This window comes from Bactrocera oleae, chromosome X, assembly GCF_042242935.1.
Source record: "Bactrocera oleae isolate idBacOlea1 chromosome X, idBacOlea1, whole genome shotgun sequence".
Lineage (NCBI taxonomy): Eukaryota > Metazoa > Arthropoda > Insecta > Diptera > Tephritidae > Bactrocera > Bactrocera oleae.
The window spans coordinates 30,015,950-30,159,804 of NC_091541.1; the positions used below are offsets into that span (position 1 = coordinate 30,015,950).

General features: G+C 34.3%; 2 protein-coding genes and 2 long non-coding RNA genes across 13 annotated transcripts; 2 read left to right on the forward strand and 2 right to left on the reverse strand.

The window, feature by feature from the left end:
- Positions 1-5,133: 5,133 nt before the first annotated feature.
- Positions 5,134-66,832, reverse strand: RhoGAP102A (Rho GTPase activating protein at 102A). 5 transcript variants are annotated; one of them, XM_070112702.1, is made up of 16 exons: positions 66,691-66,832; positions 66,034-66,623; positions 55,869-58,233; positions 42,403-42,557; positions 39,220-39,370; positions 36,150-36,242; positions 35,916-36,085; positions 35,475-35,837; positions 28,831-28,981; positions 28,461-28,770; positions 28,262-28,393; positions 14,343-14,588; positions 13,873-14,270; positions 7,847-8,068; positions 5,347-5,447; positions 5,134-5,284 (listed from the first exon to the last, which is right to left on the reverse strand). In XM_070112702.1, exons 3-15 carry the CDS (start codon positions 58,135-58,137, stop codon positions 5,428-5,430), a joined length of 4,680 nt encoding a protein of 1,559 aa, XP_069968803.1. In that variant the 5' UTR covers positions 58,138-58,233; positions 66,034-66,623; positions 66,691-66,832; the 3' UTR covers positions 5,134-5,284; positions 5,347-5,427. The 5 variants fall into 5 exon arrangements, with proteins under 5 accessions (XP_069968803.1, XP_069968802.1, XP_069968801.1 ...); XM_070112701.1 differs by lacking the exons at positions 5,134-5,284; positions 5,347-5,447 and adding an exon at positions 6,675-7,075; XM_070112700.1 differs by lacking the exons at positions 5,134-5,284; positions 5,347-5,447 and having other exon boundaries at positions 6,675-8,068.
- Positions 66,829-68,962, forward strand: LOC118681734 (uncharacterized). Its single transcript, XR_004977459.2, has 3 exons — positions 66,829-68,027; positions 68,085-68,338; positions 68,466-68,962. It is a non-coding gene; the product is annotated as an uncharacterized lncRNA (long non-coding RNA).
- A 10,743-nt stretch (positions 68,963-79,705) lies between these two features.
- dpr7 (defective proboscis extension response 7) lies at positions 79,706-112,831 on the reverse strand. Of its 6 annotated transcripts, none has more exons than XM_070112705.1 (9): positions 112,404-112,830; positions 101,736-101,913; positions 99,543-99,658; positions 99,109-99,319; positions 97,443-97,496; positions 95,851-95,953; positions 93,365-93,552; positions 93,034-93,285; positions 79,706-80,326 (listed from the first exon to the last, which is right to left on the reverse strand). In XM_070112705.1, exons 2-8 carry the CDS (start codon positions 101,839-101,841, stop codon positions 93,113-93,115), a joined length of 951 nt encoding a protein of 316 aa, XP_069968806.1. In that variant the 5' UTR covers positions 101,842-101,913; positions 112,404-112,830; the 3' UTR covers positions 79,706-80,326; positions 93,034-93,112. The 6 variants fall into 6 exon arrangements, with proteins under 6 accessions (XP_069968806.1, XP_069968805.1, XP_069968808.1 ...); XM_070112704.1 differs by having other exon boundaries at positions 112,436-112,829; XM_070112707.1 differs by lacking the exon at positions 112,404-112,830 and adding an exon at positions 111,898-112,135.
- On the forward strand, positions 102,786-103,634 carry LOC138858170 (uncharacterized). The gene is made up of 2 exons (XR_011397392.1): positions 102,786-102,918; positions 102,979-103,634. It is a non-coding gene; the product is annotated as an uncharacterized lncRNA (long non-coding RNA).
- Positions 112,832-143,855: the final 31,024 nt, after the last annotated feature.

Consider the following 143,855-nt stretch of genomic DNA (forward strand, 5'->3'; position numbering starts at 1 on the left):
ATACTTTTTTCGAAGAAGAGCAGAGTAATTCGAGTAATCATGGATCTGTTTGTGACCACGTTTGCCCTAGTGGATAATGCGCATCATCAGAAACGCCGCACATTGCGCTCTGAAGATGTTATTGCTTCTGTGAAACAGAGTATCGAAGAAGACCCATATGAGTCCATCCGCTATCGCGCGCAACAATTGGAGCTGTGCCCACCCATTTTATAGAAGATGTTGCGGAAAGTTCTTATTTTGTGAGCTTACAAAATCCAACTCGTGGTGGTACAAAGATTGGCCCTTCGTCTGAAATTTATTCGAGCCAACCGTGATGGTCACTTGCCTGAAATCATTTTTAAAACAAACGTAGAAGATTCAGGATATTTTCTATCGTACTTTTGCCGTAATTTAATAGGAAAGTAAAAATTAACTGTAAATTATCCTTTGAGTCCAACTTTTTGTAAGAACAAACAATTAAATTGGATATAGAAAAAACATATGGGCTTTGAAGTTGGGAAAAAAACATCAATTATTTCGGAGCCAGCATAAGCTCTGACACACCGAAAACTATATAAGCCTCATAACATATAATTTGTGAAAGCATTATTAACTTTTATGCCTTGGCATTGGCGAACGGATATGTTCGAATGAATGGTTCACTATGATGCATTTGTAATTAATACATAGCTAATAATGGGAAAAGCTTGAGAGACTTAGTGAAATTCATCGCATATCCAATACCTAACCTATTTGAAGCTATTTTCGCAGACCAAATAACTTTTTCGGTTCCTCCAATAATTTCTTGTTGTCATCATGGATTTCGTAAAGAGAAATCTACTTTACCAAGTTTGCTTGAATTTGTGAACCATGTATAATGTTTTAAGGAACATAAGCATAGGGATGTTATATACCATATACTGACCTTAGCAAAGCTTTCGGTAATGTTAAACTCTTGCCTCTCTTAGATAAACTTGATACTCTTGTTTTTCAGCCAAGATTTCGTCAAGGGGTATTTTCTTATCTTTGAATTAGAACATAACTAGGGATACTTAATGGTCTTCGTTCAGATGCAAATAATGTCTCTTCAGCATCTTGGCCAGATTCTGTTCTTGTTATTTATTAACGATATCTCTTCTGTAATAAAGTACTCAAAAATTTGTAAAAAATTAAACTTTAACTTTGTTGATTTGGGTATTACTATGGAATCTAAAAGTACGTTTATATATAATATTAAAATAATCTCGTTCTAAGCTGGTTCAACAATCTAACCGTTTACATAGCCAAAGGAGATTATCAACTGTCAAATGTGTTGTATTTGTTTTCTTCTTGGTGAAGTTATTATTACTTAAATATTCAAAAAAGCGCTGAAACCAAAAAAAAAAAAAGATAAAATTATACATTTTAAAGATATGGGAAAAAAAGAAGGCGATTGTATACTTAATTGCGCCGATTACTGCCACAAATAAGAAGTAGGCAGAAATACGGAAAACACGACAACTCGGATTGAAAAAAATAGTAACAGGTATACACATGCAAAATGCGTTATTGCATTTTGTATTAAATGATAATAGACCGAAAAGTTTGTGGAAACACATAAGCAATTACATCACTTTTTATTAAATTCTTACAACAAGTTAACGGCTTGATGTTGTGTAAGGTAAGGTAATTTTTCGACGTTGCTTTCAATAATGACCAATTTTTCAAGAAAAGTTTCAGGGTGAGTCGGGAATTCTTCACAATTTTGTTTAATGAGCTAAACAACATTGGCAAACGAAATACTAAATAAAAGCAATGTATTCCTTTAGAAAAAAGAATAGCTATCGCTTTGTACGCCCTTGGTTCTTCTGCTGATTACAGAACAGTTGGAAGACTATTTGGGGTTTCCAAAGCGTCTTATTCTTAAAGACTTGCCGAGAGGTGTGGGACATACTCTCGTCTAAATATTTAACTAGTTCGTTTCTCACGCAAGGAAAATTACGGAGTGCGTTGAAGGATTTAAAAAAAATTGGATTTCCTCAATGTCATAACATGCAAATACAATTCATTTCCGGTGGATGCCATATTGAGATTAGGCCCTCCGCATCTGTGCTCTATTTCTGCTGTTGACTATTTCAACTACAAGGGTTGGTACTCAATGGTTTTACTAGCCCACGTAGACTACAGGTAAGTTAACTACATAAATGTTTTAAAAAATATTTAAAGCATTTTTTTTTAGATATAGCTTCATATATTGTACATTAATGTTGGAGCGCCTGGTCGTTGTAATGATTCTCAAATATTCGACTTGAAAAGAATTTTGTAAAACGCTCTGCTTAAAGAGAATGCAATAAAACATTAAGGTGTCCACTGTAGTTCTTGGGGACTCAGCATTTCGCTTTACTCCGTTTCTAATGAAGCCCTCCCCCTATAATCCAGCCGCTGAGGATCACGAGAATATTTTCAATTACCACTTATCTAAATCTCGAAGGATTGTTGAGAACGAGATGGTCAAATCATCTGAAAGCAAGGTTTGGAAGGATAGGGAAAGGAATCGACAACGATATTAAAAACGCAATAACAATAATAAAATTTTCTTGTGTCTTGCACAATTTTAAATTTTTTATATGAAATGAATGACAGCATAAACACGAAATGGTTACAAGTGCAAACAAATTTCGAAAGCGCTTGCCCACGAGGGCAACCTGATTCATTACTCATTTCTAGAACCGACGACACTAATGCAGAGAGCATCATAAAATCAATAACTCTATTTCTATGTAAGTTTTATTAATTTTATCGGTTCAATTCAGTTTATTTTTAGTTATTTTATTATTTACAGTAAATAATTCTTTTCAAAACAACGAAACAAAATGAATTCTTTAACAAAAAAATAATTCATTAACAAAACAAAATCCTTAAACTAAAAACTTAAAGTTTTGAAGTCATAACAAAATGATAATATTAAATTTCTTAGTTTGTCAGAAAGAAGTTGAACTTCTCCTGGACTAGAGAGAAGAGAAATTGCCGCAACTTCTTGGTGTTAATCGCAAATCGCATGGTTCTAAAGATATGTCTGTGACAAAGGCCACAAAAGACTATATATAAAAAGCCAATAAAGTCTGCGTTCACCCGACACATTTTTTAAGTGAAGTAAAAACACAATGTAAATAGGTAATTCAGTTCAAATTTTCTGCATGTTCAAAATGCAAAAACAAAAATGTATATTCCTATTTCAATTTTTGTTATAACGGGATTTTAGTGTAAGAACAAGTAAACATAGGCAACATTAAGTCTGCATTCAGTTAGCTTGAATTGGAAATACCGTTACTTCTCATGAATTTGTTCGTTCTTTTTGCGTAGATTCTATTGTGTTTTAATATAATTAGTCGTTTAAAGAGCTCGTGACGCGTTTTAGTAATATTTAAAAAAATGGAAACCAAAGGAAAAGAAATAAGTCTGTCAGAAAAAAAAATTAATTAAGTTGTGGAAAGATGGCAAAAATTTCAGAAAAATTGGGCAAACTATTGGAAGAACGTATTCTTTTGTCCAACACGTCGTAAACAATTAAAAAAACCGGAATTTTAACGTCAAAACCGCGATCTGGCCGTCCGAAAATATTATCAGCCCGGGAAGAACGGAAAATAATAAATTTGGTGAAAGTTAACCCTTGAATTACGTCCACAAAGATTATTGAAAACGTAAATATAACCATTAAAAAAACAATTTGTGCCGAAACTGCTAGAAAAATTTTACGAAAAGCTAGATATCACGGTAGAGTCGCTCGAAAGAAACCATATATTTCACTTGTAAATAGGCGAAAGCGCATTGAATTTGCTCATAATTATATAAATAAGTCGCCGGAATTCTAGAGACAAGTAATATTTTCGAATGAAAGTAAATTTTGCATTTTTGGCATAAAAGGTCGACAAGGTGTGGCGCAAGTCAGGAACTGCCCTTGAAAAGCAAAATCTTGTTGGTACAGTTAAACACGGAGGTGGCGGAATTATGGTGTGGGGTTGCATGGCGGCTGGTGGTGTGGGTCAGCTTGAATTTATTGAATCCACAAAGGATAAATGGGGTTATTTGAACATTTGAAAAAACAATTTGAAACAAAGTGCAGAGAATCTTGGATTATCTTCGACGTTTTGGTTCCAACACGATAATGACCCGAAGCATACTGCGGAAATAGTTAGATTTTGGCTCTTGTACAATGACCTAGACAACTTAAAAGGCCCCCATAATCACCTGACCTCAATCCTATTGAGCATCTATGGGATCTGTTGGAAAAAAGAATTCGTCAGCATACAATAACAAGTAAAGAGGTTTTGCGAAGTATTATGAAAGAAGAATGGTCCCAGATTACAGCTGAGAAAAGAGATAAGTTGGTAAGATCAATGCCAAATCGATTGAGCGAGGTTTTAAAACAACGCGGCTATCCAACAAAATATTGATTTTAATTTTTTTTTATCATTTTTAATACTTTTGTAACTAATTTTAAAGCTGAACGCAGACTTAATGGTGCCTTTTTTTTATTTCTCCCTACACTAAAATCCCGTTATCACAAAAATGAAAATAGGAATATACATTTTTGTATTTTGAGCTTAAAAATATAAAGAAGAAATTCATGTAGAAAACTATACTGTATAACTGTAGAATTACCTATTTACATTGTGTTTTTACTTCACTTAAAAAATAGTGTCGGGTGAACGCAGACTTTATTGGCTATGTGTATGTATATCCCGCAAATGAAATTCGTGATTATGTGCTTTTCTTGAAGGCTTCCAGAAATTTTTCAATTTGCTGGGCCTCCCTGCCATCCTCTATAATTGCTTCAATTTCTGTCGCTATTCTCCTATTTGCCGCCCGGAATTCCTCCAAAAACTCATTTTGAATGTTTACTGATACATTTATTTTCTTTGCAGGTTTCTCGTCTGCATCCTTTGGAAGCGGCAATTATTCCTGGGAATCTAATATAATCAGCGAAGAGCTATTAAACGATGATTCATAATCTTCTTCAACTTCGTGAACTGTAATAAATTAGTTTATAAAAATAAATACAAACTTTTCGAATTCCTGTTTGTTTCACAACTGATTTCATTTTTTCTCTGTAAATGGTTAATTTTTTGATAACTTTTATATGTGTAAATACATATGCATATTAAATGAACTTACCTTTATTTATTGGTCAACATGTGTATATTTACTTGAATTTTATTTGCGCACATGGAAATTGCGTTTAACACCACGAAACTGCGGCAATTTCTCCTCTCACAAGCCCAGGAGAAGTTTAACTTCTTCCCGGTTCCACTTTGTCCTCTCTTTCCTGATAAAAATTATTTAAGTATATTTTTAAATTAATGTGTTATTAAAAATATATTTACAAACCTCTTTCCCTTGCTGTCGGTTATTTTTGATTACTTTGTCATTTGACATTTCTTCCCTCCTTCGCAAAAGTAATCGGTAGAACTAGGAAGAGCACCGCAAATCTAGTTTTATATAATCGGAGATTAAAAATTAATCTAGGATTTGAACGAGGAGAATTTTGTATGGTGAATCTCGTTTCTTAATTATAGATTATCGAGTAAAGCTCGTAAATGGAGATAATATTGTTATATGTAAACATGTTGTAAGATTAGTTTTATTTTACATATTGATATCATGGTTTTGAAAGCAGAAGGTGTTCTTAGTTTTGTTAAACGCTGGTCTAAAGAATTTAGAGATCTTGTTATATGTAAACATGTTATAAGCTTAGTTTTAGTCTACATATTGATATCATGGTTTTGAAAGCAAAAGGTGTTCTTAGTTTTGCTAAACGCTGGTTAGAATTTAGAGATGCGTACGCTACTACAACGCTTTTTAAAACATTGGTTAGGTCTATGTTAGGCATTTAATAGTCGTAGGAAAGTGCTTGGCATAATATTCTTAGTGAAAATCCTGTATGGAACAGTTTTGCAGGACGTTGCTTAAACGCTTTTTACAACTTTGGTTAGGCTTATATTAGAATATGGCTCTGTGGTATGGAACCATAGCTATCAAATCTATTCTGACAAGTTAGACAGTTACTAGTCGTAGGGAAATACTTGGCATAAGATTCTTAGTGAAAATCCTGTATAGAACAGTTTGTAGTTCTCTTGTCTGAAGTTAAATTAAAAATTCCGGCTTGCTTTTCGATGCAGTTTAGACGCTTACTGTTAAAACTTTGTAGATAAAAAGAAGAAGAGAATTACACGAACTCCGCATATGTCCTGACTATAATTTTCATTCCAGCATATTTGATTTATCTGACTCACTTTTCAAAATTAGAAGGCTGTATTGTTTTCTATTAATTAAAAGAATACGTAGCAATTTATTATAACGTAATTTTAAATAGCTGTTGAAATTTTTGGTTCTGTAGCTGAGCAGTTTTAAATCTCGATACTTAAAAACCTCTCTTGTTTTTCATGACTCGGCTAATTCCGCATGTAAGCGGATCGGGCCCTTCGCGTCGATTGGGTTAGAGGAGGGTAGTCGTTGGGTTATTAAAAAAAACATTAGGACAGTGTTTTATACAAGTTGGGTATTACAAAGCGGACTCGAAATTTTAATTACACACCCGTAATCCCATTATGTATATGTGATCGAAATTTTATTTAATTATATTTAATATTTGCTTATACTTCCTACTATATATTATATAATACCACCATGTGACATTTGTAGAAAGGAAACAAAAATTTCTTACTTGATAGTCTTATTTTGATATGAACTTTTCGAGTGAGTTGTGCATGTGTACAACAAACTAGCCAAAAAGGAAGATATTTTAATAAAAAATAATCTCAAATGAATTTTACTTTATCTATATTTAGTTTTACTTATCTAAACATACAACATAGGTTACGTACAATCAAAGTTTAAATATTATGTAGCAGCGTCTTGTGATTAAAAAAGACTTTAAATTACACTTTATGTGACAAAGATATATATTCGTTTGTATATAAAATTATATTGTTAATAAGACAAGAAAATCCACTATCCTGATATGGCAAAGTTAGTGCCGCATATGTTTAGTAGTAACCTGGTCGAATTGTGTAGAATGAAGCCGTGTTTTAACATCTGCAATGGCATCTGATAGTTGCTAAAATACATACATATAATATATGTAAATGCTTTAACGTAATGGTTTATCTTAAAATATTATGTTAGTACATGTGTTAAGAACCAATATATATTTACCGCAGACGATATGACGTACAAAACAAAGGTAACTACTCCGAATGCAAAAAAAAAATTACAATTATAATAGCATAGGTATTATTCAACTTTTAAGACTAATGCAAGCAAAAGTTTGAGGCGACCTTTGGTATTTATTGGTTCTAGTATAACATAAAATCTCTTAAAGGGAAAGGAATAAGAAAGTCTTTACATTTCGGAGGTTACTATGGTTTTCATTACTATTTTTGGATCTTAACACTCTATTTCCTGAGTAGTCTAATTTCTTCACGGTCGTTGAGAAACATTCTAATCGGAGAGTATTTAACAATAGCGTACGCAATTCTCCCAATGTATGCCTTGCAACAGATTTTAATATTTTAAATTCCTAAGCACTACTATGCCTATTTTTTTCCGCTGCCATTTTTAGCACTCTGTATTAGTTCCTGCCGTTTATAAAGATATGCGTTGATTGTTGCTTTTGAAGACATTGTTGTATCTTGTATAGACGATCGTTGCATTTTCTGCGATTGTAGGTGCTTTTGTTGATATTGTTTATTTGTGGACATTTTCTCAAAATCAGCGGTTTTCGACCGCAGTATCGCGCCACCAATATTGGAAATGCTCGCTGGTGATTTAGGTTCATGGTTTTCTGTGTTCTTCCTAATGAATGAATCATATGTTGACGGATACTTACTATCACCGATAGATTGTGTGGATGACGCTCGCGGTTCGACAGAGGTGTATAGATACGAAGCTGCAGGTAATGGTTGTGTTGTAGACTGTAGTCGTAAACAGTTTGGACGATTATTATGAGTTTGCTCGTGTTTCTGTTCTTGTACTATCTGAACATGCCGATAATCGTTTTCAGATCTTTCAATTTTGGTTGAAATGGACAATGATCCGGCGATTGGAATATCTTGAAAATTTACAAAAGAGGAAAACAACAGTTTAAATATTAATCATGAAAATTTAAATAAGGCCTATTTGCTATGGAATTGAAAAAGTAATATGTGATTTTTTTTCTTGAAATTGACTCATAAATAAAAAAAGTATTTTCTACTTTATATATAAGAATTGCACATAAATAATATAAGAAACTTGCACCCATTTGCTCCAAACATATTTCGCTGACGCATGCGTGATATTCGATTATGCTACAAATGTCTACGTATCGCTTATGCTGAGACATATTCCGCTGACTAATGAGTTCAGTGGCCTGACTACTAGGTCAGCTGCGGTAACCTGATATTTGACTATGCTGCAAATGTCTACGTTATCGCTTATGCTGAGTCGGCTTGCTGGCTGTAGCTTTGTAGCTTATGGGTCCAACTTTTAGGTTTAGCTTTAAGTCCAATTTTGTAATATCAATTAGTTAGTATTTTACTTTCAATAAACATACTTGCTCCGGCTTTGCCGTTATAATATATTGTACCATCTTGTTATTGTTGTGATCAATGAGCCACAAAGACAGCGATAAGAGAGCGAAGTAACGCTCCGAACTTAATAGACCAAAGAAGTTAGCTATAACCATCTCGCGCATTTACTGCGAGATACCTGGATAGCGACCGACTGCGTTGCACCACATCTAAGCTAGCACGCGTTGTTAGATAACCATCAACAACGCGGCACGGCAACTCGATAACTGGCGCCCAACATACAAGGATTCACACCCTAGTTAGACTTACTCTACTTTCCACACCATGTAAATTCGTTTAAGATTATCTTCGAATTACTTGCACCAAATAATAAACTACTAACAGTAACAGGTGTGATTGTGAAATATCGAGTTATCTTTTTAACAAAAAATATATACTTTGTGTCAGCTAAAATAATTTTTTCATAAAAAACAAATCCATTATAAGTAAATTCAAGCCGCTGCTAAGAATTTGATTTATACACATGAGCACCTGAGTTGGTTAGACGCGTTACGCAATATAAAAACCGAGTGCGAATTTGATATTGAGTTGCACATAGAAAACAACGATAGCCAAATCCCAATCCAAACGAATTTCACCATGGACGTAAACCAAGTGCATGCATTATTAGTGACTGCTGTTAACGAAGCAACGGGTAAATAGCTTGGGTATCGACGTAGCACAAGTTGAGCACTATAAAAGAATTTCTGTGGACCCACAGATCAAATGCAATATTCCTCTGGACATAATAAAAGCAGTCCCGGAATTTAATGGCGGGTCAGAAGAATACGTAGCATGGAGGCAATCAGCCGTTGATTCGTACGAATTATTCAAACCTTTTGACGGTAGCTGCACGCATTACCAAGCGGTAACAATCATTAATAATAAAATCAGAGGAGCAGCCAGAGCGATATTAGTATCACACAATACTGTCCTGAACTTTGATGCAATCATAGCCAGACTAGATTGCTTTTACGTTGACAAAACCTCCCTACGACTTCTGAGGCAAGGCCTCAAGATTGTTAGACAAGGTGACTTGACCTTAATAGAGCATTATGACGAAGTTAAGATAAAACTAACTCTTATTACAAACAAGATCGTAATGACACACGAAGCGGTGTAGGCAACGCTTCTGAATGAATAGGTTAGGACTGACGCGTTCCACGCCTTTATTTCAGGTCTTAAAAAATCACTCAAAGCTTTTGTTTTTCTGGTTCAGCCAAAGGATCTAGCAATAGCTAGAGAAGCAGAAGCTAGCATCGCAGCAGAGGAAAGAGGACCATAGAAACCGCTCCCATGCAAAGCAAGGAAAGCATAATAGGGAAGAACGGGGCAGCAAAAAGAAACCCACATTTCGTCAGGAAACAGTGAAATAGCAATGGTTACCATGAAATAAATAAAAAGCTGCGCAGGAAAAGGCCCCAGAGCCACTAGAAATTTACTTTTCTTCCAATTTCAGGCAACACACTAACTCGTCCAAACCTCAAGGGAGCAACCAACACGCTCAAAAGAGATCAAAATATTTTGTAAGTCTAATGCCGCTCTTGCTTGTGTTAATAAGTCAATGCCTTTAATGGCATCAAAGGAACTTAGTGTGTCAAACACAAAAAATGGTGAAATTTAGCCAAAAATTTTCAGAAGGCATTTGTTTGTTATTTTGCGACGATCCGCGCTATAGATAATGAACCAATCTATGCCAAACTATATCCGTACCCAAACGAAGTCTCTGATTTCGCAAACAACGAAATCAAGCAACTGCTCAAAGATGATATCATTAGACCCTCCAAATCCCCATATAACAGCCCTTTTTGGTTGTTGACAAAAAATAGTCTGATAACAACGGCAATAAACGGTTGGTAATCGACTTTAGGAAGATAAATGAACGAACCATAGCCGATCGATACCCGATGCCGAGCATTCCAATGATTCTTGGAATCTAGGAAAGGCAAAGTTTTTCACAACTATAGATTTAAAGTCGGGGTACCACCAAATTTACCTAGCAGACCTAGATTGAAAAATGCAGGGAGCATTTTTCAAAGAACCATTGACGACATTTTGAGGGAACACATAGGTCATAATTTTTTCCGAAAATGAGTTCGACAACGTGAAGCATATCGGCACAATTTTAAAATGCTTATGCGATGCCAATATGAGAGTATCACAAGAGAAAACGAAGTTTTTTTAAAGAGAGCATCGAATTCTCGAGCTTTGTAGTAACCAAAAAAAGTTAGAGCCATACGGGAATATGTCGAACCAAAAAACTTATTCAGTTTACTATCATTTCTTCCGCCCTAACTAGTTATTACAGGGGATTCATTAAGGATTTCGCGTCAATAGCGAGGCCTTTGACCAACATTCTTAAAGGAGAAAATGGTACGGTGAGCAAACATATGTCCAAATAGGTAAAAGTTTAGTTTAATGAAATTCAACGAAGCACCTTTGAAAGTTTAAGAAATATCCTGGCATCCAAGGATGTTATTATCATGTACCCAGATTTCAAACAGCTTTTTGACTTAACCACTGACGCCTCCATGGACAGCATCGGTGCGGTTCTGTCTCAAGGAGGCAAACCAATTACCATGATTTCGCGAACGCTAAAACAAAGCAAAGCGCACTATGCCACAAACGAAAGGTTGTTAGCCATTGTCTGAGCTTTGGGTAAATTACAACATTTTTACAGACCACCAACCCCTCACCTTCGCTGGAAATCATACATTGATGAACACAATGCAAAAGTGTTCTACAAACCCAGCAAAGAAAATTTTGTGGCGGATGCCCTGTCCCGAATGTGAACAATCTGGAAAATGAAGTGCAATCAGATGCTGCGACAATTCACAGTGAGATATCATTATCCTACACGATCGATTGGACAGAAAAGTTTTTAACCAGTTCGTTCTCTAAGAAGCCAAATTTTCGTTAAAAAGAGACATCATACTCTTTGGCAGAAAAATACGCCACCTAATAAATTTTACAGATAAAAACGCTCTATTCGAAGTATTTAAACCACTCGTTAGTACCAACTCAGTTAATGCGATATACTGTGAACTACCGATATTGGCCAGTATACAACATGATTTGGTGTTAAATTTTCCGACAACTAATTCTGGTACTGCAAGAATATCGTTGTCGACATTACAAACAAAGGTGAACAAACTAAAATTATCATCACTGAACACAATCGCGCGCATAGGGCCGCTCAGGAAAATATTAAACAAATCCTTCGTGATTATTATTTTCCGAACACAAAAGGAAACACGACAGGCAACACCAATTCCAGCATATGCTGGAGAAATGCTCTACATTAACATTTTTTCAACGGACAAAAAATCGTTCCTTACTTAGTTGGAATCATTATCCAACTTCTAAATTTGTTTCCTCAAACAAAAACAATTTATTGCCACAATTCCGCTTTCAATTCGGAGACAGTTAGATCACTGTTAAAAAACGGGTACGACATAGACATAGTGAATGCACCACCTCTTTACAGTTGTTCAAATGGACAAGTGGAACGCTTCCATGGCACTCTTGCGGACATGGCAAGATCTTTTGAACTAAAAAAAATGTCTGATGACACAGCCGAGTTAATTTTAAGGTCAACAATAGCCTACAATCGATCCATATACTCGGTCACAAGCCAAACCCCGATCGATGCGATTCACGCAGCATCTAGAGAACTTATACGGTCCATAAAAAATAAAATCGCAAAAGCCCAACATGATAACATTGAAAGATCTAACCCGAACACTCAAAAAAGAGTTTTTGAAGTTGTCGAAAAAGTGTTCGAAAAAAACAATAAAAGGTTGGGAAATAAGTTAACACCGCTTTGCACAGAGGAAACGATTCAAGCAGACCTGGGAACGTCTGTTCTCATTAAAGGGAGGGTGGTCCACAAAGACAACCTTAAGTAGCAATTACTTACAAGTGAGAAAATCGCACAGGCAAAGGTTAATAGTCAAGCACACAACGATCTTTATTCCCTCTTTTTCTATCTTTGCAGGATTAAATTTGCAGTATTTTATTGTCAGGAGTCGTATATTGTTGTTCCTATTATATTCCGGTGATAGACGGGAAAGTGTTGGTATAGGAACAAAGGGACTATTTAAGGCATTCGAGTAACCTGACAGAAGACAGTATATACATAGTCTCCAAAAGATTTGCCTATCAAAATTCAGCTTATTGAATTGATCAATGTGTAAGATATCTGGTGCGTTTGAGATGGCAATCACGACAGCAGTGTTGCAAATTTGTCAAAATGTCACGTTCTGCGTGAATTTTTGGCAACACTTGCAACAGCATCACGTTCTGCTGTCATATTTTGCACGCAATTTATGCAAATAGTCGGCAACACTAAATTTTTGTCTGCACATCAGCAGAGTATCAGCAAATATGTAACACAGTAGCTGTACTGCTGCAATTATTACGTAGCTCGAATGCACCCATCTTAATAAAAGGCCTTGCTCGCGATAATATTATATAATATATAAGATTGTCAAATATCCCCCTTTTGCTTTTTTGCTCTTCATTCAATGCTTTATAAAAAGTGTTACAGTGATCGGATTTAGTTAAAATATGCGCCGTTTTGTTCGATGATCTGTTTCCATCTAGACGGCAACTTCATAATACCTTCCTCGTAGAAGCCCCCCTCCTTATTTGCGAAGAATTCGGACAGCCACTTTTCACAAGCCTCTTTTGAGTTCAACTTCACACCACCAAGGGCATTCGCCATGGACAGGAACAGGTGGTAATCACTTGGCGCTACGTCCGAGCTCCCGTAGCTTCTGACGAGTCATCAACGAAGTGTGTGGTCTGGCGTTGTCCTGGTGGAACACTACACCCTTCCTGTTGGCCAATTCTGGACGCTTCTGGTCGATCGCCTGCTTCAAGCGGTCCAGTTGTTCGCAGTAGATGGTAGAATTCTGGCCATATGGGAGCAGCTCATAGTGGATGATTCCCTTCCAATCCCACCAAACACACAGCAAAACCTTCCTGGCCGTTAATCCCGGCTTGGCCACTGTTTGGGACGATTCACCGGCCTTCGACCACGACCGTTTTCGCTTATTATATTATATATTAGAACGTTCGCAAAAAAACTAACATTCTTAAAGCCTTGTAGTTATCTATAAATTCCACAAATTTCAAAAGGTCTTTCACGATATATTTAAATTGATACTATACTGTTTAGACTTATTACTGACTTAAAAGAAAAGAGAAATCTTTAACATTAAAGTACGACTCAGACGCATACTTTCAAATAAATAATACAAATATTATAAGTAATTTAACTTCTTATAATGCATGTACTTACAGTGACGTAAATTTTTCATTTCATGGTTATTTGTTGCATTTATAAAAGACGAAATATCTTTATAATCGAAATGGTCCACTGAATGCGAGGACATAGTTTTCGATCCACCAGAAGAAGGGCCGCTTTTATAGAAGACCTCATCCAAATCATATGCTGTTTGTTCGTTCGGTATTGATTTTGTTTTTTTTTGCGGTGTGGTGTCTGTTAACTTTAAATGAACCGCCTGGGCAACAGGTACTTGAATTTGTAAGGTTGCTGAGACAATACCTGATTTATCTAATATATTTGGGGAAGATTGTCGTCGCTCCACCATGTCAGAGTTGGTAGTATTACCCTTACGACAATCATGACGTAACTTTTGTGTCATAGAATGACGATTTGATTGCATATTCGAGTTCCTATAAAATATATCAAAGTTACACAATACAAATAATAAATTTAAATGAAGAATAAAATCAACATCAGATTACCGTTTTCCATCATTCGAGCCATTTATTGCTGCTTCTGTCAAACGACATGCATCATTATCGTGCATGACAGACTCACGTGTGTACAGAATCTTCGCAATTTTATTCGAGGATGACAAAGTATAAGGACTAACACCTACCACGCTGCCAATAATAGAGGAAGATATATTGGAAGCAGAAGATGTGGTCATTGGTGATAAGCTTTGCTCACTATTGTTTAATGAAGAACTAGAATTGCCTATATCATCCCTATAAGCAAAAATACAAAAGAAAGATTAAGTCAGATGCGAGACTAATTACTCCAATTTGTTATGATATTTGCAAAAACAATTTGTCCACACTAAGCCAAGGGACATCACGTTATTACCCTACCTTATTTTATAGTCACATTTCATTGACGATGGTCAACATGGCTTACTTATAACCTGTCAGATGAGTTAATTTTACATAAGATTTTACACCTTTATGGAAAACCAAATATAAGTAGGTACCTGATCATTGAAATAAGCGAAACAGTACAAATTGTGATTTTAATTAATTTCTTTCAACTTATTGGTTTCAAATGTCCATGTGTGTGCTCTTAAGTCGTCGCTTCTAATAGTTCATGAATCATATTATTATTAACTTGTATTGGGTTTACTTGAATATAAATAATTGTAAATACGTGTGCAAAAATTCAGATCGATATCTCAAAACTGAGGGGCTAGTTCCCGTCTGTCTGTATATACAGAGTGTACCCTGTTCATGGTATAATTAGAACAGGATAGAGAAAGTGAAAATGTTAAGAGCAGTTAAGGCAAACAGAAGGCCGATTACAACTTTCCGTTGTGTGTAGTTGTAGCTTACATGGCATTGAAGTTGTAAAATATTCACTAAACAAAAAATTTGACCAATCAATGCACTCAGCGAAAAAAAAACCCACGCAATCTACAGTGTTTTTATAATTCGAGTATAGCGGATAAATTAATTTTATGTTATAATAGGTAAAATAAGTATGTTATACATTTTTTCAATGTTCCAAATAGTTTGAAATAAGAAACAAACTCTCATTTTACAGATGTTTTAGTGAAAGAAGAAAAAAGTGTGATTTTAAACTAGAGTTGAAGACAATTTTCTTTAATTTCTTTATTCCACACAGTTTCGATCATTTTTATACTCTCGCAACATGTTGCTACATACCATAGTATAATAACGGTTGTTTGTATCACCTAAAAATAATCGAAGCAGATGTAGGGTTGTATATGAGTAAAAACACGTCAAGTGGACCCCCCATTTTCCACTTGATTATAGAATTTGAATGTGAGTATTTTTTCATAAAGTAGTCATCATGAGCAAGTAATCCCCCGCTTAATTTTTTTTTAATTTTAATTTTAACAACAATTTTTTTGTAATTGAAAATTTTTACTACTTTTAGTTAAAAAATTAATAATTAGAAAACGATTGGTGATTTTTTAATGAAATTTTCAGGAGTTATAGTTCAAAACTTTTACTTTGAGAAAATATGTATGAATTTAAATAATTTTTTTTTCAAATGGTTAATTAACTTTTAAGTTAAGAAATGAAGATTTTAATGACTTCTCCCTCACAAAATTAAAAATTTTTTTTTAGTGTTTTGCAATAAACATTAAAGTAACGAAACCCGCAAAAAAATTTGATTGATCGCGATTAGATTAAGCAAAAAAAAATTTTACGACGCGCGGTCAGCGCTGTCGGTATAGCGGTTTATGTTTGTGCGGTTCGGCAACGCGAAACTTAGAGTGTGTTACATATTTCATTTGTATGTTGGGATGATGGTCTCACATTTTGCTTGCAGTGAATTAGCATGAATGTGGTAGAACAATATGCATAATACTTACCCGCTTAATAGTTTCAAAGAAATACTTAAGACGAAAATTCCCTAATCCCCCAGAATGTATTGAATACCCGCTATTAATATTTCAAGGACAAATTTTTAACTAGAATTTCCTATTCTTTAAGTATTAAAAATCCATAATTTTTCTACCCCATATTTTTTTCTATTCAGTATAAAACATCCAATTAACATTACAATTCTTGTTTTAAATAAAACGATATTCGAACTAAATCCTTTGCGGTTAAAAGAAATAAATATGAAAGCATCTTAATATTTTATGTCCCAGTATCTACAAGTATGTGAACAACAAAGGAATATCTCGAGCCATTCGTAATTTCGTTGATAATTAATCATGAGCCTCGTTAAGAAATGCTGCAATCCATTTAATAAAAAGAATCATAAAAAATTCATTAAAAACTTAGTTTTAATAACAAATAGCCGCGCTCATGATTTTAAAGATTTTATTGGGAATTATATGTGCAATTCATGTGAACGGACTATTTATTCAGGCCGAAAACCTGAAATTCTTGGTGAATTATCGGTGAATAAATGTCCTGAAGTCAACAAGCCTGAGAAGTCAAATGATGTTATCGAAGATGACGAAGAAAAAGATCCTACTTTTCATTTCAAACCGGTAGATAACAAATTAAACATTGATAAGGTTAATAAATTTTTAACGAAAATTAGTGAACCTCCAATCAAAACCAATAGAGTCTCAAGTGATAAAGAATGTCAAAACGTTTTAACAAATATTGTGAGTAAATTTACGGATAATATTAACAATGTAAATAGTGAAATTGATCCAAAAGAGCTTTTACTTAATAAAATTCAGGTTTTGACTACGCTTCCTACAGATTATTCGATTAAAATGATAAGGAAAGAGTTTAAAGTTTCCAAACGAATGGTGACAACTGCAAAAAAAATACGACAAGAACGAGTATTCGCATCGCAACCTATGATTAAGAGAGGAAAATCTCTAAACATTGAAACCTTCGATCGTATTGAAGCTTTTTATCTATCCGATGATGTCAGCCGCGTAATGCCTGGTATGAAAGATTATGTTTCGGTGATTAAATCCAAAAACAAAAACGGTTATTATTATATAATGTTTACGAAATACACAAGCAATTTAAAGATGCTTATCCTGACGAAAAGATTGGACTATCCAAGTTTCAAAAACTCCGACCTCGGGAATGTATATCTGCTGGCAAAAGTGGAACTCATAATGTGTGTGTGTGTAAAATTTTTCAAAATTTCAAATTGAAATTAGCTGGATTTAAAAATGAATTAAAAAAAAGAGGGGAAAATTATTTCAGAAAGCTCAAATGATTTAATTAAAAGCTCTGTTTGCCAAGAGTCTGCATCATTGTGTTACTTTTCAAAGTGTACTAAGTGTCCAGAAAGTGATAGCATTATAAACAAATTGGAACTAGGGAGTCTGATTGTGACAGCGAGAGCGTAAGCACGTATCACGGAGTGTAAAGTGATAACAAATCGATACCCATTATAAAGATCATAAAAATCATTTAATTTCCTGAAGTGCCAATCGTGATCCATAATCAGTGTAAAGGTGTTCCTTTTTATAATGAGTGAGCGCAATGCGCTTAGTTCTGCAAACAATGTCGCAAAGATAATCTTAAATAGAAAAAGAAAAAACGACAACGTGTTTGAACACACAATGTCGAAAAATACCAAAAACAATTATTACGCTATATTAGATGACGATCTAAGAGAGTTCAATGAAACACTACAAAAATTCGAACAACACGTTCGTTCCAATAATCTAAGCAACAAATATGAACAAAATGAAACTAGTAATACAACAAAAAACAACCCAGCAACACGTGCAGTGGCAGCAATAACTCCAGCTGGCGTCTCGCATAGAAACAACACTAGTGAAGTTAATTCGATCCCAAACGTCAAACGAAAAATAAACAACAAAAACATTCCTCCAATAAACACATTCGACATCGAATCAAAACGAATAATAGAACTAATAAAAGACGGTCTAAACATAACACAATTTAAAATCAAAGAAAATAATCAAAATAAATTAGCAATTTTTTTAACCAACATTGAAGACTACAAAAAAGTCCGAGGGAACTTAGAAAACACCAAAGTAAATTCTATTCTTACACGCCTAAATGTTTAAAAATCAAAACATACCTATTGAAAGGGCTAAACGGCAATACCGACCCCGAAGAAATTTTTAATGAACTTTGCACATATCAAAACGATAACCTAAAAATTCTTAAAGTTAATCAATTTACCACAAAAATTTCCACGCAACGCAATATAAAACTACCTATGTTTTTGGTTCAAACAAGTGCCGAAAGTAACGTTAACGAATTAAAAGCAATTAAAGCTGTTTTATACCACTGTTTTAAATGGGAACCCCTACGGAAAGCTGAGATTTCGCAATGTAGAAACTGTCAAAGTGTCTTTCACAGCGCAGCTAATTGTAATCTACCACCAAGATGTGTCAAATGTAGCGGAACACATAAAAGCAAAGATTGTAACTCTTTAGACGCAAACTCAACTGTAAATGATAAGGTGTATTGTGTTTTATGCAAGAAATTTGGGCATACAGCTTCCTACAAAGGCTGTGAGCGGTATAAAGAGCTTCAACAAAAAATAAGATTGAAAAAACAAAACCTAATAGCCACGAAAATAAACACTAACCAAAATTTTACTAACTCTAATTTAAGTTATGCAAATGTCTGTAAACAGTCAACTGGTGTATTTTATGATACCAATAATCAAAACTCTCAAAATCAAATATTCGAAGAACTAAAAAATACAATGTTATCTTTAAGTAAACTATTAACAGTTCTTCAGAAGCAGCTGGAAATACAAACGGCAAGAGTTGATGCAATTTACAATATATTATAATAGATACAGCATGAATTTAGACCATACTATAACTATTACCCAATCCCAGTTAAACATAATTTCACTTAATGTCAACTCGCTTATTAATATAAGCAGGAGAATAGAGCTAAGTAAATTCTTATCAAATAATAAGCCCGATATTGTTCTGTTGAACGAAACTAAACTTAACACAAGACACAAACTAAAATTTATAGGGTATAATTTAATAAGAAAAGATAGATTGTTAGGATCGAGAGTAGGAGGAACCGCAATTCTAATTAGTGAAAATATAAAATACACGGAAGTTTTCAACCAACACATCAATGCCTTATCCTATTTAGAATCTTGTATAATAAAAATTGCCTCCGAATAACATCATGTATATAATTTCAGCCTATTACCCTTCAGGTAATAATAACGGCACATTTAAATCTGAGCTCAACACAATCTTCGAATCTTTAAACCTACAAAATCCCAACCACTATTTCATATTAGCTGGTGATCTCAACAGTAAACACACAGACTGGGGTAACCTACACAACAACTCTAAAAGTAAAGCCCTAAAACACTGGCTGACCTCCAACAAATTAAAGTTCAGATGCAATATGTATGCTTCGGTTACTCCGTCCTACGAAAGAGCTAATTCCTTTTTTGATATTTGCATTGCTGATCACAGAACAGATATTCACAGAGCCAACAACACAGTTAACTGCTTGAGATGCATTGATTACGATAGCGATCACTGCGCTATTCAAATCGTCGCGATTAACAGGGACAACACAAACTATTTGACTTTTTTAGGCAACCCAATAAAAACCACACTTGACTACAAAAAAACTAACTGGACGAAATTTAAAAAAGATCTTAACGCGCAACTTCAAAATAAATCCCTTGTACCAAACGATAGAAACTTAGCAACACAGAGATTGATCACCATTTGCTTCATTTAAATAATATTGTCTTGAAAGCCATAGAAAATAATGTACCAAAAGCAAAAATCAATAGCCCTACTCAAACTCTTATAAACTTGCCTATTATAAAAAAACTGCTAGCAGAAAAAAGTAAAATCCTTTCAGCCATTAAAAAACATAATCGACTTCAATTATATCTACTTCCCACGACACTTCAGGTAGAAAAAGCAAAACTGAAACTTGTAAAAAAACTAATAGATGACAATATTAAGAAACATTTTAATAACCAACTCGAGCAAAGACTTGAACCCTTAAGACTAACGATCCCTCAAAATTTTCCGTTATTAAAAAATCGTTTTTAAAAGATAATAATAATACAATCAGTCATAAAAATATCCCCTTAAACTCATCCAACATAATCGAAAACGCGGGCTTGGACCGCGAGCTTCTACAAAAGGACTTAGTTAAAAAAAACTACGTCATCAATAACAAAAAATTTATAAATGAAATAATCATGACTCATTTCGAAGCAGTCCATGCTTCAAATGAAAGTATACCCAACAATTCAGTCCATTTTCAGGTACAACAATGCTTCAAAAAGTTTCTGGAAATGAAAAATTTATTGGACAGCACTTGAGCGACCAAAACAAACTTTAATACCAACAAAATAGCCAATAATTTAATTGACGACCAAACGGAAAACTATTTTGTTAGTTCATACGACCTTACAGACGTGTTCTATAAACTAAAAGGTAAACTATCATCCGGCTTAGACAAAATACCCAATATCATTCTAAAAAACTTCTCCTCAGAACTAATACTTGAATATTGCACTTTATTCAATAATATGTTGAACAATGCCTACTTCCCACCTAACTGGAAAACAGCTAAACTAATTGTGATACCAAAGAAAGATAAGGACAAAAATAACGTGAAAAACCTTCGGCCAATTAGCCTGCTACCAAATATTAGCAAAGTTTTTGGAGTTTTGGTTAATATAAATATAAATAAAATTATTAAAATCAACAACTTAATAAGCCCTAAGCAATTTGGGTTCAAATACAGGCTATACGTGCTATTAATCTTCTCGTCTCCGAAATAAACTGGAACTGGAATAAGAAATATGTCGCAGGTGCATGCTTCTTTGACCTTGAGAAAGCATTCGATCAAGTATGAATCGAAGGGTTAATATGTAAGCTCATCAGCTATAAATTTCCCTCCATCTGATTACACTTATTTAGAACATGATATCCGGCAAAAAATTTTCAGTTCATAAAAATAATACAAAAAGCAGTCGCGAATTTCACGTAGTAAATGGTCTGCAACAAGGGACAGTAAATGCTCTAATTCTTTTTAATCTTTTCATCCTCGATTTAGTACAAAAATTGGACAACATTATAGCCTTCGCAGACGACATTGTCATTTACCACTCCGACAGAACGATCGACAGCGTTAATAGGAACCTGCAACTCAAATACAATACCGTTGAGGATTATACAATAAACTGGCATCTCAAAATAAATATTAACAAATGCGAAAGTATCCTTTTTCGCCCTCCCGTTAATAAATGTAACTCAAACGTTAAAAAAAATGGAAGGAATATAATATAAAATCCAGTGTAGCAAATATCCAAATACAGCACAAGAAGAGAATCAAATATCTTGGTATTCACCTCGATAAGTTTTTATATTTTAATGATCACATCAACATACAAATCCTAAAAACAAATAGAGCCTTTTATACTTATAAAAAAATGTTTTCTTCAAAACTGCTATATAACAGGCTAAAAATTATCATGTATCAATCACTAGTGAGACCAATACTTTCATATGCATGTTCAATTTGGTTTAATATCTCTCCTTCATATATGGAAAGACTCAGAAAAGTCGAGAGAAGAATACTACGATCATGCACATCGCTGCATAGGTCACAGAATAGTAATTTCACCAAATTTATATCTAATTCTAAACTATAGGACACTGCAAAAGTTCCCAGAATTGATTGTCACTTCATAAATCTAATTAGAAAGCATATAAGTCGCTGCCTATATGATGACAATAACACTTTAATAAGAGCTCCTTTTTACGAAAGTGATGACTACTTTGCATTAGCTATTTCAAATGGATTTGCACCACCAGAATCCTTTCTCTACTTGGACAAAAATGGCTTCAACCAAAACGAAGACAACGTTCCAATAATCTATCACATATTTAGAAGAGCTAACAACAAAGTAGTCACTTCGAAAATACTCACTGCTGAAAACAAACGATTCGACACATACATCCCGTTTAGAGACAAAACTGAAACCCCTTTGACGAAACAGAACTGCTGGTGGCTATTAAATGATATTGAAAACTAATTCACTCCATGACACATCTGGTCTGATTTCTTGTTCTTCTTTTAACCATTTTATATTATAAAATCATCTATGCATCGTTTTTTTCACTTTTTCCTTGCAAGAAATACTTGTACATGTATATACTATATATCTACTAAGTTAAGATATAAATAATATCATTAGTTAATAAAATGTTACTAATTATTGATAGCGAAGTACTCGAGAGCTCGACTAGAGACACTGTACGTATTATATGTTATCGGTGTACTATTGTTTATTATAGTAATTAAGCTTATATTAATTTTAATCAAATAAACAAAAAAAAAAAACAAATTGGAACTATTGCTTAATAACCATGAAATAAATGAAATTACATACAGCCAATGGAAAAATACTGATAGGTAAAGAAATTTTCACTCAAATCTTCTTCTTTTCTTTTACAATTTTTGTAATTATTGTCATCAAATTATTTTTATATTTACGCTACTGAGTAACTAATATTCTTTATATTTTGTTACGCAATCTACATATTAATAATGAAATTATTAGATTTTGTATGTTTAAATTGTTAATTCTTTTGATTATCCATTTTTTTATTATTATTTAATTCAGTTAATTATTTTGAATTTTTTTGAACTGAAATCATTGAAGAAACGAAGACAAAAGAAGATTTTCTTAATGATTTAAGACAAAAATGGCCTGAATTGTTGAGGCATGATTTTCTTGCACGATCTTAAGCGTCATATTTGACTGACAAGAAAGAATCTGTTGAGGATAGAGAATTTATCGTTTGCCTTGATTTTTCTGAAAATTATACTTTTACTGTTCAAAATGCCATCCAATCTCATCATTGGAATACCAGTAAGGCTAAAATTCACCCTTACGTTGTGTACTATAGAGAAAATGAAGAAATGAAACATATAAACTACGTTGTAATTTCGGAAAAAGTTAGTCACGACGCGAGCTCAGTTCACCTTTTTAGTTTTAAATTGATACAATTTCTAAAAAATAAGTTTGGATCGGATTAAATAAAAAAGATTTCCTATTTTTCGGACGGAGCTGCTTCTCAGTACAAAAATAAGTATAATTTTGTGAATTTAATAAATCATAAAAAAGATTTCAACGTGGACGCGGAATGGAATTTTTTTGCTACTTCTCATTGGAAAGGAGCATGTGATGGTTTGGCAGGAAGTTTTAAGAGGCAAGCTTTTCGTGCAAGTCTTCAACGGGAAAGCGATAAGCACATTACCAATGCAACTTCATTATTTGAATGGGGTAAGAATGCATTTAACAAAACTACCTTTGGTTTTTGCTCTCAAGAAGATCATAACTCCCATGAGAAGATGTTTAAATTACGTTATGGCCGATGTGTAACCATAAAAAATACACGTCAATATCATCATTACAGAGCTCTTAATAATACATCACTCGAGTGCAAAGTTTACGCCAAAAACATTAAAATCGTTACCAATAAAGTTAAAAAAAAGAAATAAAGCAATACGTATAAGTTATAAGAATTAATTAAACAATTATTTAACTTCTTTGTTTTTTTATTTATGAAAAAATATTTAATTTATTATATTTCATTTGTTGAAATAAAAGTAATCATAAAATAACGATATTTTTAATTAAAACATAAGTAACTCTAAAGATAGTCAATGACTAAGATACTCAAAAATATTCAATTTAAAGAAATAATATTTTTATTATTATTTAATTCGAATATCATTTTATTTAAAACAAGAATTGTAATGTTAATTGGATGTTTTATAATGAATAGAAAAAAATATGGGGTAGAAAAATTATGGATTTTTACTACTTAAAGAATAGGAAATTCCAGTTAAAAATTTGTCCTTGAAATATTAATAGCGGGTATACAATACATTCTGGGGGATTAGGAAATTGCCGTCTTAAGTATTTCTTTGAAACAATTAAGCGGGTAAGTATTATCCATATTGTTCTACCACATTCATGCTAATTCACTGCAAGCAAAATGTGAGACCATCATCCCAACATACAAATGAAATATGTAACACACTCTAAGTGTCGCGTTGCCGAACCGCACAAACATAAACCGCTATACCGAGAGCCCTGACCGCCCGTCGTAAAAATTTTTTTTGCTTAATCTAATCGCGATCAATCAAATTTTTTTGCGGGTTTCGTTACTTTAATGTTTATTGCAAAACATTAACAAAAATTTTTTAATTTTGTGAGGGAGAAGTCATTAAAAGTCAAGAGCTGCCATTGGTGGAATCATGCTGAGTTGGTGGAATCATCGGTCCATATTTCTTCAAAAATGATGCCAGTGAGAACGTATCCGTCAATGGTGACCGTTATTGCGCCACGATAACCGACTATTTGATCCCTCAAATTGAAGCTCATGATCTTGGCGACATTTGGTTTCAACAAGACGGCACCACTTTCCACACGTCGCATCAATCAATGGACTTAATGAGAGAAAACTTCGGTGAGCAGATAAGTTCACGTCTTTAGTCTATGCGGACAATCCCGCTTCGATTCAGACCTTGGAGCAAAACATCACGCGTGTAATTCGCCAGTTACCAGTCGAAATGTTCGAGCGAGTCATCGAAAATTGGACTCAACGGATGAACCATATGAGACGTAGCCGCGGCCAACAGTTGAAAGAGATAATCTTCAAAAAATAAATGCCAAACAATGTTCTTTCGAATTATAATAACCATTCCCCATTAAATTTGAATTTTCTGTGTTTTTTTCTTTAAAAAAGTAGAGAACCTCAAAATGGATCACCCTTTATATGGAATATGTCTCTTTTTAGCCTCTTTGGTTGAATTTATATCACATATATATTATATATATCATTTAAGTTAACGAGGTATGTTAATTTTAATACCAATATTTCGGATATGAAGCAAAATATAGTAATGAGACTAAGTAAGTGTACGACCTATAATATAAGTAGATAAGATACCAAACATGATTGTAATCCCTTCACCCTTTCGTCGAATACTTAATGTTGAAATCTCTCGCAACATTTTTTAAAGTAAAGTTTTGCAAACACCTAGTCGTTTTTCGGCGGCTTTGATCCTTCTAAGTTGCGAGTGTGTAAGATGTTAAATAGTGAATTTTTTGCGAATAGTGACAGTTTAAAATGGACCACGAGAAAAATTTCGATTGCATGGCTCTTTTTTCTCATATATGTACGAAAACATTATACTTTATTTAAAAATAAGCTAACATACATATGTAAGTGAGAAAATAAAAACAAATACTGTAACTAAGAAATTTCTTAGAAAAATATGACATTTACTCGTACTCAAAGAATGATAGAATACAAGATGACGACAATGGGTGAAAAAATTGTAGTGAAATAAATAGAAGAATTTTGCCACATATCTATTGACAACATAATTGCCAATTAACTAAGTGGCTATAAGGAATTGTGATTGCGAAGGTTGTATTTGTTTAAATTTATAAGCATAAAATATATTGATTTTGAAAAATGAAGTGTGCTGTGACGAGTTGCAATAACTATTAAGCAAAAAAACCATTAAAAACGGAAAAGTTTTTCTTGGGATATAAATGTTCTCAAAAATTGGGTAATTTTTTATAGGCGAAATGAAGTTCATAATCATAATAATTATAGTTTCAGAATTTTACACTACAATTTCACTTATGTACATCAAAACTGTTATTAATATAATATATGTATATAATTGCATAAACTTCTGCTGGATAGATCGCAATCATAATCATTCACTTCATTGGCAATTATGTTATCAATAGATAAAAGTAGTTATACAAATTGATCAAAGTATTTTTACACAACATTATTCTATTTATTTCACAACATTTTTCACTATTAACTAATAAATTAGGTCTATTTCCGAATTAACAAATGTGTTTACGTTTTAGTTTACAAATTAGATGCTGTTCTATACTTCTTCTTCTCGACTCTCAAGAATTACGACACAACTTGGCGGCTGGCGTAATCTTGTATTCTATCATTCTTGCTCGTACTCTTTTTCTCACTTCGAAGACAGATGTACATTGCTTTGTTCTGTATGCCGTATAAAGAAACAATAGCCGTATAAAGAAACAACTTCTCATTTGTAAGTTCGTTGCTAAATAATAAAAAGGCTTGTGTGGTTTTATGAAACCACGGTTTTTTTCACATTATAGACGTTTAACTAAAAATCGTTTCATCAATCATAATTTTATACGTGGAAAATGGGAATGATAATCGGAAATGATAAAAGTAGACTAGGTCTCAAACTAATATTTTTATTGAACTCTGTGTCTTATAGTACGACATACATAATACTTTACAATTATATAGATGATATACACATATTAAATTTTCACTTTAAAAACAGAAAACAATTTTTATAATCGTTGAGTCATTTTGATCCGTTTTTAAATTTTTGCAATCATTCTATTATCAATTCCATCTTCATCATTAGTTTTACAGTTTATAAATGAGAAAAATAATGCTAATACCTATGATAAGAAATGTACGCTTACAGATTCGTTTATTTACAATGCGCAAACGACTCTGCATATAATTTATAGATATTCTATTTGTATATATTTGGTATCACAGGACATAAGTATAAAGCACATACATATATGTACATATAATATATTTATTTGAACATCTGAGAAGACCAAGCGGTCGCACATATGCTCATATATATATAAATATATGTATATAATTATGTGTGCATATAAACATATATGGAAGAATGCATACTGTTTGTATTATATATCTGTCTACATACAACATATGTATGTATGTAAATATGTACACTAATTGCTTTATGCGAAATCTCTCCTTTTTTGCTTTCATGTCAAAGAATCAATGTGTCGAAGGACTGACGCGACTACAAAGCGTCACAACATTGTGTTGTTGGTAGAAAATCCGAGCTGTGTCGAAAACAACAAACGAACGTGCGCCGATTGTCACCGCTTCCCTTGCCGCTCTAACAGCTTTGCCAATAAACCATCGTAAATATGTATGTTTATGTATGAGCATGCATATATGTATATCGACGCAGATTTTTTCGAGCCATGTAAAAATATTTTAGAATTGTAAAATATTTTAAATCGACAAGAGCTATGTTGCCATTTTTGTCACTTTTTTCTGTGTTTGCCGGGTTTACACTTTTCCCTTCCAGAAGGAACATAAGATTTTTAGCTTTTGCAATCGTCGCGAAAAAACGCTTGTGGGCAAACGCATGCTCGGGAAGATGTGTATGGCGTTTACTTTTATGAATGAGTCAACTTCGCTTGTTATGAGTACGCCTGCGTTCATGAATGAAAATGTTGTTGTTGTGTGATTTACTATAAATTTGGGCTGCAGCAATTTGGCTGCCTTATTGACATGTGTGTGTGCTGCTTATGCTACTTGAGACGATTGTTGTTTTTGTAGAACAATGTTTGTGATTTTTGCGGGTAACGTATTTACACGTGTACGCATATGTGTACGTAGGTTTGTGTATGCATTATTAGTTCGGTAATGTCATACGCACATATGTATGTACATATGTATAAAGCAGTGCGCGCACATGTTGTTAGTAATAATTGGCGTTACACAAACGACATGCAAACGCAGACGAAATTTTGAGACGATGTAATAAAAGTTTCATTTTAATAATTATTATGGTAAGTTATTTTGAGCAAGAATCGTCCTCCTTTACACGGGTTTCTCTTGTCTATAGAGTTGTACGCACAGAATATTTGGAAATATAAATATAACTCGCAAACAAATAATCCGTTCATCATGTTACTCGAAAGTAAAACCTTGACTCATTTATGAAATTGTGTATCTGTATTTTTCAGGTGGTTTAACTGATGCTTTCGATACCTTGCTCTTATATAGTATTGAGGTTTTATAATAATAATAATAAATATAATAAATAACCTTGATTCAAATATTAAATTTAGAATTTTTATTGTTAGGGTGGTTTACCTTAAATTCTGGATGCGGTGTTCGCATATACTATAAAGCTTCTCCGGACATACGTCCAACATATGGGAGTAAACAATGTCAATTAAATCGGCCGGTACCTTGAATATTTCTTCATAGTGATCAATCATAATTCTAAAAGCATATTTTAATACTTTCAGTTGCAGGTATTGCTAGGTAAGCTTTCTAAGTAAAAGCTTACCTTACTACATTTATAGCATCATTCATCGACTCCTGCTCAATGCTGTTTCCACATGGTACTACATCTGATGAACAGGTGTTTGATAAATTTGTACGCAGAATGTTAGGCGCAAAAACAGTTGCTAGATTGTTGCTATCCATTTTGTTACCGCAGACTTGTACATTACCCTCGTGGCCAATAACGTCGTCAGAGCAGGACGCAACTCTTGCTAAAAACTTAAATAGGACATAGAGGGTATCGCGATGAGCCACTGGAAGCAGTTTGACTAAATGTGATATTGCTTCTAACTGTAAGCGGCGGTTACGTATTCCTATATGTATAAAATAAGATTAATAACTAAAGCATAAGTGTTACGCATATTGTATATTACTTTGAGTTTCTAAAAATGCTTTATACAGACCGCTGCACAATAAAGGCTCTGGGAGATCCCTCAGGAATTCCTTTAGTAACGTTGCAACATCGTGCGGGCAAGTTTGCTCTCGAATATCAGTGACAGCATTCTTGTCAAAGTCCTCACGCATCTAAAAAGTTAGCAATATGCAATAGTATTTCTAAATTTCATAAATTTTGCTGAGCATATATTAGAACAAAATTGCTCCAAATCTAGTTGATAAAAATTCCGTATTTGATATGTACTTTTTCCTGAACTTTCAGAAGAGAAAAATACTTCTTTAATTTAAAGCTATGGTGATATAATACAAGTATAAGATAACATGATTTTTGTGTCTGAATTTGCAATGGAATGTCTCCCTTGAGTGAATGATAAAGAAAAAATATTGTTTATTGTGCAGAAACTAGAGAATGTTTCCTGATTTGCAATGCAACTTACTGATATAAATAATATAAATGGCGTATTTATTCAAATATTTTTGCAGGCATTTAAGTTTTGAATGCATTTAATGAACAAATAAAAATTCATAAAGCTCAAATTTATTTAAAGCCCAAAATGGATAAGGTCGGTCCATAGGATAAAATTTTGGCCCCATATATAACGTATCCATTAGACTGCTTTTTTTTTATACTCTCGCAACCTGTTGGTACGGAGTATAATAGTTTTGTTCACCTAACGGTTGTTTGTATCACCTAAAATTAATCGAGTTAGATATAGGGTTATATATATATAAATGATCAGGATGAAGAGACGAGTTGAAATCCGGGTGACTGTCTGTCCGTCCGTCCGTCTGTCCGTGCAAGCTCTAACTTGAGTAAAAATTGAGATATCTTTATGAAACTTGGTAGACATGTTTCATGGTACCGTGAGACGGTTGGTATTGCAGATGGGCGTAATCGGACCACTGCCACGCCCACAAAACACCATTAATCAAAAACAAATAACTTGCCATAACTAAGCTCCGCAATAAGATACAAGACTGTTATTTGGTACACAGGATCACATTAGGGAGGGGCATCTGCAGTTAAAATTTTTTTTTTTAAAGTGGGCGTGGTCCCGCCTCTAATAGGTTTAATGTGCATATCTCCTAAACCGCTAATGCTATAATAACAAAATTCACTGGAAGCAAATGTTTTTAGCACTTCTATTGACGGTGTGAAAATAGTTGAAATCGGGTGGCAACTCCGCCCACTCCCCATATAACGGTACTGTTAAAAACTACTAAAAGCGCGATAAATCAAGCACTAAACACGCCAGAGACATTAAATTTTATCTCTGAGATGGTATAAGATGACTTGAAGATGACTTGAAGATGAAGAGATGGTATAAGATATGGAGAAGGCCGTAGCCAAGGTAGGGAGCAAGGCTCGAGGCGGTTATCAAATCGGATCTCCCGATGCAGCTGAACTATCTCCCCCGGCCGATATTAAAGAGACGTTGCGGTACTGCAACCCATCTCTTCCCACCCAAGACTGGTAGGTGATTAGCCTGGAGAGGACCGAGGAGCCTGATACTCGTAAACAAGGAGTGCCTCGCTCCACTCAGTGTCACAAAGGGGGCCATAAGTTATGGCTACGAGAGGGTCATTCTCAGAATGCTCCAAACAGAGGCCAGGGCGGATGGCCCGCTGCCTTCCGCTTGAGTGGAAGAGAGCGGGAAAGATACCCACACGAAAATGGATATCGACCCTTATCCTCTCGGCCGCGGTGAGCACGAGGATTAATCCGTCTTCAGTCTCGATCGCCTGTTCGAGGAGGCTGGGGTCGATGACATGGATGATGGTGCGGAACTTGCAATGTTGGACAGGAGTTTGGAGGATGAAGATCCTCCAAATTAACCTCCAGCACTCAAAGGCGGCCTCCGCCGATATTTTGCTTCGTCTAAGGACAAAAAGCCATAAGCTCCTGGCGGCAAGCAGCACAGGTAGCACCAGAGCCTGTCTGTTGGTCAGAAATGAACTTTACGTTTTTCTTTTACCTAATTTCAGCAACGAGGACGTCGTCACTGCTAGGCTAGAGGACAGTGCTAGAAAAATCTGGCTTGTCTCAGCCTATATGCCGCATGACGACGAGGTGGAACCACCTCCGGGTCTGCTGAGGATGGCTATGGCAGAGGCCAGGCGCAAAGGAGCCGCGGTCCTAATAGGCTCGGATGCCAATTCACGGCACACCGTCTGGGGAGCTCAGACACAAACGCAAGAGGTGCGTCACTTTTTGATTTTATTTGTGATATAGATCTTTTTAGCTGTAATAGGGGAAACTGTCCTACTTTTGCGACACTAGCAGGGCGGAAGTCCTTGACGTCACGCTAGCCTCTAGGGAAATTGCTCCCTTGATCTCGAAATGGAGAGTTCTAGACGACCATTCCTTTTCTGATCATAAATACATTGGGTTCAGCTTGGACGCCCCGCGCCCGACGCATAGAACCTAGAGAAACTTCAGGAATACCAATTTGGTCCTGTATTGCAGGAAGCTTCGATCAGTTCTTCCAACCGCGCCTGACAGGGATTCGATCGAGGTTTTCAGCTCTGTTAGTAGAACTACTCTTGAAAGTTCCTGTCCTCTGAAAACTCAGAATACTAAAGGGAAACCCCCTTGGTGGACTTTTGAGTTAACGGAGATTAGATCTTCGAGTAGAAGACTCTTCAATAAAGCCCGTAAAAGTGGCTCTAGGGAGGGCTTCGTGGAGAGCCTTCTGCGGCAGTGTAGAGGGTTGTCACGAGTCCTCAAAGTTTAGACGCATTCTTGCAAAAAATCCTACTCCAGTGGGGTATCTAAGAAATGTAGATAACGGGTGGACTACGAGTAGTGAGGAGTCGCTAAAGCTACTCTTAGATGCTCATTTTCCACTGAATCGCTCTACTGAACAAGTGCCACTGGGGGAGCTTCAGGAAGGCTGTACAGCCTTCTTGGATCTTCTGGATGAGCGTCACTTTACCTGTGCGTTGAAATCATTCAAGCCCTTCAAGTCCCCGGGTCCCGATGGCGTCATACCGGCGCAACTACAGCATACGGTTAAGGTGTCATGTAGCTGGCTGGCCCCCATCTACGCGAACTGTGTTAGATTGGGCCATGTCCCGAAGGCCTGGAGACAGGTTAAGGTTACGTTTATTCCTAAGGCCGGTAAAAGCTCTCATGTCGGTGCTAAAGATTTCAAACATATCAGCCTATCCTCGTTTCTGTTGAAAATGCTGGAGAGACTTATGGATCTGTACATTAGGTGCAGAATACCGAGGGGCAAACTGCTACGGGCGCAGCATGCCTACATCAAGGGCAGGTCGGTCGACACTGCTTTGCATGATGTAGTGTCATGGCTGGAGATAGCGCTGTTGCACAAGGAATTTGCAGTGGGCACCTTTCTCGATATCGAGGGGGTCTTCAATAACGTGCGGCCAGAGGCAGTGGTTAAAGCCCTCGAAAAGTTTGAGGTGCCAAGTCAACCAGAAAGGTTAATAGGGGAACTCCGCAGGGAGGAGTACTCTCCCCCCTGCTCTGGATCTTGGTGGTGAACGACCTTTTTAAAGAACTCGAGGAGCAAGGCTGTCGGGTGATAGCCTATGCTGATGATGTGGTTCTTATGGTTAAAGGTAAATTCCTGAATACCGTCTATGAGCTCACCGAAGGGTACCTAAACGTGATATCCAACTGGGCAAACAGAAGCGGCCTACCCGTCAACCCAAGTAAAACCGAAATGATTTTATTTACTAGGAGGTATAAGATCCCAAATGTGCCTCTCCCCTCTTTCGGGGGTTCACGTCTCCAATCTGTTGATAAGGTGAAATACCTAGGGCTCATCCTTGATAGAAAGCTCTCTTGGAGGCCGAACATCGAGGAGAGAGTCAATAAGGCATCGGTCGCCTTATATTGCTGCAGGGGAGCTATAGGGAAAAGGTGGGGACTCTCACCTAAGGTGGTGTTCTGGCTATACGAAACCGTAGTCAAGCCAATATTGTTCTATGGTGTGTTCGTATGGTGGAAAAGTCTTTTCGCTCGAAAAGACTACTCTGGCTAAAAATCTTGAGCTTGTCCAAAGAGCAGCGCTCATCGGAATCTCCGGTGCACTGCGAACCACACCAACGAAAGCTCTTAATACCATTTTAAACATAGCACCTGTGGACATTGCCGGCAGGTGCATTACTGCGAAGTGTGCTATAAGGCTCAAAGAAGCTGGGCTTATGAAGAGGTCCGAACAAGGACACGCCGCAATTCTCTCCTCCTTCAGCTGCATTCTTGAAAATTCGGATCCCTGCGGCCACTCGAGGCGGCTTTTTCTCTACTCATATCCCTACAAGAGGGATGTGGGTGGGACGAAGCCGCTTAAGAAGAGGCACGGTGAGCTTTTTCACGGATGGGTTGAAGTTAGGAGGGAATGTTGGAGGGGGGGGTTTCTGTAAAGAGCTCTCCGTCAACCTTAGCTTCAGGCTACCGGTACACTGTAGCCTTTTTCAGGCGGAAGTGGCAGCGATCAAGGTGGCGGTAGAAGTACTGCTACGAAGTGCAGCCTCGTTTAGAGAGGTGAGCATTCACTCCGACAGCAGAGCGACAATACTAGCCCTGAGTGCGCGAACCGTGCATTCAAAGCTAGTCAAGGACTAACGTCTTGCGTTCTTTCTTTGGACCTGCGCGACTGTGAGATGCTTCTGGCCGAGAGTGGATAGTCGGGGGATCTTCCCGCCTTGAAAAAAGTTCATCTTGCCGGTATGGTAGGAGTTCTCACTGGGCACTGTCCAATGGGAACTCATGCGGTGTGGCTTAGAATACTACCCGATGCTAGTTGTCAAAGCTGTATGGAGAAGGGTGAGGTGGAAACATCCCCGTACTTTCTCCTCCACTGTCCGGCTTTTGCTAGACTGAAACATCTCGGCAATCATACTTTCAGCGGACCAGAAGATTTGGCCAAAATAGATATTGGCTGTCTCAACAAGTTTGTCATAGGCACAAAGCGCTTTGTCGACATGTAAGGGTCTATTGATCCAGCTCATAGGAGTTTTGGGTACCACAACGGACCGGCGTTTAAGCTGTCCAAGTGTGATCCTTCTTAGGATCGACCCTATAACCTAACCTAACCCCAGTAAGAAAACGATTCGTCGAAATGACGTAGTCATTTTAGTTTACGCTCTCAGACTTTCATTTGTATTCGGGGCAACTTGAAACGCGCGGTTTGCTAAACCGGTCTTTATGTTTTTATAAGTACCTCATGAGACTAAAAATTAATGAAATAAATGACCTCAGTCAAAAAGCGAATAATTTTAAAATCTTTGTCATTCTTATATTATTTTAAAAGAAGATGGGTCATTTCGACATATATTTACCTTTCCAGTGGTATAAAATAGCATTATCTTTGTGGGGTTAATAGGAGAAATATTTTTTTCAGTTGACTATGAATCCCAACTTTAAATATTTTCTTCTTTTTTGCAACTTCGCCAGTTGCTTTTTTCCTTTGCGAGGAGACGCCAGTTATACATCCCAAGTGTAGACCTTGCACTTGGTCCTTCCATTGGATTGAGCGTCCTTGCTTCCGTTGTTCACCCATGAGTTTTGAATCAAAGGAGCTTTTCGAGCATTATCTTCCATGCGAACAACATGACCTAACCAGCGCATTCGTTGGATTTTTATGCGCTTAAATAAATCTATGTCGCCGTAAAGCTTACACAGTTGGTGGCTCCATCTTTTCCGATATTCATCGCTCACGCGGACGGCTTCGAAGACCTTGCGGAGAACTGTTTTCTCGAATGCCCAAGCTGTCTTCTCGTCTCGGTTCCTCATCGTCTATATTTTTGCGCTATATAATAGGACGAGAATGATGAGAGACTTATAGAGCGTAATTTTTGTTCGTCGAAAGAGAGAGATCTGCTTCTTAATAGCCTACCGATCCCAAAGTAGCATCTGCTGGCAAGCGTTTTCTACGCTTGATATTCGGACTTAAATTGTTGTGGAATTTATGCAGTTTCCGAGATATGCAAATTCCTTCAAATTTATAGCTGCCAGCAATGACGTAGTTCCCAAGATGCGAGAAAACTTTGTGTGTGGTCTCCGGGTATTTTGTCTAGCCCTCGATCACCACAAGACCAACATATTTCGATTCTTTATGTTGTTAAGGCTTACAGTCTCAAGATCATCTGAGCAACCCAGTATTATTATACTTATCGCGTAAACAGGGTCACTGCGGTTCAGATTAGCGGTGCGTATCACTTTTTCCAGCGTTATATTGAAGAAGATGCGCGAGAGAGTGTCACTCTGGCTAAAACCTCGTCTGATATCGAATGGCTCGGAGAGATTCTTTCAAATTTATAGCTGATGGTTGTGCTCAACGTCAATTTTTTTGTTATTAAGTATAAAAAAAAAATGGCTCAGGGATTTATCCTTCTATTTTAAATTGCAGAATTTGAGTTTCGTTGGAGCACAGCATTTGGGTCCTTAACTTTTAAATATAATAATTACATTAAATTAACCTATTAACAAATCCATTAATTTAAGGCAGTAAACAATATGTTCTCTTTCATTAAAATGCGTGTTTAGATCCAGCGAGATATTATTACAATACCATATTTATTTTCGATTTTGTTCGTATATCTTAAGATTGATTAACCTGAATTAATATTTTTATATGTGAATATTTATTACCTGTTTAACTCGCTTCTTCGATGTGCTCACACGAAACAGTCCAACCATGTGTAATCCGTGCTCTTCCAAATATTTTATGCAAGATATTATGAAAGTAGGCACTTGCAAAGCATTTTGATTGGCTATTTCACTCTGCTCTTTAAAATAAGACGGATCCTGCAGGTCTAACTCTTGACTGTGACGCCTTACATCAGATTGACTGCGTGAAATCTGCTTCTGCATTGATGTAGAATTTGACAAGCTATCAAAATAACCGCTGCTCGATTTAACACTGTTCGGTCGGCTACTGTTAGAGTTATTATCCCTACTAAGCGATGTTACCAAAGAAAATGTACTCGAGGGCAAGCTTTCATAAGATCGCACCTATATAAATAAGTTCAGTACTTATACCTTTAAGTGTAAATCTTACTATTTCCATTGAGGAATATTTTTCTTGCTTACATTTTCATGCAGCTTATTTGCGGCCTCATTCGCACTACCACCACGAAATAGTGCTGTTATTGAGTTGCGCGAACCACGATCGGACGATGTCTTCAAGTTGCTTCTCTGTTTCTTATCATTGATTACACAACATTCCAAGGAGTTGCCAAATAAACCGTGTCCAACATGTTCTTGCAAAGATAAAATAAAAAAATCGTAACAAATATTGATAAAAAACTTAAAGTACAGTCCTACTTTGGTCCTCTTTTTTACTAATATCAAAGAAACTAGTAGTCATCGCTTTCTTCTTGGCCAGAACCCTTCGCTTCTGTGGCTTACTATCATGATCTAAATGTAATTGAAAATATTAAAATGTTTAATTTTTAGCTCTTTTGATCTATCGTATTTGCATGAGGACTATATTATGTAAAATTATTTTACAATGGCCAGACCTAATAAGTAAAGCATAACATTTAAATAAATTATTAATGGAGCGTGAAATGAAATAAATTGACTGAAATCCTATAAATTTTCATGTCCGAGAAAAAATATCTACATAACAGTAAATGTCATGTTCGTCAAATGCAAATTTTTTCAAGTACAAAATGAGCGAACTAAATATTTGTTTTAGGAATCCTTCCGGTGTTTACTAGCACAAACTGGAGATTATTGCATTTATAAATGAAAAAACTATAGATGTAATGTTATTATCAATTTTCTTATACCTGATTTTAGCTCTGAGCTACAAATCACCCAGATTGAAAGGCGCGTGGTGGAACAGCAGTGTTGGTTAGAAATTGATTAAACCACCATGCTTTAGAATCTCATGCTACAGCCCAGTTACAAGCTACAACGAAACGTTTAAAAAATCGCAGTAGTGACTTAAATATGACGGCTACATACTGCCCACCTGGTTTTAAATCTACAGATTGCCCATTTAAAGACTTTTTTGGCTCACTAGGAAATACATATATTTCTAGCAGGTGGGGATTACAATGCAAAGCATATGTATTGCTTATGTCAAATTAATCCAAAAGGACGACAACTGTATTACACTATTATAAATAGACCCAATAATCTTGACATAATATCTCCTGGTAAGCCGACAAACTGGCCCAGTGATCAAAACAAAATACGAGATTTAATTGATTTTGCTGTCAGTAAAAATATAGATAGATCGCTTATAACTGTTGATACATGTACTAACTTATCTTCTGATTATTCTCCTGTGTTAATAAAACTATGCAAACAACCCTTGGTTGTATCACCAAAAAAAAAAAAACTGGTTAAAATATAAAAAATATATAAGTAGCCATCTTAATATTGATTTCAGAATAAACTTAGAAAGAGATATTGACCAAAGCATAAGCGAACTTGATGAAATAATAGCTAAAACAGTTTTTTTAGCAACACCAAACCAAACTAACTGGTCTCAAAAAATCACAATTGAAATAGAAAAGCTTGTAACTGAAAAAAGGCGAGCTAGACGTGAATGGCAAGCAAACAGCTCTCCTTTTTCTTAGCTGCTATTGAAGGATTCATTACTGAAACTTTGAAAAGCGCTGAAGAATACAGCACTGAAAATTATATAAAGAAATTGACCCCAAATTCAACCAACAAGCAAAACTCCCTTTGGGAAGTCCAAAAACACATTAAGCGGCCGGTAGATTACAACATGCCCATAAGAGACGTGAGTGGTAATTGGGCTCGAAGTGATGAAGAAAAAGTAATTTGCTTTGCAAACTACGTAGAGAAGGTATTTCAGCGTAATTGTCCACAAAGCTACTTTAATCTGCCTACTTTGCCCGACACTGCTAGCACGTCGCTCGTGTCTATTGAGACTTCAACTTTTTAAATTAAAAATATAATAAAAGAGATAAATCCAAAAAAGTCATTAGGACACGATAAAATTACTCCCAAAATAGTAGTAGTAATGCTCTCCTTGCTTTTTAATTCAATTTTCAGTTTCGGATACTATCCAAATTCATTTAAAAAAGTCGCAGATTATCATGATAGATAAACCAGGGAAAGACTTAACACAGGCTTCTTCCTACATACCAATAAGCCTCCTACCCTGCCATTCCAAAATAATTGAAAAAGTGTTGCTATCAAATATGTCTCCTTTTCGCCATGAAATAATACAATTCCAACGCACAAATTCAGGTTTCGTGCAAAACATGGCCCAGTAGAGCATGTAAATAGAATTACTTACGAAATTAGAAGGACATTAGAGTACAAAGAGTATTGTTCAGCAATATTCCTTGAAGCAGCTCAGGCATTTGATAAGGTGTGTCATGTAGGCCTTTTGTATAAAATTAAAAAATTATTCTTATTTCAAAAAATAGAAGATTTACTGTTAAAGTGGCTAATTTCATATCAGATGAACGACCGATAAGGGCTGCTGTACCTCAACGGAGTGTGCTAGGTCCAACTCTTATATACAGCAGACATTCCAAATGGTTATTACGTAATGACATCGACTTTTGCTAATGACACAGCTCTAGTATGCCGTAATAAATGTCCCACTAGTGCGTCAAGGATACTCTAGCAGCATTTAGCTTTGGTTGAAAAATGGGTAGCCAACTAGCGAATAAATCTAAATGAACAAAAGTGGAAGCATGTTACATTTTCATTAAGACCAAAGATCTGTCAGCCATATAAAATATATAACATCTTAGTATTACAAGCAAATGATGTAATTTATCTTGGCATTCAGTTGGACAGAACGCTCACAATTAGAAAACATATGTATATCTAGTAAAATAACTAGCTTGAAAATAAGAGCAGCAACTTTAAAATGGCTTTTAAATAAATTCTAAACTAAGACTTGACAATAAAGTTTTGTTATACAACGCGGTAATAAAGCTGATTTGGATATATTGATATAATACAGGGGTTTCAGTCAAAAATCCTTAGAGATATAACGAGTTTACCATGGTATATTCGAAATGAAAACATTCACAAAGACCTTGGTATTCCTATGGTAAAAAAATAAGTAGAGGACAGCAGAAATAATTTTGTAATCAAACCCGCTTAAAAAGGAAAGATCTACCAGCCTTCTAAAGAGCAACGTATCACCAAACACTCTCAACTAGAACCTTGAGCTTGCTTAGTTTTAATTAGATTTAAGATTTTCTTACTTATTGTTAGGCTTTGAGCAAGCAGATTCAATAAATAAGATATATTAACAAACAAAAAAACAGTATATGTTATTAGTCCATCATGTCAGTTGGCAAAGACATACATTGTTAATATTTTTATTTTTTAAATATATTAATTTTAGGTTTAGCGATATTAGATTAGTGAACAGTACTTTTGTGCCTACTTAATAAGACATTAACTCCAATATTAAGTTCGCTTATCTTTTCAATCGCAACTCGTTGTAAAATTTCCGCTTCAATGTCCGTCAGATTTTGCAAGCATGAATCTTGGATTATAATACGATCACCGTTCTCTGAAGTCCAACTGTATTTTTCCTAAAAAAGAAAATATCAAGAATTAATTTAATATCAGCAATCAAACTTGGTTTAATTGTTCATTTGTTTCCTAGTAAGGATTAACACCGCCAAAATAGGTAGACAGTTACGTTGAACTCGGTTGGGTGTCAAAACCCTTCCAAAATCAGAAGAATTTACGAAGTAACATCAATATAAAACATATGTTGGAAGGAAAAATAAAAAAAGAAATGATGGATCAACCACTGAATATCTGATTTCAGAAAGTTATAAGACTAAAGTTTGGCAAACTTACAAAGATATCTTGAAGCAATACAAAAAAGCAGTCAGTAAAAGCAGATTCATGGCAATCTTACTGCACATCGATAGAAAGCTGCACAGAATCCGCCAGACTGAGTAACATATTGTCCAAGGAACATATCAATACATCCTTTTTAAAGACGAAGGGCGGTGCTTGACATCCTCCGCTGGAGAATCCCTGGAGGAATTCATGAAAACGCACTTCTCTGGTAAGAACTACTACGTGCAAATACAGCAGACCAATCCTCATAGTAAGTAAGAAGGGGATTATATACGCCATAAAAAGCTTCTTGCCATTTAAAGCAGCGGGCCAGGATGGGTTTATTCCCATAATGGTGCAGAAGCTAAAGGAACCAATGGTTCTAAGGCTTGAAAAGATGTATAAGGGCAACATCCAATTATTTTACATAACGAGAATCTGGCAAATAGTAAAAGGGGTGTACGTACCAAAAAACTCGTTAACGCAAAGTACTTTAGACATATAAGCCTCACATCCTTCTTGCTGAAGCTTCTAGAAAGGCTAATGGATACACACTTACGAGAAATAATAGGAGATACCTTATTGAATGCACAACATGCATACATAAAGGGTAAATCAACCGAAACTGCCCTACACAAAGTGTTTAATATAATTTAAAAGTCACTACAAGGACTGCCTCTCTGTCTATGTCCTTCAACAATATAGTAATAAGAACGATTATTGATTCTCTGTCACATGGCGGTATAGACGACATGGTTTGCAGATTGCAAGCAGTGAGATTGTGGAAAGAGCTCTATGAAGGTTGCACCTATAGGTCGCGAACAACTGACTAGGTGCTAACTCAATTAAAACGAAACTGATGCTTTTCACGAGTAAAACAAAAATACCTCGAATAAAACTACTCTGACTGAGTGGTACAACAACTTCTCTGTCCACCACGGCAAAATGCGTAGGGGTTGAAATAGAGACCTAACTGGTCTAAATATAGTCATGTGGATGTATACGGCCATTACATATACGTCATTAGAACACTAGTTTGATGGCCAGCATTAAATAAACAATATAATATTAGGAAATGAAATGGGGCTATCAAGTCATGTCCGACCGATGCTTTATATGCTCCTTTATCAACTGCCCATAGATGTGTTTACTCGGAAAGTGACTACAAGTCCCGCTACCAGAATAAAGGAATTAGGAGGTTGAAACCCAAAAGATGATTGACATAGCGCCGTCCTAAACCAGCTAAAGATAAGTAAATCGGACTATATCCAAGGTTAGATTTCAATAGTCACTTTCGAGTGAGGTTACCGTCTCGATGTGAATGGAGAAGAGGTTTAGTAGAGGAGGAGGATACTATCTCTAACTATACCGGTAGGTTCAAAATGGGCTGCGGAGTAGGGGCGGGGATATACTCCATTAATATTTTCATCTATCTTTCTATCCGCCTACCAAACTCAGCCAGCATCTTCCAAGCGGAAGTACTAGGTATAGAGAGGGCTTATGTAATTCTATTGAAAAACTACGGGAGGATACAGAAAGCAACCATATACACGGATAACGGCATTGCTTGCCTTGTCAACGCAACAGATCAATTCCAGCGAAGTCAACAACTTCAGGGAGGCTTTAAGCTCACTGGTAAGTCAACTCCACTTGTCCATAATTAGAGTGTGACTGGGAATCACAGGAAAATTTTCGGCAGTAAAAAGGCAGACAAATGGCAAATCTAGGCGCCTTTTTAGATGATTCTGAGGCGGAGTCAATACCGTACCATCTAGGAATGATCAAAAGAGAGCTTTATATGCATTTGAACAAATATCTCAAAACAGATGGAATTCAATAGCGAGCTGCAAGATAACAAAGCAGATATGTCCCAAATATGGTGGGAAAAGAACCCAGGACCTACTAATTAGGTGCAGAAATAGCATAGAAAAACTTACAGCTAAGTACTATAACGGGGCAATGGCTTTTTGAAGGGCATGTACTACAAAAGCGCTTGCTTTGTAACAATATTTGCTGCAGCTGCAACCTAGAATGGAATACGAAAACGGTTTTCAACTATCTCTGTGAATGCCCAGTTCACAAACCCGACACAAAATACTTAGAACCCATCAGGCACCAAATGTACATAATATTATACAATATAACTAAAATTTAAATTCCATCTGATTCTTTCTTTTTACAATATATACAGTACGTTAATTAAGCCAAATGAATTTAAAGAAATACAACTTTGCATAAAGAGTGTTTTTCAGGGAGTGACACCCTCATCAAATGGTCCATAACTTTTCAAGCACCCAGACACTATATATCTATCTCCATTAGTTTTAGGTGATTCCAACAACAGTTAGGTGAACAAAACTTTGTGAAACATATTGCGGTATTATAAATACGAATATTCTTTCAGAGAAGGGTTCGAAATAAGGTTTTTTTTTCTTGCCTCATGCATCTCATTTGCTAGAAGTGACAACTTGAAAATATTTATTTTTTATAAAATTATCAAAACACTTAATTTTTTCTGCCTATAATACTAATGTAAATCGGAACTTTAAAGTTCTACATTTTATGCGATAAGTAAAACAGGAGAACAGGAAAGTTCAACTTTGACATGGTAAATTCGAAAATGTTATTATTTGATTTGCTCGTTGTTGAGCAGCATTTTGGAAAAATTAAAAACGGTAAATTAAAAATAGGCGCTAAATTAGTATACTCGTACTTCAAAAAATTTCTGGAAATTGCAACTAAAATTTGAATGAAGATTCATCGCTCAACTTACCGCTGGCGCCCATTTTGAAACTGGTGCTTTAGTGTTCGGTCGTGACTGACTTTTCGAACGGCTTTTAAGTATTTTACGCGTGACAAACTGTCCGACATTGGAAGATGATTTTGACTTTTGCATTGCTGTGCTCAAACTTGCATCCTTCACAGCAGCTGTTAATTAAAAAATTAAAAAAATCTTACTGTTATACACATATATAATATATACAAGAACAAATAATTTAATTGGGTAGCCAGATTCCTAGTTTATTTTGTTGGGAATACAAAATAAATTAGTTATGATATATTATTAACTCTAATGAGGTATTAACATTGTCAAAACCTCAACAGTAGTACTTTTTCCGAGCAAAAAGTCTCAGACTATATTCAACAAAAGCAGTAGTACGCGAAAGCGTTTCTTCACTGCATGTATTTCGAATGCGGAATATGCGCTTAATTTTCAAGTGTCTCATGTAACAGGTATCCACATTTTCACAACATGTTGCACAGAGTGTTCTCCTAATGGTGATTACGATGCCTAAAACTAATCGAGATAGATATTAAATTGATTATTGAATTGATTGAAGATGCGCGAAATCTTGTCATTGGACGAACACTAAATGTCGATAATCAAAAATATATAGACCTGAGTAAAAACATGTCAAGTGGACCCCCCATTTTTCACTTGATCATCGAATTTGAATGTGAGTATTTTTTCATAAAGTAGTCATCATGATTGTGTTGAGTTCAGATTTAAATGTGCCGTTATTATTACCTGAAGGGTAATAGGCTGAAATTATATACATGATGTTATTCGGAGGCATATGAATTTTTATTACACAAGATTCTAAATAGGATAAGGCATTGATGTGTTGGTTGAAAACTTCCGTGTATTTTATATTTTCACTAATTAGAATTGCGGTTCCTCCTCCTCTCGATCCTAACAATCTATCTTTTCTTATTAAATTATACCCTATAAATTTTAGTTTGTGTCTTGTGTTAAGTTTAGTTTCGTTCAACAGAACAATATCGGGCTTATTATTTGATAAGAATTTACTTAGCTCTATTATCCTGCTTATATTAATAAGAGAGTTGACATTAAGTGAAATTATATTTAACTGGGATTGGGTAATAGTTATAGTATGGTCTGAATTCATGCTGTATCTATTATATTGTAAATTGCATCAACTCTTGCTGTTTGTATTTCCAGCTGCTTCTGAAGAACTGTTAATAGTTTACATAAAGATAACATTGTATTTTTTAGTTCTTCGAATATTTGATTTTGAGAGTTTTGATTATTGGTATCATAAAATACACCAGTTGACTGTTTACAGACATTTGCATAACTTAAATTAGAGTTAGTAAAATTTTGGTTAGTGTTTATTTTCGTGGCTATTAGGTTTTGTTTTTTCAATCTTATTTTTTGTTGAAGCTCTTTATACCGCTCACAGCCTTTGTAGGAAGCTGTATGCCCAAATTTCTTGCATAAAACACAATACACCTTATCATTTACAGTTGAGTTTGCGTCTAAAGAGTTACAATCTTTGCTTTTATGTGTTCCGCTACATTTGACACATCTTGGTGGTAGATTACAATTAGCTGCGCTGTGAAAGACACTTTGACAGTTTCTACATTGCGAAATCTCAGCTTTCCGTAGGGGTTCCCATTTAATACAGTGGTATAAAACAGCTTTAATTGCTTTTAATTCGTTAACGTTACTTTCGGCACTTGTTTGAATCATAAACATGGGTATTTTTATATTGCGTTGCGTGGAAATTTTTGTGGTAAATTGATTAACTTTAAGAATTTTTAGGTTATCGTTTTGATATGTGCAAAGTTCATTAAAAATTTCTTCAGGGTCGGTATTGCCGTTTAGCCCTTTCAATAGGTATGTTTTGATTTTTAAACATTTAGGCGTGTAAGAATAGAATTTACTTTGGTGTTTTCTAAGTTCCCTCGGACTTTTTTGTAGTCTTCAATGTTGGTTAAAAAAATTGCTAATTTATTTTGATTATTTTCTTTGATTTTAAATTGTGTTATGTTTAGACCGTCTTTTATTAGTTCTATTATTCGTTTTGATTCGATGTCGAATGTGTTTATTGGAGGAATGTTTTTGTTGTTTATTTTTCGTTTGACGTTTGGGATCGAATTAACTTCACTAGTGTTGTTTCTATGCGAGACGCCAGCTGGAGTTTTTGCTGCCGCTGCACGTGTTGCTGGGTTGTTTTTTGTTGTATTACTAGTTTCATTTTGTTCATATTTGTTGCTTAGATTATTGGAACGAACGTGTTGTTCGAATTTTTGTAGTGTTTCATTGAACTCTCTTAGATCGTCATCTAATATAGCGTAATAATTGTTTTTGGTATTTTTCGACATTGTGTGTTCAAACACGTTGTCGTTTTTTCTTTTTCTATTTAAGATTATCTTTGCGACATTGTTTGCAGAACTAAGCGCATTGCGCTCACTCATTATAAAAAGGAACACCTTTACACTGATTATGGATCACGATTGGCACTTCAGGAAATTAAATGATTTTTATGATCTTTATAATGGGTATCGATTTGTTATCACTTTACACTCCGTGATACGTGCTTACGCTCTCGCTGTCACAATCAGACTCCCTAGTTCCAATTTGTTTATAATGCTATCACTTTCTGGACACTTAGTACACTTTGAAAAGTAACACAATGATGCAGACTCTTGGCAAACAGAGCTTTTAATTAAATCATTTGAGCTTTCTGAAATAATTTTCCCCTCTTTTTTTTAATTCATTTTTAAATCCAGCTAATTTCAATTTGAAATTTTGAAAAATTTTACACACACACACATTATGAGTTCCACTTTTGCCAGCAGATATACATTCCCGAGGTCGGAGTTTTTGAAATTTGGATAGTCCAATCTTTTCGTCAGGATAAGCATCTTTAAATTGCTTGTGTATTTCGTAAACATTATATAATAATAACCGTTTTTGTTTTTGGATTTAATCACCGAAACATAATCTTTCATACCAGGCATTACGCGGCTGACATCATCGGATAGATAAAAAGCTTCAATACGATCGAAGGTTTCAATGTTTAGAGATTTTCCTCTCTTAATCATAGGTTGCGATGCGAATACTCGTTCTTGTCGTATTTTTTTTGCAGTTGTCACCATTCGTTTGGAAACTTTAAACTCTTTCCTTATCATTTTAATCGAATAATCTGTAGGAAGCGTAGTCAAAACCTGAATTTTATTAAGTAAAAGCTCTTTTGGATCAATTTCACTATTTACATTGTTAATATTATCCGTAAATTTACTCACAACATTTGTTAAAACGTTTTGACATTCTTTATCACTTGAGACTCTATTGGTTTTGATTGGAGGTTCACTAATTTTCGTTAAAAATTTATTAACCTTATCAATGTTTAATTTGTTATCTACCGGTTTGAAATGAAAAGTAGGATCTTTTTCTTCGTCATCTTCGATAACATCATTTGACTTCTCAGGCTTGTTGACTTCAGGACATTTATTCACCGATAATTCACCAAGAATTTCAGGTTTTCGGCCTGAATAAATAGTCCGTTCACATGAATTGCACATATAATTCCCAATAAAATCTTTAAAATCATGAGCGCGGCTATTTGTTATTAAAACTAAGTTTTTAATGAATTTTTTATGATTCTTTTTATTAAATGGATTGCAGCATTTCTTAACGAGGCTCATGATTAATTATCAACGAAATTACGAATGGCTCGAGATATTCCTTTGTTGTTCACATACTTGTAGATACTGGGACATAAAATATTAAGATGCTTTCATATTTATTTCTTTTAACCGCAAAGGATTTAGTTCGAATATCGTTTTATTTAAAACAAGAATTGTAATGTTAATTGGATGTTTTATACTGAATAGAAAAAAATATGGGGTAGAAAAATTATGGATTTTTAATACTTAAAGAATAGGAAATTCTAGTTAAAAATTTGTCCTTGAAATATTAATAGCGGGTATTCAATACATTCTGGGGGATTAGGGAATTTTCGTCTTAAGTATTTCTTTGAAACTATTAAGCGGGTAAGTATTATGCATATTGTTCTACCACATTCATGCTAATTCACTGCAAGCAAAATGTGAGACCATCATCCCAACATACAAATGAAATATGTAACACACTCTAAGTTTCGCGTTGCCGAACCGCACAAACATAAACCGCTATACCGACAGCGCTGACCGCGCGTCGTAAAATTTTTTTTTGCTTAATCTAATCGCGATCAATCAAATTTTTTTGCGGGTTTCGTTACTTTAATGTTTATTGCAAAACACTAAAAAAAAATTTTTAATTTTGTGAGGGAGAAGTCATTAAAATTTTAATTAACAATTTGAAAAAAAAAATTATTTAAATTCATACATATTTTCTCAAAGTACAAGCTTTGAACTATAACTCCTGAAAATTTTCAGTATAAAATCACCAATCGTTTTCTAATTATTAATTTTTTAACTAAAAGTAGTAAAAATTTTCAATTAAAAAAAATTGTTGTTAAAATTAAAATTAAAAAAAAATAAGCAGGGGACTTGCTCATGATGACTACTTTATGAAAAAATACTCACATTCAAATTCGATGATCAAGTGGAAAATGGGGGGTCCACTTGACGTGTTTTTACTCGCTTCTACATTTTACATCTCTGAAAGCATACTAATAAATCTCACACGCTATTGGTCGAATTGTGATAAATATAATATATATAAATGACGTCATGTAATTTATCAAGTTTCTAATGACAATTTTCATCAAAATGGTCTAATTGTTACAGCTAATTTCAAAAAGTTTACATTTAAGACGTGGGACAAGGTCTGTCGGGTCCGCTAATCTTTTTATAATTTTTTGGTACAACTATGCTATGCCTGCGATTTCGCCCCCGTGGATTTCAACAAATATATTACTGTTCAGTTCGCAGAGCTTACAATAATTTATTAATTTATTTTAATATGGCAAACATACACTTCAATTTCATTTATCTATATATATTGATGTGAAAATGGGGGAAATCGGATAACAACCTCTCATTAGACATATCACACACCAACGAAGATATTGGAATAAAACTTAATATAGAGACGCAGTTAAAAATATTCAAAATCGAACTTTAATTTTCCAAGCAACATGACCATACTATGACCAACTTTATACGGAAAGTAGTGGCGTTAAGATATATAATATTAATGAAATTATGTAAGCATTTTTGTCTGATAGTACTGTTATCTCGTGAGTTTGCATTAAATTTAATGGAATCATTTTCTCGAGCATACTTTGCGTTATGCCAAAAGTGGATGATATCAGTTCAGAAATGCAAATAAATCCAATAAAGTGATGTTTAATCTTCCAGTTGACTTTGTACCGTATACAGCAGTCAATATGTGAATGAACTTAAGTGAAATTAAATTGAAATTAATTTTCCTTTAAGTTGTCATAATAAGACCATTAAAAATTCTTTAAATGTAAACATTTATATAGTAGATTAACTGATTTTCATACCTATTTGAATCATTTGATCGCTCAAAAACACCCGTATATTACATACAAAAAACGTGTAAATTTTGAATTAATTGAACCTGGTTAATTGGTTTTCCCGCATAATTGGTTATAAATATGTGTTATTAAAAAAATTATACCTTTAATTTCCCCCGGTTAATTGCACAAAAAACTTTCGTCAAAAAAATAATCTGGAATTGTCGCAGATACATATTTCGCAGCAATTGTGATAAGGAAGTCAGTTCTCAAAGTTTTAAATTATATTCAGGAAAATTAACTTCAAACATATTTTATTCAGAAAACAAGTTTTTCTGTGAATTAGGGAATACGGAATAACATGCTATTTCACGTAGATTGATCAATATACAAAAAAAAATTACAGACTTCTCAAATTAACATTTAAAACAAGTAAGGAAGGGCTAAGTTCGGATGTAACCGAACATTTTATACTCTCGCAAAATCAAATGGTATACTCGTTTGAGATTTTTTTGTGTATTGACTGATATTTTCGGTAGACGGTCAACTATAGGCACTGGGGTACACATATTTAGTACTTAGGGGTTTGAACAGTTTTGGTTCGATTTAGACAATTTTTGGCCGCAAGGTGGCATACTTTAATTGCATTATTCACGCAAAGTTTTACGCCGATATAATCATTGTTGCTTGATTTGCATAGTGGAAAGTGAAAGAATCAAGTGGTATTTAAAATGGTGTCATATGGAAAATAGGCGTGGTTGTAATCCGATTTCGCCCATTTACGCACTATGACATAGAAACATGAAAAGAACGTTACGCACCGAATTTGGTTGAAATCGATTAAGCAGATCTCAAGATATGGGTTTTCACCTAAAAGTGGGCTGTGCCACGCCCACTGTCTAATTTTGAACGCGGTTCCTATAAAGTCATCTTATACAATCTCAGAGATAAAATTTAATGTCTCTGGCGTGTTTAGTGCTTGATTTATCGCGCTTTTAGTAGTTTTTAACAGTACCGTTATATGGGGAGTGGGCGGAGTTGCCGCCCGATTTCAACTATTTTCACACCGTCAATAGAAGTGCTAAAAACATTTGCTTCCAGTGAATTTTGTTATTATAGCATTAGCGGTTTAGGAGATATGCACATTAAACCTATTAGAGGCGGGACCACGCCCACTTTTAAAAAAAAATTTTTAACTGCAGATGCCCCTCCTTAATGTGATCCTGTGTACCAAATAACAGTCTTGTATCTTATTGCGGAGCTTAGTTATGGCAAGTTATTTGTTTTTGATTAATGGCGTTTTGCAACGATCTCTAAATATAATATGTGAACGCAAATGCTGCATTTATATATGTTCTTTTTTGTTCCCTAAGTTAATTTTTTTTTTATAACAGTGGTCTGAATGAATGAATTATGAGTCGGAGTACAGTCGAAATAATAAAGATAGTTACAATCAAGTGATTTCCGATGTTGACAAGAGCGCAAGTTAGAGAAAAGCATCCAAATTTCATGGTGCTAAAATGAGCTTATCTATTGTTAAGGGCGATAAGAACATCTGATTGGTGCCACGTTGTCTTTTCAGACGAAAATAATTTTAAATTGGAAGAATCCAATGCATACAATTATTATTTCGTTGATCTTCGGAATGAGGAACATTAGTTGGAACGACTACGTCGGAGTGTGAGCGGTGTAACGGTGTGTGGAGCCATATTCTAATATCGTACGTGAGAACTACAAGTATATTCAATTTTCGAATGCTAATACGAATGCAAACGCATATAAAAACAGAGGTGTGGGGACAAAAGTCGAGTCTAGACGACAATATTCCAGTAAACAGAAATTAATTGAAGGTATAAAAAATGATTTAAGATCTTGCTTAACAATATGAGATCGACTCATTTTTAAAATTATATACGATTGGTTAAATTAATTAATTCATAAGTTTAAAGATATGATCTTGTCTGAATATTTTAAAAAATACTGGAAAAAGGATTTGAGGATAATTAAAATTGTTAACTTTTCTGTTGATTTTGGAAAATAATTGCTAAATATACATATAAAACAACAAGTAAAACGCTAATTTTTGTTTTATTTAATAGAAAAATGATTCGTTAATAATCGCTTATAATTTTTGAATTACAGCTTCTTTAGTTTCGATAGAAATTAACAAAAACTATTTAATCTTGAGGTGTGCTAGCCTAATAAAACGCATTAAAAATATCATTACTAAAAGCTAAATAAATATTTAAAGTGCACATATGATATTTTTTTAAATTACTTAGGTTGTCCAATTAAATGGGTTTCCTGTAAATGAACTAATAGTTCAATTGAAGCAATAATTATAAAATTTTTGAATTGCAATTATCCGAGGAACACTGTATTTATTATACCATAAATGAGAGTTTTGTTCATCTGATCGTTGTTTGTAACCCCTAACTAACCTCACAGACGACAATCACATATTCTTTTGCTCTAAAACAGCTATGCCCAACGTCAACATTAGAATTTTGCGAAATGGTATTGTGCCCAATGAAAAAAAACGTGCTACAGCATTCCAAATACAATACTTTCACTTGATGATGTATATAACATAAGCCGGAAATGGCTCTTACCTTGTTCTATATTACTGTGTATCTCGAATACTAGCAACCTGTCGGGTCGGGCAAACTACCGGAATACTTTACCAGTGGCCCTTTCCTCCCCCGCGAAACCATAGGAAACAATATACACATATATATAAATATTTTACCAGACTCTGATACTAACAAAGACGCGGCAAGGATTCAGAAGTAATTTGAAAGGCAGCGATTTTCAAATTGATCTTAGCAAAATTATTTCTTTGTCACTTCCACAGAGATATGATTTCTTACACCTACGTAAAGTATTAATTTACAGTCTCCTTATAATTTAATTTTTTCATACTTGAGTTTGTACAGAAGTTCAATGGAACCCGAAGTACATATATTGTTGCAGAGATTTGTTTTAAAATTTTATATTATTTGTATTCATTGAAGTGATGATCATATCGTGATGATCATATCGTTCTAGCCACTTGACCGAATTTAAGTAAATAGTTAAAAATAAGCAAGAAAGGGCTAAGTTCAACATAAACGGATTTAAGTCAGCTAGAAAGTCGGAAAAATGACATCGGATGTATTTGAGAGAAGGTCCGGACTTGTTTGCTTTAGCTTGTGACATTACTCAAGTATATTTCTCGAATATTTCCATGCAGTTTTATAAGGAGAACACACACTGACGGACATATTGGACATAAAGTCTGCTAAAATAACAAAAATAATTATTTGTTGTGTATGGTAGCTGGGGTTATTCGTTGATCCATTTTACCCATTTTCTGCATTAAACTATAATATTATACGTTCACTTAAGTTTCTAAGATATACTACAAATTGACCGATATACGAAAAATAGGGAACCGGAAGCTTAGAATTCTTATATTGGGTATATGGAGGCTAGAGACACCGATCCGATTTTATCCATTTTAGGCATAAGGGCACATTGTTATTAGTTAGATATGATGTTTTCATTTCTTTAAGATATCTCACATATAGGCTGGAATATACGGTATAAAGTCAACCGGAAGTTCGACAATCTTTATATTAGGTATATTGGCGCTCGGGAAAGTATTGATCCGATTTGACACATAGGTTTAGTAAAATCAGGAAAAGATACTCTCTGAATTTCAATAACATATGGGCCACATCTTTGATATAAGAGGCTAGATTAGTTAATGGTCCGATTTTAACAACTTTTAGACTTGAGATGGCATACTTTTAAGACACAAAATTTTAACCCGATCAGGATTATAATTGCTGCTTGATTTGTATACTGTCATCATATTGAATTTCAGATATTGTTATATGGGAAGTAGGCGTGATTGTAATAACTAATTTTAAATGCAATTCTCATTTGAGAGTCGTCACTTAATCGTACTATGGAAATCGCCTTATCAACGGCTACGTAAGTTTAACTTATGTTGAGCTGTACATTCCCATATACATATTATATTGCAAGCATATATTTTTACTACGTCATGTTAATTTCAGCGTTACGGGTAGTCAAAATTAAAAATTTTATTTTGAAATTTCTTGAAGTACAATATATGAGAAATATTCTCCGAAAATTTAAGTAAATCCGAGAAATACCATTCCAATTATTCGATAATTAGCGAAGGGTTCTCGTTCGCTCTGAAACGTTTGTGTAAAACATCAAAACCTATGTTTTTTGAACTGGTGACCACTGCAGCTCGAAAACCGCTCGGTAAATTTCAATGAAATTTATGCAGCTTTTTGAAAACATAAAAAGCTAGTGCTTGAACGAAGGATTTTTATCCTATTGCAAAATTTTGCTACAGAATATAATAGTTTTGTTCACATAACGGTTTTTTGTATCGCCTAAATATAATTGAGTTAGATATATATATAGGTAAATGATGAGGATGGCGAAACGAGGTGTAACTTTAGTAAAAATTACGATATCTTGATGAAACTACACATATTCTCTGGTACTATAAGAAGTTCGTTATTGTAGAGGAGCTTAATCGGACCACTGCCACGCCCACAAAACGCCAATAATCGAAAGCCTATAAATATTATAAAATAAAATTTGCACAACTTAGCTACAAATTATGATATACAATTGTAAAGCATTACAAGCATCCGGTTGACTTTACTCCTATATATTGGTGGTGGTATGTGGGGTACGCTAATGAAACTCAGAGAGCATCTTTTTCTGGTAGTAATTGTGTTAATGCCAAAAATAGATCATGTCGGATCAATACTACTTCTATCTCCCATATACCTCATGCAAGGTTTTCAAACTTTAAGTTGGTTTGTACCTTATATATCGGTCAATACAGTGTGTGTGAGGAATTTATTTATAAAATTGCTTGAAAATATGTTTTGGAGTATAACTCAGCAATGACAAAGGTTGTTGCAACAATTCCATACCTTTCTTTGTCACCAATATACCCTGTGTAGTGATTTCTGACTTTCCAGCTGATTTTAAACCGTTTAGGTTGGAAAAAAAGGGATGTCATTTAAATGAAACTAAGTGAACAATTTTTCTTAAATATAAATTTTTTCACACCTAAGGTATTTCTCCTGCTTAATTATAATTGTAATTTTTTCATGCCTGTGACTACACCTCACCTCCAATATTTTGAATTATTATAAAGCCGCTTTTGAGTATACTTAAGGTTTTCAAATCGAACTAACTTAAATAGTTTTTCAAATCGAAAAGTGTTGTTTAGTTTATTGGTTATTACAACTAGATATAAACAGCTAATATTCAGACATAAGTGTATTAATATATTTACATGCACTTATGTACAAGTACAATATATTGTATAACAATTATTATGATTTGGTTTCATTTGAGTTGATTGCTTTAAATAAAGATAAATGTTTAATTAATATAATTTCGGTGTCGAAACTTTGTTACTTACATTTCACAGAATGCTTATGTGAATTATTTTACTTTGTTAATAATCCTTAGTTGATGAGATACAATTGCATGCATAGGTACAAGCAGCATGTGTATATAATATGCACACGTGTAGTGGTTCCTCGCGTATTAATCGTAGTGTACATTGCTGTTGAAGCCAAAAATAATTTTTTTCGTTTTGCTTTTCGCTCGTCAGTTGCCGCTAATTTTTAAATTTGCATACTTTTGCCAATTGCCGGCCTATTGGATTATATTGACTGATACAAAAATATACTTATGCGTTTGTACCATACAACATTCGTATGCACACATTAACACATGGATTTGGCGTATTCATTTATATATGTATGTATGTGAGCTCATAGAAACATTCATACGTAATATATGGATATAGGAAGTTTAGACACTTTTTAGCCTATTTTTCTTTCTGGATGTGCTTTTGTTGACCGTCAAAACTCAAAAGTGTGCTTAGTAAATTTGTTTTTTAATATATGTAAAAGTTTGAAGATTTGAATATTTTTCTGTTCTAAGTTTTTTCGCACTAATGGCCTTTTATTTTTACCTTATGTTCGGAATATAGCTGGATAGTAGTTTTTTAAACTTTATATTTTCAAATAAAATTTTTATTAAAATTCGAACGAACGAAAAGGGGAACAGAATAAATATGTGTACTGAAAACGTCAGTGATACAATAGCTAGACTAAACGCAAAATTTTTTTCTAACGTATTAGTACATTTGATTGTATGTAAAAACGGCATTCATATGTATCCACCGAGCATCTCCCAATGCTATATCGGTATACATATAGGCAAACATAAAAAATTTTGTTGATTTGAATCGATTAGAGTTTAATCGTAACTTAAATTGTAAAAATGTTTGATTAGTTTTCGTTACAAAAGTCTATAAATTTATTTATCACAAATAACATAAGTCTATGCCACTAAGGGCGACGCATTATAGCACTTTTACCCATGTGTTCGTTTCAAGGCAGTTATGGAATATTCTGTACATGAAAGATGTCTATTCCGGGGATAATGGCTGTGAAATTTCCAAATATCGAATATTACAGATTTATATAATTTTCTTGCTCTGGCAACATGTTGCATGTAATAAATTTTTTTTTACATATCGATAGTTCGTAACACCATAAATATACGCTCTCAAAATATGAATGAAAGGACTGAGATATATGAAAAGATATCGAGACCAAAAAGAAAGAGTTATATTCAGACCAACTTATAAGTCAGCAAAAAAACAAGCCAAAAACAAGAAAAACGTTAACTTCGATTGCTAGAGTGGTTCAATCTGAAAAATTTATTCGGATATTATTGAGTTGCTTTAGCCATAAAAGTTTTCCATACAAAGACTTGAGTTTGATCGGGTAGTTTGTATGACAGCCATATGCTGTAGTTGTCTGATCTGAACTGATTTCTTCGGAAACTGTACTAACTTACACTAAACAAACAAAATACAAGAAAAACCTTAACTTCGGTTGCATGGAAGCTGGAATACTCTCCACACATAAAAAAAATTTCATACGAGAACTTGATTGTGATCGTTCAGTTTGTATGGCAGATACATCTGAAAAATTTCTTCGGATATTGTACCGTTGCCTTGGAAAATAATTCATGCCGAATTTCGTGAAGATACCTTGTAAAAAAAAAAATTATTCCTCAAGAACTTAATTTTGTTCGTTCAGTTTGTATGAAATAGTGGTGCGATATCGGCGTTTTCGTCAAATGAGCAGCTTCATTGTGGGCAAAGGACGTAAGAAAAATGTCAAATCGATATGTCAAAAACGGAGGGAATAGTTCGCGTGTATACAGACGAACAGGCATGGCTAAATGAACTCAGCTCGTCACGCTGATCATTTATATATGTACGTACACATGTATATACTTTGTAGGGTCTCCCACGTTTTTTTTTGCGTGTTACGCTGTTTTAAGTATAATTAACAGAATATTAGGATTTCATTCATACTTTCTGTGTTAAAACTTACACTTAGACTCGGTGTCTAATAACATATCCAAATTACAAAATTATGTACAATATATATGTTATAAATATTATGTACGTCACACCAGAGAATATAATATAACTAGAACTCTCGTGTTAAATTAAAAGATTTAAGTTGCTGCAGTAAGCCCCAGGGAATATGGATATCCTAAATCTAGGTGAAGATCTTTGGCAAATAATGTTCTTTATAAAAATAAGTACGCTAATGGTAACATTGAAAACAATTAAGTGATACAACCATATTACTGTTTGCACTGCTTTTAATGTGATTTAATGAAAGTAAAAAATATATTTGTACATTTGTCCTAAAAGACAGCGACGGAGCGACTTTTTGACTCAAGAAATCTGAAGAAAACTACTTCCAATCGCGTTATCTCGTCTATTTAGCTAAATTGGACAGCACATGTGTATTTTACGATTGAAGACTTTTACATATTTTTAAGTGCTTGCAAATATAAAATTTTCCAAAAAAATATAGCAAAAAGTTACTATATTTACATATGTAGTTATATCTGTACTTACGGTCATTCGTTGTTGAACTGTGATCATGTTTTGAACTTCGATGAAATTTTAAAAAGCTGTTATAATGATTTGGAACATTTCTTTCAGCACTACTGTTGCCAGTCTCCTCATCTTCAGGAGTTGCTGTTACGCTACTACTAGTTCCGTGCCATAGATTCGATAAAAACTGTGATCCAGCGTGTCGAAGGCTTCCCATGCTATTTCCAATTCCGTGGTTTGCTTGACGGGCCCCAAAATTGTGACTTGCTCCACTGAAATTTTCAGGAGATGTTGGCGACGTTGGTGCAGATGAGGAACCACAACTCGACAAAGCTGGTGCTAATGTGGCATTTTTTAAATCACGGATTTTTTGGTGATATTCCAGCTTTTTTTGAATACGTTCTTCTAGTGCCCTCTGCCATTCGGCATGAGCTGCCTCTAAGATACTAAATGTTTCCTTTCCACGTATAAAGTTTAAACAAATCACGGGCCATGCATCCAATGTTTGTACTGCTTTTGAATTGTCTTCATCCATACCAGGTGGATTAATTTCGCCCTTTGCTTTTATATTGCGTAAATTACGATCGTAATTAACACGCTTAAATCTATTAGCGTTATCATCATTGACGCTCTTCTTTCGGGCCATACGCAAATATCGCTTAATCGTATCACTTACTGATTGTGAAACATCTTCATTATCTATTGAACTCTTGCGACGACGATGGTGTTGGGGGCCTGTCGCTGCTGTAGAACTGGCGCCTTTCTCCGTCTCATCATCGGTGGTACCAAGGGTGTAACTTAACGAAGCTTTCAATGAAGCCTCTTCCCGTTTGAGATCCTTATATTCTTCTGCTAAGCGTTTAATTTCTTGCAATGGGACAAAGTTAGTTTGAGTTCCACAAGAATTAAAATATTTCACAGCCTGAGGGTGTTTCACATGGCTTAAAGGTACGTTATATGTGCTATTTTTGTTTAAGGGTGGTAGATTGAGTGTATTTGGCGGCTTACGTTGGCGAGGTGCTGGCGTGGGAGGCATAGGATTGGCACTGGCGTCTTTTGGGATAATTTTCAGTTGTTTTTTTGGTACTGCTCCAGTTGTTGTTGCTGATGGTACCGTTGTTTTTATAGCGGTATTCCTCAACTGGATGGTGGCTTCTTGACTGTAGGGTCCTAAATACAAATCCTGATCTTTGGTACTACCTCCAAACTTAACAACACTATTAACACCAGCACTAAAATTCTGTAAACTAGACATTGATGAAAAATGCCGTATATTTGGTCGTATACCCTTTAATGACGGTGTGGAATGTGTACTCAAAATACGATGCAACTGTTGTTTTTTAAGAGAATTATATATTTGTTTAAGTAAAACCTTATCCTGAAGAATAGCTGGAGTAATATCCTTTGGTGGTATTGTGAATTCATTTACTCTCGCACTACGAGAAATTCTTCGTAATCGTTCGAGCAGTTGATCGATTTCATTTAGTTGCTGTAAATCTTTAGGAAGTTGTTGTGCAAAAAAATTAAGGCCACGTGAAGTCATATTGCCGCTGTTAGTCGCTGACTTCCGGATACTATCAGGACGGCGAGCACTTGGCGAAGCTGTTTGATCTGGCCGCACTGTTTTCGAGCTGAGTAGTGCCGTAGTTTTGCACACTTCGTCAAGCTTTAAAAAAGACTGCAAAAGACCAATAACTTGATCAGCATTGTGTGCTTCTTCCTGCTCTATTGCTTCTATCGTAGTTGGTCCCTTTTGCCCGGTATGCTGCAATAAATGTTTCAAACGTTGTTTTGAATTACGCACAGCTCCTGGATAAGAAGATTTCCGACGCCACAATATAAAACGGGGTTCGTTGGCGCAAATCTGTTGAAAATTTGCTTCAATCTTGAATATATCTTCTTTACAGTTTTGCGCTCCTTCCGGTATAAGCTTACGTCCAGCATCAGTCATATATTTCCAAGTTTTACGTGTGAGTAGCCAACGGTCCCGTTTTTTCTCTTTCTCTTTGATTGACGGACGTCGGCGTGTTGGTTGTGGTGATGCTGCGGTCACTGTAAATGAAGGTAATTTCAAACTAATATCTTTTGAAGATGATTGCCAAACTGTAAAAGCCACTTGTGATGCCGTCGGCGCTGTCGGGTCAATCATAGCTGGTGCATCACTCAACTCCTGATATAACTCATTTAGTGCATCATCTAGCGGACCAGAGCGTTTTTTCACAATTTGAATCGGACGACGCAATGCAGTATCACTTGCTTGCGATGTCGCTATATCCTTTTTGATATCCATGTTTTCTGTTGTGCAGTTGACACCATCGTCAATAAATGCACGATTCTTCCAACTCAAAACTTGTTAAGTTCGATAACAATATTAAATGTTGCCTCCCTGAGAAAGAAAAGCATAGAATTAAACAATCATTATTTGACGGGGAGAAATTTTTACCAACTGATATTTTTTCACATAAATCTTCATTTTAATGAAATAGCAGAGACTTACAAAAGCCCACTGTGGCACTAATATTTTGATCGTTTACCTAATCTAAAAATTTGTTGAAGCTAAAACTTTGTTAACGTTTTCCACTAATATTAATTGACTGTTTGCGGATAAGCCAAAAATCGTGCTTTTCCTTGCACTGACTTTTGTAAACTGTAAAATTTTCGACTGCAGCTCGTTCTTAAATAATTTTAGTATTTAGCATTATTGCGACTATATGACGGCATAAAGTAACAGTATTAACGGCCTAAAAGCTGAAATAATAAATAATATTTACTTGAGGTATTAAATTTTGTGAATATTTTTAAAAAAGCAGTTTTAGAAAATTTGGTAGTAGCAATGATTTCCTTTGCCGGATTGTGTTTGTTTTTATTGTACGTACTTACACAAGCATGCAATTCGTAAGGCTCACCTTTATGATGTAATTTTAAAAATATATTTATGAGGAAATTTCTTTGTTAAGTAATTCACGCTTCAGCCCCTACTTAATGCAGCATAAACGTCAGCACTTTGAAATGGTCATAAAAATTTGCACCACTACGGTATAAGCGATTTTCTCGCATTAGACCGCGACTAAACAATCGAACGCAAAATTTATTAGTCAATATTACTCCTACATATGTAAAATTTGGATTTCAGTCATTCGTGGATTATCAAAATAACTTAGTTCCGTCTATTTGCCGAATCACTGGCGTTAAAGAGGAAAATTAATGTTATTTCCCTTGGTTCTCCTAGTTTCAAAAATACATGAAAATACGTATGCACTTCCAATATAAGAAGACCACGCCACTAATAAGTATTTAAAATGCAAAATTTTAAAATATTTTATCATGAAACAATTCTATTCTGCAAAATAAAGCAATAATTTAAAAGAGATCGGCATCGGCAGAGATAAAAGTACATTTAAATGTTTTTGTGCTTCGAGAGCGGGAAAATGCTTACTAGAATTTCTCACGAAAATTATTTGTATCCCAAGTCCCATTATAAAGGGTGTTTTTTAGAGGTATAGAACTTTAAATTGCTATAAAACAACGATGGATCATTCGATTGACATGAATTTTATTTATCCGAAAGATAATCTTGTGGCATTACATTTTAAATACGATTTCTGGCATACGAAAGCCATGGCTGGCTCGGATGTAGTCCAATCTGGACGTCCAATTTTCGATGACTTTTTCAACATTTGTGGCTGTATATCGGCAATAACACGGCGAATGTTGTCTTCCAAATAGTTAAGCGCTTGTGGCTTATGCGCAAGACCAATGACTTTACAGAACCCCACAGAAAGTAGTATAGCGGTGTTAAATCACAAGATCTTGGAAGCCAATTCACAGGTCCAAAACGTGAAATTAGGCGGTCACCAAACGTGTCTTTCAATAAATCGATTGTGGCATGAGTTGTGTGATATGTTGCGCCGTCATGTTGGAATCATAGCTCCTGGACATCGATATACCGATCACCATTGACTGTAACGTTCTAGCCATCATCGTTTTTGAAGAAGTACGGACCAATTTCCACCAGCCCATAAAGCGCACCAAACAGTCAGTTTTTCTGGATGTAACGGTGTTTCGACATACACTTGAGGATTAGCTTCACTCCAAATGCGGCGTAGCCATTCAACCAGAAGTGCGATTCATCGTATCATTCATAAAATGAACCATTATTTTCGAAATAAAATTGCACTATTTGCAAGCGTTGTTCAGGCGTGAGTCTATTCATGATGAATTGCCAAGCCAAATTGAGAATAAATCACTTGACAGCTGTTAAATCGGTCGCCATCTTGAACAGTAATGCCAACTTAAAGTTGTATACCTCGAAAAAAACACCCGATTGAACCTAATACTGTTACCGCTCTACGAAACAAAAATTTGTTACCCTGGATTTGTTAGCAAATTTTGATGTTTTTAGATGTTCCGATTACTAATTTTTTCATAAAAGTAGTTAATTTAGTTCGTATATTTTCATCAATTATCGGATTGTTGGTGAAATAATTAATTTTTTCCAGTCATAATTAGGATTCTGCGGACTTTTTCGTGTATACAAACATCACGTGGTGCCCACACTCGGGCAACCACTATTTACTAAAAATTTGTGAAAAATGTGCGGAAGGTTTTAAGATTTTACCAAAAATTAAACGTGGCGATATCTAGACATACAGTCTACAAGTATCCTGTTTTACTCAATTAGAAACAATGATGTCGCCTAATACCTAGGTACCAGTAACAGGTGAAACATCTACACCAAAGTTATTTTCTCAAAATGAACTTAGTGATTTAACACGTGATCAAGTTAGGAATGATAAAACAATTTGTCAAAGCCTTGGGCGTGGAAGGATATTGTTTTAATTACATTGGTAGAAAATATCCGAAGCTTAGTATGGAAAAGTTGAAAAGAGAAATATATTAAATACAGCAATTAATAAAGGATAGAAATTTTATAAAAGTTATGACTGCTCTGGAAAGTGGATCGTGGAAAAGTTTTGTATTGATAGTCGAAAATTTCTTAGGTAACCATATAATACTAAATCATGAAGAAATTGTGCAAAATACAAGTATGCTGACAAATTTTCAGACTCTAGGAGCAAATATGAGTATCAAGTTAAAATATTTCCAAATCTTCTCGATACATTTTCGGATAATTTAGGAAATTATAGTAAGAAAAAGGAGAATGGTTCCATCAGGATCTTAAAGTGAGGGAAGAAAGGTGCGAGGTTGATGGGTTCGGGGATATAACATATGTTTTCGACATTTACCGCTCTATTTACTTCGATGTATCCTTACACAAAGCTGACATTATTCATCTAATTTTTTTCATATTTTCTTATTTTTGTAATGTAAAGCGAAAAAGAGATTTCAAAATAAACGAGAGCAAATCTTACAAAGAGCAAATCTTCCTGAACTGTGGGCTCAAATTTATCCAAGAATAATCTTATATCTACGGCAACAAAACTACCATAGATCAATGTTATATATCTAAAATTCATACACATAATTTTTGTTGTTTCGAAGTCGGGCTCCTGGCAGTTCCGCAGAACTCTGTGCTTATATCGTATTCAAATCAGAAATGCTACTTATTTTTTAAAGAAATCAATATTTAAAACAAATTTTCCTGGAAACCTCCTATTAATACTTAAATTTTTGTATATTTGATATTAACTGTATTTGTCTTTATTAATTTTGACTTTTAAGTGAGTAAATTATAGTCGGGCTCCTGGCAGTTCCGCAGAACTCTGTGCTTATATCGTATTCAAATCAGAAATGCTACTTATTTTTTAAAGAAATCAATATTTAAAACAAATTTTCCTGGAAACCTCCTATTAATACTTAAATTTTTGTATATTTGATATTAACTGTATTTGTCTTTATTAATTTTGACTTTTAATTTTCTCATTCAACAGAAGCTTTCATTGAAAACAATGGGAAGTTATAAATCAATTTATTGGCGATTAATTACTTATTGGGTAATAACATACATTAATTGCTCTATTGTATGGGAAAATTAAAAAACAGTTAGGGATAAAATTGCGAAAATTCTCTTTAATACATGAATTACATTTAACAGAAATCGTTCTTGTAATTTGTTCTTCATTTGACAGGCTGTAAATATTACACGAAATTATATTTGACGAAATTATAAATGAATTACAATAAAATTTGGTATTTTATTAAATTATATTATAGGTCATAGACTCACTTTTTATTACTATATTTTACTTCTCGTCAGATAAAATTGTATCAATTTCATCTTTCAATGAGATATATGTGATATAAACACAACTGAGAAAGCTAAATTTAATAGTTATAACGAGTTGATGTGAAAACGTCAATTAGAGGATCGCAATTCATTATTTTAGGGGTATAAGGTTTGGACCAAATTCTAGACCAATTTCACTTATATTCCCACACAATTTTTAAAAAAAACCTGTTCATTTAATTTTATTAAAGTGTCACACATTTTATCAGGTGGAAAGTCAAAAATTATCATATAGGCTATATTGGCTGTGTGAGTTAATTTTAACATTGCTGAGGCATACTCATATTTTTAAGCAATTTTATAAATATTTAACGACATATTCGGCATAAGGTTTGCTAGAATAACAAAAATCAATATTTGTAGTTTTTCGAAGTTAGGGTAATACGTAGACTAAATTAATATATTTTCGGCATCAAACTATAGTATATCCATATACACATTGTCTGATGGCATAAGGCTAACCGGGAGTTTTAAAATCTTATATTCAGTTCTAATATACTATATATATTAGGGTTGTATTGATCCAATTTTATCTATTTCTGGCAATACAACATACTATTAACAAAATAATATGCTCCCTGAGTTTCATTAAGGCACCTCATATACCACCACCAACATAGGTATATGGAGTAAAATCAACCAGATGTTTGAAAATTCTATGATTAGTTATATGGAGGCTAGGGCAAGTTTTCACCTGACTTTATCTTTTTCAAGCACATAGATACACAATTATTAAAAAAATATGGTCTCCCATTTTTATTGAGATAACTTCGATATTGGCTTATATATGCGCTATAAAGTCATTCGGAAGTTTGAAAATCTTTATGTTAGGTATATGGGGACTAGGGGAAATATTGACTTGATTTTAAAAAAATTTTGAGATTCAGACATACTATTAATAGCAAAGGATTCTCTCCGAATTTCAATTACATATATGGTCAAGTAAAAAGTTCATTTTTTATTGATTTTTCAAAAGATGATAACTTTGTGTACATTTGTTTGCAGTTCGAAGGCTGCATCCCTGTTGGCAAAAAACTCGGAGAGCCAATTTTCACAGGCATTTCTTGAGGCCAACTTCTCACCATTAAGCGTGTTCGCCATGGACAAGAAAGAAAGTGATTACCCTTGGTACCAGGTCCGGACTATAAGGTGGATGCATTAGGATCTCCCATCCGAGCTCCTGGAGCTTCTGGCACGTCACCAAAGACGTGTGTGGTCTGGCGTTGTCCTGATGGAACACAATTCGACCTCTGTTGATCAAAGATGGCCTCTTCTGGATGAGTGCTGCCTTCAAGCGGTCCAGTTGTTGGCAGTAGAGGGCCGAATTGAGCGTTTGGCCATAGGGGAGCAGCTCGAAGTAGATGATTCCTTACCAATCCCACCAAACACACAACAAAACCTTCCTGGCCGTCACGACAGTTTGCGCTCGATGTTGTCGTAAGTGACCCATTTTTCATCGCCAGTCACAATCCGCTTCAGAAACGGGTCGATTTTGTTGCGATTCAGCAGCGATTCGCAGATAGAAATTTGGTCCATCATGTTTTTTTGCGTTAGTTCGTGTAGCACCCAAATATCGAGCTTCTTTTTGAATCCAAGGTTATGCAAATGGTTCCAATCGGTTCCAAACGGTTTTCTGGCTTATCTTTAGTTCCTCAGCAATTAAATAAGTGCTCACGTGGCGGTCTGCTTCCACTATTTCCATGATTTTATTTTCGACGACAGGCCTTCCGACGCGTGGTGCATCTTTGACATCGAAATTACCGGAACGGAACCTAGTAAACCACTTTTGTGCTACTCGTTTGTGTACAGCATCGGGCCCATAAACTGAATTAATTTATTCTGCCGCTTTTGCTGCTTTTTCACCTTGATCGAAGAAAAATTGTAAAATATAGCGAATTTTCTCTTTGCTGGTGTTCATCTTTGACGAGCGCTCACAACGTACTGAGTCAATCAATCAAAAAACTGAACCGCATGTTCCCATCCTTAATGTAATTCGTTGTGCCAAATTTGAGACTGTTTCTTAATTTACGGCTTAGTTATGCCACTTAATATGTTTTCGATTAATGGCGTTTTGTGGGCGTTCGCCCATCTACGAACTTGTCCTTATTTTTTGCCACGGAACATGTATACCAAGTTTCCTCAAGATATCTTAATTTTTACTCACGTTACAGCTTGCGCAGACAGACGGACGGATGGCTTGACAGACAGTCACCCGGATTTCAACTCGTCTCTTCATCCTGATCATTTATGTATATAACCCTGTACTTAATTCGATTAGTTTTAGGTGATACAAACAACCGTTAAGTGAACAAAACTATTATACTCTGTAGCAACATGTTGCAAAAGTATAATAAAAAGATTGTAAATTGTTTTTTGGACTGCTTCTCCAGTCGACATAATAAATTTTTATACTCTAAAATAATTTAGGTAAATATAAAGGATAACCAGGAAAACTACACAAATGGATTCCCAAATGTGTGATAGTCCGTCCGCCATTTGTGTTCGCGAAACTTGATACTAGTCTCCTTTGGAACTGTGAGGACGTTGGTTATATATTGGTATTGCCACGCCCCCAAAATTTCGTCAATTGAAAAAAGAATATTGCTACAAGTATATCAAGGTTAGAAATTTAGGGAATAGCATTATTCAAATGTTAGAATTGTGAAAAACTAATCACTGTCCTTTTCAATTCGCTATAGTGTACACGCGTTTCTTTGAGTCTACTGTAATATGTAAACAACATTTATTTTTATTACTATTATAATATTTTACTTAGCTGCAGTGAAAATTATATATATTAAAATCATCCTTATATGAGATACATATCAAATAAACTATACAGAAGAGGATAAATTCAATATTTTGAGTTGATGTGGAAAACGCTAACCATAAGATCGGAATTGATTATATTAAGGATATTATTGGATCAAGCTCTAAACCAATTCCATTCATATTCAGCGTTAAATCACATAATTTTTAGAAAACTTGTCCACTGAAATTCATTAATATATCACACATTTTGACCAACATAAACGGTCTAATGTCATGTGGAAAGTCCGGAATCACTATATAAGGTGTGGTCGTACGAGGTGTGTTCAAAAATAACGGTGATTTTGGTTTTTAAAAAAAAAAATGTATGATCAGTCGTCTACCTTACGTTGTCGCCTTCAAAATAGTCCAGTATTGGGATAGCGTTTAGCTCTTTCAGCGCTTTTCATGTATCTAATGAAACGGTGGCCCTTAAGGTTCGCTTTATTTTTTCAGGATTATAAAAATTTCTTCTTCAGTTTTTAATATATCCGAATTTAATTTAATATATATTTAACAATGACAGTGTAAATAAAGAAAATTGGAAACCAATCGTCTGTGCAAAAAACCCTGTGTTGCTTCAAAATATCTAAATTTTTACTCAAGTTACAGTTTGCATAGACAGGCGGACGGACTGACAGACAGGCAGTCACCCGGATTTCAACTCGTTTCGTCATCCTGATCATTTATATACACATAACCCTATATCTATCTCGATCAGTTTTAGGTGTTACAAACAACCGTAAGGTGAACAAAACTATTATACTCTATAGCAACATGTTGCAAGAAAACATATATACATACTTATATACATAGCTATAGCATCATACATTATCTATATACATATGTATGTATATATGTACATACCATATGTTGGTTTTCAAAATTGATAATTTATGGCTTACTTACCTTTTTATATCAATTTGTTGGTAATATTATTGTTATAATTTTTACTGTAGCTGTACATTATGTTATATCTTTCAGCCATTTGATACTCGATTATTGACCAGAGATCAAATATGTAAGTTATTTGTGTATTATCAGTACTGTTTGAGAAATTATCGTCATATCAGCACTACTGTGCCGACACAGACATATTGTATATTACTTATATATGTTTTCAATACATACCCATATGTATTGTACATACACAAAGTACATGTATGTTGATATATAAGTTGTCGTCAAAGGAACAAAATCTATTGAACGCGGCATTTAATTTCGCGAGGGTTACTCGTATATTCGCTGTCACCCAGTTTTGAACTTTAAATTTATCATATTCAAAGGTAAAACGAATATTTTAGCCTGATATCTACGTAAACGCGAGATATGAGCTAAAATACATTACTGTCTCAATCTGCGAACATCAGTTTTTTTATATTTGCCCAGTACCTTATGTACTTATGAAGTCGTTTGATTTTATATACATATTTTTTTACATAGAGTTTTTAACAAATGCGTGTAAATAAATAGTTTTGTTTAAATAAGATTTCACTTAATTTATAATAACCACTTCGTTAGCTAGATGTATTATAGTTGCCGTAAAGCATAAGAATATTTAATTAATTTAGAGCAAAGTACATAAAACATATTATTTTGAGCAAGCCTAGTCACAATATCCACTAAAACCTACGCTGGCATAGTTAAAGATATTAAATATTGTTTTTAAATTATGCCGTTTTGTTGAAAATTTTTCCTTTGGCTCAATTAACATCTTTTCACTGCAAATAATATAAAATGAAACCTATAAACTTTAATATATATAGAGAAAGAACTTATTTCGTGTACTTAGTATCATATCTGCTTTGACTGTTTTAAGTGTCTTATACCGCCCGTAACAACAGTAATTCCTAAGCACCGTTTCATATATTTATATGGCTATAAGTTCACGTATACTGCAAACATTTCAGAATTAGAAATTAATAATTATATGTCCGTGTTGAACATGTACGCAAATACTAATGCTAAATAAAAATCATAAAAAATACAAAATAATCCGAAGCAAACACAAGTAAAAAGTACCAGAGAAAAAGCAAAAAACACAAACTCATCCACCACAGCAAAATACAAAATTAAATAAGCATGAAAATATATATAGGAGCACATTGGAGGGGAGAATTTCATTACTTCAGCCATCGTCGGTTCAGTATTACAAGAAAAATATGTGAATGTTTTCAAATCTCACCTTTAGCATTCAAAAACAACTATCTGTGCAGAGTATCTATCTGTATAAAATATTTATGAACATTGGCGTCCGCATACTAGCACAATTGAACGCACGCCCGGTGAACTATATTAGAAGCCTGCCAACACCATCACAAATATTTTATCTAAGAATACAACTATCATCACAGCCACAAAGAGCACAGCATAGCAAAATATCATTGTTAGAAATGAATTAATTAGTGCAAATATAGTACTGGTTAGTCAGGGCTAAAAACAAAATTTATTTAAACCTTTGAATTAACTCGCACATAATTGAAGTTATGAATATGGTATATACTTTACATACATTATGTACAAATAAGTGTGGTGTTTGTGATTCAATCTCCGATCTGTTTTAAAAGCTCACTTTTGTAAATGTAATATGTATTTCAGTTCTGCTGGAAGTATCGGCATCGTTTGTCTATTTGAACTGTTAGTTTAAACGGATCCCTCAAAAATATAATGTAAAAGGTGTAAAGTATTGGTATCGGTTGTCTATTTAAATTGTTAGTTTGTACGGATCCCTAAAAGGAATAATGTAAATGTGTGCGAAAATGCCAAAGTACAGTCGAAGTCTAACATCCAGAAGACCACGTAAATGTCTGACGAGATCTTAAAAAATAATTATTCACGCAAAAACAATTCTCGCGTCTACAAAGATTGAATATATGGAATTGAATTATGACTGCCGCAAAGAAAAACGCAATTATCACACGTCGCTATATAGAATGAAACTCTATAAACATGAAAGTGAGGTTTGCACCAAACATGGGTGATATAACTTAAAAAATAAAATTGCATGTTTTTGTTTTGAAATAATGCTGTTTTGTCGTTGAGGCAATAAATCCTATTACATCTACATACAATAAAAACAATAATATACGTAATCCTACTTGGTCATTTCGTATGTATGTTACGAGGTGTGTTCAAAAAACCGCTGGTTTTGAGAGTCCAACTGACACAACTTTTCATTATAGATGTGTTTTAATGAGCTTGGCGATTTTCGTTTGTTAAAAGAAATGGGTCGAAGTTCGAGATTTCTTAGCCAAAAACAATACTGTAACGATGCCCCAGCCTTTTTTCCTATTTCCAAAAATAAAGAGAGCCGTCGTTCTACAAGCATAGATGACGTTAAAAGCGCGTCTCTTTAAGAGCTCGTACACTTAAGCTCTAATCCCGAGTCATCGTCGAGACTGCTATAAAACAAATGGCATAGAAATACGCCGCTAAGGTAAGTACGTAGGTTGCCTTGCATATTTCGAAATTTGGCAACCCTAGTGTTGCAATATGGCAACTCACAACTTTATTGTAAAATTTGACATTTCTGATTGGTGTTTCTAAATCCAAAATATCCGCAGGTAGTTCCTCCTATCGTGTAAATCGAAGCTGATGTTCATTGAGTTCAATATTTTTTTTAGCTTAATGCAACGTGATGCGCCTGGCTGAGTAGCATTTGCAAATATGGATGATTGCTCTAAGGCACTACCAAAGTTTATTGTTTTCGATGTCATAATGTCCATCGCCAGGCTTGAAATCGGTCTCGGAGTCTAAATTAACATTGTTCTCCGGCTTAAAATTGGGATCGGCAATGCCATCATCGTCTCCTTCAAACCCGTCCTCACTGTCCTTAAAATTCATCAATTCCTCAAAGATGTGCTCATTTGTGAAGCTGCGGATTCCATTCTTTTAAAGTAAAGCAGAAACCAAGCATAAGCAGTTTTAATTACCCTTGTAACTCAATGTTACAGGAATGACACAAACATTAATTTTGTATCTGTATCATAATATGGACACTTTTTTTTCTTAGTCAATGCAAAATATACACAAAAATCAACTTAACTGTACCTCAAACAAACAGTTTTTTTTAACTGAATGGTTATTTTTGATGAAATTCGTAAAGAATGCATAACTTTACCAAACTTGAAATTGAAATAACGTTTTAGGCAGAATGTCACGTGTTAAAAAAATAAATAACCTGCTATTGTATAAAACGCTTCGTACTAGTGATATCACATCAAGTAAAAATTAACAAACTTCTTTTTTCACCGTATTGCGTGCTCGGAAGGGATTTGTAACATACATATACATGCTATATAGAGATAATATTAAACATTTTAAGTTTGACTCTTAATTAAAACAAGTCAGGAAGGGCTAATTTCGGATGTAACCGAACATTTTATACTCTCGCATAGTCAAATGGTATACTCGCAATTTTTAAATCGTTCATGTGTTTTTTTGTATACGCTTATAATTGATTTTATATAAAATGAATTACAACTGTATTGAGGACTATGAAAAGAAAGGAAATCGTTTTTTGACAATGAATAACATTTTTTATTTATTTTATCGATATTATTATACATGTTTAGCTAAAAAATATTAATTTCTATCATATATTTATACAATAATGTCTTATTAAATAAAAAATTATACATACAAATACAATTTTCTTAATTAGATTATTTAAATATTTTTCTTAAAATTGTCTTAAAAACTATTGTCAAAATTGCTATATCATTCTTTAGAAGTAGAGACACAAATACTGTCATGATAGCTGTGTACTGTCTTAAAAGTAATTGCATTAACACGGGAAGGATCTATGTTTGAAAATTAGCACATTTTGATTGCATAACTCAAAAGTAAGGACTTTCTGAAGCTTTACAATTAAGTGTCTGACAGAGAAAGCTGAATTTCTGTACAGAACTAAAATATAATTATTGAAACATTCAAACAAGACCGCTTTTAAAACTTTGCGGCCTGAATAAATTCTCTTTACAGCCTTTAGTTCTATAGAGCTAGCAATACTATCATTTGCATATATTACAAGTATAAAGCCTCGTTTATTTCTGTTGCTTGTTTCCGTGCTATCTATCCTCAGCTCGGTAATTGGAGTAAATCCTGGTATATCAAAATTATCGCAAGGATAACTCCAAGTTTCTACAAAACATAAAATATCTGAAGATAGCATCAAATAGTCCCTTTTTATATCATTAATGTGAGCATGAAGACTCTGAACAGTATGGAATAATATTTCATGTCTTGATGTTCGGGAAATCATAAAATTGAAACTTGTTGTCAGAGCTTTATTTGTGTTCAATTCCCTCAGTTCCCTAAATACGGGATCCGATTTGTTAGGAGGAATAAAATTTCCTATGATAAATAGACCTTCTGCAGTTGAAGATCGACTGCAAGCGACATATATTGAAGCTCTAGGCATTCTGGGTCGAGTATGTACTACAAATTTATTATATGTGGTACCCTGACTTTTATGAATAGTTATTCCCTCAGTCGAAACAACTAAAAACTAATTTATTTCAATTGAAAGTTGTTCATTTATTTAACATTGAAAAGATTTTAGAAATTTTTCAATTGGTGTCCAAAAACTTTCTAGAGGATGTGGCCTTTTTGATCGTGCTATCAAACCAACAGAAGGTTTAAAAAATTTAATCCACAGAATTGTTGGCTGCCCCATTAACCAAGCCATCACACGTGTTTATGTTCACTGTAATCATATATTTAGCGGAGGTTTTTAGTGTCAATTCATAGGGCAGTCCCTGCATTTCAGAAGTTTTGAAAAGTTTAACTCTGACCAAAATATTCTCATTTTCAATTATACCAATTCCTTTAACTGAGTATTTTGCAGTGGAAAGGATAGCTTCAGTTGGGATTCGACTGAGCTTAAGAGCATTGAAATTATTTGTCTCTTGATGGGACCAAAATAAATGTATGGCATCGTCGGGAACTTCCTCGAAATTAACTACTCGAGTTTCAATGTGATATGTCCTCATTTGTCATAGAACCAGATGCCATATGGCTTAATGGACTTGCAAAGGCCTGATCCTCCTGTTGTCTTGTTATCTTTGTTATTTCCAAATATTTAAATAACTTCTACAAAGGGGAACTAACTAAAGTGCTGTATGTATCATTGGAATTAGGAGAGAATATCCACCTATCTCCAGCAGGTGAGAGTTGCTTCAAATCACCAAACACTATGATCGGTATACCACCGAAGAGGCTGTCTGTTTTGAAAATTTGTTTTAATCTCGCATCAACAGAGCCAAACATACGAGCACCTACCATCGATATTTCATCAATTATGATTAATTTTAAATCGTAAGTCTGGAATACAATGAATTAACTGTGTAATTGCTAAGTGGCCTCAACTCTCTATTCAATTGATTAACAGCTAAAGAGAATATTGAGTTAAGGGTCATTCCACCTATTCCGAATGCTGCTTTAGAAGAATTGTAACGATGATTAAGAGCTTGATATATTGCAGATATCAAACGACTCTTTCCTACACCTGCACCGCCGCCAATGAACTCAAAAATTGGCGATTTGTTTTTAGGTGGTGCACCAAATGTGTGAAATAGGTTCTTTGCTTAGTATTTAGACTTTGAACTAAAGAAAATAATTCCTCTATTGGAATTAAAGGGGGTAGCTTAATAAGTCTAATATTGCAATCAGATTCAGTGAGATTATCTGTTGAATCTTTTCCATGCAAGTCCAGCAAATTTATATTTGGGTTTATTTCTGGAAGTGTCAACACTCTGAACTCATTTTCCACGACAGGTAGTTTATTTTGAACACCTTCCTCTAAGTCTATTTCATTATAAAGACTTTCAAGAACATTTTCAAGTTCTCTTTGCTCAGAAACATCATAAAGTCTGCTCATTATCGTTTTCAATGAGATATTGCTGTTCATTCCGAAATGAATATTAAAGCATTACCATTTCGCGGAAATAATCAACTCTGGCCAAATCTGGGTTAAACCTTCTATATCGAATAATACAAGGTTTGGTACGTTTCTTAACAAAAAGGCTACCGTCTTTAAGAGGCATGACAATCCCGTTTTCTGGTTAATTATCGTCTTCCCTCTCTTCTTCTTCATGATCACTGTCTTGTGCTCTTCTACTAAATTTTAAATATTTATACATAGATGCAAAATCAGCTAAACAAAGAGTTTTTAACTGATCGGATCTTTGAACATAACGATCTAAAATACGGGCTACGAATATTTCAGTCGAACCTGACGGAAGGCTCTGAAGTTCCGCTCTAGGTTTCACCATTCGAACACGTTCCACAGGTCGAGAGGTATTTATAAATATTTTTGCATTTCTTGCTTCCGAAAGATGGAGCCTAATGCAGCAACATACTGCTTCTTTTGCAGATATTTCTGTGCCTGATATGAATTTGTGACCTATATGTTTAAGTTTTTGCTTAACAGTTAATTTACAGCATTTACTTCTGATATAGCTTCATTTAAGTTAGACTTGTTAATATAATTAATTATATATAACGATTATATGCGTTAATAAAACGATCCTGTAATTTTCCTTTTAGAATAATATTGGTTTTTGATAAACTTGATCTAAGGGCTAACAAATAGTCATCAAGAGACATATTTATTCTACTATCAGGCATTCTACTATCAGACAGGAAACCTCTTAAATTATAAATGTCTTCTGTACTTGTAGTCATATTTGAATTTAAAACGTTTTGAATTTTGAAAAATTTTTCTTGTGTCTTTCTGAATTTTGACTTGTTTCTGTAAGAGGTAACATTATTTGCTTTGAAGGCATTGGTGGATGTGGTATACAAAAACGACAAAACTGTTGTCCTCTTTTTTCCCTAGTACAAGACCGACTGTGGTTATGCTTTTGATAACCCAAATAATTTTCTAAGTGGCTGACCGAACCATCTGAAGAAATATAATTGTCAATAAGGGTAATGACATCAGGGAATGTCTGTCAGGGAATGCGGGGAACCTCTCTCCAGTAGAAATTTGTGACAAAATGCTTGTCAAAAATGCCGGTATTATCTTTAAAAAGCTTAAGAATTTGTCGATAGCGGTAGTCAAAATATCTAGCACAAGTAACCGCGTCTGACCGAATTAAGCGATATCTATCTTGGGTTGTTAAGCTGTTGGCTTCCTCTTCCGAAATATCTTTAGAATCAACAGTTTTAGAGAGGATGACCAAAAGCTCAACCCACTGAGATTCTGCAGGCGATAAAGTGATAAAGAAGGTTGGAAGCCCAAATTGGCGAATCATAGCGATTGCCTTTTTCTTCTCAGGATCCCAGTGCGCAGGAGAGGATCTAACGCCTTTCAAAACCTTGTAATCATCATCGTGTTTAATCAAGTTTTGAACAAAGTTTTCGCTTAATGACAACTCTTCTGAATTATTATCTTGATTTATGTCAATTGGTTTTTGTCCTTCACCTGGACCTTGGTATACATAGATGTCACAATATTGTTAACAGAAATTGGTATAATAACAACAGCACCTTTGAGAGAACTCTGACCTTGATATCCTAATGGACGGATTGTCATAAAAGGAAATCTAGGCATTATGAGACGTTCATCAATTGGGGTTAAATCTTTCACACAATCCGGTATTTCAGGAGAGTCTAGACCGTTAGCATAACATATTATTTTTAACAATCGCATTTTTGCAAGTAGCACAAAAATTGTAATTTCCATCTTCCGAAGGAAATTTTTGCATTAAAAAGAAGGCGGATGCAGCGTTCGGGTAACCTTGCGCAATAGTTTCGAAATTTCATTTGCGAACTTGGTGTGAAAACCAGAATCCGCCGCAGCAAATACATATTTCAGTGGGGTTGTTATTTATATTTTGGAAATAAATGGTTTTGAAATCTGTTAAATTGCAACTATAATCAGTTTCTATAACATTATTTTCTCTCGTTAATCGGATTCGTTGGGACTGCCTTTCGTTTCTTCCCTTATCCCATATTGGATATAATAACATTGTCAGTTGAAATGATAGATTTGTATTTCATCGCGGACGAAAATTTGGAAATCCTGCGTTTGGAGTTGACGAAATCATAAAACGATTTTGGATTACTTACACTATTCTTTTTTACTTTATTTAAGTAATTATTATAACACTTTTTGTTTAGGTCGACGCAATACAGAATATTTAGAATAGTCGACAAGTGAACCGGTTTTTTTTTAAATGTTTAAAGGCTCCAGTTTTTCTGTTTTTCAATTTATGTAACTCTTTCGAAGACCACGGACTTCTACTTTTACTTTTATTAACAATTACTATTGGAACATACTTTCCAAATAATTTCGTAGTAATGTTATTAAAATGAGAGACACTCAATTCAATATCACCATTATAATTAGGCCATGTTATTGTAGAAAGTTCTGTATTTAACTTTTTAAAATTAGCTTTTGCAAAGTTGAACCGAGTACGGAAGAACGAAGTTTGATAATTATTATCGCGTACATTGCTTATGATTTCGACAGATATTTCCAAAGCAAGATGATACGAGTCCTCTGGTAGAACAAGAGAATTACTCTGAATAACGGAACACTTTGAAGAGGTATCAATGTATACTAAATGTAAGCATTTACCAAATTTATTCGGAATCAAATTAATTTGGTTCAGACCCAACTCGGACATTTTTTCGAAAAACTCATGAAAACATGGCCGATTGCAAATCGGTACGATATAGTCATCGAAAGCTTTCCACGAAGCACACGGTAAATTGAAATCTCCTAATGCGATTATTGAATCTGCATTACTTGCTATCGAAGTATCACTATTTATTAAAGAAGCATGCTGCATTTATACAGATAAGTCCGAATGGTGAGTATATAAGACAGGGTTAAATAAATAAAGCAACTATTAACATAGACTCTAATACATTTAAATTCAAATGAGTCGGTTCCTGGAACAAGAACATCTTCAGATGGGATAGAGGAATGTACGGCAAATAGAACACCTCCTCCGATTCTGTTCAGGCGATCACATCTAAATATTTGAAATTCGCTGTTTAAAATCTCATTATCAAAAATGTGAGGTTTTAACCATGTTTCTGTAAATCCAATTATATGGAAATTAAAATTGGAACTGTTTAAATACAAGCCGGTTAATTTGCATTAAGACCTCTAACATTTTGATAGTAAATGCTTATCAATTATTTTATTATGTTGACATAGATACATGCGCCTCAACTACGACAAAATGTTCTGCTGTATTAATTTCCTACTTTGTCTGTAGCAATCGCTAAGAGTAGATGTGTTTTAATGAGCTTGGTGAATTTTGTCTATTAGAAGCTCACACTTCGTTGCTTGTTCATGAATTCTTTCCAAAAACACTAGTGTCACGATGCCCTAGAATCCATTTTTGCCAGACATGGCTTCGTGTGACTTTTTCCAATTTCCAAATATAAAGAGAACCTTAAAGGGCCCTCGTTTTACAAGTTAGATGAAAATTCTTGGCCAAAAACAATACTTTCACGATGCCCTAGCATCCATATTCACCAGACAAGGCTCTGTGTGACTTTTTCCAACTTCCAAATGTAAAGAAAACCTTAAAGGACCGTCATTACAAGCTGGATGAAAATCGCGGAAAAAGGCTATCCCTAAAATCGAGTTTGAGAAGTATTTCGAAAAAAAGTTTTTCTTGGTTAGAAAGGAACATGCGCAAAGTTTAAGATCTATATCGGATAAACTGAAAGACTTGTTTGTATATACAGACGGTGGGCGGACAAAAGGATATGGCTAAATCGATTGACTTCGTCACGACGATCCCTTACATATTGGGTTGGCAACTAAGTAATTGCTTCATTCGGATTTCACTCATAGATGGCTTCAGTTGAATTTTTAGGTTTACTGACGTAGTCCAAATGTAAAACACATTTTGATGTTTGATAGTTGGCAATTCAGCTGTCAATCAGTAAAAAAAAAGTTTTGCCAACCTAATATATATTTTTTATAGGGTCTCTGATGTTTCCTTTTGGATATTGCGAACATCTTGACAAACTTTTACTTATGTACCCTGTTTCCTGTTCAAGGTAGAAATTTATGCAATCGTTCAGTACCCTCCAATAATCCGCATATATGTATATATTTACAAAAAAAAAGAGAACCTTAAAGAGCCGTCGTTTTACAAGCATGGATTACATTATGTATGTATGAGCTAAAATCAAGTTTGAGAATGGTTTCTACGATTGTAAGATGCATTAGCATAAGCGCAGAATATCGAATGGGGACTATTTTGAAGACGACAACATTAATATAAACGATTGAAAACATTAAAAAAAAAAAGAAGAAAAGTTTGCCTAATAAAGAATATTTATTTTATGAATCATATTTTATAATATATTATTATGGTTCTTTAAGTTTTACTGTCTCAGTGTGTAATATTTTTGTGTACAACTTAACCATGGCATTTTTTAATTACATTATGTTAAAGTATGATTCTATAAATGAAATAAAAAGATATTTTAAGAATATATATCATATATGCCAATCTTCTACTAAACGCCACTACTGATCCAATTTTAAGTATATGTATTACATCTTCTTTTTCCTGGTGGTGGTACCCAATAAAAAGTTTTATAAAACAGTAAAGTTGTGGTGCCCTAGTCTTTTTCATTTTTCCAGAAAAAAGGAACAGAATTGTTGAAATTTATGATTTATACCACACACATACATATATACCTGCTACACAAAAATTTCAACATAGTGCTTAATACATACCTACAATATTTACATACGGATATATATAAATGTTTAAAGCATTGATACAATATGTTTTAAAAAACAATGATTTGTTCAAACTAAAAGCCTACTCTTTCCAATTGTTGAAATGAAAAGGCTTCGATAAGATTGCCCAAAACATATACTAAACTTAGAGCATTGAACAATTTTCAAAATCAAAATGAAAATATTCCATGTTATCAAAATCAGCATATAAAACTAGAAACAAAATTCGAGGAACAAAAAAATCAAGTTAAAAATAAAATAAAAGCGACGGTACATGTACTTGTACATATGTTTATGTAAACTGTGACTGGTTATCCGCCTGTACAAGCGATAACTTGAGTAAATATAATATTAAGATAGTTTACTTAGCTCTATAAGAGAGTTGCTATTGCATATGGACACGACTAACGAAATCAACCATTACCACCTCCACAAAACTCCGTTAGTCGAAAACTTATAAAATGTTTTAACTAAGATTCAAATTAACCTTATCCTAACAGTTTTGTGTTACACTGAGGCGCCTACCTCATCTCCCGTCGAAAAATTTTTGAAAGCTTTACCCTTTTTAAACTTTTCAAGTCCCCAGTACCCATGGCTGACTTTTTACATGTATTTATGATTTTTAGCATGCTTGCCAGCAAACGCTTTAAGCAGCACACACATGCATTTGATTTGTTAGTGATGCGCTGCCGTTACGACTGGTAACGTTTTGCTAATTGTTTTGCTATGAATTAATTTATATTTAATTTTTTTACTATGAATATTATTTTTGTTGTCAACATGTCGTTTTTTCCACAGGTTAGTCGAAATGAAGTCTGAGGAATATATAATATATATACTTATATAAGTTCATTCGTATGTGTGTTTACTCGTGGGAACATATAGACCTATCGAAAATGGTTTGCAATTCAACTTCATTTATTATTTAGTATAATTTGTATTTTACCTGAATTCTACTGCCATATTGTTCGAAACGCTCGGAACCGTGGATAGCCTCGGGAAACGTTGTATCTGTTCTAAAGGCGCCATCTTACTGTACAAACGCCCCGACAGCAACAAACCAAGTAAAAATGGTTGTACAAAAGTTGTATTAAATTTCGCAAAATAAAAGGTTATATTGATCGTACACCAGTCTATCACGAAATATCCACTCTTAATTGAATTCCTCCTTAAATATACATTTGGTTAACGAGATGCAGCATCACGTCACATAATGCATATATACAAACATATATGTATCAGGTTTTCCAATAGGGATGATATGATTTCTAAGTGCCGTTTCGACCATTTTTAATGTCATGATCTGTAATATTTTTTTCAGTGTATTCAGTAATGTGTACATTTTCATCGTGGAAAGATAAACGTAAGAACAACGTTTAAAAATTATTCAATTTTATTATCAAAATAATCGTTTTCCAATTGCAACTAATTTAAGAAAATCATCTTCTCCGATGAGGCTGAGTTTCATCTGAGTGGTGCGGTAAATAAACAAATCTGTCGTTTCTGGTGCGAAGAAAATCCACAAATTACTCATTAACAACCAGTGCATTCACCTAAATTGACAGTTTGGTGTGATTTTTGGTCTGGTGGAATCATCGGTCCATACTTCTTTCGAAATGAAGCTGGTGACACCGTTACTGTAAATGTAGAGCGCTATAGATCGATATTATCCCACTTTTTGTGGCCAAAATTGGAAGAAGTGGGTCTTAACAACAAGACGGGGCTACGAGCCACACAACACGTGCTACAACAGTATTATGATTTATCACCATTAGACTACTTCTTGTGGGGTTATTGGAAGTCATTGGTCTTTAGCAATAAAACAGAACATCTTCAAGCTTTAGAAGCCAATATTGAACGTGATATTCAAGACACACGACTTGGTTATTGGAAAAAGTACTCGAAAATTGGGTTCATCGAATTTGTTCCTGCAAAGTAGTCGTGGTGGTCATTTGAATGATGTTATATTCTAAACTTAATTGTATCGATTGTACGAAAAGAAAAACATTTGAATTTCCTTAACCAGTAGTGTTTTTTTAATTATATCACTCTTATTGGAAAACCCTTTATATAGTTTCCATATGTTAAATTTCCATATGCATTCCTAATGCTAGAGTGAAACTACTAGTCTACATATACAATGCTAAGAGGCGGACACAATTATGCTGATGATTCAGCCTTCAGCATTCAGCTGAGTGGTTTGTTTTCTTACTCGTTATGCGCAGGACTGCATTCTAATGAACTTAAATCTTGAACAATGGTTATACTGGTAAGGAAAGGTATGCATTCATATATTGACCTACATTTCTCCTCAGGTGTCCTGATTGGCTGTAAATCATGACATGTAACTAACCTAATTTCAATCATCGATGACATAATTTTAATTTACGAACAGCTTGCCATCTTTGACTTCACAGCATTACCTTGAAAAAGTATAATTAGAATCGCCACTAGAATTTTAATCGCAAACGATACATCTTAACGAATTAAAATGATGATTAATTGTCCTTCGTTTGGGCTCTCGTATTGGTTCCTTCTTGGTGAGAACATAGTTGGCTCCTTGACCGAAATTCAAATTCGGAATATTTTTAGTGACTATTCAGGCCTGATACTAAGATTGTCGCTCAGCTATTTTGTATTTATACCATAAAGTCGAGTATTAATTCAAGATGACGTATGAAGAGTACAATAGTAAATTTTTAACAGCCTTTCGCAGCTGTTACTAGAGGCAACTTGATCCTCTACGATTATGCGACCCAAAAAGCAGTAATACTGGAACATTAAAGCCCCTCTCTGCCGTAGGATTTCGTTTTGATTTTCTTGCAACTCAGTGTGGCGACGATGTCCTACCGAACAAACCAAAATTAGGGAGCGAACAGGACTTCGAAATTGGCTTCCATGAAATTGCAATACACCCCATTGACACTTGAAGTGATTTGCGATCGAGTTCTTGGCTGACTAGCAGTTCAATCTCTAACACTATTCTCTCAAATTATGAGAGTGTAAAAAGTTCGGTTACACGCAAACTTAGCTCTTCCATGCTTCTTCTAAACTGAGGTGATCAAAAGTAAAAACAAGTTGTATGTACATATTTTTATTAAAAAATTCGTTTAACATCTAAACTAATATTTTGATGTTCATTAATTTAAACAAAAGTTATTGTTGAATTTTCCTTCTTATATGTATATCATACTTAACATTTGACAGCAAAGTATGAAAATGCCAATCATCATCAAAAATTCATAAACCCTAGATATATATTAATCTGACTGAATGTGTGGGTTGCCACTTTGACGATTCTAACATTCAATACATTATTTTATAATCCTATACAACTTGGTTTGATTTTATTGGTATTTTGAAATATCCACTAGTTTTTAATCATATATCGTCCCTTGCGAACTGTAGTAATTTAATATAGGATATTTTACATTTATTCAGTTAGTTTTATGTTTGTTAATTTTTAATAATTTTTGTTTAATTTCTTTCAATTATATAATTATATTTACCGTTATTATGTGTATTGTTTCATTTATTATATTATCTTCTATTAAGAGTATTAGTATTATTGTTTTTCTTATAAATCTTTTGTTCAATGTGGTGTTTTGTTTTTTATGTATGTATGTATATAGGGAACCAAAGCAAGTATGCGTAGTTACCACAACACCAGTATATCTTGACATAATTCCATAGTAAGTACTGCAATAAAAAAAAACACACATAAATTATTTTAACAGTATTTTTTGGTTAGGTGAGGTTCAATAATATTATTTCAGTATAATTAAAAGAAAAGAAGTAAAATCAAATTCTTAGTAAAAAATGTTCGGTAAAAAAACGCGAACTTACTTACCATCAGTAGTGCAAACTAAAACCAGCTTTATTTATGCATAGAATAAAAATGTTTTATTGCAATGTGTACTTTATTATGCACGCGCTAAATGTTACAACTCTGTAACGAACTACATTACAAGAGTTAAAAGGGCAGATGGGAGAGGAATATATGGTTTTAATATATGAAGAGTGGATAACGCGGCGTCATCTAAGCCTAATGTTATTAATTCAGAAATCTTATACACTTCTTAAGCTATCTCAACTACACTTAGTGAGAAATTAATCAAATTCACATAATCACTAACCCCACCTCGATATTTGTTCAAAACTTCTTAACATGTAATAATCTTAAAACAAATAACATTCATTCAAAATTGGTTAGTAAATACAAAAATCGAACTTATGGGTATAGCACCGCTCACTTTGATACTCTCATTCCAGCTTAAAAAATTTATAAGCAGACCCCAACCATACCTACTTCCCATATAACAAATATTTGCAACACATAAATTTAGACATAGATACTTATAAAACCTAACTCAAGCAAATACCGATGTAAACAATTTCTTTGAAGATTGTACCGTTGCCTTAGATAATAATCCGTGCCAAATTTCGGAAAGATATCTACTTTGACAAATAAGATAGTTTTCCATACAAGGACTTGAGTTTTATCGATCAGTTTGTATTGCAGCTAACGAATCATGCTTAAGGTCCCAAATGGACTATTAAAATAACCTGCATAAATACGAGTTGTACATTTGTGAAAAAGTGGTCTGACCTGTATGAAGAAACTGCAAACGTACATGACAAGCCAGGAAGAGAGAGAACACGTGACATCTAAAAGTGAGGAAACATCAATTGTTTTCTTTTTGAGTAGAAACCACCGCTCAGTCTAAGAGGATCTACAATAATTTCGTTTAATAAGGGATTAGATACGAGTATGTCGCTAAATACAACAAGGGACAGACTGCAGACAGCAGTACTACAGTCGAACCCTTACTTTCAAAAACACACATTGAAACATGTAAGGAAGGGCTAAGTTCGGGTGTAACTGGACATTTTATACTCTTGCAACTTTCAAGAATCAAAGCTAGGGAAATTCCGTCAGGTGTTGAAGTTAAATTACAATAAAATTTGGCATACTTGTATTGTTGACTTATATTGCAGGCCACAAACTTAGACTTAGTTTTATTGCAATATTTGAGTTGGCGTCAGCTAAAATTATATTGAAAGCACCTTCACATAAGATATACCATATGTATGTGATATTAACTCGACCGAAGAGGCTAAATTTAATACATTGATTAATATGGAAAACGTCCACCAAAGGATCGGAATTCAGTATATAAGGAATATGAGGTTTAGATCAATATATAGACCAATTCCATTCTAATTCAGCGCTAAACCGCATAATTTTTAAGAAAACTTGCTCATTTAGTTTCATTAAAATATTACACATTTTGACCAATGTGAACGGTTTAAATACTGGTGGAAAGACGGAAATCATTTTATGGGGTATATTGGGGATAGAGAAAGGGACAGGTTTAGTTTTGACATCGCTAAGGTAAACTCGAGAACATATCTTGAAGAAATTTTATATATAAGTAATACTCACTGACCGGCATAAAACTAGTTAGAATACCGAAAATCATTATAAGTAGTATATGGGAGTTTGGGGTAGTATTGACACGATTTTATCAATTTTTGCCAATACTACATACTACTAACATGCCACAGACAAATAAAATGATCTCAGGGTTTTATTAAGGTACCTCACATACCATCACCAATCATATGGAGTAAAGTCAACCGGATGTTCGAAAATCCTGATATTAGTTATATGGGGGTGATACATGCGGTATAAAGTCATCCGGAAATTCAAAAATTTTTATATTAGGTATATGAGTACTATGGGAAGTATTGACCCGATTCAACCCATTTTGACATACAGAAATACTATTATTAGAAAAGGATCCTCTCTGAATTTCAATTATACATCTCACACATTGACCGATATTTTCGGTAAAAAGTCAACTATAGGTACTGGGCTCCACATATTCCGTACCTAGGGGCTTGAACAGTTTCGGTTCAATTTTTGGTCATAAGGTGGCGAACCTTAAAGGCACTATTTCAGTCATTGATTTATCGCGATTTTAGTAGTTTTTAACAGTACCGTTAAATGGGGAGTTTTTACAATGATGGTAGGAGTGCTTAAGGGATTTGTCCTGAGCGAATTTGGTTATTTTAGCTTGAAGGGTTTGCGATATATGTACATTACGCCACGCGGTCACGGTCAGGAGACCCTTGCTACTTCAATCCCCTGTGCCAAATTATTGTTCTATATCTTAATTTAGTGCTTGGTTATGGCATTTTATAGGTTTTCTTTTAATGACGCTTTGTGGGCTTTGTGGGCGTGGCAATGATCCGATTATGCCATCTACGAACTTGTTTTTATCTTTTTTCAAAAAAACGAGTGTATCAAGTTTCATTACGATATCTTAATTTTAACTCAAGTTACAGACGGATACTCAGACAGACTGACGGGCAGACAGATATCCGAATTTTAACTCCTTTCGTCATCCCGATCATTTATATATACATAACCCTATGTCTATCTCGATAAGTTTTAGGTGATACAAACCACCGTTAGCCGATTCAACATGTTGCAAAAGTATAAAAAAGTTGCATTGTGCGCAGGGGAACATCAACCGTGATTGAAGAAATGTAATATTTACATATACACTAGCGGACCCGACAGACGTTGTCCCACGTGTTAAAACTTTTTGAATTAGCTGTAACAATTAGAAAGTTTTGATTAAAATTTTTATTAGAAACTTATTACAATATATAACGTCATTTATTCTTAGATTTAATTATCTACAAAAACTGACGTTAACGTAATGCCATAAGATGTTTAATATTTTTGGTTAATCCTTGAGAGGTATAAGCAAATAAATTCGGTTTTCCTACTCTCAAGCACGCAACGTATGATTGGCCGTGGGAAAAGCACGGATTTTCTAAATCTAATCCACAAATCGTCATTGTTTGACCTTGTGCCTTATTAATATTGGCGAAACTGAAGAAATCATTGGAATCCGTGGCAGAAGTACAACTTCACCTTGAAATTTTCCACTCAAAATAGTGGCTTCAAGAATGAAAGGGTATATTAATTTTGCCACGAAGTAACACCCAGAAGGAAACGTCGGAGCCATATAAAGTATATATATAAATGATCATCGGGACGAGCTGAGTTGATTTAGCCATGTCCGTCTGTCCGTCTGTATATACGCGAACTAGTCCCTCAGTTTTTGAGATATCGAACTGAAATTTTGAACACTTCTTTTTCTCCCCAAGAAACTGCTCATTTGTCGGAACCGCCGATATCGGATCACTATAGCATATAGCTGCCATGTAAACTGAACGATCGGAATCAAGTGCTTGCATGGAAAACTTTTTCATTCGACGAGGTATGTTCACAATATTTGGCATGAGTTTTTGCTAAAAGAAGTAATGCGATCTCCGAAGAAATTGTTCAGATCGGATCACTATAGCATATATCTGCCATACAAACTGAACGATCGGAATCAAGTACTTGCATGGAAAACGTTTTCATTTGACGAGGTATGTTCACAATATTTGGCATGAGTTTTTGCTAGAAGAAGTAATGCAATCTCCGAAGAAATTGTTCAGATCGGATCACTATAGCATATATCTGCCATACAAACTGAACGATCGGAATAAAGTACTTGCATGGAAAACTTTTTCATTCGACGAGGTATGTTCACAATATTTGGCATAAGTTTTTGCTAGAAGAAGTAATGCAATCTCCAAAGAAATTTTTCACATCGGATTACTATAGTATATAGCTGCCATATAAACTGAACGATCGGAATCAAGTTCTTGCATGGAAAATTTGTTCATTAGATAAAATATCTTCACGAAACCCGGCATTGATTTCTCACAATGGCATATAGCTGCCATACAAACTGACAATCTAAATAAAGTTCTTATATGGAAAAAATTGTTTATGACAAGTTATCTTCACGAAATATGGCATGGATGATGATTGTCCAAGATATCGCTACAATTTTCGAACGAATTGTTCATATCAGACCTCTATATTAAACAGCTATCATAGAAACTGACCGATCAAAATAAATTTTTGTATGGAAGTTTTTAGTATGGATTATTGCTTAAGATGTGACTTCGAACGAATTGTTAAGATCGGACCACTATAGCATACAGCTGTCAGATTTAACCACTTTACAAATAATAATAATAAAAACAATAAGTTGAAAAATGTGTTAAGAATAGATACATAAGAGTAAGGAGCAAAAATATTATTTAATTAACCATAAAATAAACAAATCCCTAATTATTCAAGATATATTATTACTTATTAATAATAATAGAGAACTACCTTTGTAAAGATAATTATTCAGTTTTAAAACCCTAATTAACTGATGGGTAGGTACAAACCAAATCTAGGTAGAATAATACGTAGGAAATAAATAGTTCGAAACGTAGGTAGAAAACATAACCTAGGTAAAAAAAAACCTCGATAATGCCCCTTTTGTAGTTAACGCCTTAATATTTCAACTAAAATTACTTGATCAAATTTGGCATGGATTATTGGCCACGGTAACAATAAAATATCCTAAGAAATTTTTCAGATCTGACTACTGTATCACATAATTGCCGTACAAACTGATCGATCTAAATAAATTTGTAAAGTAGAAAATTATGTTAAGAATATATACATAAGAGTAAGGAGCAAAAATATTATTTAATTACCCATAAAATAAATAAATCCCTAATTATTCAAGATATATTATTATTTATTAATAATAATAGAGAACTATCTAAAGATAATTATTCAGTTTTAAAACCCTAATTAACTGATGGGTAGGTACAAAACAAAACCTAGGTAGAAGAGTAGGTAGGAAGTAGACATAGTTTGCAAGTTAGGTGGTCGTCGAAGCCGACGACAATATAGACAGTTTGGAAAATAATAGACAAAGGAACGCTGACTATATTGCAGAATTCCACTAGACGACAGAACCTACTTCACAGAGCAACAGAGCAGCAGCGTAATACAGTAGGTCATTCAAATAGACGTTTGAATCCAGAATATAGAGCAGCGGAGCAGGAGCGCGACACAATGGAACGTTCTGTACGGCGCCAGAATGCAATAATAAGAGAAGAAGAGAGGCAACGAGATGCAGCATTAAGGAGAAGTCGTCGAGAAGATCCAATAAGAAGACGTCGACCAATCCGGAATATAGAGCAGCGGAGCAGGAGCGCGACACAATGGAACGTTCTGTACGGCGCCAGAATGCAATAATAAGAGAAGAAGAGAGGCAACGAGATGCAGCATTAAGGAGAAGTCGTCGAGAAGATCCAATAAGAAGACGTCGTGAGCAAATTTTAAATTCTTCTCAAAGAAGAGTGACCCGCCAGCAAACCAGGCAACAACTAGCAAACGAGCAGGAATCAACGTTGGAAAGAGTACAATTGCATAGATCGGATCCCGCAAATCGTCAGTTAGAAAGCGAGAGGCAAACAAGGAGGAATATAAGAAGACGTTGTGAACTTTCTCCTGATGCACAGCTAGAAGAACAAGAACGTCAACGCCAACGTCGAGCTGCCAATATCTTTGATATGTACGCATTGTTGGTAAAGAAAGAACCCACTGAAATATGCGTCTGTTGCGGTGGCACTTGGTTCCCTCATCAAGTGAAAAAACTAGAAAAATGTCTGAAAATGAAAAATGACTTCAACAAAATTTGCGCGCTCAGAAGATGCTAGAACAGTGTTTTATCTGTCATCAAAATCTCCGTCGTCGAACCAAAAGTACAACTTTTGCAACGCATGCTATCGTATTGTTAGGAAGGGCAAGATACCAAATATCTGCCTATCGGAAGGATTGGAGTTTCCTGATATTCCAGAATGCCTTCAGGATTTAACATGTCTAGAAGAAAGACTGATATCACCGAGGATCCCATTTATGCGCATCATCTCCTTAGGATATGAACGACAATTTGCTATTCGTAGAGCAGTGGTGAATATCCCCATTTCAATTGTAGAGACAGTCACCATGCTTCCGCGAAGATTTGATAACAGCCATATTATTCAAGGGCACTTGAAACGTCGATTGGATTATGAACAAAATTTGATGACAGAGACAGTGCGACCAGCAAAAATATTGGAGGCACTAAACTATCTGCTGGGTACAGAGCTCTACGTCAAGCATAATATCCAAATGTCAAGTGATTGGCTGGCAAATGCTGGAAACGGGGAAACTGTGCCATTTATTGCGGATCCTGCAGATGAGGCAGAAGTAAGAGACCTTCTTAATGCCCGTCAGGAAAATGTACCGCTTGAAATGGAAGAGGATTTAAATCCAGGTGGTCAGGAGACTTTAATGGACAATGAACCCGTTGAAAATCGATCCATTGAACGGGTTGCAATGGCACCAGGACAAGGTAGATGCCCAAGTGACGTTACAACCGACAACGATGCTCAGGAATTGTCGTATCCAACGATTTACTGCGGAAAAAAGAGGACAACTACAACAACTTATAGTAAAATTGCACGTTCTGAAATTCGACGCTATGATCGCCGTTGTGTGCGCGTGGACGTGCTCCTGTATATTTATAAGTTCTACAAGTTGGAGCGCATTAAAAATGCAATTTCCATTTGCCTGCGTAAAAAGTCTGGATCGAGGAATATAACTGCTGCAAATGTGTGGGATGAAAATTTTGTCAGCAACCTTATCCAGCATGATGAAGGCTATCATGTACTCAAAGGACTTCGATCCTCACCTGCACATTGGGAGGCAGAAAAGAAGAAAGTTTTAGCCATGATCCGCCAGTTTGGTTTGCCAACATTTTTTATCACAATGTCTGCTGCAGAAATAAAATGGCCTGAGTTGTTAGTCATATTGAAGAAACTGTTGGATAAAGTAGACATTTCGGAAGAGGAAACTACTGCTCTATCAAGCTCTGAAAAGGCGAGACTGATAAGGACAGGTCCAGTTACATGTTCCAGGTATTTCGACAAACGATTCCGCCAAATGCTAAAATTATTACAAAACGGACTATTTGGAGAGAATTTAGTAGTCCGTTACTACTACAGAATTGAATTCCAGCAGAGGGGATCACCACATTGTCATGGCATGTACTGGCTAAGTAACGCACCACAATTGGAAAGTGATGGAATCACCAACACAAATGATGTTGAAACATTCATCGATCGACACATCACAACCGATGGGGATGATTTGGAATTACTGGAATTCATTCAGTATCAAAAACACAGACATGGTCGAGCTTGCCTAAGAGACCTACATGGACAACAAGTGTGCCGATTCAACATGCCATATCCGCCGATGCCAAGGACAGAAATACTTTTCCCTCTGGAGAATGAGGAAGGTATTGAGCAACACAAAGCTCAATTCCAAAAAACACAGGAACTATTAACTCTCTCCCAGAGGAAGAAATAATACGGTTGAAGTGCCTCGAAAAGTTTTTGGCGGATGAGCGAATCAACACTGACTATGAAGGATACAAGCTTGCTCTTCGCTCATCTGTAAAAAAGCCACACATTTTCCTAAAGAGAAAATTTTCAGACAGGCTTCTAAATGCCTATAATAAAAATATCCTTAAATTGCATAGAGCAAATATGGATATTCAATTCATTCTGGACGCATACGCTTGCTGCAGCTATATCATTAATTATATAAATAAATCCAATAGAAATTAATGCAGGGAATTTCTCCATTAAAAGAAAACTGCAGCACATCGGAAACAAATTTGTAAATGGATCGGAAATATCGGCTCAAGAAGCAGCTTATATTATTTTGGGACTGCATCTATCAGAAGCCAGTAATGGGGAAATATTTATAAATACATCACATCCAAACAACCGTGTAAGGATGATAAAGCCCCGACTTGAATTGAATGCTTTACAGGAGGACTCTACGGACATATATGTGCCGAGTGTGCTGGAGCACTACTCTCAAAGGCCCGATCAATTGGAAGAACTATGCTTAGCAGATTTTGCAGCATGGTTCAGATTTTGCAAAACAAGCAGAAATGTTTCTGATAATAACGAAGAATACAACGAAGTAGAGAACGAGGATGACACGACAGCTGCACTTCCAATGGCATTAAAGGATGGATCAGGATTTCTAAGGAAAAGGAAGCAAGCCCTTATTCTGCGTTGGAAACGTTTTAGCGTTGAAAGTTCAAGAGCCGATTTCTTCAGAGAAACCGCCATGATGTTTCACCCATGGAGAAATGAGGAAACAGACTTATTAAATAATAACGTCGAGAGTATTTGCAATTCACACAAGGAGCAAATTGAGCTGAATAAGCACAAATATGACAAATTTTCATCGAACGAACTAGAACGGATTTTGGAAAACCTTCATGTCACAGCGGAAGAAACAGCTGATGATCGAGCTGCCTCACAACTTTTAGATCCCGAATTTAGAGCTCTAGCCGTTCCAGAGCAAACAGGAGACATTAATGTTTTTCAAGAGCACAACAATACAGAGGAAGAGGCGGTTCGATTAATTTAACTCCCACCTCTAATATTAGAAGACCATTTACTGGCAATGGTGCAGTCACTTAACAGCAAACAGAGGGAATACTTTGCTCATGTAATGCACAATGTACGTAAAAGGGAAATCTTCTTCGAATATGTCGGAGGCGGTGCTGGAGTGGGCAAGAGTCGGCTTATAACAACTATATATCAATCGTTGACATTGCGAGCTAATAGTGTACCAGGAACCAACCCCGAAACAGCCGAAGTGTTACTCTGCGCACCCACTGGCAAAGCAGCATTTGCAATTGGGGGCCTAATCCTTCATTCGGTTTTTTCATTCCCCGTCAACCAGTCTTCCGGTGATCTTCGGCCACTAAATAGTGACACATTAAACACAATTCATGCCAATCTCATAGATATTAGGCTTATTATAATTGACGAAATTTCAATGGTTGGAGCAAAGATGTTTGCATATTTAAATTGCAGGCTAAAGCAAATTTTCAGGAGCACCGCTTACTTTGGAGGCATACCAATTATCGTGTTTGGTGACTTAAAGCAGCTGCCGCCAGTAGGAGATCGATGGATATTTGCGCCGAATAGGAATGATCATTACAGTACAATTACAGGAACACCGCTTTGGGATCAATTTCGGTACTTTGAGCTCACTGAAATAATGCGCCAGCGTGAAGATCAAACATTTGCCATCGCTTTAAATAACATGTCAGAGGGAAATATGACACACGCTGACATCCAATTAATCAAAAGCAGGGAAAAGACCTCTAATGAGATACCGAACGAAGCCATCCATCTATTTTATTCAAATGCTGGAGCAAATGATTTAAATTTAACTAAACTGGCAAACACGATGACCGAGGAGTTCATTTCGACTGCGAAGGATACAATTAAGTCAAGTTCCCTAACAGAACGCAGCAGGGCAAACATTTTAAAAACTGTGAAGTCTTTTAAGCCATCGGAAACACAAGAAATGCTTTATACATTGCAGCTCAAGACTTCGATCAAATATATGGTGACAGTCAACATAAGCATAAGTGATGGTCTCGTCAATGGTGCTACGGGGGAATTAATGCAGGTTGATTCCGAATCACATAGATCTGAAAGTTTAGTGGTGCGACTATGGATAAAATTCGCAGAATCAAGAGTTGGAAGCTTTGCACGTTCCAAGCACCCTCACAGTCGCAATGCAGATTGGACACCAATCATGAGCGTGTTCCGATCATTCCAATACAAGAGAAATGAGCAAATAACCATAGAACGTAGACAGTTTCTGGTCATTCCAGCTGAAGCCATCACGATACATAAAAGTCAAGGTGGAAGATACACACAAGTTTCTGTTCTAGAGGGTAGAGTAAGCAGATCAGCTTTATATGTAGGATGTAGCAGAGCCACAAGTGCCTATGGATTGTATATAATCGGGACATTTTCTCCCCCAAACCCATTTGGACCGCAGGATCCAATTAAAACTCAACTTAATAGGTTGAAGACAGAAGGAGCATTGACGACATGCTACAGATTTTTGACTGAAAAATCGGAACAACGTCTAGATATTTATTATCAAAATGTAAGGAGCCTAAACAAGCATATTGAAGATATCAGATCAGACAAGCTGATTTGTTCTGCTGATATTCTGTGCTTTCCCGAGACATGGGCCTTACCTCAAGAAGAATTCCCAATAGAAGGCTACAGTGTTATTGCACGCCTTGATGGAGAAACAAGATCATCCCGACGACGCCCTGTCAACGGCCTTATAATATACTACAAGCAAGATAGGTGCCCAGGTCTATCAGAAGGATCATTTTCAAGAAACGACACCGGTTCAACAAACGTTTACCAACTGTTAAACGTAAACAATTCAACAGTTTCCATATCACTTGTGTACAGGAACCCCCGCTATAGACTTCCGAAATTTAGAAACCCAGTGGAAAATAATATCCGTCAGATAACTGAACAGTATAATGGACCGTCAGTAGTCCTTGGTGACTTTAACATATGTCGCCTAACAGCAACTGATGATTTGGAGGCTCGATTGCAACAGTTAGGATTTCAATCTTCATTGGCTAAGGTCGCCACAACAAAACAGGAAACAGCAATAGATTGGGTATGGACAAACATGGATTCTGCAATGACCTCATGTATCACATATGAAACACCATATAGTGACCATGACGGAATATTTTTAAGCTTTAGAAAATAGATATATTATATATATAGATATATGTTAGATTCAATATTATTAAATTTAAGTTTGTATTATAATATAAAGTGTAAATCATAGATGTAATTATTGTAATTTATATATCATATAAAAAAGTATTATAGAATAATAAATATTATTATATGTTATATATAATATTTCCTAATTTCTATAAATACTATAATTTGTTTTGTTTTCCATTAATTTAATGTGAATAATCAATCAGCTTAAAAAATTAAAATTTATGTAAATGTCTGAAAGATCTATTTACCTCAATAACTAACCTTAATTCGAATAGAAGATTGTTTATAGCAAAGAACCTGGCTAGAAAGAACTGGCAAAATGCTTTCCGTTGGATGCAAACCGTTGGCAAGTCACGTTTTCAAATGTAGTCATACATATAGTGGTTACTAAAAGAAATGCACCTGTGAAGGGTATTATAGCTTCGGCGCAGCCGAAGATAACGTTTTCTCTTGTTTATTTTATGATTAATCGCGTGCTATTACACAATTTCGGCGTATTCAAATTTCGAAGCAAAATTATAGGTGAGCCAATCTTTAATCGCAAGTTATGTGATGGAATTCCAGGTAAATCTAATGAATTCAAAAATTCTACAGCATAGTTTACAATTTCATTCGGATCGACAACAGTGTGAATTGATTTGAATGTACATTCATTACCAGGCAGTGACTGTTGTATTTTGAAATTTATAGCTATGTAATATCGTAAACTTAAATATACTTTAGAATATCTGACACGACTGCAGCGCAATAATAATGTAATACGTTCTAACATCAACAACAATTTATAAAAAATTCATTGTTAAAACATTATCTAGTTGCTCGAGTTGTGAATCTCAACCATTCTCGAACCCCCTTAAATCACTCAAAAATTGTATTAGAATCGATCCGACCGTTTAGAAGGAGTTCAATTACAAACACACGTACAGAAGATTTATATATATAAAGATATGCGTCAACATTTGTTCAACCATTTGAGGCGTGTTTCGCTAAGAAAAGGACAAACATTTATTCGAAGGAAGGTTAATCACTCCCAAAAGCTGTATATTTGTGGATGCTTCTCTGCTCATCGATCTGGAGTCTTGAAGAGCTTCACAGAAAACCTAAATGCCGTGAGAATAATAAAAGTGTATAAACAATGGTGTACTGAAGTCAGCTGAAATTGTTTACGCCAAAATAACCATGATTTGATACTGCAAGAAAACAAAGATCCGAAGCATAGGACAGAGTCTTTACTCAATAGAAGCAAGAAAATATATATATTATTACATTAAATTGGCCTTTGCAGTAACCAGACGTCAACATATACAACGCGAGAGATTGGAGCAAGTTTTGAATAAACGTCAGCTACAATAAAACTATGTATTTCCAATAATTACAAAATTGTTGAACGGTACCTAAACTTTGATAAACAAAACGTTATGTTTTTAACGCACCGTACAGACAGCCGGACATGACAAAATCGATTTAGTTCATCGTGGTGATCATTTATATATGTATATTTTTTATAGGGTCACCGACGTTTCTGGGTGTTACAAACTTCGTGGCAAACTGTTCAGGGTATAATTTCAAAAATCACTATTTGTAAAGATTCGGACCATATTTTTTCTTGCCCGCGAATACCAAATTGCTTTCCTTCTTAGTTTTAACTTTAAGTTGCATATACATAAATACTCGTATAAGTTAGATGTGATGTTGCGATTCACGTAGCCGGATTTGATACCATTTGAATAAATGTAGTAGGTTTAGGCCCTCGCCTATTGCGAATATTTACACAATTATACAAAATTTACCTATATCAATATTCATGAATGCTTTTCAATTCATGAATGAATTCAATTTGTTAAAAAGACTTCGTCGATAAGAGTCCAGTCACCTTCGTTGACATATATTGCAGTTGGCGTAGTTGGAAGCCGTCTGTGATATGATTGAGTTTTGGTACCGAGATACAATAGTTATGATACATAAAGTGACAATTGTTAAATATACGGGTGTTTGCAAGACCATATTGGTTCTACTTGTTTGCATAGCTGCGGGTTGCTCACCTGGAAATGAATAACAGGAAGGAATAAATGAAAATATTTTTATACTTATTACTTATACTTATTCAAAGATATACTTTACCCGTGAGCACATGAACCCTTACAGATGCTGGTATTGCACTGGTTGGTACACAAGTATAGTTGCCAGAGTCACGCAGCGAAGCTCGAGTCAGCATTAAACGGCTTGTAGTACCTACATCCGTTTTTTCCGTTTCTAAACTGATTCCTCCACGTTGAGAATCAAAGTCAACAATCGACGCGCCATGATACCTAAATTACAAAGAAATACTTTCAGATAAACGACTTAAATTGGACATACACACTAAAAAAATTTACCGAAACGTGTGCTCCTACGAAAGAAAAGTGTGCTCCCACACCAACTTGATGGGCTACTGTCACTAATTTATATATTTTTATACTCTCGCAACATGTTGTGCAAGTTATAGTAGTTTTTTTTACTAATTGTTTGCAAAATGCTAAACCTAACCGTCTTCCGTACAAGCGATAAGTAAGAGTAAAAATTGAAATACCTTGCTGAGACTTGGTACACGTACTCGTTGGCACTGCAAATTGGCACAATCAGCCCGTTCCAACGCCCACAAAAAGCCTTCAATCTTTAAAGTGATAAAAGTCATAGCTTAAACACAAAACTCAACCGCATATAACAAACTACTTGAAACTACCATTGGGTGGTCCCTGATTTCGTTTACTTTTATAACAGAGCATCACGTTCATTGGTAAACAATTCGGCAACAATGATACATAAGGCTTATCACTAGCAAAGCAAACGCAACATACAAATTTTCACAGCACTATTACAAATGGAACTTAAAATATCTTTTTTCAAACAAGAAATTTGAAATATAAGCCCGTGTTTTTGCAATAAAATCGACGAAAACTTTATTTATAGGGTTCTAAAATGTCAGTCTTAAGTATCTTTAAAATTAAATTTTTTATTAATATTTTGAAAACGACATCGATATGATGAGCCCAAAAACTAAGTGTACTTGTTGACCTATTTAGTTGTGATTATTAAAAAATTTTAAATTTACCCACTCTTTAATTTTATAATATACAATTTTTTAACCGATTTTCTTTCAGATTTTGTCACAAATGTCACCATAAGTATAAACTATGTCTGTAAAAATAAGACTAAAGAACAGTCGATAATGCGGCGATGTGCAATCTTACAACATCTTGGAGTTAAGGCTAAATTTAAGGTTATGATTTGATATATCAGAAGATTATGATACGATTTTCGCAAACATGATAAAGGCAGCTTTTAAATGATCTCCTACAGAAATACATTAAATATCTTCAAGATATATCAGTTCCAACTCAACTTATCGATTATAATCTATACAGGCAGTCGCGATGAAATCAAACCGTCTTTAAGTCTCTAAAACTTCAAATGACTGGAACTATTATTGTTTATTGTTTAAATATTTAAGAGAGCAGAGAAGTGTCGAGCAGGGTTTTATTTTATCTTAGCATTACATTTGCTATACTCTTGCAAAATGTTGCTACAGAGAATAATAGTTTTGTTCACCTAACGGTTGTTTTCATCACATAAAACTAATTGAGATATACTCATATATAGGTTTATATATATATAAATGATCAGGATGACCAAACGAATTGAAATCTGTCTGTGTCCAAATTCGCTCACGACAAATCCTATCGACAGTGTGAAAATTGATGAAATCGGATTAGAACTCTGCCCTCGTTTGTTAAAAACCACTAAAAGCGCGCAAAATCAATAAATAAATGGGCCAGACCCGCCCACATTTAGGAGACATCGCATATTTTATGACCTATAACACAATTGCCATCTGATTTTACTTTCCAGTATACAAATCAAACACCAATGAATGTAACCGAATAAAACTTACTATTTACTTTACGAATAGTGCGCCTTAACTAAGCTCTTATGGCCAAAAATTGTCAAAGTTGGATTACAACTATTCAAGTTCCTACAGCGAACATTTCATCGTAACTATCAGTCAATTTATGAGATATGTAATTAAAATTCGGAGCAAACCCTTTGTTGATAATAGTATGTCTGTGTGACCAAAATTGGATCGGATCAATAATGAGCCCCCCTATATACTTAAAAGAAAGATTTTCGAACTTCCGGCAGACTTTATACCGCATATATCCGCAAATATAATATTAACAACACTGTATCTTTGTGCCTAAAATGAACAAGATCGAGTAAAAACTTATACCAACAAAGAATCGATATATCTAACATAAATATTTTCGAATTTCCGGTTCACTTTATGCCACATCTATGAATCTATGTTTGAAATCTTAATGAAACTCAAAAAAAATCTCTTTTTAATAACAGAGTATTAAAATGGATGAAATTACGGCGATAGTTTCCCTAGTTTAATATAAAATTTTGCCAACACCTGGAGGTGTTTCCCCGGCTTTGATCCTTGCAAGAGTATGAAATGTTTGGTTACACCCGAACTTAGCCCTTCCTTAGTTGTTAAAGCTTATGAACATATCAATCTCTAATCTGTGTATAGGATATTTGTAAAATTTTTAAGTTATTTATCTTACCAAGCCACGGAAGATGCATGAATGTTTACGGAACAAGCTAATGCGATTGTACTATCCCGTTTTACATGAATTTCTGTTGAACCGAGAATTTTCGCACGCGCCGCTAAAGAAAGAAATAAGAGATAAATATAATAACATTATATTGTAGAAAACATGAAATCAATTAATGAAAGGTCAATAAAATGTAAATTTTTTTAAATCATCAGGATTTTTTTAACATTCAGAACTATTGAAATTAGCCACTTGGAAAATCTGTATGCGTATTACTGGAGCCGCGTGCATGAATAAAACTCGGTGATTAATGAGTTAAAATGCCAGACAAACAGTAATCTAAAGTATTTATTTGTGACCCATGATTGAAAGTTCTATTACAATTGTATATGTACAATTGTTTTTGTCACTATCACATTTATTATATTGATAGCTGTTCTGAAATAAAAAACGGCCAAGGCATACCGCTGGTAAATATTCATATTATATTTACGCACTGAAATTCTGGTTGTATCAACTGAAATTTCCTTGATTCCTCAACTTTTGTTTTAAATGTCTACAAATGAATTTTTCGCATAGTTAAAAGTCAATACAAACGTTTTGATTTCTAAATACATTTTGTACGTAAGAGCAATTACGTCGAATAATTTACTCTCCATATTTCAAAATGTTTGTCAAAGATGTAAGCAAAAAAATTCAACAACCAGTAAATAAATATTGCAACGTTAAACTGCATATGGTTAATGGGAAATTCATATCCTATTGCAACGGATTTCTCGATAAATCGTCTACCTTGTAACTCACTCTTGAGTTCGATCACTGGATTGTTAAATAAAATTCCCAATTTAATGGCTTTACACTTATCTTTATTTCTAATCCAACAACTTAGCACTTATTGTTCATTATTCGAGTTAACCACTTCTTGATTGTCTCAATTGCTCTTAACACGACAACACTCTAACTAGAACTGTGTTTGCTGCACAATCCGGCAGCCCTTATATAGTAACTCTTTAACAAAACATTGCTTCTAGAACATTCTGGCAACTATGAATTCGCTAACTAGTTGCTTTTGACAATTTAGCGCCGATTCGATTTTTTTCTACGATCCGTAATCGTCACAATATAATATAATATCTAATATTATACCATCGATAAATCGCTCACAGTTTTTATCAAAAAAAAAATATACAATAAATTATTCTTAACCCTTAGAAATGCCCAAAGAAAACGAGAACTTATCATACTAGCCTTATGATGGTCAATTAAATAGGTACAATGAACAATCCCAGAAAATAATTATGCATTTCCGTGGTACGTTTTAAAAACTAAATCGCAGCAATTATTCTGTTAGTTTTATGTAATACCTCAAATGACTCTAACAACCAGGTTAGTATTTAAATCTAAATTTAAATATAAATAGAAATCTTAAAATTAAATCAAATTATTTTAATTTCCGAATTGTTTACATTTTATTAGACACATTACCGATTAGCATGCATTTATAAAACGCATTCATTGTTTATCAAAGTTAGAACACAATGTATTTGTATCAAAATTGTGAAATGTATATGTTTACGAGTATTAATGACTGCAGATCTAACCTTTTGCATCATAGTATAGGGATTCGGATATCTTATCTCTATTATCGGCCTCCGCTGCAAATGTAAGAGCAAAATAACAATTGTGTTACTTATGAAATTATTTAATTTATTTAGTTATAGAGCGATTCGTATTAACTATCGTGTTAATGGGTTCAATAAAACTAAAAAGTTATTAGGAAATAAGTATTTAAAGACCTATATTAAGATGCAGTATGAAAATCCGGGCCAATAAAAGACCAAACGCAGGTGCAAGAACCAAAACACTCTGGCCTTATCCCCCCAAAGTAACAAATAATATTAAATGACAAAATTGTACTGTCGCACTTTGTAAGAATTACAGAAATGAGAAATAGTTCCAAATTTCAATCAATTAGAAGGACGAAAACCATTATTTTGGACATATGGGGGCTATAACCAGATCTGAACTAATCCCCTCCATGTTAGACGTCATACTACATTGTGTTCAACAAAAATGTCAACTTAATTTTATTAAAATTTACACATGGTACGAAGGTCGAAAATGAAATATGGAATGAAACGAATACGTTCTATGTATTTAAATCGTTCACGAAAAAAATGCCGAAAGTCGAAAATATATATTTTGAGACTGAGCTAGTTTCGTCCACTTTTGACATTAAATTAAAGTATGCTGCACCAAGTAAAATAATATTTTCTTAATGTGTTTAGCTTTAGTAGTTCGTATTAAACTTTTTGAATGACTTGCCCATGCAAATATGCCACCACCTTTTATTTCGCCAAAAGTAAGGATGTCACGTAAATGCAATACAACAAATTTGATTCAAATTGATCCAGGACTTGCTGGGTGGTGCTTACCAATTGTACAGTTTTTAACCGATTCACATGTACCGTAAATAGACTGATCTAACTTTACATTGCGCGGAAATGACTGACTTTACCTATCCGCAATACGAACCTCGTTAAAATGCCAAGGACTACCTGTAGCAAGATCTATCAAGATATCTATATTTGTACTCAAGTTATCGCTTATATGGGTAAACTGATTGACGGACGGACAATATACAGTGTGATGATTTTGATGTTTCATACCTATGCCGAATAATTTTGAATGCTAACAGTTGTAGTGAACAGTAGATGAATACAATTTTAGTATACTTTGCTCAACATGTCGTGAGGGTATAAAAACTGTTAGAACGGATAAGTTAATTTATTGGAGGCATATTGTATCTAAAGGATGTGATATTAGTAAAAAAGCTGGGCAGCAAACAGTGATTATAACGGAGTGTTTCATTTAACTACTAAATGAAGTTTTGTTGCATTAACCAATCTTGCAATCACTTTAATCTGAGAAGACACATTTCTAAGTCGCATTTCAGATGAGGAAAAGGCATAGAATTTGTAATATTATATTTATAAATGACTCCAAAAGTTATAGAAAACGATTTTTATTTTTAAACACACTATTCCCGCTCATTTGGATTGAGACATGAATTTTCACAGTTTATCTAGAAAAGTAAATATATTGATGTTATTTTTAAATCGTATGTAAATACTTGTAGATCCGCAGTATATACTAAATTTTAAGGTATCATAGAGATGACACATACATATGTAATATGACAACGAAAAATTTAAATTGCCACAATACAAGAAATTATATTTTATAAAAACGACAAAAATTGCTTACCATTTATTTCCAGTGACACTGCCAAATTGATTTTCGGCTCTGTATTTACTTGACATTCGTAAATTCCGCTATCTCTTTGTTGTGCGTAATCGATTTTCAAGTCCCAATCATCACTTCCTGGCGGATGTAAGACGGAAAAACGCTGATCGCCAGTGTATGTATAAATGTTGGTGGTTAGAATATGAAGATCTCGTTTGCGCATCCATGAAACCTTAAAAATTAATAATTATACAAACGATTGGTAAACTTAACTAAATATCTAAGACTATTCCAAACGAAGAGCTTCATTGCGAGAATGCAGTGGAGTGAACAACAACCGACTCAAATTATTGATTGCCGTTCCCAAAATAATTGCATAAATTTTTTTTGGCTTGATGGAAGGATGAGATTGCTCACAAAATTTGTGTTTATTTGATTAAGTTTCATTCACATACCGTACGGTTGCCTTTGTTCTTAACTCGGCATTTTAATATGGCGGGTTCGTCAGCTACTGTCGATACGTTTCGTGGGCTAATATCATCAAAATATGGACGCTCCATGGCTATGAAATCTGGAAACAGTTTATTGAAAACATTAGTTACATCGAGTCACTTTAAGGTAAGTTAGTTCTTATATTCGACGAGTTGGTGCTAGCAAATCGTTAGAACTCTGTTCTAATACATAAGGATCTTACTTAATTAGTTAAGTGATATTTATTTTTCTCGAATAATTTGAAAGTATTATTTTTTTTGTTGGCACATTATGAAATCAACAGCTTAGGTTCACAAAAGAAAAATTTCATTAGTACCGCTAATTCTATGTTATAATTTGAGTAATTAGTCTGCAGGATGTCGTGCGAAGCTGTTAAAATCCAGAAGTAACGTTCAGCTTTATATACATCGATAATAACCCAAAAATTACTATTATATTACTTAACGGCATAATAATCTGTATTTATTTTAATATCGATAATCCCTCATTAAGAATGCGTTGTGTAAATAATACAAAAACATTTTATTACATGCCGTGAATATATAGAGAAAAAAATTAGAAAACCTGATTTATATAGACGGACAGATGCACTTTAATTAGAGACATCAACCGCTTGCACAGGATGATCAGTTGCGTAACAATCAACAAAAAACAAACAATTTCACTATGGCTGACAAAATCCGCTTTCGCTAACCCAGCTAAGGTTTGTCTGTGCGCGGGATGGTTCAAATGCGTTGCATCACTTAAAGAACACTATGGCTTCCGTTATCACCCGCCAAGCACTAACATGAGCGTGGGCATCCTCTAAAGTTTACCATGACCGATTTCGCCCTGCACCCCGAACCTCAGAACTGAGGGATCTCTATCCTATTCGTCAAGGTCTTCGAAGACTCTGCAACGGAATCTGGAGTGGAGACGAAAAGGACACAATGCAGATTTTGTTGTTGTTAGCAAAAGAATCCATAGAACCGCTGACGTGATGGTGGAGAGATTTACTATGAGTTCACGAAGGTGAAGGTCACCACCGATGCAGTATGCCTCTTGGCATCGGAAAATGAGATTTGTAAAAACGAGCTAAATCTTATGGAGTCCTCGAGTGACACTAGACTAGAATGACTAGAAAGCAGTGAGCAAGGTGAGTGTTCTTTGGGGTCTAAGCTTGCAAACAGACTCTCTAAATTATATACTAAAAGAGAGCTTCTGAGCGACTTCTTAATCTAAGTTTGGTTCCCATCACAGCAAATTAGCTTCTCTAGCTCTAATTAACCGCATAGCGGCAGAACAGCTTGAATTCGTTCTCATTCAGGAACCAGGCCTATAATTTATACATGGCAAACTGCGAAAGTTAGGCTAGAACATGTATAATGGCTAATAAAAAAGTTAATGGCATTATAATCCGTTAATTTATTTTAATATCCATATTCCCTCTTTAAGAATGCGTTGTGTAAATAATCCAAAAATTACATTTGTCGTGAATATGTATTATGATCACCACTCTCAATTCAATCCAGAATTGGGCATCGCAAGCGGGTCAGGGGTTGACTCCGGAGAAAACGGATCTGCCAGAAAATTCGAATTCCCTTCGATAAATGGGACACAACTCTTTCTCAAGGACCGCGTAAAGTACCTTGAGGTAGAGTCTTGGACAGCAAACTGTGGTGGAAGCACAATGTAGAAGAAAGAGTACGAAAGACCAGCAATGGCTTATATACATGTAGGTAGAAGCTTGGCATAACCCGTGTGCCCTGCATAACGGCAGCTCTAAGAACCACACCAACCACTTATAGGCCTCTTCGCTGAATAATCGGCGAGGCGACTACTGGCTGCAGGAGAAATTATATATAAAACCTTCGAACATAGCTCAGTGGGTAATAGCGGTGAGTTATGAGCATAAAAGTACTCTACTTGATCATTTCCATCAAGATTTAAAAATGATGGAGGGTTTCTAGCATGAACAAATGATAGCACATTCCTACTATTTTAAGCCTTAAAAAAGAAGCTTCTAACCTGTAAGACAATGGATAATTAAATGTTTTGAATATAATGCTATTTTCTTTTAGCATATTATATATTATATTATACAGCTTTATTTTAATAATTTATATATGTTTATATGTATGGCTTTTAGTCGTGTAGAAATGGAGTAAAATACTCACCGTTCAAACTGCTCTGGGATGTGGAGTGGATAAAATTTAAATAAAAGTGCAAAATCAAATACAAAAACGGTTGTAAACGAATGTTATTTATTATTGCACTTATCATGCTGTCGTTTTCAGCGTTTATTGATGATTTTGCGACACCAAATCCATATTTAGTCAAGTCTGTCCTTTAAAACTGCAAGAATGAAACAGTGATAATATTGATTATTTGTTATAAAAAAATTTCAAAGCAGAAAAACGTTAACTTCGGTTGCACCGATACTAGAATACCCTTCACAAATAAAAAATATTCCTTACGAGAACTTGATTTTAATTGGTCAGTCTCTATGGCAACTATATGTTAAAGTTGTCCAATATCGGCGGTTTCTACAAATAAGCAGCTTCTTGGGGAGAAAAGGACGTGTGCAAAATTCAGACCGATATCTCAAATAGTGAGGAACTAGATCGCGTTATACAGATAGACGGACATGCCTAAATCTTCTCAGCTCGTCATACGTATCATTTTACATACATATGTATGTATATATTTTACAGGGACTCCGACGTTAACTTCTGGGTGTTACAATCATCGTGGCAAACTCAAAATACCTTGTTCAGAGTATAAAAATATACCACGCTCGATTTTGCCCTGCACCCCGAACCTGAGAACTGAGGACAAGAGATTCACCAGGGTCTTCGAAGAGTCCGCAACGGAATCTGGCGTGGAGAAGAAATGGACACAATGCAGATTTTGTTGTTGTTAGCAAAAGAATCCATAGAACCGCTGACGAAAAATGGTGGGGAGATTTACTATGAGTTCACGAAGGTGAAGGTCACCACCGATGCAGTAGACCTCTCGGCATCGGAAAATGAGATTTGTAAAAACGAGCTAAATCTTATGGAGTCCTCGAGTGACACTAGACTAGAGTGACTAGAAAGCAGTGAGCAAGGTGAGTGTTTTTCGGGGTCTAAGCTTGCAGACAGACTCTCTAAATTATATACTGAGAGAGAGCTTCTGAGCGACACTCAAAACACTGCAGATAAGACAATATGTTTGGTTCCCATCACAGAAAATTAGCTTCTCTAGCATAGCGGCAGAACAGCCTGACTTCGTCCTCGTTCAGGAGCCATGGGTTAATGTAGGGCGTTTTTTGCGGACTGAGGACACCGGGCTATAATTTATTCATGGCAAACTGCGAAGGTAAGGCTACGACATGTATAATAGCTAATAAAAAAAACTGAATGTTTTCATGTTATATAGCTATAGTAATCAAGACACCACAACAGTAAGCTGGGAGACGGGCAGTAATAAAGACCGATTAGTGTCTTGTTATATGCAGGTGGTGAAAGAGCTTGTACGGAACAGCGAAGCATCCAGATGCTTGACTATACTTGGATGTGACTCCAATTTACACCACACATTATGGGGTAGTACGAACATCAACAAAAGATGTGAGTGGCTCTTTTAATATTTACCAGATACTAGGACTTTGTTTTGCAGCATTTCTAACAAGAAACCAGGAGATATTAGACATTACACTCATGTCGAAAGAATTGATAAATAGGTTAACCCAATGGAGAGTTCTTTAGGAACACTCCTTTTCGGATTAGCGATACATTCAGTGTATAATTGAAGAGGATGTAGGCAGGGTAAAAATCATAGGAAAACGAACTGGCAGGTGCACTTGCAAAAGCTAACAAAACGTATTCCTATGATTCAACAAGTAATGTACAATATTATATTGGGCGATAGAGAGTTTCAAGCTCTTCACATCGCCAGGATCCGACGGTTTATTCCTGGCTCAGTTACACCAGTCCCAAAGCTATATAATAACATACTAGTCCAATTAGTCTTTCCTCATTCCTTTTAAAAACGTTGGAAAGGCTAATAGAAGTAGACATAAGAGGAAACTTAAACCCAGAAAAATGGCAGTTTCGCAACATGCGTATTCTAAGAAAAAACAGCACTAAGCTCAATGGTAACTGAGTTTGAATATCTCTGAAAGCTTAAGAATACACTTTCGTAGCCTTCCTAGACATAGAATTGTATCATAACCCAACGATTACCCTCCTCCCGCCCGACCGACGCGAGGGGCGCAGTCCGCATACGTGCGGAATTAGCCAAGTCAGAAAAGGCAAGGGAGTTTTTTAAGTGTTGAGATCTACAACTGCTCAGCTATAGAAACAAAAATTTCAACAGCTAAGATTTATAGTTACGATATAATAAATTGTTACGTTTTAATTTATTGAAAAAAAACAATAAAGTATTTTTAATTTTGAAAAGTGAGTCAGATAAGTCACATGCTGGAATGAGAATTAAAATCATGTCATATACGGCGGAATGGTTCGTTTAGTTCAAAATTTAATCTACAGGATTTTAACAGTAAAGGTCTAAGCTGCCTCAAAAAGCGAACCGGGATATTAAATTTCCTTTCAGACAGGAGAAAAGAACTGCAAACTATTCCATTCTAGATTTGACTAGAAAGTGTAGGTAGATTAATAAGTTTTAAACGACTAGTGTATGGAGTTAGACTTACCCTAGAATCCCATCGGAAATGCGCTAAGGCGAAAAGTAAAAATTGTTTTTGAACAGACTCTAACTTGTCAGAATGGATTTGGTAACTAGGGTTCTATACAACAGAGCCATATTCCAATATAAGTCCAACCAAAGTTGTATAAAGTGTTTTAGTAATATACGAATCTTCAAATTCTTTAGACCAACGTTTAACAAAACTGAGGACAGCTTTTGCTTTCAAGACCATGGTATCAATATGAAGACTAAAATTAAGCTTAGGGTCCATATTAACTCCCAAATCAACTTAGTTAAAAACTTGCTCCAGAATATGGTGTTTTATTACATAAGAAAAGGGCTGCACAGATCTACGGGAAAAGCACATCGTCTTACATTTATTCAGATTCAATGGCAAATCATTGCTATCACACCATGCAACCATACTGTTTAACTCTGTTTGCAACAGACACCTTTCCTCAGTTGAAGTCTATGATTTAAAAGTTTTACGTCGTCAGCGTATAATAAAAGTTTTGAGAATTCTATTACTGAAGAGATATCGTTTATAAACAACAAGAACAGAATCGGGCCAATATGACTACCTTGCGGAACACCTGAAGAGACATTAATTGTATCTGATACTCTCCTCAAATATCACTCGTTGTGCTCTATGATAGAGATAAGAAGCTACCTATTTAAGAAATCTTGGCTGAAAGCTCAGCAGATCAAGTTTATGTATGAGAATCGAGAGATTTACTTTATCGAAAGCTTTGCTAAAGTCTGTGTATATAATATAACATCCGTATGCTAATATTCCCTAAAACCCAATGATACATGGTTTACAAATTCAAGCAAGTTTGTTAGAGTCGATTTCCCTTTACGAAATCCATGCTGAGATGAGGAAATTAACGGAGAAATCGAAAAGGTTATATGGTTAATGATGATAGCTTCAAAAAGTTTAGGTTAGTTTAGTTTTACCTCTAGTATTTAATGTTGGATCTAAATCCACTTTTATGCAAAGGAAATATACCGTGTTTAAGAGAGGAATTAAATATCCTTGTTAAAGGCAAGTAAATATATTTGGCACCATAAGCATGAGGGTATTATGTCTGGGCCGTAACTAAAAGATGGTTTTAACTTATTTAAATTAAGTAGGACGTCTACTTCAGAAATAATTGGAGCGTTAATTAAAGTATTCGAACACAGCACGTGCTGATAAGAAAAAGGTGTAGAAGAATTATTACAGTAGTTTGACTTGAAAAATTCTGCAAACATATGGGATATAATGTCATTGTCACTTGAAATGATAGATTTGTATTTCATCGCGGACGGAATTTTGGAAATCCTGCGTTTGGAGTTGACGAAATCATAAAACGATTTTGGATTACTTACACTATTCTTTTTTTACTTTATTTAAGTAATTATTATAACATTTTTTGTTAAGGTCAAAATATTGTCGACGCAATACAGAATATTTAGAATAGTCGACAAGTGAAACGGTTTTTTTTAAATGTTTAAAGGCTCGAGTTTTTCTGTTTTTCAATTTATATAACTCTTTCGAAAACCACGGACTTATACATTTACTTTTATTAACAACTAGAAGACCCCGGCCACGCCTTGCTGTGGCTAAGGTATAATTAAATTATAATGAGTAAGCAGTTTAATTTAGTATTTAAAATGTTATTATTGAAACTAATTTTTCTGTCCATATAACTCAATTACCGAGCCAGTTATGATTTAAATGCAATGTGGAAAATACGGGCAACTAATTAATTTTGTCCGTGTACAATAGTGCAATAGTGCAGAAATTGGCTGGAAGTTTAGGACATTTCGTATATGGTTGCAGTTAGTATATGAAATCAAACTTCTATTCTGAAATCATCATCATTGCCTATGAATTCGACAGATATTTTCCAAAGCGGGATGATACGAGTCGCCTGGTAGAACAAGAGGATTACTCTGAATTACGGAACACTTTGAAGAGGTATCAACGTATACTAAATCTAAGCATTTACCAAATTTATTCGGAGTCAAATTAATTTGGTTCAGACCCAACTCGGACATTTTTTCGAAAAACTCATGAAAACATGACCGATTGCAAATCGGTACGATATAGTCATCGAAAGCTTTCCACGAAGCACACGGTAAATTGAAATCTCCTAATACGATTATTGAATCTGCATTACTTGCCATCTCGAAGTATCACTATTTATTAAAGAAGCATGTATACAGATAAGTCCGAATGGGGTGGTATATAAGACAGGGTTAAATAAATAAAGCAACTATTAACATAGACTCTAATACATTTAAATTCAAATGAGTCGGTCCCTGGAACAAGAATATTTTCAGATGGGATAGAGGAATGCACGGCAAGTAGAACACCTCCACCGATTCTGTTCAGTCGATCACATCTAAAAATTTGAAATTCGCTGTTTAAAATCTCATTATCAAAAATGTGAGGTTTTAACCAAGTTTCTGTAAATCCAATTATATGGAAATTAAAATTGAAACTGTTCAAATACAAGTCAGTTAATTTTGTATTAAGACCTCTAACATTTTGATAATAAATGCTTAGCGAATTTCTACCAACCAGTTTTTTATATCGGTGGTTGCTTTTGGTAATTTAACAATGTTTTCATTGTTCATTCAGTTTGACTTCTAAGTTTAGATTTAATTCGCGTACAAAAGGCCCAGGTGGCCAGAATGAACTATCTAAGATCTTTTTTAATGTTTCAAGAGATACGTCTATTTTAAACGATGATATACTTCTATCATAATTGAAGTTAAATTTACGGATATTGATATCATCAATTTTTAAACGTGACGAAATGTAAGACTTAATGTCCTCCACCAAGGTATCTTTGGCAAGTCTAGAAATAAATATAGACTTTTTAGGTGGAATAATTACCAAATTTTTAACAGATGCTAAGTTATTAGGGGGAGCCTCTGGAATTGTGAGACACTTATTACTATTAGATAGAGCTTTTGGAGAATTGAGCTCTTTGGATGTTGACAGCTTATCACCTTGAGGGCAAGGAAAAGAGAGATTTATTAGTTCATTGGGAGGAGACGTTCTCATCTGTACAGAAGAACTAAGTGTTACTTCATCGGAAGGACGTTTGCGCTTAGGAGCAGGTTTGGAGGATTCGTGAGAATCATTCAGACACTTAAAAGATTTGAACAATTTTTTGTAGTGCCTAAATTTTTCGGTGAGGGTTACAAGATCTCGACCGATTTCGTTAAAGCCATTGCGTGTCTGCCTATAAACTTTAAATAGATCAATTTCAATAGATCTACAATTTAAACAGGACCAACGCAATCCCTTACAGTCGAGTATAGAATTAAAGATTCATCATGTTAGTCCAGCACATTAAATATGGGCAAGCCCATCACAAAGCCAGCATGAAACTCGCCTTTAATGTTACAGTTGGGGAAGTTACAAGACATAATAAACAACAAGAATGAAGATTAAATAAAATTGTAAGTAAAACAAAATCTACTAGATATATAATAAATTAGTGTGTTAATAAAATATTAATAAAAATAAATTCAATTAAGAACAAATGCAAAAATAATAGCAATTTTTTATCAAAGTTCAAAACCAACACAGTTTAAAAAAGCAATATAGCGAGCAGTTTTAGATGACAGATAAATAAAGAGAGAAAATAGAGCAAAATAAAAAAAATGCAACAAAGTTCAAAACCAACACAGTTTGAAAAAGCAATATAGCGAGCTGTTTTAGATGAACTGGAACAAATAAAAAGATACACGCAACACAGCTGTGAATAAAGAAGTAAATGAGATAAATAAAGAGATAAAATAGAACAAAATAAAACAAAAAGTTGACTCGGCACCAAAAATTCGAAAATTTAAACTTTTTTATAATGCACAAAACTTAAGAACATTTAATACTTAGCTTGCAACTCAGAGTCAAATCACTAAACATTGTATTAAATCACTAAAAAAAAACAATTAAGATTGAAGAATTTTGTAAAATAAAACACAAAAGTTCACAGCCAAAAAATTACAGCTTTACAGTTTGAAGTGTTGCCACCTACGGTCCAATAACGGAAATGAAATACGCAGTAAGACGTATGGAAAACATACAAAGAGGAAGTAGTATTTGCATCAGTGTAGCTCTCAAAACAACACCAAGCCAGGCCCTAACGTAATTTTACACCTACTATCGACTTGTTTTGTAAGCAAATGGCAGCTAAGTCAGCTCTTAGCTTTTTATTAGCTGCCAAACAAAGGACATTCTAAGATACTAAGGAAGTTCCCGTTTCTTTCCCTTTCCAAGGATTTTTAAAATAATATTAAGTCGAATTTAAATTCTGTCCCCAATATTGCCTTCCCTTCCAAAGAAGAGTGGGAAAGGGGAGAGGGGGACATGGGCGCAGGGATAAGCATCTATACTAATGGCTCAAAGCTAGGTTATCGAGTGGGAGGTGGCGTTTTTTCTGCAAAACTAGATACCAAAATCGCCTTCCACCACTGTAGTGTCTTCCAGACGGAGATTAAAGCAATTAAAGAAAGCTTTCTTGCCCTGAGTGTGCTCACGACAAAGAATATTTTTATATATACAGATAGCCAGGCGGCTTCAAAATCACTAAAGTTTCTTAGGGTTTCGTCAAAGTTAGTGCAAGAATACTTTGATCCCTTAGTGGATCAAACACCTGAGAACTGTGAAGCAGATGAACTAGCCAGAACCGGCTCTGGACTACAATTAGACTACGAAAATGAAGGAATTTATATGCCTCTGGCTACTTGCAGATATTTAATTGACAAATATGTTATAAACATAATTGAGTGTTTCCGGTGGAATCAATCCCTGACTTGCTCAACAAGCAGGCAAACATGGCATGAATGGAGTATGGGCCGCACATGCCGAAAAACTTAAAAAGATATACAAGTAAGAACTCTATTAAGAGTGCTAACAGGTGGTCTAATACACAGTAGGCTAGGAACGCCATATAACGACTTTTGTAGAAGCTGTCAAGAGGTAGAAGAGGAGGAGACTATTAAACATCTTCTATGCGAATGCAAAGCTCTATATAGGAAAATAATCTCAACTATTGTACGAAGCACGGGTAGTTCCGAGAGGAGCCCATAGAGTGAGGGGGCTTAAGTCCAGGTGGTATCCCAATGAGCCTCCTAAAGACCTAGGTGCGTCGATAGACAGCCACTCTACCTACCTAACTAATTATGTTCCATGGATAGCATAAAATAACGAGATTTGCTGGTGAACGATCACCTTCCCTCTATAAGGAAGCTATAGCCAGGGTGCGGAAATTTTGGGAAGAAGACTTGAGACGGCGCTTAAACTGTATCTTCCACTCCACCCACGTGCTTAAGTCAGACTCCCAACTAAATCTTCTGCCTGTCTATATCAATCTTTCACTACCCACTACTTTTGGATAGTGACCAGGCTAGAGAAGACTGGGGATCCATATCGGCAAGTATCTATACAACGTGTTATAGCAAACGAGTCTAGTAAAATGGTAATTTAAGCAAGTTTTAATAAATAACATCACATCACGAGTATGAGTGTGTACACAAAAAGCGGCGAGAGATTATAACGGTGATGCCACTAAATAAGCACCCACGTGCTTAAGTCAGACTCCCAACTGAATCCTCTGCCTGTCTATATCAATCTTTCACTACCCACTACTTTTGGAGAGTGATCAGGCTAGAGAATACTGGGGATCCATATCAGCAGGCGCTGATACTTCTAAACACCTATTCTTAGCTACACGAAAGAAGCCATAAGCTATGGTTTTGAGAAGGTGGTTCTACAAATCCCTCCGATGGACCCCAAAACGGCTGACTCCCAAACTTTAGGAGCAAAGGTGGAGAAGGGAAAAATCGACTTCGTCCTTTCAGTTGCGGGGAGCATTGGGGTCGGATCGTTGATTGACGCATCCGTGTTCGGTCTCGAGTGGTTGTTCGAGGAGAATGGAGTTGGTTATGGGGCTAATGCGAAACTCGCCTTTTTGGAAAAAAGTCTGGAGGATAAAGATCGTACAGATAAATATCCCGCTAAGGCCCTTCGTTTAGGAAAAAGCGACGTTATCCTAATTTTAGGATTAGAGGATATGGTTACCACAGTCCAGTCGATCCGAAATTAGGAGTTGGTGGCATCACAAAGGACTCAGTTAGTCTGTCCTTTCTGATCTTTATCTGACTGCTCTTCGGTAACAAAACTATACAGTTTCGCAAAAGATTTGCACCTCGTTATAGATGAAATATTAGAAGTTAAGCCTCTTATACCTATGTAGTCTTCTTCATACAGGTATAAATTTACATAAGTTGATTTTTAGTCCCTCTTCTCTTTTTTTAGAACATCTTCTACTAGAATCGTTTGCACTAAGCTTTGAAGTACTTAAATTACTTTTGCTACAGTCCCCATATACTAACAAGGTTATAATCTCCGACGTACAGTATAATTGCTTTTTATGTATTATAATTATATCACTCTGTATCTCAATAATGTTAAAGAATTCTGATACCATAAATGTTTTACGAGAGAGCGGGGGTGACTCGCCCAAAATTACGTTTCATCTTGTATTTATAATAAAGCTAAATTTTGGCCAGTTTTATTTCTTCTTAAACAACACATGTCCAAAAAGCACTCTTTCTATTACGAAGGCAAAGGATTTAATTATTCGATTTTGTTAACGCTGCTATATTTTTAGCTTGTACTTCGCACTTCTGGCAAAAACTAACGTATAACTGTTGTTAAGTTCCATTGACTTTGGATTAAAAATTAATTTAGTCAGTTCAAAATACTTTTTCGTGCGGTTGCTTCTATTTCGTTTGGTTTAAAAAGCGCAAATAGAAAGCGTTAATGATTGAAAAACAAACTAAAGATTTTGGGTGATTCCACCAGTAAAGGCCTTATCAGCGAAATATGGAGTTCCAAATTCGTCAGTTTGTACTATAAAAAAAATTAAATTTAAAAACGAGGAATTTGATGAAAAAACGCATCGCACGAAATTAGTAGGGAAGTGAAATTCCTAGAATAGAGAAGGCTTCAACAAATGATTTATGACTCAGTATCGAAACAAAGTCCCAAACCAAAATCGTCATTGGCTTTAAAACAGTACCACTAGTTTTAAAGCCCATAACGAAGAGATTTCATTCTAAGTTCTTCGAAAAAAACTCTTCGGAATGTGTCTTATTAAAATTATCTTATCGGTAAATATAACTAATTCGCTTTCAAGAATTTTTCGATTTTACGAATAAGACGTACAACATAAGATTCGCTATATACAATTCCGTTCTAGTAATGATTACTAGCATCACGTTCAAACGACAAGCTGTTGAGAGCATAAAATAATTTACAAAATTTGGCAAGATATTTCCACACAAAAAAAACTTAAAACTCAAACATTTTATAAGTCACTTAAAAATTATCAACTGTAAATACTTTTTCTACTATGTACAATTTTTAATGCATGTTCTTCAAAAATTCTGGAATTATATGTATATTATGCGCAGATATTTATTTTAATAGTTTCTAAACTAGTGCTACTATATCTTAGGATGAGTGCCATTCTCACGATAGGCGGGTTTAAAGTTTATATTTTATTCTCATTTACTCATATTGAAACAAAATGTAAGATTTATTTATAACCTGGATACGCTGATAGCTTAAAATTTTGCACATACATATATGTAATATGATGCAATGAATTGTAATCATTAAAAAACTTCACTTTGGAAGTTTTTGATGTTTTGCATTTCAGGTGACGATATACTTCTTTTGCTCCAAAATGCGCCTGTACTTGTAGGTATGTATTAGTACAACAACCACTCAATATCCAAGCTGTTATGGTTTACTTTCTATTTTCTTGTGCCACACGTATACACATAATTTATGCACATCGATTAAAATACACACAGCCGTCTAAAAATATATTTATTAAATACAGTATCCATTGGTTGCACTGAGACACAGTTGATCAATGATCGTATACCAAACAGGACATACTTTTGTAATAAAAGTTTGTAATAAAATTCTAAAGCCCGATATCATACACTAAACGTTTACTTTCCACGAAATAACCCCATAACTACATGTGCATGCATGAAAAAATTTATCAACTTTAACAGATATTAGCACACATCAGCTCCTTTATAGACATACATACATATAACATAAAATGTGCATATACCATATATTTAATAAAATTGTTTCTTTCAATACTTTTATCGAAGTTTATTTCCTCCTATGTTACTGTTAGTTGGTGTTTTGTTGACCTTCGTTGCAATGTGTATTTTGCACTGTCCATATCAACGTTTTAGCCTTTCACTCGTTACATTAATTTCCCACGTACACATTATTTTCACAAATCATTGCACATTAATATTACATGCTTCAATCTTTTAACCAAAATGTTTACACGTCTGCTATTCTGGCGCTTTTAAATATTTCAATTTAAAAATACAATATGCTGGTCATGCCACAATGTATATTGTTAGCAACCCAGCAGCGGATCGGCCATTACGCGTTAAATGCTTTGGGAAGGGTAACAAGTATCTATACAACGTGTTATAGCAAACGAGTCTAGTAAAATGGTAATTTAAGCGAGTTTTAATAAATAACATCACATCACGAGTATGAGTGTGTACACAAAAGGCGGCGAGAGATTATAACGGTGATGCCACTAAATATTCCCTGATTTGAAAAGGGAAAACTTGTCTCTTTAAAAATATTAAAAGGTTTATGGATTTACGGAATTAAGCTAAATGTATCTAAAATAAAGGCAAATTTTCTTAAAAATAAAATTAATTTGTGGCCATTCTCTAAACCTGCCAATCAATGGTGGCGCTGTGATTGAAATTTTGTAAGCGTACGCCTGTAAACCAACAATCGATTAAATGACCGATTATTTACCCAACAGCGCTACCAAAGATTTTTATTAAAGTTTCTATAAGTTTCTTGAGTCCCAGTTGGCAATTCTAACCGAAACTCTTGTGAACGTGTGATCGTTCGTCCCTTTCTTACGCAAACTCCTTATGTGTTGCACGATGTGTTACAATAATTTCCACGTTAATTGTTTGAATGTATTGGAGTTCCACTAACTGGGACTGGCGTTATGTTTTTTATTTTGAGTTTGTTAATTCTATGAATGTAAGGCTTCGATTCGAGTTTTTTTTGTCGGATAGGTTTTAGATGAATCTTAGCGGATTAGTGATGGTCACCGAAAGATTCTTCGGTTGGAACTGGATTACTAAAAGCAGCCATTACTTTTAAAGCATATATTTTTTTTCAAATTTATGTCAAGTCAAATAGCAACTTATTTAATAATACTACCTTTACTTTTATAAAATAAAATAATTTTCTGACAAAACAATTATTTAAAATTCTAATTTTTGTATGCCTTTGACTACACCAAACCCCTTAAATTCTAATGAACTTTTTCTTATGCTTTGAACACAAAGACGACTGCACGACAGCGAAATTTTCTTGTCCTCTTGACGCCAGCTTTTTGAACATTTAGATGGCGGTAGCGACATATTAACCAGCTGATGTACACAATTTCATTGTTGCCGTACTAAAACCTTTCACTCCAATGAAATATTTTGTTCAAAGTGAAACTTTTTTGTACAAAAAAAAACAAAAAAATTTTATTGTTTTAAATTATCAATTCTTATTACAAATTATATATCAGCGCTATGTTATGCTTCTGTTAATAAAATCACGTTAGACTTATTAGAGCTATGAATAATTTTACATTTCACATATTAGGGGCAACACTACAGCTGCCCATTGTTGTCGGCAAAATTAGAAATGGTTTTAATTTAGCGGCAGCGACAACTGCAAGCCTGCTGTATAGAGGTCGTGCTGTTGTCTAAATAACTGTGCCTAACGAACGTGTGTATTTTAATATTTGAAAGATGCTGATTTTCGGTTGCAGTCGCCTATTTGCTCAGCGTTTTATTCTTTCATATTTTCCAAACGCTTCCCAAAAATGTGAACTAAGGGTTGTTATCTGCGTTTTTAAGTATACTGATTTATATAGCCTTCCTGTTTTAGTATCCAATACAATCATAACGGCAACTATAACCTACTAGCTTTCCGCAATAGGGTTGTTATTTCCCTTTGCATTCCAATTGGGTTTAGACTCACCAGTACATTAACTGATATTGTATATACACTGCAGAGGAGTAATGGGAAATAATAATTGAAGGATAAAAATACGTATATATGGTAATGCCCTTTTTCGATTAACGCAACAAAATTGATTATTATTTACCTGTTACGAACTATGGAATGTGGGCATATGCTATTACTTTTTCATTTTTATTATTATTTTTATTTTTATATTTTTATTATTATTTTTTATTGTTTAAATTCAGATTAAACAAGAAAAAACGTTAACTTCGGTTTCACCGAAGCTATAATACCCTTCACAAAAACAAAGGCCTCTTACAAGAACTTGATTCCGAGCGTTCAATTTGTATGGTAGCTATATGATATAGTGATCTGATCTGACCAATTTCAGCGGAGAATAATTTGTTGCCTTAAGCGATAACTCGTGCCTAATTTCGTGAAGATACCTCGTCAAATAAACAAATCTTCCATGCAAGCACTTTACTTCGATCGTTCAGTTAATATGGCAGCTATATGCTATAGTCATCCGATCTATACAATTTCTTTGGCGATTAGATTATTGCCGTAAATAATAATCCATGCCAAGTATGTATACATTTTATAGGGTCTCCGACGTTTCCTTTTGGGTGTTACAAACTTCGTGGCAAACTTAATATACCCTGTTCAGGGTATAAAAATCACGCGACTTCTAGGAATATTGCCATAGCCGCTCATTGAACCTGAGTTCGGAAATTGCCACTTGGTCACAGGTATAATATATAAATGCCACATAAAATAAGAACCAATAATTTGTTAATGTAGCTCACGTTGCTTTAAAATTTTCATTACATTTGGTTAACTAAATAGACTTCTGATGTTCGTATTTATCACGAAAATTGTTAAGTTTATATCTCGATTTGAATCTTAACAGTGAAGTCGCCAATAAGTCATCCGCATTTCAGCACAAATACTGCAAAATCCGACATCACTTATTTTCTATATAAAACGACATCATAGGATATGAAATTGCATAACAGTCTGCTTGAGAACTATTCAAGAAAAATTCACTAATGAAAAAAGAGCTCGTATCCAGTAATATGGATTTATGCTCTGCAAAAGAATATTGATAAAATACTCACTTTAGAGCAAACGAAGCATTAAAATTAAAATTTGGCCAATACGTTCTTTGTCGACACAAATCGTGACAGAAAATGCACTAAGCATAAGACATATACTTGTAGATACTTACTGCTTCTTAGGTGTTGATCGATTATTGTCATGTGACGCAAAATCGATGTTCAAAATGATTCGAGTTAACGTTTTTCATTTTAGCAAGTTGTAAATTTTTGTTATCAGCATATACTGCAGCTGACACATCTCGCACTACACTAGTCTGATGTACAATGCATTACTTTGAAATCAAAATAAAAACTATAATTCGAAGTAAATGGTGAAAAGGAAGTATTGATCCTAGATCCAAACGGATGTCCAAACGGATATGTTAACTGGCATACCAAGAATTAAGAACCATTGAAAGAGTGAAATTTGTATCACCCAGAAGGGAACGTCGTCATGAATAAATGATAAGCATGATCAGCTGAGTCGATTTAACCTTATCTGCGTCTGTCTATCAGTAAATACCCAAACTAGTACCTCAGTTTTGAAATATCGATCTGAAATTTTACACACGTTCTTTTAAATATTAAAAATAGAAATATTTGAAAACAAATTATTTCTTTTATATTTTCGAACAAAAAGAAAATAATAATAGTAATTTTGAAAAAAATATTGCAAATAGCTACCTATTTCTTGAAAACTAAATAATATGTAGTTTAAGCAAACAAATAATAAAACTAAGTAATAATAAATTAAATTTATAAGTAATAACAAATTAGTTGTAGAAGTTATAAAAATTCGGAGAAGTACTTGAATTCAATATGCAATATAAGTACATAAAACTAAACGGACTACTTGAACAACGTCTATATGCTACAATGATCCAATCTGAATAATTTGTTCGGGGATTGTTGCGTTGCCTTGGTCCATACCAAATTGCATGAAGACATCATGTTAATTTAAAATGTTTCTATATAGGGACTTGGATTGAGTGTGTATGACAACTATAAGCCATATGTAGTCCGATCTGAACAATTTAAACGGCGGTTATAGTTACCGAAAAAAATTTATTTATTGAAAGAATATTCCAGAAAGTAAAAGTTAATTGTTTGGATCATAACTGGCTCAGTAATCGGGCTACATTAGCGACTAAAAATGTAGAAGTTGATGAAATAATTTTCAGTTATAACAGTTGTTGCCAAGCTATCAGATGTATTTTAAATCATTCGCTACTGTTGTTAATGAAAATGAAAACGTAAACTATCAAATATACTCGAAATGACATCACATAATCTTCGGTTGACAAGTAATACCAATTCACCTCTATTATGCAACGGTACAGATTTGGGAATCAAAAGGATTACAGGAAATATTATTGCAGCAAGCATTTTGACTGGAAAATTTAATGGAATGGTCCTCTTGCCAAGTTGTCCAGTGATTGGCTAATAGAGCTGAATTAAATAGAATTCGAAAATGTTCACAATTAAAACCTTTATATATTATTGTTAAAAATTAAGAGCCTATTTCATTATCTCAAATGTTATCAACTAACAACTTTAAAAATGACTCAATTGTTTCAAACTTGAATATAAAATTAATAAAATAAAAAAATCAACATACTATATTTTATGTTTATTTTTGACTAATAATAAATCAAAGAAAATAAGTATCAATCATTTTCAAATTTGGAAGTGATCCGCGGAATAACTTATAACTCCTTATACCGGAAATAACGTTTTCTTTTTTATTCATAAATACAAATTTACTGTATTGAATAGCTTATAATTAATGGATACATTAGCCACAGCAACGCGTGGGCGAGGTCTTCTAGTTTTAAATAAAGATAAACGCAGAAATATGCGAATGCGTTTTCTTTTTAAAAATCTACTTCTAAATCTAACTCTGAAATTTCTTCTACTGTTATCCGATTAAAGATATGGCCTGGTCGTGGTAGACCTTGATATTCTTGTCCAGAAAAATACCGTACCACTTTGTCATTGCATGTACTTGCTATTAGACTGTGCAATTGAAAAATTTTCGTTTTGTGGAACGGGTTCACAGTTTCCTTTTGCTACGATATTGGCGGATTTTAATCCCCAAGATTTTTTGAAGATATTACAAAACATGTCAGATGTAATCCCTACACTTCTTCCAAAGTTTTGAAGTAATAGTCGTATCTACACCTTTTGGTTGACGACTACAATTTACTAAACTATTTTATTATAATACTGTTTTTGTGAGGAGGAAGATTTCTACTTAAATTTTCTTCACAACTATAACCCTTAAATTTAATGTCAAGTTGGACAGCTGTAGGGCTACAAATATTTTTTTGTAACCGTGCTAATATCGAAAAAGCGAAAAATTTAGCGAAGTTGCAGCAACGATAAAATACAAAGGGCCGAGTTATGACGCTATGTGTGGTCAGCTATTAGGCTAACTTTATTTGGAAAATTCTTTTCCTTAAATAATATTCTAAGCAATATTTCAACACTGTTCAATACATAGTTTCCGCTAAATATATAGTTTCGTTTTCTATTAGTACATATATAAGTATGTAAGTTATATAGTGTAAATTTAACTGTTCATAAGAGGAGAATGATCCAAGTACATACTTTACGCTATTGTTCCTTCGTATATAATGTAGTTATTAAGAAAAAGAGAAATGTAAAATATGGGAACGCAGCATTGCAAGAGGCTGCTTACATATTAAGCTTACAAGTAGTACATGTTAAATTCTTGCCCTTGAATATTAGGCAAATAAATAGAGAACAAGAAATAGCAAAAAATATATTAGAACATATGACCGTATAATGGCATTTCAAACAGGTAGAAGTGCTAGCTTGTGAATTGGTCGCCGAATTTTCCTTTCGTTGTTCGAATGTCCACCACAGGCACTTTAGAGTCCTTTCCAGGAATACAGTTTATAACTCTTCCAATGTGCCATTTTGTGGTGGTAAGTTATCCTCATAGATGATAATCATTGAGTGGTTGTTGATGTTTGGTCGCTCCGAAAACCACTAGCAGGTATTGGCAGTGTCTTTCTAAAACTGCGGTGCAATTCTCCAATGACGGCAGCGTTCTGAAGTCTAGCGACTCCTTCCACCACTGTTGGGCTGTTCATCAGGCTTCTGCAAAATTAAATGAATAAGCATAGCTTGCGATATTTGGCTATCGGTACCTAGCGATGTCAAGAAACCATAAATAGCTAAGCCTTATCAATTAAACTTCTTAGCTGAAAGCCATTTGGTGGTAAATCAAATAACAAATTTATTCCTTCCAAAAAAATTAGTGTTTTGTTGTCATACCATACCATACCATACCTTCAACCGTTCTAACGCCTTTGTGTAGTTTTCATTTGTCACTTGAAACGCATTTACAGTTTCTAAGGCTTGATCTTGGAGACAAAGGTTAAATTTTTCAATATGAATTAAATTGAACTTACGATCAATTATTTGCTTGAACGAGGTGATAAAATTTTGATAATTCGAATACTTGTCATCAAACGTAGGAAGCTAAGTGGTGGAAGTTTTGAACTTGATTGTACCACGCAAGTTGTGTCCGAAAGTGAAACGTTGTTATCTTCTGCCAGTTGCGATTGGGTAACCAATTTAGTTGTGATGTAAAGTTCTTCCAGGTCACCACGTCCTCCATCATCCGCAACCAATCTATCGATGTCAGTTTAAAATGATAGAATCTGCTTAAAATAGGACTCCAGGATACAAAAACGGCATTTGTATTCCGCAGCCTTTCCCCCTGGTCGCAAGCTGGAGTCAACGATATTTTTAATGCGCGTAATATTTTTCTTGGCGCTCGCGCGTTGTTGTCTTAGCTCGTTCAAAGACATTGCAGAACAGGATCTTGTATATGTTATATAGAGCCTTCAAAATTATTTTAAATATAAATTCTACTTCTAGTGAGTAGTTAAGCAATAAATGATTAATTAGTTTTACCGGAAAAAATTTATAAAACCAAATTTATGCCTTATGCCTTATGTATGCAACGAACATGCGAATATGAGCTGCAGGCAATGGTACCGACGAGACTTAGCGGTAACTAACTGGTATGCTGTGCTGTGTGCGAGCAATGCTGGTGGCTGCAATGGTAAAGATGTCCAATGGTGACGATAATTTCCAATGGCGATATTGTCCAACAATGCAGTCTAATACTGACCACACTCCGAAATGATGTGCGAAAAAACAAAAAACTCACTTGTGTCCCACGTTGGGCGCCAAAAAATGTAGGGCTACAAAGCTTTTTTGTAACCGCGCAAATATCGAAAAAGCGAATAGTTTAAGCGAAGTTGCAGCAACGACAAAATACAAAGGACCGAGTAATGACGCCATGTGTGGTCAGGTATTAGACTAACCTTATTGGCAAAATTCCTTTTCTTAAATAATATTCTAAGCAATATTTCAATACCATTCAATACATAGTTTCCGCTAAATACGTTGTCTATTAGTGCATATATACATAAGTATGTAAGTTATATAAATTTAACAGTTCATAAAAGGAGAATAACCCAAGTACATACAGTTCTCGACCATTTTGAGTGGCGGTTAGAAGCTTATTTTCTCTCAAACGTTGCATCCAGCAGTATACCTAAAGACATACAAATACACCCTAAACCTTAATACCTTTACTTATAAAAGTTTAGTTTAAAATAAAAATATACTGCGGCTACCAAAAAAACTAATATTGCGACACATAACCAACATTTATTAGTATTTACGATACTTTCTACTCTGATTATATTTATTTTCACTAATATTTTATAAATAAAGTATTATTTACATCTACTAAGCTACTAAAAACCACATATTAAATTGAATTTAAAAAATATTAAACTTCGAATTACTAAATTATATTATATTACAAATAGCAAGCATAGCATATTTTTTTATGCAATAAATTGCATGCAATAAATAGGAAAAATTTATAAAAAATTATTTCTAATTTGTGCAAAGTAATTATATTTTATTACTAACTAAAATAATTTACCAACCTGGATCCATCCTTCTCCTTATTAGGAAAAACGTCCCGCTCCCACACACCCTGCCACTCATCAATTTTTACTCTTTCGCATCTTACTATAATTCGTTAGGAAAGTATAATTCATTTAGATACACATTTGTATGTGCTACGGCTTTAATAATATACTTACCAACTCTATTTTAATAAACACACTTATGTATATATAATAAAGTATACTAAAAACAAAATTCCCACGGTTTTTATGCTCCTGCTCTTCTTATGAAAAAAAATTAATTGATTTTGTCAGTTAATTTTGACGGGATTTTCTCTGGCAGCTCATTTTTTTTGCTCGTCATCTGTGCAGTAGCCCATGAACTTTCAGTGCTGTCAAAGAAAACCACGAGATCATGGGCTCTCTTAAGAAGCAAATAGAGGAGTTTTGGATCAGTTTATCTATGCTTTATGCTGGGAACAATCATCGACGCAAAACCGTAGACCGAATCAGCTAATCTAGGTGAATGCTAAGGTATTTAACTTCGCTTGTTTGAGGGATAATTTCGTTGTTTAATTTCAGTGTTAGGCATGTTTCTGTCTTTAGAGTGAATGTGACATGCTTACGCTTTTGCTCGTTCAATTCTATGCGCCAGTTTAACAGCCAACTTCCAACAAGTTCCAAATAATTTTCTAGTGCGTTTGGGGTTTTGATTGAGCACTTGCTTCGACATGAAATAGCGGTGTCGTCTGCAAATGTTGAGGTTAGTACTTTTGTACTGCGGTAAGTAAGATATACAGTATAAAACGCTGCCTTGGGGAACTCCAGCCACAATTAGATATTCCTCTGAGGTAAATTACTTTACTTTAACTTAAACCGCCTGTTGTGCTGGAAACAGAGTCCGACGCAAAACCGAAGACCGAATCATTTGATAAGACCTATCTTATGAGAACGCAATGTAAATGAACATTCATCACCGCTTCTACCGTCCGCTTCTACAGACCGTACAGTAGGATATCCGCGAAAATTGGATTTTTCCCGTAGCAACGAATATATTTGAAATATTCTTAAACTAACTTAAAATCACAGTCGAATACATTTATTTATAAATAGGTAGACAATTTTTAATAGTTGGATTTTAGTTTTTAGCTTTTGCATTATGAAAAATTATAACCAAAAAACTAAATGTGTGAACAATCTTGAGTAGAAATTGAACAATGGCAACGTTGGTCAAATGAAAACAAAAGAGAAAAACTTATTTCTTAGTTGCAACTACGGGCATAACTTTTGACAAATTTGGTTTGATCGGTGACTGTTTCCAGCATTAGGAAGGTATGCTATGAACAACTGATGGAAGTTTTTTGACAAAGTCATTTTAATTTTATGTCCACCGTGCCATTGCCGTATTTGGTTGAAATACCTCGCAAAGATGATTCGCAAAACAGTTTTCGTCTTCAGAACAGCCCCAAGCACGGGTTTTTTGTCTAAACGGTCTCTTAATTTCTCGCTAGTGGCGCATAGTTTTCTCGGCCTTTCATAGTGAGTTTCTTTGATAAAAGTTCGGCGTCAAAGCAGAAATCAATAATTTTCGCTTCAATTTTTTCTCAGCAGCTTTTAGTTTTAATTTAGATGATGGGGAACGATTACTCTGCTATTCTCGGCGCAGTCTTGATTTTTCTTTTGATGTTGCTACAGTAGCCGCTGTTGAGAGCAAACAGTTGAATAAGTTAATATTGTCCTCTATATCCATTTCACATACTATTTACTTTAGTTTCCTTTTGCATGTGGGTGCTAAGATATTTCTTGTTCCGAGCGTTGTTAGCCGAAATGGTTTCTCAACAATATTTGGTTGTTCGAATAGTTTGCTCATGACTGGCGAATGATCGGAGGATAAGGCGGAACAGGCTACTGCATTTATAGGGTTTCTACCAATGTTTTTGGTGATTGCAAAAGTAATAAAATAAAATAAAAAGATGTTTACATAAGTTTCGAATACATGCTTATGATTTGAAATATAATTTTTTTTTTATGAAATGTTTTGACTTTTTGCAAAAAATTATAAAAAGTGCCTATGTCCATCCCCTGATTCTAAGCTACCTCCCCGCCAATTTCCAGTCAAATCTATTCAGCCGTTCATGAGTTATAAATAGTGTAACTAACACAACCTTTTTTTATACATGTATGTATAGTTCCAATAAAGTCTTCGTACAGCAACTAGTTAAAAGTTTATTGATAAAAATCAGCAACACTTTGCAAAATTTTTAAATATTTTTTAATAAATATTTGTTTATTACACATTTTATTTGGTTTAAAAACTATATATAAAAATTGGAAAAATTTCGCTATTTTAACTCCAATAAAGTCTTCGTACATTTCGCTTTTGCTGGCAACTTCTATTTCTAAATAATAATAGGCAACCCTCCTTATAACGGTACTTTGCTAAAGTGAACAAAGTGTGCTTAGCCGGAATACTTCAGTGGTGCATTCGTAGAGTAAAAGTTGTGAATTTTCGTGATTTAAAAAAAGTATACCTGGAAAATATTTGTCAGTTAAAGAACTTGAGCCCTTCATCAATTTGCATGTAAAGCAAAATAAGTCATACGCCGAAGTAGCCAAGATAGTGTCCCGTAGTCGTTCTACAATACAATCGGTTATTGGCCGTTTTAAATATGAAGGCCGTGTAGAAAACAAAAGCAAATCTGGACGGCCTTCAGTTCTCACGGATGGAGATCGGCTAAAAATCAAGCAAACTGCAGATCCATTTATAAGTGCTCAAAAAATAAATAAAAAATAATAAATTAATCCCGAAACTGTGCGAAAAGCTATCATTAATACTGGGTTTAAGTCTCGCACGCCTCGTCGAAAACCACTCGTAAACATAGTAAACTGTTAAAAACGCATCGCCTTCGCTGAGAAGTACCAAAAATGCATCTTCTGTATTTTGGCGGAATATTATATTCTCTGATGAATCTAATTACAATATTTTTGGATCTGATGACAGAATTAAAGAGTGGAAAAAACCGTGACAAGCATACAACCCCAAAAATACTATTAAAACACTAAAGCACGGAGGTTGTGGTGTGATGGTTTGGGGTTGTATGGCTGCTAGTGGCGTTGGCAACCTCGAAATAATAGAAGAAGTTATGGACCACGGTGCTTTAATAGAAATTTTGAAACGAAATCTGAAGACTAGTGTTGAAAAATTGGTCGTGTCTAAAGCATTTTATTTCCAGCACGACCCCAAATACATGGCTCATAATACAAGGATGTACTTGATGTATAATGTTCCACATTTGCTGAAGACACCACCACAGAGTCCTGATCCTAATCCAATTGAGCATATTTGGAACTTGCTCGGGAAACGGATCAGGACTCATCATATAAGTTCAAAAACTCGCCTTATTCTTCAAGAGGAGAGGATGAAAGTTGATGTAAAATATACCCAAAAGCTTGTGGAATCGCTTAATGCCGTCATTAAAAATCAGGGCTATCCACTAAATACTAAAATCCAACACAGTTAAATATATTTATTTATTTATTTTACTTAAAAAGAAATGTACGAAGACTTTATTGGAGTCTAAATAGCAAAATTCTTCCAATTTGTATTTATAGTTTTGATACCATTTACCGAAATATATTTATTTTGCAAAGTGTTGCTGATTTTTATCAATAAACTTTTTATTAGAACGAATTTTATAAATATATTAAAAAAATAATATAATTTAGTTGTAATTATACAAATAATAAGTAATGGAAATAAATAAATTTGTATTTGTATGACTTTCTATCACACGGTTTGTTATGATATTGTAATGGTATGTAGAATATGAATCTAATCACCTAACCGTAAAATCGATTGTCAAGAATCGATTCTTGATAGATTTCGAGAGATAAAGGTCGACTCCGGAAAATCGATTCTCGAGTAGAATCGAAATCGAGTTTTCCATCCCTACCAAGCAGTAGACCATAATTGACGCGCCAGGACGAGCGTAGTAGCTTACAAAATACATTCCATGTATGTTCGACCCCGTGAAACCGTTTAAGGCTTCTCTGGAGCATGATATGAAAGCTTGTCCTTTGCAGGACTATATTGCTACCTTGCCACTTATATCTTTAATCCAAGGGAGGTTCCGCAATGTTAACAGAGAGAAGACCTGTCAATGGGATTGCAACACTTGTATGCCATATGTCCTAGTTGGAAACACCTAAAATAACGAGTAATAGGTCGAAATTCCCGGAGGCGACAGATAGACCACCAGATCTTAACTTTACCTAACTTAAGAAAGGTCTTAGCATCCTCGGCAAAAAAGCCTATTTGTGTGCCGCTTCGGGGTTTTTGCAAATTTTTATATTTTGCTTTCCTATGTTCTGATTCCCCTCTCCATTTGTAGTGCGTCGCAGATTTCTTCGGGAGTGGTTATATCATCCAGGTCGTTGCACATAATAGTAACGTTATGTGTTTTTGGCTGTATTACGGCCATCTCACCAATCACTTCCTCTAGGACGCTCTCGAAGACGTCTTCATCTGCTCATATGCCACACAAAATAGTTGCATCTACGGCGTTACAATGTAAAATTTTGACGATCAGTCGAGTTCCATTGCACAATTTAGGTGGTCTCAAACTTCTTAACAACATTACCATATTGGTGCTCCAACTTTCAGATATAATTGATGAAACGGCATTTCTGATGGTTCTAGGGAATTCAGAAACAGTACACGGTAGTTGACAGATTAATAACGGCGTCAATGGATTTGTACGTTGTCACAATGCTGGTAACTTGTTCTGAATGTCAATGTTGAGGTTGGTCACCTGGTCGTTTTTTGGTGCTAAAATTGCCTTTTCTCGGAGCCACGCGTGATTTTTAAAATTTGTATCGGTATCATGAAAGACGCTGTTAACGACATCATCTATCGATTCAGTAAAGTTGCAGAAGTTGTCTAGGAATATTACTGAGTAATTTTCTGGCGTATTCATAAATGTTCCTTCTCCTTTGTGTGAATTAGAGCATTCATCCTAAATGATGATTTTGTACGTTTTCATAACTGTAGCTTGTCCGGAGTTTATCCGAATATTGCAAATTGGGGCATCGGTAACTGAGAACTTAAGAGATAATTTTTAGCGCTGAGTAAGCAGTCCTTCCGTCAGATAATATTCACTCAAAGAGTTGCAGGTTGTTAATATGATTGCAAACAGAAGACGTATTTGGCAGGGCATCGATATGGTAGCTGCTTCCAACAATGCTGTATCTTAATGTTGATCATCTTCTAGTTCTAATTTCTGGCACGCTTGAAAATATGTTGAGCAGACCTCCCCTTCAATAATTCTCAACACTTCAAATGATGTTGGTCGTTTCAAGACTTGCAGAAGCATTCTTAAGTAAAAAAATTTGGCGTTGTTAGGATGTACTGTGTATACTCGGCCAAGGACGTTACTTCTTCTTGTCGTTGTACCAGGTACTTCAGCTCCTTGTTTCCTTTGATATAATTGTTTTTTTGATGCATTCCACGTGTAGTATTGCGGCACTTCTGGATACAACATTGTTTTATCAAACTGATATGCTGAACATAATGTAAAAAAAAGGTGTAAGGGTGATATTTAGCGAGTTAGATGCTAATTGTGCCGTATTCTGAGCAGTAAATGTTATCCGTTGGCCGTTTTCCAGGTGCACGGCAAGATGGACGACGGTTGGATGGCGATCGTGAATTCTTTATTACAGGATATCTACCGTCCCATTTGATATAAACTTATTTTATCATTTTCGTTAGTGACACCGAAAATCGCCATGTCGCTCCTTTGATGTATTTGCAAATATATTTTATCGATTTCACAGAGTTGCAGTATTCAACGATAATATGAGCCTGAAAAGTTTTCGAAAGCAGAGGACTGTATGGTACGACCCATCTGTTGTCAACCTGTTTATCTTTGCAACTGCCACATGTCCTCCATCTTCAGAGTTTCTTCTTTTGTACGTCGGGTAGCCATTTTCCAGTTTGAGTTTCAAACAGGAAAGCACGCGGATATCTTTTCGTAAACTATTCATCTTTCATACATGGCAAGGTGGGATTAAATGTTACGCAAATACCGTGGATCATGCTTGTACTAACGACTTTAAATAAGAACGGATCTGTTTCTTTGTCGGGATGTTCTGCAGAGATGATCTTGTCTATGTCAGAATGAATTTTACCTTGTAGCCAGATGAGTATGCGGTAAACCTCTTTTCTGCCACTCAATCTTATACATGAAGCATCGAATAGTTTAGTTAATTTTTGCTTGAAAACTCTTGCAGTTAGGTCATGTCGGTCGCCTGCAGTCTGTCCCGGAAGCACAATTGATTCAATATCATCCCATTTTGGGTTGCAAGTAAATGTGATGAATAAAACAGGGCGCTCGTAATTTCTTACGTAGGTTTTGCATATATTCGGGCATATGTCGAGGACTGCCGGTAAATGAGGAAGGCAGAATTACCATTTGCCCAATATCTTTTGCACTCCCATCTCTTAATAAAGCATTTCGAAAGTACACGATTCTTCTGCACGGAGTTTCTTCTGATTCATTTTTAAGAATAATGGGCGTCTTTTATTCAATTTTTTCATACATGTCGAACAAAAACGTTGAAACAGTCGTCCAAATGTAAAAGGTGCTTATGCTCTTCTGTTATCATTATGCGATATGCGTAGAAAATATTTGCTGAAATTTTCATGTTAGAGAGTCAATTTAATACACGTTAAAATTGTTTCATCTTAACCTTCCTAAAAAAGCAAAGGGTATTGCAGAGCGTCATATATACGCTGTAGCGCGTTATTTTGTTTGTGAATAACAATATCCCTTTTATCAAACTCATTGCCGACAATGAGAATTGCAACTTCGTTTGATGCTGATACATTGTAACGTCGTTCATGGTCTCCCATTGGCGTTTTGTCTGCTCTTATGAAAATTTTATATTCATTATTGGGCATTCTGAAACATCCGTACTAAACTGTTTCTGTCGTGTAACATTTATTGTAATGTTCTTTAGTCTCGTCTTCAGTCAATTTCTTTAGTTCTTTCGCTCCAGAAGTGTTTCTTGATAATAAGCTTTTCCTTTTTGGAAGCATGTTAATTAAATAAAATCGATTAAACTTAAATCCAATATAACGAAGTCAACGTAGTGTAGTGAAAGTTTGTACTTCTTGAATATCTACACTTTTTTTTGATTATGACAAACTCGCACAGTACTTCTCGACGATAGATTTAGCAAAAGGATTTCACCAAATCCTTGTCAAAGGAAGACCGGTGGAAAGTTAATTTTTCTACCCCCTATGGACATTATGAATACGTTCAAATCCCTTTCGGTCTAAAAAATCCTCCAGCAACGGCTCAAAGACTTATTAGCAGCGTTTTGAAAGATTTCATCAACAAAATTTGCGTAGTTTACCTGGACGATATACTTATTTTTTTCACCAGTTTTGATGAACATGTTCCAAGTATCAAACAAGTTTTGGCCAAACTCAGAAGAGACAAACTAAAAATACTAATCAATATATGTAGATTTTTTCAAAAGAAATCATATATCTAGGTCACAGTTTGACACCTGAAGCCGTAAAACTAGTCCAAATAAAATAAAAACTATTTTAGAACTAAAGATTCCGAAATCTGTTGAACAAATAAAATAATTTCTTCCTATGTGCGGATTTTATCGAAATTTACTAGCGATTTCGCTAATGTAGCGTGCCCGATGGTGAAATTTCTAAAGAAAGACACTTAAATAAATATAAATGGTCCAAATTTTACTAATTCGTTTGAAAAATTAAAAGCAAATAATAACAGACTTAAGTATCCGGATTTAGCAAACCTTTTGAGTTGGCATCTGATGCCAGCTCTTTCGCAATCGAAGCAGTGTTACAGTAGAACAAACATCGTGTTTTCTTTGTCAGTAGAACTTTGAACGTAACTATTTGGTCACAGAAAAGGAGTTTTTGGCTATTGTTTGGGCCGTCGGATATTTTCGTTCATAATTTTATTCCGCTAAATTTAATAATTTAACATTAAAGCTAAGCGACTACACTCTAAACATTGCATTAAGGGAGAAGATGACCACGCAGCAGATTATTGTGTTAGGCTACGTAACTTACCCCGTTAAAATTAAAGTTTAAATGAATTGTCATAAGTGTTCAGTAATAGAAATAATACTATAATTTATTTATTTAATAATTAAATAAATTAAATCTTTATATATATATTTCTTCTGTGCGTGTGTATGTCACTGAACTCCTCCTAAACGGCTGGACCGATTTTGATGAAAATTTTTGTGTGAGTTCAAGGGCCATCGAGGATGGTTTAGATTCACAATTTGAGCAACTAGATAATGTTTTAACAATGTATTTATTTATTTTTTAAATTGTTGTTGATGTTAGAGCGTTTTACATGGAATTCCGGCAGACTGCGCTGCAGTTGTGTCAGATATTCAAAAGTATATTTGAGTTGCAGTTGCGAATGGTAGAGGGCACTGAGATAATACTCTAAGATAGCTAAGGGGCATTAATAAATTATGTAAGGCGTCTAGGGGAAGGGGGTGTTGAGTGATCTTATAATTTCTTACCATGGGCAGGTAGGGTAGTGAACTTTGTATTACGTTAAATTTTAAATTTAAAAATTCATCACTTTCGAGGTAAGAGTTGGCGTTATAGGATAGCGCCATCTGTACTTCATCTCTTTAACTTGATATTGAAACAGATAAAGATCTATTATTCTATTGTAATTTTCGTTTGTCTTCTTATACCAGAGAATGTATATTATATATTATATATATACATTATATATTATAATATACGTTCTCTGCTTATACGTAGAGTGTGGTAATAGATGCATCTTTTTAGTTAACACAGCTTCTTTATTTCACTTCATTCATACTTGTACAGTATATGCATACTTACCCACACAGTATATACTCACATGCTACTGATCGGTCGAATTTGGATAAGTGTACATGGAATGACGTTAGATATTAAAATAACTTTTGAATAATAATTTTCATCAAAACGGTCCAGATTGTTACAGCTTATTAAAGAATGTTTGAAATTTTCGAATTAACGACGTGTGTACAGGGCAACGTCTGCCGGGTCTACTAGTATTTACATATATCCATAATATATTTAAAATTTTTTGTCTATATAAATTTTATTAAATTACTACTATTTACCAATTTACCAAAAAGTTACGTTCAAAGTTCTACTGACAAAGAAAACACGATGTTTGTTCTACTGTAACACTGCTTGGATTGCGAAAAAGCTGGCATCAGATGCCAACTCAAAAGGTTTGCTAAATCCGGATACTTAAGTCTGTTATTATTTTAACATGCCACAGACTAATAAAATGCTCCCACTGTTTCATTAAGGTACCTCACATACCATCACCAATCAAATGGAGTAAAGTCAGACGAATGTTCGAAAATCCTGATATTAGTTACATGGGGGCTAAGGAAAATTTTCACCCGATTTGATCTTGTTATGAGTAAAACACGCTATCTCATTTTCATTGAGATAACTCACATATGCGGTATAAAGTCACGCGGAAGTTCAAAAATATTTATATTAGATATATGAGGGGTTTTGATTCGATTTAGAGAATTTTTGGTCACAAGGTGGCATACTTTAAACGTATTATTCACGCAAAGTTTTACGCCGATATAATCATTGTTGCTTGATTTGCATAGTGGAAATGAAAGAATCAAGTGGAATTTAAAATGGTGTCATATGGAAAAGAGGAGTGGTTTTAATCGGATTTCGCCCATTTTCGCACCATAACATAGAAATATAAAAATAATGTTATGTACCAAATTTGGTTGAAATCGGTTAAAAAGACCCCAAGATATGGGTTTTCACCTAAAAGTGGGCGGTGTCACATTTTACACATGTGTTTTACATTTGGACTACGTCAGTAAACCTAAAAATTCAACTGAAGCCATCTATGAGTGAAATCCGAATGAAGCAATTACTTAGTTGCCAACCCAATAGGTAAGGGATCGTCGAGACGAAGAGAATCGATTTAGCCATATCCTTTTGTCCGCCGATATAGATCTTAAACTTTGCGCATGTTCTTTTCTAACCAAGAAAAACTTTTTTTCGAAATTCTTCTTAAACTCGATTTTTGGGATAGCCTTTTTCCGCGATTTTTATCCAGCTTGTAATGACGGTCCTTTAAGGTTTTCTTTACATTTGGAAGTTGGAAAAAGTCACACAGAGCCTTGTCTGGTGAATATGGATGCTAGGGCATCGTGAAAGTATTGTTTTTGGCCAAGACTTTACGAGCAAGCAATGAACGATTTTCATCTAACTTGTAAAACGAGGGCCCTTTAAGGTTCTCTTTATATTTGGAAATTGGAAAAAGTCACACGAAGCCATGTCTGGCAAAAATGGATTCTAGGGCATCGTGACACTAGTGTTTTTGGCCAAGAATTCATGAACAAGCAACGAAGTGTGAGCTTCTAATAGACAAAAATCACCAAGCTCATTAAAACACATCTACTCTTAGCGATTGCTACAGACAAAGTAGGAAATTAATACAGCAGAACATTTTGTCGTAGTTGAGGCGCATGTAGCTATATCAACATAATAAAATAATTGATAAGCATTTACTATCAAAATATTAGAGGTCTTAATGCAAATTAACCGACTTGTATTTCAACAGTTCCAATTTTAATTTCCATATAATTGGATTTACAGAAACATGGTTAAAACCTCACATTTTTGATAATGAGATTTTAAACAGCGAATTTCAAATATTTAGATGTGATCGACTGAACAGAATCGGAGGAGGTGTTCTATTTGCCGTACATTCCTCTATCCCATCTGAAGATGTTCTTGTTCCAGGAACCGACTCATTTGAATTTAAATGTATTAGAGTCTATGTTAATAGTTGCTTTATTTATTTAACGCTGTCTTATATATATACCCACCATTCGGACTTATTTGTATACATGCAGCATGCTTCTTTAATAAATAGTGATACTTCGATGGCAAGTAATGCAGATTCAATAATCGTATTAGGAGATTTCAATTTACCGTGTGCTTCGTGGAAAGCTTTCAATGACTATATCGTACCGATTTGCAATCGGTCATGTTTTCATGAGTTTTTCGAAAAAATGTCCGAGTTGGGTCTGAACCAAATTAATTTGATTCCGAATAAATTTGGTAAATGCTTACGTTGATACCTCTTCAAAGTGTTCCGTTATTCAGAGTAATTCTCTTGTTCTACCAGAGGACTCGTATCATCCTGCTTTGGAAATATCTGTCGAAATCATGAGCAATGTACGCGATAATAATTATCAAACTTCGTTCTTCCGTACTCGGTTCAACTTAATTTTAATATTTAGCTAATTTTAAAAAGTTAAATACAGAACTTTCTACAATAACATGGCCTAATTATAATGGTGATATTGAATTGAGTGTCTCTCATTTTAATAACATTATTACGAAATTATTTGAAAAGTATGTTCCAATAGTAATTGTTAATAAAAGTAAAAGTGGTCTTCGAAAGAGTTACATAAATTGAAAAACAGAAAAACTCGAGCCTTTAAACATTTTAAAAAAACCGGTTCACTTGTCGACTATTCTAATATAAATAAATAAAGTAAAAAAGAATAGTGTAAGTAATCCAAAATCGTTTTATGATTTCGTCAACTCCAAACGCAGGATTTCCACATTTTCGTCCGCGATGAAATACAAATCTATGATTTCAACTGACAATGTTATTATATCCAATATGTTTGCAGAATTTTTCAAGTCAAACTACTGTAATAAATCTTCCAAAACTTTTTCTTATCAGCACGTTTTGTGTTCGAATACTTTAATTAACGCTCCAATTATTTCTGAAGAAGACGTCCTACTTAAATTAAATAAGTTAAAACCATCTTTTAGTTACAGCCCAGACATGATACCCTCATGAAAAATATAGAAGTATCGCAAAACTCAGTCATACCTAAAATTTTTGAAGCTATCATCACTGACCATATAACCTTTTCGATTTCTCCGTTAATTTCCTCATCTCAGCATGGATTTCGTAAAGGGAAATCGACTCTAACAAACTTGCTTGAATTTGTAAACCATGTATCATTGGGTTTTAGGGAACATAAGCATACGGATGTTATATACACAGACTTTAGCAAAGCTTTCGATAAAGTAAATCTCTCGATTCTCATACATAAACTTGATCTGCTGAGCTTCCAGCCAAGATTTCTTCAATGGGTAGCTTCTTATCTTTATAATAGAACACAACGAGTGATATTTGAGGATACACCTTCAGATACAATTAATGTTTCTTCAGGTGCTCCGCAAGGTAGTCATCTTGGCCCGATTCTGTTCTTGTTGTTTATTAACGATATCTCTTCAGTAATTGAATTCTCAAAAATTTTGTTATACGCTGACGACGTAAAGCCTCTTAAATCATAGACTTCAACTGAGGAAAGGTGTCTGTTGTAAACAGAGTTAAACAGTATGGTTGCATGGTGTGATAGAAATGATTTGCCATTGAATCTGAATAAATGTAAGACGATGTGCTTTTCCCGTAGATCTGTGCAGCCCTTTTCTTATGTAATAAAACACCATATTCTGGAGCAAGTTTTTAACTATGTTGATTTGGGAGTTAATATGGACCCTAAGCTTAATTTTTGTCTTCATATTGACACCATGGTCTTGAAAGCAAAAGCTGTCCTCAGTTATGTTAAACGTTGGTCTAAAGAATTTGGAGATCCGTATATTACGAAAACACTTTATACAACTTTGGTTAGCCCTATATGGGAATATGGCTCTATTGTATGGAACTCTAGGTACCAAATCCATTCTGACAAGTTAGAGTCTGTTCAAAAACAATTTTTACTTTTCGCCGTAGCGCATTTCCGATGGGATTTTAGGGTAAGTCTACCTCCATACACTAGTCGTTTAAAACTATTAATCTACCTACACATCCTAGTCGTAGGGAAATGCTTGGCATAACATTCTTAGTGAAAATCTTAAATGGAACAATTTGCAGTTCTTTTCTCCTATCTGAAATTAAATTTAATATCCCGGCTCGCTTTTCGAGGCAGTTAAGACCTTTACTGCTAAAATCCTGTAGATCAAATTTTGAACTAAACGAGCCATTCCGCCGTATATGTCATGATTTTAATTCTCATTCCAGCACATTTGACTCATCTGACTCTTTTTTTAAAATTAAAATTGCTTTCTCTTAATGAATGAAAATGTAACAATTTATTATACTGTAACTATAAACCTTAGCTGTTGAAATTTTTGTTTCTGTAGCTGAGCAGTTTTAGATCTCAACACTTAAAAAACTCTCTTGCCTTTTCTGACTCGGCTAATTCCGCACGTATGCGGATTGCGCCCCTCGCGTCGGTTGGGCGGGAGGAGGGTAATCGTTGGGTTATAAAAAAATATGACAAATTAGTTATGTAAAATATAACTCCATATTCTTCGTAAATAGAAGCATCTCCATTTTCAATAAGTACGTAGCCAATAAGTATTGCAAAAAGTGAAAGGGTCATATTGAAAACCAATAAGTAATTATGAATTTATGTTATATCTATGTATAACTCTTTTTCTATTATTTATTACTATTTTATTTTTTATTATTATTTTATTTCCTAAGTTTTCCTTAATTTGTTGTTTTTTATACCTAGGTTGTAGTTTGTTTCTCTTCCCTATTATTATGTTCTTCTTAGTATATTTCATACTTTTATGTTCTTTCTTTAGGCATCTAGCGAAAGATATATATATACTGTCTGCTCCATATGGGAGTTTCAGCAATTGTCGTGATTTCTGACTCTACATCCGTTCGAAATGGTGAATTTATGTTTATTGAGAAATGTATTTGATGTATTTTATTTCTTACTTTCTTCCTCAAATTTTCAATTTTTACTTCATTTATGCCGGTATTTCCTTCGGCTGGTGCGTCAGAGAACTCTTCCTCCAAATTCGACGAATCACTAGAAGTAATAAAATCATTACCAAACTACGGTACGGTACTTAATTTTGATGCACAACTCGGTTTCGCTTACGCTGACAAACGACCAGCTCATATTATTGAGCAAAATATGAGTATTTTGTGTCAAGGTATTTACTCAATTAGCATAGGAATTGGAATCAAATAATATGCGGCCAACTTTCGCATTACAATTCGGGAAAAATCCGAATCATTCAAATAATAGTAATAACAATAATTTTAATAACAATAATTTTAATAACAATGTACGGTTTCCACATGCCCTTTGATCTTAATTGAAGATTTTTCTTTGATATTAATTCAAGTTATACTTTTGGAGAGTGGTGATCGATAAGAAAACAAATTTTTTCCTTTTATTGAATAAATTAAAAGTTAATATTGTTGAAAATATTTTTTATTATATTACAATGCATTTAGGTTATTTAGCAATTTTTATAATTGGAACTATAGGTTTATGGCATTTCGCATGAATCAATTAATGCACATATTTACATACAAATTAACTTCCTCATTTATGGAAGTATTAAAAAATTTAGTTTTCCGCGCGAACGCAATTAGTTTTATTGTTTACATTGTATGGGTGGTCTTAGCTATATTGAAAAGAGTATTCATTACTTAAATAAGTAAAGATGCTTATTAAGAAGTTGTATTATTGCGGAGTGCAAAGAAATACTTTTGTTTATAATGAGCGTAAAGCTACTGTGTGTAGGCTGCCGTTAACTTACATATGTTGCTTGTATACAGATATACAAACATTATGCGTGTTTATTTTCGTTACGGAATTTCTTATGTAATAATATTATGTATAAATTCCACATTTTTATATAAAAAAATTGTATCTTAAATAATATTACATTTGAATCACCCTGTTGTCTCTTCAATTAATGTGTTCCGCTTGAGGTATGCGAAAATATGCCTAAAAGTATGCTAACATTTTGCGCATACTTTGTATTCACGCAAAGTTTTTCCCGCAAACACAGAAAAAAGTGACAAATATGGCAACATAATTTTTGTCGATTTAAAATATTTTACAATTCAAAAATATTTTTCCATGGCTCGCAAAATCTTCGTCGATATATAATATATGCATGCTCATACACAAACATTTCGCATGAATCAATTAGTGTACATATTTAGATATAAGTTAACTTCCCTAGGTTGGAAAGTACATATAAAAAAATATATTTTTTTTCCGCGAACACGCGAAAGAAATCAAAACAATAATTTTGGTTGTTGTCTTGATGGATAACTGAAGTCTTTATTTTCAGCTTACTCTTATTTATAAATTTTTCTTTATTGCTTAAAGCTATTTCACAAAAATTATTAATTCTTACAATAGAGAGAGTAACAGTTACAATATTAGCTTATTCAGTAATTGGTTTTATATTTACTATTGTTTACATTTTGTGGGTCTGAGCTGAACGAAACAGCATATCAGTTACTTAAATAAGCAAAGATGCTGTATAATTGCTAAGTGCAAGGATACAGTTTTGTTTATAATTAGCGTAAAGCTGCTGTGTGGAGGCTGCTCTAAGATGAATCGTCCCTGATTCAATATCACTTTTCGATAGGTTGTTAATTTTTAGTTTACCGTCTTCTTGTGATTGCTATTGCTTCATAATATTTGTCTACGTTTATAATCTTTGGATACTTAATATATACATATAACAATTACATCTTTATTTTGTAATGCCTTAAAGTTATAAATGTCCATTAAATCAGTTATAGTCAATCGTCCGTCTTCATTTTGAATTATATATATTCAAGATTTAATATTATCTCTATGTACTATTTTATTTCTGTAGTTAATTCTAACCTTATTCTGTAAATCTTCTTTTAATTCTTGTTTCTTGTATCTAAGCTTTTGCTTATTTCTCTCCATTGTAATCTTTTTATATAATATATAACATCTCCATGTTTCCAATTAAAGTTTGTCTGGTAAATTATCATGAAGACCTTATTATGAAGGAATTCGAATGGTTTCTTATCAGTTACCGAGTGTATAGTTTTATTGTATAGGTGAGAGGTTTTATATACTGACTCCGAAAAGCTAATTAAATTATATTCTTGTTTTATACGTCGAGAAATTTCAATTATTGTTGAATGTACCCTCTCAATCTGACCATTTGTGGTGTTATGAGTTGGATTGCAGAAATAAATTACAATCTGAAGTCTCTGCATCAGGTACCTAAATTGCACCGTAGTAAATCTTGGTTCATTATCGATTGTTATTCTCTTTACATTGGGGAAACCTTGTAATATCTCTTACACTTTATCTTCTAAATTATTCTTATCTGCAATTTACTTAAACTTTGAATAACTATCGATACATGTAATGAATTTTAATGATTGTGCATAAAATATATCTATGTATGTGTATTCCCTCCTCCTTAGGTATAGGGACCTCTCCAATAGGTATTTTTATGGGATGTCTATCATATTTATTTTTATTATAAATTTCACAATTTCTAATGTATTCTTTAAATTGTTTATGCATTTCTGGCCAATAGTAAAATAGATCCGGGAATGGTAAAGCGACCTTTACTTTAAAGTATTTGTTGCTTGAATTGATTCAATGGTTTTTTAGTTTCTTGAATTTGTGTGTTATCAGAGCTCCCTACTGAATGCTGTGTGTCTATTTCTGAAGAATCATCACTTATAAATAATTTTTGGAGCATATTCCTCAATAATGGTTTGTCATCTTTTCATTTTTACATTAGGATTTCTCGAAGATACTGCGAAAGTCAGAGGTTGGTGATCTGTATGTATTTCTCAATCGGAGACTCCATAAAGGTAGTTTCTTAAAGTGTTTAATGTTCAAACTATGGCATAAAGTTATTCTTTCCGTGGAATTCAATGCTTTAGAGATAAATGTAATAGGTTTTCCATCTTGTTTAATACACCACCTAATGCATCATTTGAGGCATTGTTTGCCAATATAAAGTCTGGCTAAAATTGCGTCCCGCTCTAATTGAACTTCATTTTTCTTTGACATATGCTGAGATACATGTCCCTTTTCTTCTGATAAATGTTTGATTAATGGTTTAGCTATTCCTGACAGAATTTTCGAATAATTTCTCTTAATATATCATCCATACCTCGTTAAAAAATACTTGGTGCATACTTCAAACCAAATAGCATTCTTAAAAATTCGTATTTTCCATTATTTACTGAAAATGTAGTTTTCTCGATGTCCTCACGCTTCATTATATTCATTTGGTGCAATCCTGATTCTAAATCAATTGTGGAGTAATACTGTGATCCTCATAGATTTATAAGTATAACATTTGTATCTGGTATCGGATATGTATCCGAAATAGTAATTTCATTTAGTTTTTTGAAATGCACTATTATTCTTAATTTTGCTGTGCCATTATCATTGGTACCACCCCGATTGGAGAATTATAAGGTCTTTTGCTTGGTCGTAAAACCTCGTTTTTTAAAAAGTTATCGAGTTCATTATTCACAAAAGCATTTGGTGCTGAAGGATACTGATACTGTTTACTCCAAATTGGAGTATTTACCGAGGTTTTTATTTCCGCACGAATATCCGTTCTAAAATTAATTCATGTTTATTTTGGAATGTATTTGATTTATGTTAATTCTTGTTTTTTCCCTCAAATATTCAATTATTTCTTTATTTATGCCGGTATTTTCTTCGGATGGTGCTTCAGAGAATTCTTCCTCCAAAGAAATTTTGTTCATATAATTTTCTTTACATTATACTTTTTATTTTTGTTGCCGGTATTACCATCGGCTGGCGTTGTAGAACTTTTCTGTTCCACAATACATTTTTTATAATTGAAAATTTCCCTGTGCTGGTATAAATCTTCAGCTGGCGCTTTAGGAGTTTCTGCTCCCAAAGTAATTATATCTCCTTTAATGTTTATATCTTTTAAATTTCCTTTACTCTTGTGTTGCTCAGATTCACCTCCTAAGCTAAATATGTCTTCTTCCTTTTCATTATTTATTATCAAGTTTTTTTCTTTCAAGTTGATCACTGCATTAATTTCTTTCAGGAATTTGTATACAATTAAAAAATTGCTTCTAAATTCTCGATTTCGTAAAAAATTTGTCTTTTAACATTAAATGATAATAATAAATTATAATAATCCATTAATTGTTTTTACTCTTTTATATATATTCAATTTATTTTTATTCTCATAAATTTAATATAGCAACTTGTTTCTCCCGTATTTACAAGTATTGTAAAATGTGGGCCATTAACCCTGTCGTGTAGGAAAATATATGGCAGAGTTAGTTTTGATCTAAAAATGTGTTTTATTTGGTGGTTGTTGAGTACTTAATTGTGCGCTGGCATATGGTCGTTTATCTATAGTATTGTATTTAGTCGTGTATTCTGTACATTATTATTTACGTTATAATGTGGTCGGTTTTGGACTCGAGTACTTGGATCAACATCCATTGGGGTAGGTCTTGGTTGATTGTTTTGCTGAAATGACCTTTAATTGTAGCCTCTTTGAAATTGGGTTTGTGGAATCCGTAAATTATTATTGAAACTCCCGTTATTAAAGTTATTAGTACGCTGTCTGTAATGATTCGGATTTTTCCCGAATTGTGATGCGAAAATTACTCGCATATTGTTTGATTCTAATTCTTGTGCTTTTGCCAACGCATTTTGCAAATCACTTGGTGATAGTGAAAATAATATATTTGATAAATTTCCCGCCTATTTTTTGCGTTTAATTCTTTAGTTATGGCACTATCTGATCCGTAAGTCATTATCGTTTTGTTAATTAGTAAGGTTAATTTTTCATTAACCTTATTATAGTATTCAATAATTAAATAACTGCCGTGTCGCAAAATGCTCATCTCCTGTTCGATAATAAACGATCAGCTCGTTTGTCCGCGTAAGCAAAATCGAGTTGTGCCAAAATGCCAACGAAATTAAGTATCGTTCCGTGATTGAATAAAATGTCGTTAGCATCAGTTGTAATTTTATTATACTATATATTATATGTAGTTAATGCAGCAAAATATCTACAGCTGCCGCTTACATACAAACTCATTGCGTTACTGGTTACTGGTTCAGCTAACATATTTAGTTTGTTTCATAGATAAATTTATCCATTGTTTTTTTTTTCCACAAAATTCTGGTAGTGACTTGACCACCTCGAGCGACTCATCACAATTGATATGTGGATCGATCAGTTCCATTTTATATCGACTAAATATCATAGAATCACATTTGCAGCCCTCGACGAATCCGCCTACAATTAAGTTGTCAGCAACACTGCGATTTTTAGCATAGGGGGCTAACCAACGGGGAGTAGAACGTGATTCTTGCATCAGTTTGACGAGAAGCACGGAGTCGCAGATTTTAAATCAAATGATATGCCTCTTAGAGAGGTATATTTGCGATCAGTGGATAAAACTTTCTATGGATGAAAGCGAAAAGTTGATTTCAAGAAATCACTTTTTTGGAAAGTACAAAATACCCACAAATATGTGTACATTACATTATCGCCCTGAAAAAGTTGTTAAAATTGTAAACGTCTGTTGTGCGTTACACAACATCTACAGACGTTACAACATTGAACACAATCAAGAAATTGTATTTCTTGCAAATGAAACTAATGAAGACAATTTTTTTCCATCTGATAATGGTTCAATGCAAAGCGAAGGCCGGATAATAAGAGACGAAATAGCAAATATTTTTGATTTTTTTTTAAATATAACAGTCTTCATGACTACACTAAAATCAGTTTTAATTTTTAAATTCAGGTACAACCAATACCTTTATTTAAATGATATACTTATTAATTAATGTGGAATATAGTGATACGCACACATACATATACGCAACGTATTCACGTACACTACCGCGAGCAGTGCTACTGAGCAACCCGACGGCGTCGATCTACCGAAACAGCAATCAGGGAAAAGACAAAATATATATATCTATAGTAGTCGTTCACAAGTAACTCATGTACCTATATCACACTTACAATAAACTGTTATCGAATACCCGAATTACATTTCTAATTAAATTAATTAACTCCTCATCCACTGCCTAACTCCCACAATTAATCTTCTTTTTTTGCGTTATTTTGTTTTTTGTATTCGAACTTAAGAATTTTTAGATTTAGTTGCTCTTTTTCAATCTCATTTTTTAATACGCTTTTATTAGCTTAGGTTGTATGTATTTAATGGAATATTAGAGCTCAATTTTCACTAGTTTCCAGAAGTCTGATCAACTTGTAACTTTGCAGACGTGTCAAGGACCGATGACAACGCAATAATTTGATAACAGTTTCCCATTACTTTAGAAGTTGTATGTATATATCTTCCAAACCGCTGAAGCTAACTCAACAAAATTTGCTAAAGGGAAGTACTTTTAGCCCTTTTTCATGCGCTGTGAAAATAGTCAAAATCAGATAATAACCACGCAAACTCCCCATATAACAGTTATGTTAAAATATACTAAAAGTGCGATAACTGACGAAATAAATGCGCTATATACATTAAATTTCACAAACGAGATGGTAGAGAAGAGCTTTATAGGAGGAGGTGTAAAAATTGTAAAATGGACGTGGCACCACCAACCTGTTGGTGAAATCGTATGTCTCAGAAACTATCGAACTAATCTCAACCAAATTTGGTATGTTAGGTTACCCAGCCATTCCTATCACACACTTTGGACGAAAACGAACAACAACTATAAAACTATACAGCTTAAAGCAAGTACCATCCAAATATAAGCATATACGATCCAAAAAGCGTGAGGTGCTTGATATATTAAATGTGACAATCATTCTATCTGCAACTATTTATGAGAGGAGATAAAAAAAGGTGATAAAAATCTAGTAAAAAGTTATGAAAATATAGTAAAAGGCCCCCAATGTTTTTTACACTGAATTGTCTTAATAACTTTAATTTTATTATAATTTTATTTTAAAGTAAATAATCATGATTGATTGTTTGATCTGCTACTACTATAATATAATTTCTTTGTAATTAAAAATTATTTCCTACTTTTTAGTTCGATTAGCTATAAAAGAGTGTTGTTTTAGTTTTTTTAAACTATTATTTACTACTATACTAGTTTTAAGCAATTGAGAACTTATACTAACAAACTCATCTTTCATTTCGGTAATAGCTCTTCTAACAGTTTTATTATTATATACGCCTCAAGCAGCTAGCATTTTTAATCTGCAGTTCTATTAATTGATCAAATTTTTTCAATATATCCCCAGTTTTGTTTTTTTCCTCATCTAAAAATATTTTTAAACGATCTGCTGTACTCTCTAATTTTTGCCTTCTAGGTACATTAGTAATCTTTCTGCCTGTTTGAAGCATTACAACTTAAATTTTCTGTATGTTGCTCTGGCGATGAGGAAGACAAATCTATATCTGGATTCACCCCTGCAATTGCAACAGTTACATTCTCATTGACGGGTTGGGTGCCTAGAGAAACGCCTAGTATGCCTTCCACGGTTTGTGAAATGCCACAAAGACGCACAATGGTTTCTTCATTTTGACACTTATTTATGACCTATAAAAATTAATTTGTTTTAATTGCAGTTTAATTTTCACTGAAATTCATTTATTTACCTTTTTCCACCTGGAGACATCTTTATGTGGTGGACCTTCAGCCTTAAGGGATTCCGTTAATTTCTGCCATATTGCATCTATAACTGGCTTATTGCGTTTTGAAAATTCTCCTATAATGTCTGAGTATATAGAAAAAACTAGAGTGTATAGAAAAAACTAATAAATTGTTGAAATTAGAGAATATAAATATTTTAGGAGAACGGAACAGGGAGATTACAGTTCTTTCATATTTTTGGTATATAATTTTAATTTTGGGAATAATTTTCATAATTTATATAATACTAGCTTTTCCCGCGGCTCCGCTCACATTGAATCCCTTAAATAAATACTAAAGATTATTAACAAAGAAAAAAACTAAATATTTAGTATGTACACGAATACCATACCACGATTATCAACTTGGTGGTATTTTGGCATTTTTGTCTTCTTACATTTTAAAATTTTTCGACCAACAATCATATCTGCCAAACTTTTTTTTTTTTAATTCAAAATTTTAAAATTTATTAATTAGTTATTAATCCTCCAAAATAATTTTTTTAACAATCCGTAAAAAAATTATATATCTTTTAATAAAAAGTATCCTATGTTCATTCTGACACCTCCAAGAGTATGTCTAAAAAGTTTCATGATGATCGGTTAAGTAGTTTTTGCGTGAAAGCGTAACAAACAAACGGACTTTCGCTTTTATAATATTAGAAGGGAATCACGCGAAACTCCAAACCAAACGAAAATATACAAATGCAAGAAATCACTTATAATATTCTTTTAGATCAAATACAGGAATTAACTCAAAATTGTAATAGTAAATCGGGAACGATTTATCTTAGGAAGTTATTATTATTATTTATTTATTGAAAAGGATAATATAATTACACCTTTACAGTAATAAAAATATCAGCTTTAGCGTTGTTTAATGTTTAATTTACAGATACATTTTATAAACTTTTTTATATTGGAATGAGTTACATTTGTTAACAATTCTCTTAAGTTAGGGTTGTTTAGTTTTAAGCGGACGTACTCCAATGTTGTCTTCTATTAGGTGTTGAATTGTGCGATTTGCCATGTTGCTGTTGGGTCTTTAAAAATATGTGTTTATGAATTAATCTGGTATGCCCAAGTCGAAAGTGGGTATATATAATGCACTGTCCCCTGGTTATAGTTGTAGGAAAGATTGGAGGACATCGTTAGGGATTGGTGATTTTGTAGAAGTGCGAATATCTGGTCCAGCATTCTTTTTCGGCTTCACGATAACATTTTTTGGCTAGATTTTTTATGTTATTTTTGTTTATGGTATTTATACATTTTAAGGGGATGTAGTTGTTAGTTTGGCTTCAGAGTCAGCTAGAGTATTCCCTTGTATGCCGATATAGCTGGGTATTTATGACAGTTTTATTTTTCCTACATTGGAGTTGAGGATATCTCTGATTTGGCAAATCGTTTGGTCAGCAAAATTTATATTTAAGATAGCTTTGAGCGATGATAAGGAGTTACTGAAGGTTTTGTGTTTGTCTCTACTCTTTTTTGCGAAGAGCGAGGCATTGCAGGAAAAGTAACAGAAACGTCCATTACTTTTGCGGCGTCGATTAGCATTTGTAAAGCTGAAACTTTTTTTGACTTTAGCTTTCTCTTTAACCTATTTTTTAGAGCAGCTTTGATAGGTGATCCTTCTGCGTAGGTCAGTTTGGCAGTAATGCTTTTTTTGATGTAGAGTAACCTGTTTTCTAAGGTAGGTAATCCTTCTTCGGCTAAAATGTTTACTATTGGAGTAGTCCGGAAAGCACCAAGCCAGTCGGGCTGCTGTGTGGTATACAGACGGAATTTTTGCCCAATTTCTTTTTGAAATTTTACTAAATATTGGGAATCCATAATAAATTTTTGACAAAATTGCTGATTTTACTAT

Excerpts from the sequence above, each read along its gene's own strand:
- dpr7 (XM_070112705.1), bottom strand. The coding sequence starts at position 101,841 with ATGATAAGTGCAATAATAAATAACATTCGTTTACAACCGTTTTTGTAT. Across the intron at positions 99,320-99,542 it reads AGAACAAAGGCAACCGTACG|GTTTCATGGATGCGCAAACG; the intron begins GTATGTGAATGA and ends TTAATTTTTAAG. Across the intron at positions 97,497-99,108 it reads AGTGTCACTGGAAATAAATG|CGGAGGCCGATAATAGAGAT; the intron begins GTAAGCAATTTT and ends TTACATTTGCAG.
- RhoGAP102A (XM_070112700.1), bottom strand. The coding sequence starts at position 58,137 with ATGGATATCAAAAAGGATATAGCGACATCGCAAGCAAGTGATACTGCA. Across the intron at positions 39,371-42,402 it reads TTTCAAAATGGGCGCCAGCG|GAAAAATACAGTTGGACTTC; the intron begins GTAAGTTGAGCG and ends TTTCTTTTTTAG. Across the intron at positions 35,838-35,915 it reads CAAATAAGCTGCATGAAAAT|GTGCGATCTTATGAAAGCTT; the intron begins GTAAGCAAGAAA and ends TTATTTATATAG.